This window comes from Talpa europaea (genome assembly GCF_964194135.1).
Source record: "Talpa europaea genome assembly, chromosome: 5".
NCBI lineage: Eukaryota > Metazoa > Chordata > Mammalia > Eulipotyphla > Talpidae > Talpa > Talpa europaea.
This window is the reverse complement of record NC_140071.1, coordinates 16,587,059-16,731,237: the sequence shown is the minus strand read 5'-3', so window position 1 is coordinate 16,731,237 and position 144,179 is coordinate 16,587,059. Positions and strand designations below refer to the sequence as shown.

The following is a 144,179-nucleotide window of genomic DNA, read 5'->3' as shown; positions in this document are numbered from 1 at the left end:
AACATTGCACTATTTAAGAAACATTCCAGATTGTTTAAACTGTGACAAACATTTTCAGTTCTTATTACCAGGAAATGAACTAGTTACCTGATATGTCTAGAAACTGGTGCTGTCACGCCAAGTTTTGAGATAAAACACTTTGTTATAAATTGATTGGCAAGTAGGTAGGGGATACATTCAAGTCTCCCTCACCAGTTAAGAAACAGAATGAGGTTATGTAGATTTAGAGGACAGGGTTGAGAACAAAGGAGTTAAATTTGACTGGCTGAAGAGCAGATTAGGGACAAAGAAATGTTGACTTGGTTGAAGGCATTTGGCTAGTTAGAGGGCAGTTCCAACTAGTAAGGAGAGGTTTGCTTCAGGTAAGTAGAGATTTTATTTTCTCTTGGCATGCCCCCCCTCCTCTGGGTAGCTCCCCTCCTCTGGGTAGCCCCCTCCTTTCTATTTGTGTATCCCAATTCCAACCAGCCTTGGAGCACAGCTCAAGGTCATTTGCTTCTACTTGTCCATGCTGTGTCAGAAAAGCTGTGTCCATAAGTACAAATCTCAAAGAGAAAGAAGTTAGGAAAGTTTTTTCTCTCTCTTTTATGCTCTTAGTGTCTGAGGCCAATTTAACCATTTGCCTTGCTCATATTTTTCTTTCTCTAAGGTGAAGAGTTGTGAGTTGTAGGGAGGATGGGCATCTTAATGGAGGTCAAGCAAAACAGATCTTTGCCTCCAAGCTCTGGGGTAGGAATGGGCTTTAAAGTGGAGAACAGTCTTTTCTCTCAAGCTGCTCATCGAAATAACACGAAATATCATACATACATAATGTCTGCTGGGGAGGAAGAGCTTTCCTGTAAGCCTGTCCCAAAGTGTTTATTTTGTCAGCCAGTGAAAATGCCAATTGTTAATGTGTCTGTACGGCTGTGGTACCACCTTTTTGTCAAAGACTACTGGCCCCCACCTGGGAACCTGTGTCCAAAGGCTCCCCCAAACTGAGTCATAATAATCAATTCTCCTTACCCCCTAGCATCCCTAAACTGCCCCTGCCGATGGTGTAGAACAACAGCCTGCTGAGATGTTCTCACTGCTTTTATTTTTTAGAAAAGAGAAGCAAATACTTGATATGACATAATAATCACTAATGCTTATTCAGTTCTTGTTCTTGTGTCAGACACTGTTCCATGTGCTTCACCTATATTAACCCATCTAATTTTCCTGACAACCCTAGGAGGGTGGTACTTACCAATGAGAAGCAGGCACAGAATGGATAAATAGCTGGTTTACAGGAGCTGGGATAGAATCCAGACAACCTATGAAGTTAATAGAAATGCTGCTTAGGTTGCATTTCCCATGTGCTTTTAGAGGCAGTTATTGACTTGCACACATTTTCTTGCCATTACAATCCCAACAGGGCTAGAAATGGAGAATTAAGGTATTTAGAAAGCAGTAGAATAGTGTATGATTCGTAATCTAGAACAGAACTATTGTTTATTCCATTTGATCTTTGGTGAGCTGAGCAAGAGAAAATACAACCTGACAATGTTTTTGTTTTCATAAATGTGGTGCAAACATGCTGTCCTTGGTGCCCACCAGTTCCTGTGGAGGAAGAAGAATTTCTCTGGTATCTTTCCATTGGTGATGGAGGCAGATCCAGAAACAAGGGAAGGAATGTAATCAGTGAAATGGAGGTTCTTGGAATAGAGATTTAGAGTGGACAGGAGGAAATCATTGACTCAAGAGAAAAAGTAGTTTTCTATCTTTGCATTCTGCCTACCTATAATTTCTGGTTTTATCTTGCAACTTCTATCAAGTTATTTCTTTGTTTCGTTAACAGAAAAAAATTTTTATTTGACTTCATATAAATAGAATTAAGCTGTGTTATGGAACATTCTGGAAGACATGGGTTACTCCAGTCTCCACTTCCAGAGAGTCCCTTCTCTAATTCATTCTCTGTGCTGTTGCCTGTAGTATGTGTCCAAAATTTTGAATCTGATGTTTTCCCCTCATGTACAAAGCCCCGAATTATCTCCTTTCTTAGGAAACAACCCTGAAACTCAACCTCTTTCCACTTATCCAGGTCATGTCTTAGGCCCTTTCCTCACTGTTCTACCACTCAAAAGTCTTTCCATTTTTTAAAGACCTCTCTCATATGTTACAACTACTTATAAAAGGTCCCCAAATTCCCAATATAATGAACTTGATCCTCCAGCAAGTCCATCTGGCAAGACCAGCATCCTATCGGCTCTCAGGATGTTTTTAGACCATATTGAATTTTTTGGAATTCCAATTTCAAGGTTATTCTGTCTACACCCCTAGAGCACCTGGACCTAGTGGTAGGATCAAAAGAAAAAAAAGTCTCATTTCTTCTAATTTTCCTTCTGATTCTTGAATAGTGTCCCCCTCCCCCCCCCAGCCCCATCTTTAGATGCCATTTTAGAAACAGCAATCTGCTACACTGACATTCTAATATGTGTAGTTGGACATATTACAATGTGGTCAGATGGTTCTCAGATGATTTTAAGTTCTTTTGAGGCATTTAATTATGACCACATGCTGCAGGTTCAATTTGAGGGTAGGCTGACTTTTTTTCTTGGAACTGAGCGCTGAAGTCTAGTGTTATTCTTCATTTTTTTTAGAAAGCAGTCTCAAAAATTTACTAATTTATAAATCAAACAAATGAACACATACACACACATACACACAAACAAGCAAACAACAGAACATTAGAATTACCAAACGCCATTCTCTTCCTCAAATAAACCAACACATTTCAATATAATTAAAAGGTTTTGTTTTGTTTGGGTGGAATAAAATGCTGTGGTTAATTTACCAATTGCTTCCCTGGAGTTTGTCAAAATTTGCTGCAAAACTCCCACTCACTTTTCCTCTTCCTCCCAGTTTAGAGATAATTTATATTTCATCTCTCTTGCATAGTTGCTAACTTTGTATGAGGCTCCCTTTAGTACTAGGGGGTAAAATGATAACTGTTGTCCTAATCTGGACCAGAAGATTTCCGATTGTGTCCCCAGGATAAAGATTAAATGATATAACTTAATCTTTGAATTAAATTTGAATTTTTTACATGGGTTCTTTATACAACTAATTTAATATGCTATTCTTGTTTTTGTTTTTGCTTTGCATAGACAAAGTGGGGTGTAGGCCAGGGGTGTGGGGGGGGTGAGAAGATTCACCAGAGACAGAGTGGGGAACAGAATAGGTGGATGTATTGAAATACACTGCTGAGGGGAGTAGCGGGGAGACTGGAGAGGTCTGCTGCACCACATGTGGGTCAGTTACCTGGCCTGGAGCTAACTCAGGCTGCAGCAGAGAAAGCTTGATAGCACTGAGACTTAATCCTTACACCACCATGGAGGCCCTAATATGCTATTCTTGTTTTGGAGAAAAATAAAAGAGAGACCACCTTTACTTTCCAAAACAAAAACAGTAAAGAGATAAGCAGAAGCTGTGGCATTAGAAATAGTGCAGATTTCCTCTTGTCAATACAAGGAGAGCAGGACCCTGTGTTAACTCTTGACAGTGGAGTCACAGTTAAGCTGCCCACTGATGTTGAAGAATAAATTACACTGGCAAGTATTCTACACACACTTGGTATGATCCATTCGGCTCATCAATTTATATAACCAACGCTGATTTTGATCAAGAGTATTGACTGGAAACCTATTGAGTTATTAAGGACGACTAAAATGTGGCTAGGGCAATTTTTTATAATTAAAAAAATCAGCCTCAGTTCAGGAATAACTAAAAAGAATTTTGTTTTTGTGACCCTCCCTTTCCCATTTGAGTTTTTGCCCTTAGGAAGTAGCAATGGCTGCACCGTTTTAAGGCTTTACATCTTGACTAAGGAGGACATTGTGGGAATCCTTCCAAACCCCTCAAGTGTGCTCCAGTCTCCATGTCAGGTCTGGTTCCCACAGAACCCCTCATGAGCCCCTCTGTGACCGTCTCTTCTTCCCTCCTTGTCTGCTCTCTCTAATGGAATCATTCCCAGCCCTCTGAGCTCCCACAGCACTAAAAAAAAAGAATCCCCTGACCATTCTATCGTCCCCTTCGGTGAGGGGCAGAATCAGACGTTTAGCAGGGACCTAATGTAGCAGAGAGAGACACGAGTTGGTCCTCAGTGAAGCACATCTGAACCTTACATAATGTTATAATGCAATGTTACTCAATAAAAAAAATTAATGGATAGAATTCATCATGAATTTAAAAAAACCCTCACTCATAAGACTATCACATGGTATTGTAACTTTCTGTTGGTTAGTCATTTACAACCCCAGGCTAATTTACTAGGGATCTGGGGCAACTGGCCTCATCCGTCTGTCCCTTCCTAACCCATGCATCCCTACGGCAGACCTTGTCCTTTTCACCATCTCTTTCCACCTCCACTGGCACATCTTCCTCCCTCTCTCACCATACTAGCCTATAAAGTCTTAATGAGTGAATAAATGATCGCGTGTCTGGAAAATATCCCCTAACGCTACTCACATAGGCAGACTGTCTGGATTGCCTATGGCTCATCGCTGCTTGAGTAACTGTTATTCATCCCAAAAAGATTAGAGGGGGCTCTGTCAGATGTCTGTAAGCTAATTGCCAAGCCCCACCACAGTGTTTTGATCTGCTAATATGAATACTCATGTTTTAGTTTGCTTGGGCTAGCGTAACAAAGGGCCCCAAACTGGGAGACTTAAGTAACAGGTATTTGTGCCATCACAGTCCTGGAAGCTAAGTCCAAGACGAAGGTGTGGGCAGGATTTGCTTCTCCTTGGCTTGGAGATGGCCACCTTTTCCCTGGCCCTCACATGGCCCTTTTTCCTGTGCCTGTACCCACATCTCTGGAGTGTCCCCTTCATTTTATAAGGATACCAGAAATATTGGATTAGGGCCCCACCCTAAAGGCCTCATTTTAAGTTAATCACCTCATTGTAGATCCTCTTTAGTTACATTCTGAGGTACTGGGGGTTGGTTCCTGAGCATATAAATCTGGGGGGTTGGGGAAGATGGACACAATTCTGCCATAATAGGTCCTGACACAAGTTTACTATCAGTAGGTGGATTTATAATGATCTACCACAGAATGAATAGAGGGCTGCTTGCCCTTGGAATCAGCCAGGGCTATGGGAACGACTTTTCTGAGTGGCTCCTGGTTCACATCTTGATGTTCACTAGTGCAGCCTCCAAGAGCATTTCAGTAGGGCAGAGCTGTGGCAGACCGGCTAGTTAGGCAGGAGGACCTGTTGGGCTAAAGAATGTGTTGAGAGGGGCCTCCCCTGGTGGCGTAGGTGGTTAAGCACCGCACTGTGAAGCTGTCCACAGCCTCTGCAGTGCCGTACAATCCTGGCGGCTGGCGAGTGTCCCACATGGCATGGCAGACCTCTCCTGTCTCGCCCGCTGCTCCCCTCAGCAATGTATTTTGTCAATCTGCCTGTTCTGTTCCCCGCTCTGTCTCTGGTCAATCCTCTCACCCTCCTGCGCAATTGGCCTGTACCCCGGTTCTTGTATAAATAAATAAATAAATCTTCAAAAAAAAAAAAAAAGAATGTGTTGAGAACTCTGATTCATTGGAAAATGGTGGATTGTTTTCTAACAGGGACTGGCAAACCTTTGCTGTAAAAAGAGACAATAACAAAAACAAAGAGAAACCCCACCAACTGGGAGAACATTTTTGCACACAACACTAATGATAAAGAACTGATCACAAAAATCTACAGAGAGCTGATGAGACTCAACAAAAACAAAATAATCCAGTCAAAAAATGGGCAGAAGAGTTAAAAAGAAACTTCTCTGAAGAGGAAATGCAAATGGCCACCAGGCATATGAAAAAACGTTCAACATCACTTGCAATCAGGGAAATGCAAATCAAAATTACCATGAGATACCATCTTATACCAGCGAGAATGGCACATATTAAAAAAACTAGCAACAACAAATGTTGGTGAGGTTGTGGAGAAAAAGGAACTCTCCTGCACTGCTGGTGGGAGTGCAAACTGGTCCAACCACTATGGAGAGCTGTGTGGAGATTTCTTGACCTACTAAACATAGAGCTTCCATATGATGCAGCAATTCCACTCCTAAGTATTTACCCAAATGACACAGAAACAGTAATTCCAAAGGGCACCTGCACACCTATGTTTATAGCAGCACTATTTACAATAGCTAAGATATGGAAACAACCCAAATGCCCAAAAATAGATGACTGGATCAAGAAGATGTGGTACTTATACACAATGGAATATTACTCAGCAATCAAAAAGATAAACACATGCAGTTTGCAGCAACATGGATGGAGCTAGAAGGGATCATGCTCAGCGAAATAAGTCAGAAAGAAAAAAGAAAAATATCGGATGGTCTCACTCACAGCAGGAATTTAGAAAACCTAAATAAGAGACCAGGAAAGAGACTAATCAATGCAAACTAATAATCAAAATCAACAAGAAACTTTAAACCAGAGACACACTACGGGTTGGGGGGGGGGATTAAGGAGGGTGGAAAGAGGAAGAACTAGAGTCAAAAAAGGGGGGGGATGCAATTGTATGGGGAATATAACCAAAATGAAAATGCATACATTGTACAAAGATGAAAAATGATGTAAGAATTATATAAAATAAAATATTTTAAAAAAAATCAAAAACAAAAACAAAAAACCTTTGCTGTAAAGAGCCAGATGATTTGCTGACTATAAATACTATCTGGACTACTGAAGAATGGCCAGATCATAGCCACAGGCAATGCCTGAACAATGGGCGTGGCTGTGTTCCAGTAAAATTGTGTTTACAAAAACAGGTGGTTGGGGACCTGGCCTACAGACTTAGGTAATCCTGGTCTAGAGCACCACCTTCCTGAGTTACCTGAATTTGACTTACACACACTCGGAGCCTATCGTTTGAGCTATTTTACAACTTAGTAAGTTGCAGTCAAAGCATAGGAGGCACAAAGTGTGTCATCTCCAGAGACGTAAATTTTCCTATGTGCGAGCTTCCATGGACTTAGTTCCCCCTTCTTGGAAGAAGGTAGTCTTGCCTGACTTTGCACAATTCTTTCAATATTCCTGACTTATAAATGTTTTCATTGGATTCTCCAGTTCTATTCCTTCATTCATAACCAGTTAAGTAAAATCTTTAACATGTATTTATTTTGTATCGACAAGAGAGTCATTAAGTTAATCTTTTTCTTTTTTATCCTTTAACAAACTGGGCACCTCTCAGGAAGGACTTGGAAGCTATGCCAAGAGCACTGAGGCTTTGCCCTCTGGGGACAAATGGACAATGTTTTGTTCTCACACCTTTATCAGTAAATATATTTTAGTCACACTTTCTTACTACATCATTATAAGATACCACAGACACACTAACTGACATAAACATACACACAAAAATATAACACAGAATTTCTAATAATTTCTTTGCGTACCCACTGGATCATCTTCCTCAAGTCCCTGGTTTCCTTTCCAGTTGGGAGACCACTTTTTGTCAACAATAAGGAACCAAAAACATTATCAAGTTGAAAAGAAAACACACACGTGAAGTGCTCCGCGTTAACCTCAACAATGCAACACAAAGCACACTGTTGTGAAAATCACTGTTAGACTTGATTGACCCAAGGGGCCGTCAGAACTCCTCTTAAAGAGAGAATTGCTCTTGTTTTTGGAAAGCCACTTCATGCAATCAATCGGGTATGAAAGATGAGCCAGATGGAAGCAGGTTCAATATGACAAGTTAAACTGTCCGTGGAAGGTTAAGTCATGTTTACTAAGTCATGTTTACTCGAGGCTGGGGACAGTTAGGAATCTGGCAGAGAAGATGGAAGAGGGTCTGGTCTGGAGAAGGAAGGTCCTGAGCGGCAAGGCAGGGAGTGAGGTGAGCGCTCAGAGTGGGCTAAGGCCAGTGAGACACAGAACACCCTACAAGTATCTTTAAGCCACAGTATTGACCATCCCTTTCCCTGTGCTATCACGACATGTTCAGCAAAATATCTCATGCACAACCAGAGAATTAGACATGAAGAAAACAGACAATTGTTCCAAAATTCTTCAAGGTGACCTGAGATGACAGCCTGTGCCTGCCCAGGGAGTGAAACTGAGGTGCCAGATTCAGGCACGAAGCAGAGAAGGAGCCGTGGGTGAACAGACTCGGGGCGCAAACTGAAGAGTGTGGAGGGGGAGCCCCTGTCAGCTATAATGGACTGGAGGGCCTGAACAATGTCTCCTCGTATTTAAGGAAAGACGATCCTGGCTGCTGGAGTACTTGGAGAATTTCAAGTCACCTGTTTTGAAAACGTGGTGATAGAGTGGAAAGAAGAGACATTAGAACTGGGAAACCACTGACGACATTTCTGGAATATCTGGCAAGGATGATAACAGAATGAAGGCAGAGGGGTCCTCCTTCTGGAGATATTTGGGGGGCAGAGCCAACAGGTCAGCTTGATGATTCACTCTAGGGGTGACAAAAGAGTGGAGAGGAACGTTTGCGTAGTTTTGGCAGTAGGGTGGCTGCTGACCTGCCATTCTCTGAATTAGGAAACAATAAGGAAAAAGTTTTCAGGAAGACAAGGGTTCACTGCAGGGTGCACTTGACTTACAAAACCTCCTGGAGGAAAAGGCCATAAAGAGTTGAGAATACAAGTGATATCTGGGGAAACAGATCAGCGCTAAAGACACATCTCTGATAATTATTTTATTTACTGCCCTTTGATAAATATTGGGAAATAATACTTTACTTTCACCAATTTAAAGTTTTTAGTGACTGGGCAAAGGACATGCCAAATTCTGAGGGTAAATGATTAATAAGATCCTTTAATAAGACTCTAAGTCTCAGCAGAGGATTTGGCCATGGACTGAAAGCAGAGTTGTAGGTGTGGGGACCCACTGGGAACCCCAGAGTTGGTATAATGATTATTTTAAACTGAAGACATTTAAAATTCAACAGATGAGGAAAGAAGCCTTTTCAGAGCTTCCCTTATCTGACTAAAAGCAGAAACTTTTGAGAAATAGGGATCCCTATACACTCCCTCACTGAGGGGAATGTGCCCCCGAGACTGAGAGCAGATCTGTCATAAATCCCATCTCTAAGAGGAGTTTTTGGATCCTGGAGAAGCAAGAAAGACAGCTCAGACACGTATAGACAGACTTTATCATAAACTTTCTTATCTACTGTTTGCTCTCCAAAAAAACCCCATTTGTCTTTCCTAAAGAGACGTACTTATTCTTACATAGGAGCCTTTCTTCCCCCATTCCCCCCCTCACCTACTAAGTTAGTGATGTAAGCCCAAGTTCTAACCACCCCTTTGAGTTACTTATCACTAGCACGCCTGCTACTATGCTTACATTTGTTAAGTTAGTCTTTTTTTAGTTCAAACTACAAAGGTGTCATCTTCAAGTCTTTCCTGTTGTATTCTATAAACTCTTTCACAGTTTTTGCTCAGAGAGAACCCATGGGTCTACGAGAAAGAATGGAGACTCTGATACCATAATGAGATTTTTGTTGTTGGCTATGACTGTGGAAATAAGGAATGTTCAGTCAACACACATTCCAGAATTCCAAGCCTACACATTCTGGCTCAATTTCAACATGTTGACTCTATTAATGGATACTTGAAATGTACACCATTTTCCATTATTTATGAAATTGCCTTAGGATGGAATTTTCTTTTCTTCTCCCATCAGAATCTCAGTGTTGCTTTAGCGCCTAACATGCACTTATGTGATTCTTTGTAACATCAAGAGCTCTAATATTTCCTGAGTTTTGACCATTTGATTTCTCCAAGACTACTTTCCTTCAGGACTTCTTCTCTGAGAGGGCAGGTGTACAGACTGAGGAGCAGAAAAGCAAGATGCTTAAAAAGATTCCAGGGTTTAAAAAGGAGAGAAAGACTTGAACCATAAGGTATGTATATAAATACAGAGATGTCAGGGCACCTGGAAGAAATGCTTGGTTTCACATTTCAGTGCAAACGGTAGGTCTTACCTCTAGCTTATTTAAAGAATCCTGAGGTTTTAAAGCCTGTCCAAGTAGCCAGGAACTAGCTGATGACTACATACTGAAATCATGCAAAACCCATGAGCTCATGTGCTGGGAGATGAAACCGGATACAACAGAAATGGCTTCAAGTGAAATTGCAGTAAGTCTGTATAAGATCATTCAAACCTGAAGAGGACAAAGTGGATAAAACCAGGTCACTGGAATTTGGCGACTTTCTTGCAATGACTTGTAGTAAAATGAAACTGCTTGATTTTACCCACACCCTTGGAGACTCTCAGGGAAACTAAGAGAATTTGAAAACCAAGAAACACTTTCTGTCGCTCTGTGACTTCAGTGACTATCATTCTCAGTTGTTTATGAGGTTGTCAAGGTCCAGGTGATCTCCACCAACCTTCCTGTTCTCTCTTCCGGTGCCTTACCTCGGTGTCCAATTCTGGTGACCGTCAAATAGCTTATACTGAGCTGGAATCTGTAGATTCTCAAAGTACTTTTGCTCTTACATTTTGTCTGCGAATCCAGCCCAGGGTCCCAAAGGCCTGGGCTGGGATAGGATGTTGTTGAGATTGGCACCCTGGGTTTAGATGGCACCAAGGAGGACTTGAGAGCCTTGCTCAGGGACCACCCCCGCCCCCATCCAGGTCAAGCACAGAGAGGGAGCAGAGATGCAGACCTGAAGGACAAATCAGAAAGGTTGAATGTAGGTGCTTGCCCCATACTTCAGAAGCCTTTACTAAAGGAGTTTAATGGAGGAACAAAGAGCCAAAATGTAGTCAAACTTGCTTCTCCTAAGATACCAAACTCTTGGTCATTGAAGATGGACTGTAGATATCAGTTGCAAGGAACAGACTCTGTTCCAGTTGTTTTAGGCAGAAAAGACTTATTTCAGATATTTATATGGCTTATAGACTCATTGAGAAAGCTGATGAAGCTAACTCCAAATCATAGTTTCAGGAACAACTCCCTTGAGTGACACCAAAGAACCAGATCACCGAGGGATTCTTTGTTTCTCTGCATTTGGAGGCTGCCTTCTCATTTAGGGGGCTGGAGACCATTGCCTGCCAAGATAGAGGGCTGCTGTGATCCAGGGGTCACCTGGCTCATAATGAGTCTGCTGTAATTGGTGGTGCTAATGCATGCGTGGCCCTACTGTGACACTCAGAACGACCTGGAGTCTCTGCTCCCAATACCACAGGCCAACAGATGCTCCATGAGTGACCTGCTTTACAGAAACATCAGAAATTGCATAAGTAGGGAAGCTTTGTCTACCAGCAAACAAATCCAGGGCACGGAGCAAAAGTACGAACAGAGGACCACTTACCATATAACTAATTGATGAAGTTATAGATCACGCTACAAATAATTTCTACTCTTCAACTTTGACAAACATACCTTTGTAATACTGTGGACATTCATAGTCAAATTTAGAAGAATGTGCCAGAATGCAGCAGTAGATGGAGAGCTAGCACCACCTCCAGTGCCGTCTTGCACACGTGTGAATATTTCAGCTCCCCTGTCCAACCTCTGCCAGACTGTGTACTGCCATCCCCACCACTGACAACTGTCAGTTAGCCACCTTGTGGATCTCGCTTACCTCAACAGCTTTACCCTTAGAATCTTCTTCCTTCACTGCTTTTGTCCCTTTCCAAGCAGTTGATTTCAAAGGTTTGAGGGAAGAAAGAAATGTTTCTCCTCGCAAGAAATTGAAAAAAAATCATTGGTCTAGGAGATTATGGTAAAATCATTCAGTCGAGGAGACTGAAGAACAAGGTTCAGGGGCTTTGGCAGAACCAGGATGCACTGGGCAAAGTTCGGAAGTTGTCAAAGACCTAGTTCTCTTATTTCTGAAATGGGAATAATAATGCTACATTCTGGGAAAAATGCATGTAAAATACTTAATATAGTACCCCAGCACATTGTAAACAACTAATAAAAAAATTAGCTATTATTATTGTGGTGGTGGTCACAAATTAAAAGGTAAGGCTGTATGGGAATAGTCAGATGATTAGGGTCTTCTTGGCCCAGATTATTGTTCAGATAAATTCTTGGACTCTAAACATGGTCTCTCAGCCCTGAACCGGTTATAGGCACTGCTGGGAATAAGTCTCCATTTTGCTTGCTTTCCTCTTTTTACTAATAGCTGTCCAAAGAACTGTGTTGAGGAGGATTCTGAGGCTAAACCTGGTCACAATGTGGTTGATTAATAACTTCTACCCTGTGTATGGGAGGAGATGGAATTGCATACATTTGGAATGTATTGCCAAATTGCCACTCTTGGATTAGACCCCATTCCTGAGCAGTAAGAAAGAAGATAAACTCGCAGAGAAGCAAGGGGTCTGAGTCCTTCTCCCACCCCCTGAATCTGTGACCAGGGCCTGACATTTAACTGACCTTTGCTTAGATGCTTTACAAAATGAGGATAACCAGGTTTACCCTGCCTACCTTATAGGGTCATTTGTGAGGATCAAATGAGATAATGCTTGTAAAGACATCGTCATTGTGCAGTGTTGCCTACATGCAAGGTGTTTTGTTCTTAGTGTGTGGTATTTGGCCAGTTTGTACTTGACAGGGAGCAAGAGCCAAGTCAGTGGGAGTTTTGATCTGCCTCTGCCTATATCATCTCCCCTGGCCTGCATCCTCCTTCAGTTTCTGAGCTCTTCTCTATGGGGAGAGAGGCCGGTAGGGAAGAAAGAACTTGCATTTAAAGCCAGCTGCTGCCTCGCTTTTTGATGGTATGCTTTAGGCCAGGAGTCATAGGCTGACTGAATATTAGCTTTCTCCACCTGTGACATGGGGATGTGAATAAAGAGCTATTAATAGAGTCATAATAACTTCTGCCTCTTTTGTCTCCCAGGGTGGATGTATAACTCCAATGGGATAGTCATGCTAGGAAAATTCAAAGTGTGAGCGATTGTGACCTTTTTATGTGACCTCGGCCAAATGCATCCTCACTCTACAAATGCACACGCTGTTCCAGGTTCCTTTCCTCCATGATCCTAGTCTCCAACATTCTTGCCCTATCACTGGTTTAAGTTTGGGTCCAGCATTCCTGAGCTCTTGGTATCAAATCCAGAGCACCCAGTCAAAAAGTCAGGATCGGGCCAGAAATTGGAGGTTAGGAGAATAGGAAATGGAAGCTAAAACTTAGTCTGCTAAACAGAGGTGGAGGAGGAGCTGCGACATAGTTAATGACAAGAGGTGCTGGAGTGGCCCAAGGTTAGACCCCTGAATCCATGATGAGCAGGGAGAGGGTGGTGGGGAGTCACTGGAATGTGTCTGAGGTCAGTGTCGGTTGGCATTGATGAAGAGTTGTCCCAAAGTGCTTGCCCTAAGCAGTTCCTGGACCCTGCCTGAGTCTTTGCAATTCTTCAAAAATTTCTGGTTCCTTGAACTGACAATCATGCTAGAGCCCCAGTGTTCTGAGGCCACCGTGAAATACACACATCCAGTGAATCTGTTTCCTCTTTCCACCTTCCATCTATTCCTTCTTCATACTCCTGCCAACTTTAAGCGAGAGAATCTCAAGAATGAAATAGGCTTTCCGTGTTCTCTTCCTAGCGCTGCTGTAACAAAGAGCCACACGCTGTGTAGCTTGAGTAATGGAAATTAATTGTTTCATATTTCTGGAGGCAGAAGGCCAAGATGAAGCTTTCCTCAAGGTTGCTTCCTTCTGGGGAGTATAAGGTAGAATCCATTTCATGTCTTTCTCCTGGTTTCTGGTGATTTTCTGGCAGCCTGGTGTCTGAGGTTTGCAGATCCATCAACCTGAGCCCAGCCTTCATCTCCACTTGGGATTCTCATTGTCTGTGTGCTTGTGTGTGTCTCTATATTTCTCCTTTTTGTAAGGACACAATAATTTTGGATTAGGACCCACTCTACCAGCTTCATCTTAATTTGACCCTATTCCCAAACAAAGCCCTATTCCCAAACAAGGTTGTATTCTGAGGGACTGGAAATTAAAACTTCAGCTTATGAAATGGGGAGGGAGGCATTTAGGGGGGTAGTATAGGAAGGAAACTCAGCCCGTACCAGCAGCTACTTAGACTTCATACTCTGGGATCCCAGAGGTTGTGTGGCCTGGAGGAAGGTCACCTGAAGTGGTTAAGTATCTCCCTTAAGAACTGGACCTTATCAGGAATGGAATGAAGAACGTGAAGTGGTGGGTCAGAGAGCTGGGCCCTGCCTTAGCCCCATGTCCTTAAGCTTCTCAGTGACCTCACTTCATCCCCTATCATCTTAAGGAGATTATAAAGCGGTTTTGAGTCTGAACTGAGCTTTGTATCTCTAACTGTCAGGAAATCCCTCACCAGGGCTAACTGGTCCTACATCTTACTCACTTATCAACATCACAGACTTGGAAGAGGCTCCAGGGCTCACCTAGATCCCTCTCCTCATTCTCAGATGAGATCTGAGGGATGAAGCCATCTGCCTAAGGCCATTCAGCCAGGGCCCTGACTCAGTCTGCAGAATTTCTTTACCCTGATGCTTGACTTCTGTTGGTTGACTATTAGGAAAGAATTTATCAGATACAGCAATCCTTTCAAATGTGTTTGTCAGACAGGAGAATGTCATAATCCTATTCAAACGCTTGTGTGTCCCAGAATGTGAGGCCAACAGCAGGGACTCCGGTACTTGACTGGATGTGAAGAGACACTGGGCCAGGCCCTTGACACTCTCAATCTATAGGCCCTGCTACCTGGCTGGCTGTTTTTTTCAGCTTCAGGAAAAGCTGACTGTCCATCCCAGGCTCCTTTACATCTACTCTCCCACCATCCAGGGACAAGAGAGTCCAATCTTGTCCTCCTCCTGGGCATCCCTTCCTGTTTCCCAACCCTCTCTTGCTCCTGCAAGTTTCAGTGGGGCCAAACAATGGGTAGGTGAGCTCATCTTTGGGTAGGTGAGCTCATTGCTGCTGCAGGTATTTCTTTTGCACAATGGTCAGGCCAAATGAAGGACGGTGTAGCCCTAGCAGTCACCCTTCAACAGTTTACGATGTCCTGAGAGAAAGCTGACGGGAGCCCCAACTGCAACAGACTCCTCAAACTTCCCCAGAACCCAGAGTCCTAATAATGCTATAGAGATAGCTTCTCAGAGTTAACCTATACTAGGTTTGCAAGCATTCAAAAAGCTTGGCATGTATTTATAAAACTCCTGAATTTAGGGTCTCCCTGGTGGCCTAGGGGTTAAGTCTCAGCACTATCACTGCAACGGCCCACCACAAGGCCTGAGTTTGATCCCCAGCCAGGAAGATGAACCACATATGGCACAGCAGACCTCTCCTATCATGCCTGCTACTCCCCTCAGCAGTGTGTTTCAGTAGATCTTCCTGTTCAGTTCCCCACTCTGTCTCTGGTAAATCCTCTCACTGCCTCTCTTGTACCCCTGGCTTGCACCTCAGTTCTACATATACAAAAAATAAAATCTTAAAAAAAAAAACACCTGAATGTAATAAGTCAACTGACCATCTGGAAGGAGAAGGTAAAAATTCCCATTAGTGTTAAATAAATTTGAACACAGTTAAATTGAAATTTCAGATAAAGAAACATTAAGCATATGTGGTACAATATTTGGGAGAAATTCATTCTAAAAAAGCATTGTTGTATATATGGATCTGAAACTCAAATTTAACTGGGAGCACTGCATTTTATCTGACAGCCCTAGTTCCTGTGGGACTTCATGATCAGGATATCCTATGAAGCACACCTTGGCTCTTGAGCATTGGGGTGGTGTCTGGGACTCGTCCAGTCTTGACATTAGTAGCTCTGCTTGTTACTGTTCACAAGCGCTGGGCCAGGGACTCTGGGGACTTCTACAGGAAAAGGCTCACGTGTGATGCCTGCTGCTGGGAATCCCCTGTAACAGGAGGTACTCAGCCAGGTCATGGAAAATACAAACGTTCCTGAAGTAAGTCAGCACATTTTTATACAGACAGGCTAATTACAAGGAGCTTTCATATAAACTTCTCATTTGATTCATCCACATTCTTGACTGGGGTGAGGCTGATGTTATCTGCTGAGGGTGAGAATACTCTCAAGTAACACTGACCTAGTCAGTGCCTGCTGAGGGTCATCCCTGGCTGTGAGGCCCTAAGACCGATTGCACCTCCCTTTTTTGTTGGAACATACTGTTTTATTATTACAGTCAATTTTTCCAAAAAGCAGTTTGCATTACACTTTTTCCTATTTGTAAAAGTAATATTTGATGACTGCAGCAAAGTTGGAAGCATAGATAACAAAGACAGAAAGAGGAAATCAGCAAAGGAAGCAATTCCACAATTGTGTGATAACAACTGTGGACACGTGGGTGTAGGGACTTCCATTCTGTATCTTTTGGATAACAGGACTATATTATATCTCAGCTTGAAAAGTTATAAAAGTACCATAGACTGGGTGGCTGAAACACCAAACATTTATTTCTCACAGTTCAGGAGTCTAGCAGTTCTATCTCAAGGACTGTGCAGATTCAACTGTGTCAAAGGCCCTCTGCCTTCTCCCTGTGTCCTCACTTGGCAGAAAAAGACTTTGTTGCCTCTTTTTCTTCCCATAAGGGCACTAATCCTACCCTGAGGGCTCACCCTGGTGACCTCATCTCAACCTAATAACCTCCTAGATCCCTCACTTCCTGATCACATCAGGAGTTAGGCCTGTGACAAATGGCATTTGGGGACACATGCTCGTGTAGTCCATAACATACTCTTAGTTTTAAATGTAAAAGGTCGAGTCCTCTTATATACATACATGCATATAAGTGATATAAATATAGATGTGTGAAAAGTTATACATTGAAGATAATTAGTCTATATGCGCAAACATATTATAGGCAAATCAAACTGTAATGAGTTTGTAATTAGATGATTCACTTTTGGCATTAACCATTTAACATGAAGCATAGAAAGGGGGTAAAGTATTAAATAAAGTTCTGATAACAGAGTATGGGCAGTAAGAGACACAAGGCAGTGTTCTACACCATAAAGGGCGATAGGTCCATACTAAGGTTCCTCATCAAGAATAAGTGTTCAGGGCCTCCCTGGTGTGGCAGGGGTTAAAGACACAGCACTATCAAGCTACCACGAGCCATTGCAGCATGAGTTTGATCCCCAGCCAGAAAGCTACCCACATGGTGCAGCAGACCTCTCCTGACTCGCCCGCTGCTCCCTTCAGCAGTGTATTTCAGTCAGTGTGCCTGTTCTGCTCCCCACTCTGTCTCTGGTGAATCCTCTCACCCTCCCACACCTCTGGCCTACACCCCAGTTCTTGTATTCATAAATAAATAAAAATAAATTTTTTTAAAAAAGAACACATGTTCATTGGTGAGGAGGGTCCTTCCCACTGAAATAGTGACTTATTATGACTACTACCACCTAACTAAATTGTCCATCTCTAATGGACATAAGCATTCATGAAACAAACCAGAGCTGATGTTACTGTGACTTCAATAGTGCTTAAGACTCAGTTGTAATGTGTCTGCAATAATATATTCATAAGTAACCAGTGCTTATATAGAATCTCGGGGCAACTTATTATTTGAGGGTTTAGAGGCAATTCCTCATTTGGAGAGGTCAACAACACAGAAGTGGAGACCTCTTTATCTTATATAAAAAATGGTTTATTTTTGCATAGTCACCAGACATGGCACTTAAGATGACACAGTCTGATGATGGCCAGGGGCCAATCTGGAAATCTCTGTCAAGAGAAACTGTGCTGGAGTCTTTAGGCAAGGAGTGACCGGTAATCAGCACTCAGAATACTGGCTTTGCTCTAGGCTCAGTTGCATCAAATAGTGGTTTGCCTTATTTTTCTATTATATGATGAGCTAGGTCTCAGAGAAACTTTCTTCTTTCACAAAATGAACCTGAAAACACTTCGAACACTATATGCATAGTGTTCTCTGTCTGAAGAACAAACATTATATAAAGAGATCATATTCACATTTCTTATATTTCTATTAAATAGAATGAGAACCTACAAAAGAAGTGCCTGTCCAAACAAATTAGCATCTTCCATCATTGTGATCTAACATGGTTTGTTCAATTTTAATCTTGCTTGGAAAAGAAAAGTTGGAACACTTTATTTAAATCTACCAAACAGGAAAACCAAACCAAGACCAAACAAAATCCCAACTGACCAGTTGTTTCAGACAAGTCCTTGTTCTATTCAATCTATTTGTAAGAAATATTTGCCTGGGAATTCCATTTCTGGGGATCTACCCAAAGGACACAAAAACATTGATTCAAAAGAACACCTGTGCACCTGTGTTAATGGCAGCACTATTTACAATCAGTAAAACCTGGAAACAACCCAAATGCCCAAAAAGAGATGACTGGATCAAGAAGATGTGGTATATATACACAATGGAATATTATTCAGCAATCAAAAAAATAAACTCCTTCCATTTGCAGCAATGTGGATAGAGTTAGAAGGAATTATGCTCAGTGAAATAAGCCAGAAGGAAAAAGAAAAATATTGGATGGTTTCACTTATAACAGGAATATAGGGGACCCAAATAAGACATCAGTGTGAAAAAAATAATAACAGTACAAAACACAACAAAGCAAAACCAGACAATTATAAACCAGAGACATCCTGCAGGGGAGGAGGGAGAGGGATCAGAGGGAGGGAGGGAGGCTCACAGGGGACTGAGGTGATGGTGCACAGGTGCACTGGGGAAGGAAACTCTATGGGGACTACACCTGAGGGGGTGGGGGAAGCAAATATTGTTTAAAAAAATTAAATAAAATTTTTCAAAAATCAGAAAAAATTAAAAACCTAGGAATAAACTTAACAGAGGTAAAAGAAAAAAAAAAAGAAATATTTGCCTGGGATGTCATTTATGAGGCAGAGGCTGTGTCAAGTTCCTAAGGAGAAAAAAATAAGAGCGAGCTCTGTGTAAATTCCTAAACAATAGAAGGAAAACTACACATCATCACTCCAACAATAACTGCTTTGGGCCGGCATTTTGACCAATTGTAAGGAGCATTGATAAAGGGCATTGGATGTTAAAGTGAATCCGAAGCAGAAATTGAAATTAGAATTCACTAAATGTAGGTGGGCTGAGAAGCATGCCAAGGTAATCCCTCTGTTCCGGGAGGGCTCACGCTATTCTAGACCCATGAATGCCACCTAGTGGCCAACATGAGATGGAAGGGGGCAGCCCATTTGCAGAAACCAGTATCTTAGTTGTCACTTAATTGAGGATTTTTTTTTAAGATTTATTTATTTATGCACACAAGAGCTGGGGTACAGACCAGAGATGCGGGGGTGGTGAGAGGATTCACCAGAGACAGATCGGGGAACAGAACAAGCAGATGGACCGAAGTACACTGCTGGGGGGAGCAGCAGGCGAGTCAGGAGAGGTCTGCTGCATCATGTGGGTAGCTCCTTGGCTGGCCAGGGGATTGAACTCGTGCTGCAGAGGCTGCAGACAGCTTCATAGGTTGTGTTTCAACCCCTTGCGCCACCAGGGAGGCCCCTAATTGAGGATTTATAGTAAACATCTCTACTCTTAGCATGACTATTAAGACTCAAAAATAATAGTGCTGATAATAGCAGCTGTTTGTGGTGAAAAATATGGAAAATCTCAATTTTTCATATTTTCAATTAAAATGGTATGTCTGCATGCAATGGGTGGGGGAGAATGACTAAGCCAAACACAGTAAGATGATGCCAAATATAAGGACAGAAAATGACAAGGCAGTGGTGACGGGAGGTGGTATATGTCAACTGTACCTCAGTCTTTTTCTCGAAGCATCTGTCTGCCAAGTTCGTCCTCCATCACACCCAAGCCTGCTCTGAGCTCTTGTCTGCACTGTGCTGAGCCTCTGTGCCCTAGAAGCTCGGACCCCACCACCTTTTTTCCCTTGCTGATGGACTTCTGGTTCAACCAGCTGCAGCACCCGCGGAACAATGGAGGGCAGAAGGAAAAAACAAGGGATGGGGGGAGGAATTTCATTGGCCTTGCCCCTCATCCCCCCACTGCCAGTCTGTATTGTGGTTCTGGCAGCGCCATACCTTCCACAACCCCATTTCTACAAAAATGGGGAGCTCACCTGTCACCAGTCCTCAGGAGCCTTAATTTCCTCCCCCTGCTCTTTCATCTTGGTTGGTGGAGAGAACAGCACCTTGCTCTCTCTGGGAATGTGGTTACCTTTTTATTCTCTTCACCTGCCCACCTCTGTGGGTCTTCAGTGCTCATTATCTAAACCCTGAGGTGAGCTTTTCTGCTGAAATCCTGATCCAATCTTGTCTCTTCCTTTTGACCTAGTGTAATTTCTCTCTCTGTGCATTTGAACACATTTGAAATGGAAGCGATCACTTGGGCTCTGATAGGACACTGTGGCTTGGCTCATTTACTTAACCTGAAATGTGAACTTGTATGTGTCCACTGTTCTAGAAGACACATGTACGGTGACCTTCATTTTCAAAATAAAAGAGAGGATGCATAGTCTGAAAGGGAACTTTGCTGAGTTACTGACTCACTTCTAAAAAACCTTAACAAAATAATTTAAATTATTTTACAACTAATGATGCACTGAAAAAAAACATCATTTTTTTTTTAAAAGTATGTGAAATTGGGCCTCCCCGGTGGCGCAGCGGTTGAGCGCTGGGTTGCGAAGCTGCCCGCGGCCTCTGCAGTGCCGGTTCGATCCCTGGCTGCTCCCCGGCCACGGGCGGAGGAGCCCACATGGCGCGCAGACCTCTCCTGCCGCCCGCTGCTCCCCTCAGCAGTGTACTTCGGTCCGTCTGCCTGCTCTGCTCCCCGCTCTGGCTCTGGTGAATTCTCTCACCCTCCCGCGCTTCTGACTGTACCCAGTGCTTGTATAAATAAATAAATAAATACATAAATCTTTAAAAAAAAAAAAGTATGTGAAATTAAGAGAATCTTTGAAAATCCAGCATGTATGTTGCAAAAAACAATGTGGGCCAGGTATTAAGGTGTGGAGGAAGGATAAGACTGAAGACATCGATGAAAAGTCTATCAGAACCATTAAGAGTCATATAGGACAAGGGCTGGATCAGCAGGAAACCCGGACACAATTGTGGGGCCAATGAGCAGTCACTGGCCTGTCTCTAATGTTGCGCATGATGTGGCTATCGGTGAGTCAGAGCAGTAATCTGAAAAGAAAATTAGACATGGAAGAGAGTAAGGACAAATAGAAACTGTGAGAATGAGCTAGAAATTATGAACTCAACAGGAATCCCTAAGGATAGGCTTTGTCTGCCAAGTTTTGTGAGAATTTTTCTAGTGACTAGAAAGGGAATTCTGGGAAACAGTTCCAGCCTCACCAATGATGTGGTATAAAGTCCTAATGGGCCACACCATCTGCCGTCCACGTGTGAACTCATGACAGAACCCACTACGGACAAAGGGTCCCTTGGAAGCATCTATGACAGGGCTTGATGTTGCCATCCACTTCATCCTTCTGACTTTTAAGATACTATGTTGTTAGCAAAGAATAGGGGGGCATCTGGAGGAATCCACCATCCAGGGCGATCATGTGGTACTTGTGCATTGAAAACAGTGGTTGGGGTCAGCAGCAAGGATGATTTTGCCAGCTGTAAGTTCTAAGAAGCCTAGGGAGGGTCCTGGGATGCCTACCATTGGCACCAGTAACTAACATCCTTTGTCACTGGATAAAACACCCCCGCCAGGCCCTGCCATTTCCTTCAGTCTCCCAGGCTGTCACTTGCTTTCAGACAGCCTTGCCAACCAGCATGGGAACCAAAGGCTGTGGGAGATGCCTGGAAGAAGATGCCTGTTACCAAGTACATGCCTTAACTGCTGCCGTCACCCGAAAACAGCCCTAAGAACTAAAGCAAGGGTGTGGACCCAGGAAAGACCCTCCGGTGCCAGGAGTCCCTGATTTCTCTGGGTCAGGGTTTTCTAAAACAAGGGACAAGAGACCCAGCAATTGTCCCTCATTATGCCAATCTGTCCAGAATCTGCCACATACTTGGCAAAGGCTCTGGTCTTCAGGGGCGGCCAGTGCTGGCAGGCGATCAGCGTGACGGCCCTTTCCTCTTAGGAATGGCCAACACTTCCACAGTTCATGGCATGCTGACTGCCTCTGAGTGAGTCTATTCATGACATTTCTATTATGAAGAGCATTTAAAAAGTACAAGGTTAATTCTGGGGGCTCTGGATCAACTCTAGGCATTGTACTTAGGTTTTGGGTCGTGCTACTTGGTGGATGCTACATATTTATCTCCTTTGGGTGATTTAGACTGTGGTTCCCAAACCAGTGAGTAGCATTTTAAAATTATACTTTACCAGACACAGTGGGGGAAGCCTCTGATCTTGTAGTTTGGGGATGGAGTCTAAACACATGTGTTTTAAAAGCCCTCCAGGCGTAATAGTTAGGTACAGTTAGTTGCTGTGAGAAATAACCCCCGTAATTTAGCAGAATTACACAATCGAAGTATGTTTCTTGCTCAGATACCAACACGGTGAATGTATTCTTGGTTGGCGGTAGTTCTCCAGAGGGTGATTCAGGGATCACGCTCCTTTCATCTGTGCCAAAAAAAAAAAAAAAAAGAATACAAAGTAATCATGGTGGTGACAACTGCAGAGAGAACTCATCCCCTGCCAGGCATGGGACCACAAAGGGTAGAAGTGGAATATTTTTTTAGTTAATGAGAGCACCCGCAGAGCAGAAACTCAGACACGGGAGGAGGAGGGGCTGCTCTGCTGCTGCGGTGCGGCTGAGCTTGGAGGAGGGCTCCCACAGGGCTCAGACCTTGAGGAGGGGGTGCTAGCCAGCTGGTGCAGCGTCCTCAAGGGGCCAAGATGAAACTGAAACTGCCAGCTACTGCTGCGGCTGGACGAGCTGTCTCTGCAGGTTGAAGATCCAGGCTGGGGAGCCCAGCAGGAACTGGAGACAAATGGGAAAGCAAACAGGAAGGAGCAAATCTCTTCTGTCCAGACTTCTGGTTTTCCTCTAGAGCACCTATGGGCACCAACTTAGAGGGAGCCAGTTGGCAGAACAGAAGCTGCAGACCCAACCTCAGCGTGGTAGCCCAGAGCAGCAGAGTAGGTTGAAGGGGGAGAAGCAAGATCTCCATAACTGGCGCTCAGAAGTGTCCTGGCCTGAGGGACAGCATCATGGGGAGCTGCCATCATCACCCCAACTGGATTCCTCCCATATGCCCTTTCAGATCCCTCTCCACCCTTCTCCACCTGCCTCTGGTCCAGGGTGCTGGTCTGTGTGATACACAACAGGTTGCTTGACTTTCCAGCTGCTGCTTGTGACACCAGTTAGAAATGGGAGGTAAGGAGTGGGAGCTCGAGGCCCTTAGTCATCTAACGCCCTGGCTGTTTGCCGCCTCTTTGCCCTTCAGGTCGTCATGGTGTCACTGTCTTGGTTTCAGTCCCAGGACAACATCCACTGCGCTGGCTACTGGGTGTCCTGGAGGCCCCCTGTACCATATGTGATCAGATCGTCCCTCCCACACACACGCACAGTCCAGAGAAAGGCAAGCCCGCTCTCCTGCCCCTGGTCAGCGGTCCATGGGGAGGGCTCAGATGGACTGAAGACCCAGTTTGGTGGAAGCATAGGAACCTGAGCTGTCCTGGGGGAATGCAGGCCAGGGCCCTGGAGCGCCTCCAAGAAGCCAGCAGGCCCCTTGGGAGCCAGCCCACCCGCTGCTGCTTTGTTTCAGGTTCCATTCACTACTTTCCCCCATTTGAAATCAGACCTGGAAGAGATTGAGGAGATTGTTGTCGAATCCCGTGGACCCAGGCACAGAAAAGTGGGCTTTGAAGGCTCAGCTTCCATTCTGCTCTGCCTCTTGCTAGATGTGTAATGAGGGACCCGTCACTGCAGCTCATTGAATATTAAGTCTCCTCCTCCACAAAGAAAAACAAATGCTAGGACCCAACTCCTACCCTGTAGGCCCCCGCGAGTCAACGAGGCCTTGAAATTAGTAATAGTGGGGGTGACTGGGCGCGAGCTGGAGGCTCTTCTCCCCTGATCTGGACTTACTGTTGTTGCCTGTCATCGTAATCAAAAAGAGAGCGTGGGGAGGGGGCGCAGGGGGAGAGCGGAGACCTTTCCAAGGTACTTTAAACAGTGTCGCCTAAAGGAAGTCGTCACATATGGTCATGGCGGGGTTCTTGGAAAATGTGACTATACGCGAAACTGCATGTTACCAAACCAGGTACCCCAAAATGTCATTTTGCTCAACAATGGCTGGGTTTATTTCTTCAACTCAATGTTACGAGAAACAACATTGAACAAAACAATATTCTAGTAGAACAAAACAATATTCTGTAGTCTAGCACCTGCTAGACTATAAAGCTACTGTGGCTTCCCATGACTATGAAGTGGGCCCAGCAACAGAGGAATAGAAAATAGGTTGTGAAGAGGATTATTTTTATGTTCCCCTTTAACCATAAAAAATACATTCTGTTGGGCCTCCCTGGTGGTGCAAGGGGTTAAAGCGCAGCACCATGCAGCCATCAGCACTCACTGCAGCACGAGTTTGAACCCAGGCCAGGAAGCTACCCACATGGCACAGCAGACCTCTCCTGTCTTGCCTGCTGCTCCCCTCAGCAGTGTATTTCAGTAGTTCCTCCTGTTCTGCTCCCCACTCTGTCTCTGGTGAACCCTCTCACCCCCACACCTCTGGCCTGTACCCCAGTCCTTGCATAAATAAATAAATCTTTAAAAAAAAATTCTGAGATGGACTCATAGCCCTCCCCCCTCCCCCTGGGCGCTCCAGGGCAGGTGTGCCCACCTCACTTTCCAATTGCAATCTCATGGGCAGCGAGGCTGGGGTGGAAGGTCTCAGAGGTAGGTAGCAAAAGGGGAGAAAACTGGTGAGGATAACGGCTGGGAAAATAGTGGCCACAGTGGGCTCAGCTGGAGGGAGCACAGGTAGGGGGCTCCTCAGGGGGCCGGCATGGGTGTCTCTGGGTGCCCTTACACCAGGCAGGGTGTTGTGCACCCATCCCAGACCAGGCAGGATCATTGCTGATTCAGGCAAACGGAAGAGAATCTTAGAACCCTCAATAGATCTGACAGGCCTTTAATGCTGAACCGGGGGACCAGACACACCAGCAGATGGGCAGGCAGGGGGGCAGCAACTGAGTCCTCTAGGCCCCATGAATCTCCCCTTTTAGCCCGCTTCTCAGCCCGAGTGTCTATACTGATACAGATACACACCCCCTGCTCGCTGCCTTCTCAGCCGGGGTGCCTGTGATCAGAGGTGTGCCTGCCGCGTGCTCCGGCTCCCCAGTGCTTTCTGCTTTAACACACGATCCCGTGCAGGTAATGCAACCTGGGAGGAAAGCAAGGCTGCGGGCGGCAGCTGTAGAGGCTGGTGGTAAGAGGCGAGAAAGAGCCTCAGTACCCCATGTTTGTTATAGGTGCGAAAGGTGAGGGGATTAAGGGGCTTCTGGCAATACCTGGGAGATGGGGCACTAGCCTGTCTGGTGCCCCAAGGGCTAATCTTAGTACGTTAGAACCACCTGAGTGATGGAGGCAGGGAAACTGAGGCAAAGTGAAGCTCTGAGCTGAACGACTGCAGAGACCCTTTTACTTCCATCTCCTTGACCTCAGGGTGCACCCCCAGCACCGAGAACCCCAGAGCAGACCTGTGCTATCACTGCAGTTCCCACTAAGCCTGAGGCCACGATGCTGATGTTCTCGCTGCTACTCTCCTGGTAAGCTCTGGAAATGGGCCAGGCTTCCGCTGCAGGTAGAGGGCCCAAGGCAGGCGCTTCCCGTGGGCCTCAGCCTAGCCACAGGCCTGCTATGGGCTAGCAATGGCTGGGCCCTCACCTGCCCTCCTGCTGGTGCCAGCCCCAGATACACTTCCCCACAGTAGTCAAGGTTGTGGCTGGGCCATCCTGGTTTTTATTATAATGACTAGACATACCTCAGCTGCCAGCACCAGGGAACATTGACGAAACAAGGTTTATTGTGCACAGGTCCCGGGGAGTACAGAGCACACCCGGCCTGCACAGCGAGGTCGAGGGAAAGGAGAGAGAGAAAGGAAAGACAGGGAGCAGGCAGCTGGGTTCAGTCTAATGGGTCAGGGATGGGCTATCTAGTGTTTTGAGCATTCAGTTTATATTGATGAATTTATTTTTTATTCTTTTAAAAGATCTATTTTTTTATGCATACAGGAACTGGGGTATAAATGAGAGGTGCAGGGGGTGAGAGGATTCACCAGAGAGCAGAGAGCAGAACAGGTGGATCCACTGAAATACGCTGCTGAGGGGAGCAGTGGGCTAGACAGGAGAGATCTGCTGCACCATGTGGATTGCTCCCTGGCCAGCCCCCCCAACAGTGGATACGGATAGCCTGCACCACCAGGGAGGCCCCTGTATTGATGAATTTAAAACACAAGACTGGAGCTTAGGGCACAGAAGGGAACAACACAGTCACTCAGTGGTCAACCATCTGGGTGACCCAGAGGCTCCTGAGGATGGGCCTCCTGGCCCTCATCTAATTGGCTCGTGGCTGTGTCATGCAGCTGGCACTGGGTTTATGTGAGATGGGGATCTTTGAAATGGTTGCCTCCACAGCGAGGCTTCCTGCCAGGTTTACATTATAATAGGAGCCACTGGAGGGTGGACAGCAGGCTTGGACACCTCACTGGGAGTCTGAGGTAACCATGTTTCCCACCCAGGGTGGTCCCCACTGTAGACAGACATAGAGATTGGGCTTTGAGGCTCCTTCCAGAGAACCCAGGTGGCAGATGAATCAGATACTGGTCTGATTATCGATTTCTGCTGCTCTGCTTTTGTGAAAGATAAACAGGAAGAAGGTAGGGGTGAAGGAAATTCTCTATCTTAACACTATGGAGAAGAATAAAAGTTCTTCAGCCATGAAAATGCAAAGAATTTATCAATAGTAGAAAGCTAAGAATGAGCATGAAATAAACTTTGTTTTTGACCTGGGTAAGTCCTTTAACCTGTTTAATTGGGTAATATTGGTTTACATCATTTGTGTATTAGAAGCAGAGGATCTCCCCTCTCACGTGTCATTACTATACCCACCTTCTTTAAAAAGCTCTTTTCACCACGAGCCAGCTAGCTCGTAGATAATCTTAAAAAGGCCTTGTACAGAAGAACGACTAGCTCATATAAAATTGAAAAAATAGAAATGTATAAAAAAGAAAACATATCACCCAGGCATAAGCCACAGTTAACATTTTGGTATATATTTTTTCCATTTATTTTTTATCTGAAAGAAAAAGGAAAAAAGTCAAAGCATTATTGAAAACACTTGTTTTTGCTAAATTTTGTAAATTTCATATATATGACACAATATGTATTTTCCCATATCCTGAAGGATTTGTAAATAACATTTTTATTGAAACAAAATATTTTATCAAATGAATATATCAAAATTTAAGATTTTCCTTACTGTTGGACAGTAGATGGTTTTCTAATTTTTTTGCAATTATAAATAATGAAAACGATCTAATTATTCAAATTTGTGTTTAGAGCACTGATAATTTGTGTATGATAAATTCCTAGAAATGGTATTACTAGGCCTCTTACACATTTTCTGCAATGTCTCTGGTTATCTTAGTGATTCTAATATCTTACTCTTGCCAAACTCAGTTTCTTAAACAAAACAAAACTTCATTAAATAATAGCCAAAAATAGTATTGGCATAAGTTTCTCCTACAATGGGTGATAGTATCAAAATGCAAAAGATTTTGGCAGACGAGAACAGTCACTCATGTTACAAATGAAAATTCTTGGAATAAAATAATCTGGCATTTAAGTCACCACGTCAAATGGCTGAAGTGATGATGAAGACAATGTAACTAACAACAGCTGAGAAGAGTTATGTGAATCAAATAGCGCTGAGCCTCTGAGGTCATAGCAATAGAAGTATGGAGTACAGAATTGGAGGGTGATAGTCTTGCTCAGCTCTGTGTGGTCAGATCCTGTCTTAGCAGCTGGCCCCAGACTGTAAAGGGAACATTATTAACAAATGGTTCATGTTCAGAGGAGATATCAGAATAAAGAAGAAACTAGAATGGGTTATTTTCCCACATGTCTGTATTGGGGCATCAGAGGAAGCCATGTCTATGTTAAAACCATTCCTTCTCCCTCTTATCCTCAGAAACCTCAGTTGGGTTATCAGTGTCCACTAGTTTATAATTATTTTGTTTGTTCATGTCTTTGTTTCCTTATATAGTCACACACGCGACATTGGCCAATATCTGTCTTTATCTTTGTGACTTTCTTCGCTTTGCATAATCCCTCGACTTTTTTTCGCCGTGTGTCTAGTCAGGACAGGGCCACAGTGCAGGTTTTCTGATGCAGCAGACCGGCTAAAGGAGGAGTCAGAGTCCTCAGTGGCTTTTGCAGGTTTTTTGTTGCGATTTACCAGGCACACGGCAGGCAGGGGTGTTGGGGGGCCGGGAGGCTGGCAGTCCTCCCAGCCCCCAGCAAATCCTCACTCTATCTGGCTCTCTTGTGTTCTCTCTGCTTCTCTTCTTCTCTCAGCTACTGTTCGTTCTTGGCTTCTGCTGGCGTCCCCGTGACGCCGCCCTTATAACCTCAGTCTCTCAGCCCAGGTGTGCCCACTCCAGGTGCCCGCCATCAGGCCTGCATTCAGGACCACAGGGTTCCCTCATCTACCCTAATGGCGGGAGGGCAGAAAAGCCTGACACTTTTACCTACCCTACACCATGGCTGTAAGTGGTAACATTTCATCTTTCCTCGCCGCGCCACAGGATGCCCTGTGTGCATCTATGTAAAGTCAGGACTGGACACGGTGCAGGTTCTCTGATCCCATGCAGACCGGGTAAAGGAGGAGTCAGAGTCCTCAGTGGTTTTTTGCAGGTCTTTTATTGGGGTTCACCAGGCATATGGCAGGCAGGGGTGCTGGGGGGCCGGGAGGCTGGCAGGCCTCCCAGCCCCCAGCAAGTCTTCACTCTCTCTGGGCTCTCTGGCGTTCTCTCTGCTTCTCTTCTTCTTTCGGCTTCCGTTTGTTCTTGGCTTCTACTGGCGTCCCCGTGACGCCGCCCTTGAAAGCCCAGTCTCAGCCCATGTGAACACATCTACCTATGCCCACACCCTACTCCAGGTGCCCGCCATCAGCATGCATTCAGGACCACAGGGATCCATCATCTCTCCTGATGGCGGGAGGGCAGAAAAGCCTGACATTTTTCCTTACCCTGCAATCTATCATACCTGCACCTTTCCTAATTTGTCCACCTTTAGCTCTTTATTTTGATTCAGTGACACGTCTCAGATAAAAGCTAACCAAAGCCCATTTCCGTAACTGGCAAGAAGAAAGAACCTTAACTAATACAGCATGAGAAACATCAAAACCACTTTGGTGTTTATTCTGGAAGCAAAAAGACTGAGGCGCAACATGAGAGCTGTAGGCAAATATTTGACGGTCTGGTCATGGGGAAATCAGCTCTGACTTGTTCCACGAGGCCCCAAGGGAAGAACTAGAGGCAGGAAGAGCTGTTGGGGGAGAGCACGAGTTCTCAGCCAGTGCAAATAACCACATGTTTCTGTGCAACCAACGTGACCGGGTTGGTGTGGCGCGGCTCACGCACTGGACATAACTACTGTGAGAGCGTTGCTCTGATCTGGACAACCACCTTGTGCAACCCTTCCATCCGATCAAAGTCCTCCTGGGCTCCCAGGAGGCTGTTCCAGGCATCTGGTGCCCCCTGCTGGGTGAGAAAAAATACACACTCTTCAAAGTCGTGCTTCAGGAAGATTCTGCTCAATTTACACACAGTTCTAACTGTTCTGTCATTCTGGATTAAATTAAACTCAGTACAGGGTGGTGTGTGCTTCAGGAAAATAAGAAAAATGTTTTTGTGAACTCTGGAGTGGATTACTCTGCCTTCTTTGAGTAATTCTTTGATTCTCTTCTGTAGTATCAGGAGACTTGATTGATAAAGTTGTTTCTCTTTCTTCTCCCGCCCCACTCAACCGCACTAACGGCATCTACCGCATCCTCCTATACTATCCTGATAATGAGGCGAATTGTATCCCAAGGGCAGATCTGAGTTGCATCTAGTGGAAGGACAGTCCTGCACCAACTCCACAGCCTGGTGGTGCTCATGGAGGGCAGCGCCACCTACCAGGACGCTCTTGTCTAGGCTACTATCCTTTTTCATTTTTATTTATTTTTTATTTTAAGTTTATTTATTTATGCATACAAGAGCTGGGGTACAGGCCAGTGGTGCGGGGTGGGGTGAGAGGATTCACCAGAGACAGAGTGGGGAGCAGAACAGGCAGACTGACTGAAATACACTGCTGAGGGGAGCAGCAGGTGAGACAGGAGAGGTCTGCTGCACCATGTGGGTAGCTCCTTGGCCAGCCCGGGATTCAACTGGTGCTGCAGAGGTCGCGGATAGCTTCACAGTGCTGTGTAAACCCCTTGCTCCACCAGGGAGGCCCTCCTTTTTCATTTTTAAAGAAACAATTTTTGTTAAATGTCTTATTACACACATTAGGTATTCATTGAAAGAAAACTATAAAATGCAGATGAACAACAATAAGAAAAACAAAATATCCCATTTTAAAAATTGTATATATTTTTTTATTGAGGTATGACTTGGTTTACAACACGTGATATGATTTCAGGGTAAAGGTTCACTCTTGTTTCTATCTTTAGGCAATAATCCCCTTGTTAAGAAGACTCATCACTGGACCCAAAGGACATAATCTGAATCCCTACTGCCATTCTCTAAGTCTGGAGAATTAAATATTTCACCTTATACTGAATGAGGCTTCTGAGGGTTGTTAAAAGGACAGACTTTAACAACTTTCTTTGACAACTCATTATTCTCTAGGGTTACAGAGGACACCCTTCCATTGATCAGTTTTTGTGGGAACAGGAGAGAATTCTGAGTTTTTCTGAATGGGGCATTATATATTTTTTTTTAAAGAAAACTAAAGCCTCATTTAAAGCCTCTTGAAGAAATACAAAATGCACTGAATATCAATGGCTAACTCTAACCTATAAACCTCCAAACTCCAGAAAGTTCTGGTGGGAATTTTGTTTGACTAAAAAGATCCCTGAGGGGAAAGGAAGTGAATAAATTGGGTAAAAGGGATGTTGTCTGGTGATGGATGGAAACCAGACTTTGGGTGATGATCATAATGTCAGATATGTATAAAAGTTATAAACTGAAACATAATGTAAACCAGTGTTACACAGGTAATGTAAGCCAGCATTACATTAAAAAAAAAAAAAACCAACTTTACTGAATTTAGTCAACAAATGACAGAAGAAAGTTCAGATCTCTTGTTTTCAACAGTTGCTATTGTAGGTTGATGATTTACCCAAGGTGGGCTACTCCCCAGGTAACATAACCAAGAGGGAAACTCAATCAGGAAACATGAGGCTGTGTTGGATACAGCACAGACTGTTACTGTTTCAAAGCTATGAGGTAAGTTTACTGGAAGTGCCTCCTGAAGTTCTTGTGCATCCTTGTGCCACAGAACAATGGTGGGGGCCTAGGGGCAAGGAAGAGACCAGATCACAGAGAACATGGAGCACTGTGGATTTCCAAGTGCTCTGTGAACCCAGGCTTCTGGCGAGGGATTTTAAGGGCTATTCCCATGTTCTATTCCAATTTCATTTCAAAATGTTTAACTCCTGATAAAAGCACTATTAAAATGTAAACTCAAAATTACTGACACACTCAAATGTATTCATTTATGCTGCTTGTTTAGCTAGTTTGGGGCGTTTGTTTTTTTATGACCTCAGATGAAAACCTGCTCTGTCCTAGTTAATGAGTACTCTGAGTCAACAAGCCTTTATTGAACAAGTAGACAAATAAACCAAGACAAAAACAAAAAGAATGAAAAGACTGTAAATGCACGCATTACTTGTCTCAGGATCTTTGTGAGATAGCCCAACCAAAATAAATATATGGATAGACTTGTTCCATTACTTTGTGATATTCTAAAATGCATTTGAAATTGTTTGCATTTGTGAGCTTACACTGTGTGTGTATTTATCCTGGAATTCTGGGGAGAAATTGGGTATTGCTTGCAAAACTATATTATATATATAGGGCCTCCACGGTGGCGCAGCGGTTGAGCGCTGGGTTGCGAAGCTGCCCGCGGCCTCTGCGGCGCCGGTTCGATCCCCGGCTGCTCCCCGGCCACCAGAGGAGGGTCCCACATGGCGCGCAGACCTCTCCTGCCGCCCGCTGCTCCCCTCAGCAGTGTACTTCGGTCCTTCTGCCTGCTCTGCTCCCCGCTCTGTGTCTGGTGAATTCTCTCACCCTCCCGCGCTTCTGACTGTACCCAGTGCATGTATAAACAAAACAAACAAATAAATAAAACATGCCTGTATAAAAAAAAATTTTTAATAAAAAAAACTATATTATATATATACATACACATATAAAACTATTTATATGGACACACATATATAATGTTATAAACCAAAATTATATACATATTAGAGTTTGGGGGCAGGGAGGGAGAATTTGGGTATTGCTAATGAAAATTATAAAAGCCCTCAGTTCAACCCCCTCATTTTGCAGAAGAGGAAACTGAGTCACAAAATGTGATTGAACCCCATGGTCTCTCATAGTGGATAGTAGCAAAGCCCACAACTTGAATCGAAGTTTTATTTCTTGCTTCATGCAAACCTTCCTGATGTTTTTTCTTTTCCATGTAGCTTAGTTTTCTATGGCTTCTCTTCGCATTCTCTTCAATTATGCAATGTGAATTTCTTTCTATTTGAGAGCATGAAAACGTTTATCGAACAGTTTTAAGTGTTTTCTTTGGGATGAAAGATAGAAGCTCGAAGGACAATGTGAACATCAAGTCACTGACTCAAGGCCCAGCTAGGAAGGGCTCACAGGACAGCCCCCACAGACCTGTTGTCTGGCCTGCAGCCCTGTATGACCAGCTCTCCACCCCCCACCCCATGGTGCTGGAAGCCATTTGTGCTCTCCCCGTTGTATTAGTTCAGTTTTGTTTTGTGTCGGGTGCTGTGATTTGAAGGAAGCTCAATAACCTGTACTTATTTCACATGCCTACGCCCCAAACTCCCACTCTCTCGGCCTACCTCATGCCCACTCTTTCCTTCCTTCATCATCACACCTAGGCTGGGTTCACAAAAGTGGAAACTGAAGCTGTGAGTTGTGGCTGATTTTCCTAATTCACCAAGGCTGTGAGAGGGCGGAACCGAGCAGAGATGCAGAAGTCTGGCCTCCTTCCTTGCCCTTCCCATCATAAATGGAGCCTCAAACAGGTGCTTGAAGGCTTTTCTGAAATAGGATATCTCATTAGTCCCAAGTGGGTGATGGTAGTTTCTATAGGAACTGTTGAAAATAAAATTCACAAAGTTAGCAGTTGAATTGGCTTCAAATGGTTCATGAATCAGTCATTATCCCACCTAGGAACTGCAAGGACACACATAAAATGGAGGGTACTAACAGACAGAAGAAGTGCAGGGCAAGGTTACTAGCAAAAGAAAAGATTATTTCAGGTAAGGTCACCTTCCCTGGAAGGGGGGGGGGTGTTTCATCATGTGAATGACCTCACCGATGCTGATTACTCAATTCTGTATTAATAGGTTTAGGATTACACTTTGGAAAAGGTGGAAACTACTAGGTGTTAAGTCCGATTGGGCTCAGATAAGAAGGACTCCATCTTGGGCCTGATTTACTATTTTGGACAAAATGGAACATGAGCGTCTAATGGAGAAGTCAAACTGGACTTTCCTGCACTGTTTACCACAGACTGTCACTGTGGCCAGCCCACATCGTTTATCCTTTCCCTCCTTAGCACGCCTTAGTCATCTAAACCCCTTTTGCTTTCACTTTTGTTACCAAGTACTGGGCTCCTTGTTTGGAGCCTGTAGCAGGTAATTAATACGGCGCCTGATTTTGAGAGAAGAGTTTATTGTAAGTTCAACCAGCAAGGAGATAGGAGGACAACCTCAAATCTGCCTCTCTGAGTAGCAAAAGGATTTGGGGGGTAGGGATGAACAAAGGAGTTGTTTTATTAGCCAAAAAGTGGGCTGGGGGTAAAGGAATGTGGATTTGGCTAAAGTTTAGTGGCTAGTCACAGAGCAGCTTATCTACCACTAGATTCTCTAATTCGATGCCCCTCTCCAGAGGTTAGTGAAACACAGTTTCCTCTTTCCCACTTCTTGACTTTGTTTAAACCTGTTCTGTCAAATTAGTGAACAAGGAGGCCATTAGCCCACAGAGGTGCTAATGCCTCTGTGTTTAGTTACTCTATAAGTAACTAAAACCCAGCCTGTAAATGCCTCAAGGTTAAGAAAATGAAACCTAATCACAAGCTGCCAACGAGGTTGTCCCAAATAAGGGCAACTTTCAGTGACAGCCAATCATATAGTGGCTTTGCTTGGCTCCCCACATCTTCTCTATGGAAGTCTTACGCCAAGCGGGGCTCCTAGCCCCTTCTGGTTTGTCATTGCCCAACTGAAGTTTGCTCAAATAAACTTAATTAAAAAAAAAAAATTTGGTTTAGGAACTCCCTGGTGGAGCAAGGGGTTAAGCACCGCACTATGAAGCAATCAGCAGCTTCTGCAGCACGAGTTCAATCCCCAGCCAGGGAGAAATCCACATGGCGCAGCAGACCTCTCCTGTCTCGCCTGCTGCTCCCCTCAGCAGTGTACTTCGGTCCATCTGCCTGTTCTGTTCCCCACTCTGTCTCTGGTGAATCCTCTCACCCCCCTCATCTCTGGCCTGTACCCCAGCTCTTGTATGCATAAATAAATCTTTAAAAAATTTTTTTCTGTTTATCTTTTAACAGTACCTTCAGTTTAGAAAGGCTTTGAAAAGGGCAGGAATGGACACAATGCAGGTTTTCTGGGATCCCATGCAGACCGGGTAAAGGAAGAGTCAGAGTCCTCAGTGGTTTTTTGCAGGTCTTTTATTGGGATTACCAGGTACACAGCAGGCAGGGGTGCTGGGGGGCCGGGAGGCTGGCAGTCCTCCCAGCCCCCAGCAAATCCACACTCTATCTAGGCTCTCTGGTGTTCTCTGCTTCTCTCTCTCTGCTTCTGTTTGTTCTCGGCCTCTTGGCTTCTGCTGGCGTCCCTGTGACGCTACCCTTAAAAGCCCAGTCTCAGCCCAGGTGAATCCCATCTACCTATGCCCACACCCTACTCCAGGTGCCCGCCATCAGGCATGCATTCAGGACCTGCAGGGATCCATCATCTGTCCTGATGGCGGGAGGGCAGAAGAGCCTGACATCTTTCCTTACCCTACAGGCTTTCTCCCATCTGCTTCTCAAAACCGTTCTGCCCTTCCCTACTCTGAGAACCCGCACCTTCCATAGCAAAGCTCGCCCTTCCCTCTCTTGGGGTCCATCACAGTGTAGTCAGTCAGCAGGACTGTGAGGCAGTCTGCCTGCACCCCCCTTGACACCTCACTGTCTGTGGGAAATTGGGGAGACTGCCTGGGCGTTGTTTTCCTGTTGTGTGAGGAGCAGAGGAATTAATCCACATAAGGGGCTTAGAAAAGTGTCTGGGATAGAAAATGCTTAGTAAATAATAGTTTGTTTCATTAAATGGGCTGAATTGGTTAGGGGGAAGAAGAAAGCACTTTAATTATTTATCTAACTGTCCTGACAAAACCACCCTGTAGATAGAGCCATGCTTGCCTCCTCCCCTGGTGAGGCGCGAGGCAATTCCCACAATGTTTTCGGTTACTCTTAGGTAAAAAGTTGGGCCCAGTGCAAGAATCAAACAACTCTTCAACAGTCAGTACCAGAATCAGAATCTAAACTCTCACCGATTTATCTTACCTTTGTCAGATGGGGGAAAGTGCTCTGAGGAAGGAAAAAGTTCAACTTTCCAGTTTTACTATTGTTCCTCCTGCCAGAGTTGCATGTGGGGGACAGTGAGGGGGGGCGTGGGTCTGTCTGCTGGAGCCCATGATAAAGTACCATAGACGAGGTGGCTGAGGCAAAAGAAAAGGTCTGGTCTCACGGTTCTAGGAACTACAAGTCCAAGATCAAGATGCAGGCAGATTTGGAGGCTGATGGCCTCGTCGGATGGGATGAGAACCAAATGTGCGTGCTTGAGGAATCTTGAAGTGAAAATGAAAATTTTACAAGCAAGTATTTACTTTTTTTTAAGTAAAAAGGAATTTTGTTTACAATCAAGTTATTTACTCTCTGTCTCTGCCTCACTTTGAAGTAACGTTGCATGAGAACCTTTTTAAGTTCCAGGTGTGTGTTATTAAAAGTCAGCATCTGATTAAATTAAGTTCATCACTAAAAGTCCAGTTCTATCCTTCACCACACCATTGTCACCATTTACCTGATTTATCCTGCCCTCTTTCCCCTTCCCTTCTGGTAACCACTAGTTGGTCTTTTAATCTAAAAGTTTGTTTTTGTTTTATTCAGTTTATCTGTTTGGATTCTCGGCATTTCACAAATGAGCAAAAACATTCACATATGCTTTTTAAAAAAATATTTTCTTTTATATAATTCTTACATCATTTTTCATTTTTGCACAATGTATGCATTTTCATTTTGGTTATATTCCCCATACAATTGCACCCCCCCCTTATTTTGATCCTAATCCTTCCTCTCCCCATCTCTCCCCCCTCAGTGTGTCTCTGGTTTATAGTTGCTTGTTGATTTTGATTTTTACTTTGTATTAATTTAGCCTTTTTCCTGGTCCCTTATTTAGGTTTTCTAGATTCCTGCTATGAGTGAGACCATCCGGTATTTTTCTTTTTCTTTCTGACTTATTTTGCTGAGCATGATCCCTTCCAGCGCCATCCATGTTGCTGCAAATTGCATGTGTTTATCTTTTTTGAATGCTGAGTAATACTCCATGGTGTATATGGACCACATCTTCTTGATCCAGTCATCTATTTTTGGGCATTTGGGTTGTTTTCACAGCTGGGACTACATCAAATTAAAGAGCTTCACGCGCAGCAAAACAGACAGTAACCAAAACAAGGCGAAGCCCCACCAACTGGGAGAAAATTTTTGCTCACATATGCTTTATAAAGCTTCAGGTTTGATGCTTTCTCATTTCATCAGGAGTTTGGCTGAGCTGTGAACTGGAGAAAGATTTTGCTCCTGTGAAAGGGAATTTCATCAGTCAGCTTTACAGAGTTCATGAAGATGCTGTGATACCCTGATGAACGCTCCAGGAGCGGCACCCTAGACATCAAAGAGGAATCTCTGACTTGTTGGCAAGTTGTCTTTCTGACATGTTCATGCCCTATCACTATAAGGTCATTGCTATTTATAGTTCTGATTTGAGGCAAACTGAAAGTTTTTCCTCTTGGGCCTGGGAAAACTACTACCATTAATTTATTTGGAAAAAATTCCCAGATTACAAAAGTGACCTATTGAATCATATCAGACAGAAGCATTCTACTTTGGGGTGCGGTGGGGGAAAGGAAGGTTGGCTAGAACCTGTAGGGTTCTTGGAGATCTCAATGAAAATGTTGCCTGTTTTCCTTAAAGGAAACAACAGGGGGCGCTGTTGCCCAACAAAACTGCTTGTAAGTCCTGCCAAACCACTTTACCATTGGAAAGTCATCCCTTATTCACCCCAGTGTATGAAAATTCATCTTTTTAAGCAATCCCAGACTGAATTTTCCTCCCTAACTTCCTGCTCATCTGTGGTGGAGATGTTTGTTTACAGCAGGATCTCTGCTGAACACTTGCTGCATGGGTAGAGTAATTCCATACCCTGGCTGAGTTTATAGAAACCTGTAAGATGGTAGTTGGGCCGTGTTACTTTGTGCACACAGAATGTGGGTGGTTCTTGTGTTTAGGACAACAAATGTACAAACACTTCAAGGAAGCAAGGGAAATCTGGATAGTGGAGTATGATGATATTGGAGTAAGGAAATAGTGTATACACATACACACACACACACACACACACAGAGGCAGCACCCACCATGCAGAATTTTTCCACCAGTCAAAATGGGCAGGGACTTTGGTTCACCCTGGTCCTACTGCCTCACCAGAACTGGCATCCATGCGCACCAGAGCAGACATCTGTAAACAGCTTGGAGTCAGAGCTGTTATATTCACTATCGAAATGTGTTGAGAAATTCACCTACTGGCAGTTTAGTTTTTGCAGTACTAAATAACATTTAACTATTTTAACTGATTTTTTTTAAAGTTCACCTAGCTGAATTGGCTCTTCTGTTTGAAGGGATAAAGTCAGTAAATATATTGAGCAAGCATTGCCAGTTTTACTCCAACTTCCCTGAAAGACTTGCATTCTCCTTGCTTGACTTTCTGCCTGATGGTGCTCTTGGAGACTGGACAGTGTGAACTCACTCTGGCTGAGACACAAGCCAGTGCTTCCTCCAGCTTCCAGGAGTGAATGTGCTGTTGATGGGTCCTTTTCCTCCCAGCCGCTCACCTCCTGAAGACTCCAAGGAAGCAGCTGTGACGCCTTCCCTCCCCTGAACAGAGCCCATGACTTCCTCTGCCACATGGCCCAGAGCTAGCTGGGACTGTGGGCATATCACTTTGCTCGTGTGGACCTGGTTTCCTCCGTGGTGACACGGGGTCCAATTCCAGGAATTTTCTCCTCCCTTTCATCTCCAGCTTACCCTGCTTTTAAGACACAGGCCTTGGGTAGATCACGAAACAGGCATGTGCGTGTATTCAAAGTTTGAAACTGATGCTGGGAAATAATCTTGTTAAATGCAACAGATAAGAATGCTCATCTGATGGGGCAGGAAGAGAGACCTGTCCTGTTTTGCTGCATCACTATCCTTGTCACCTCACAGCTTACTAAGACAAGCACAGAATTCCTGAAGGGGCCAAGCAGAGAAACAGGATTTAGAGAACTAAGGACAGTGGCCTTAGAGATAGGGGCAAACCATCTCCATGACGTGGCTCAGAGAAAATGAAGCCACCTGACTTCATTTATTTTTTTGTTTTTGTTTTTTAAAGATTTATTTATTTATTTTTACAAGCACTGGGTACAGTCAGAAGCACGGGAGGGTGAGAGAATTCACCGGAGCCAGAGTGGGGAGCAGAACAGGCAGAAGGACCAAAGTACACTGCTGAGGGGAGCAGCGGGCAGCAGGAGAGGTCTGCGCGCCATGTGGGACCCTCGCCGGCAGCTGGGGATCTAACTGGCACTGCAGAGGCTGCGGGCAGCTTCGCAACCCAGGGCTCAACCACTGTGCCACCAGGGAGGCCCCCTGTTTTCATTTCAAAGAGGTCACCCCTCACTGGCAACCAGGATGGACTCAGGTACAGGGGCCTGGATTCTTGTATTACCCTTGGAAGGGGAAGAGATCCCCCCCCAGGTGTGGCCCGTGGGTCCATTTCCTGCTCCCTTGAAACAAATACAGAAATACAATACTGACTTTCCCTTTGTTGTTGTGATACAAACTTCATACCTGAAATAGTAACAACACACAAGTCCACCTTTATGGAGTCTGAAACTGGAGAAATTGTTGTGGGGAGATCAGGGTGAGGCCAGAGGCACGGGGGGGGGGGGGGGGGGTGAAAGAATTAACCGAGACAGTGTGGAGAACAGAAGAGGTAGATATACTGAAACGCGCTGATAAGAGGGAGGGAGGGAGAAGGGAGCACCAGCTCCCTTTCTAACTTGGGACAAAGGCACTGGCCTTTGACACAGAAACATGCCCTGGCCTCTGCTTCTGATTCCTGGAGCTTCACTGGTTCTTCTGGTCATGGTGGCTGGTTTTGTGGCCTGTCCCCAAGACAGCCCTATCCACTCCTTTATCTATTGTAGCATCCACCCTGCCTGCTGGGTCAGGGATGGAGGCTTAATTTTTAAACTTATTCAACTGTACTCTGACAGAAACTTGGAGAATTTGTCTTTAAGAAAAATGATACAAATCTAAATGCACAATTAGGTATGGGAGTGATTATTTATTAAGAAAGAGAGCAGAAAATCATGACAAATCACGAAACTGTAAAAACTGACTGTATTAGATTTCTCTTGTTGCCATAACAAATTGCCACAAATGTAGGGGCTGAAAACAACAAAAAATGTATTTTGTCATAGTTCTGGAGATTAGAAGTCCAAAAGCAAGAACCCAGCCTGGTCATGCTCCCCTGGAGACTGGGTAGAACCCCCCTTCATTTTCCCCTGGTTCCTGGAGTTGCTGTTGATCTTTAGCAATCCTTGACATATCTTCTAGCAGTTGTATTTTTCCAACCTTGTTCTCTGTTGTCACATGCTGATCTGTCACATGTCTGTGTCCTAATTTCCCTCTTCTAAGACCATCAATCATTGGGGTAGGACCAACCTTACACCAACAGGAGTAAGCATGTGAGTATGACTTCATCTTAATTGAAATCTTAATGCGAACCCTATTTCCAAATAAGGTCACTTCTACAGCTAACAGGTGTTAATGTTTCAACCTGTCTTGTGGGGGGACACAATTCAGTGCATTTACAATTCTTTTATTTATTTATTTATTTATTTATTTATTTATTTTTAAGATTTTTTTGTGTAGAAGAACTGGGGTGTAGGCCAGAGGTGCCGTGGCAGGTAAGAGGATTCACTAGAGACAGAGTGGGGAGCAGAACAGGTGGATCTACTGAAATACACTGCTAAGGGGAGCAGTGGGCAAGACAGGAGTGGTCTGCTGCGCCATCTGGTTTAGCTCCCTGGCCTGTGATCAAACTCAGGCCTCAGTGATGATACTGCTGAGGCTTAACCCCTGGACCACCAGGGAGGCCCTTTATAATTATATTGAGGCTTTACTCAGCATATGCCTGCGGAGACTGCTCATCTCTGAAAACTGATTCTTCCACCTGAGTTTTCCCATCTGATGATTACCACAATTTCCCATAGACTAGTTTCGGCTCTGGACATTTCATACCTGGTTTATTATTGCCATAATTTTCTGGAGAGATGGCACGCATAATAAAATTCAGAAACCCAAAATGAAAATCCCCCAAAGAAAGAGCAAAGAAGGTTGTAATGAAGCAATGAAATGGAATTCAGTGGACTAGTGTTGCCTCTGGATGGAGGACAAAGAATGAATTCTTTACTTTTTGTAGATGTAAAGGGACTTGATCTAAAGAGGTTTCCTAACCTGTTTCCTAAATCAGGATTTTACAGTGGCTTCATTCTAGGAGTTCTTTGGATGCCACATCTCTCCTGCTTACTTCAATTCCATCTTTCTGAGTCCAGGGATTTCACAACAGACAGTGACTGCTCAGTATGCTGGCTCTGAACCCCTCAGGTCTGCCAAGATGGGACCAGCCCAGACTGCCTGGTCTCTGAGCCTGGGTTTGGGCTGCAGGAGCCCCAGCTGCAGAATGAATTCATTTACATTGCTATTCAGAATCAAATTGCCCAGCTCAATGGAAAGTCTTTCATTTCTAACCAGCAAGTCAGTATGTGGCATTTTTTCCCCTTGCTCTGCAGGGTAAAATGAACCTTGCAGATGTTTCTATAACATCAGGATAATATTCACAGACAGGCTGCTGAGAGTGACTTGGCTCCACCACTGGGGCAGCCAGTTGCCATGTGACCAGTGGTAAGTCAAAGGGAACAGCTGGGAATCACACTTGGTGTCCTTTTGTCCAGTGCCTTCCCTCCCAAAGCACAGTGGGTGCTTCTCTCAGATAACTAGACCTTGAACAAAGGGCTCTAGACAAGAGCTTGTCCTTGTCCTAGCAAAGCTGTGGGGGACTCAGCTTTCTCCCTCACAGTGGCAGCCTCTCTCTAGGTGTAGTCAATGAGTGGTTCTCACTGGGCAAAAAAAAAAAAAAAAAAAGTCTGGAAGCCACAGCATTAAGGATTCAACTTGGGGCCCAGACAAAGGAAACGCCATTATACAAAAATTGGTCCATGATGACTCTGGGACTGACCCTCACCCTATAAGGAGAGATAGATGCTGGTCGTGCATTTTGCAGCAGGCCCAGAACAACTGTCAGGGTTTTCAAACTGCCCCATGGACTGTTTCCATAGCTGTGTGGTCCAGATAGACCCCAGGCTCCAGACCCCACATAGGTCAGAAGTTCAGCCTATACCAAGAGTGTACGTTTCAGAACACCAATTCCCATGCTCAAATGTCAGAGTCCCTTGAAGACAGAATCCAGTTTGCATATAACCATTAGATTGTGCACAGTGGTTCTTTCTTTCCACAGGCCATGCTGATGCTGACATAATAGTCCCTTTCAGAGAAGTCTGGCCTGCCCCCTCTTTTCCTCATTCTGTGCTTTTATCATGTTAAACTGTAGGGGAGGGGAAAAAAACCATGTAGCCCCTGCAACTGGAGCCTGGAGATGAAGCTGACAAGAGACTTGATAAATAGGAGAAAAGACATTCAAATTAACTCAATGTTAATATTTTTATGTGCTACGGAAGTCTCATATAAAAGGAATGAAGGGCCTCCCCGGTGGCGCAGCTGGTTGAGCTCAGTGCTGTGAAGCTGTCTGCAGCCTCCGCAGCGCCAGTTCAATTCCCCGCAGGCCAGGGAGATTCCCACATGGCGAGGCAGACTTCTCCTGTCTCGCCTGCTGCTTCCATCAGTCTGCCTGTTCTGGTCTCCACTCTGTCTCTGGTGAATCCTCTCACCCTGCCACGACTCTGGCCTGTACCCCAGCTCTTGTATAAATAAAAATAAATCTTTAAAAAAAAGAAAAGAAATGAAGACCTGAAGAGTGGTTAGTCCCGAGAGCTTATGCAGTCACGTATTCACAACAATTAACAAACGGAATTCATTGTGAGAAATAAGTCTGTAGGCAATTTCCTGGTGTGAATGTCACAGAGTGTGATGACAAACGCAGATGGCACAGCCTATTTACACACCTGGGCTATTTGGGGACCCCCTCATGTAAGCAGTCAGTCACCGGCAGGTCATTACGTGATGCACGACCATGTAACATATTTACTAAAGAGCCGGGACGCCTATGGATGCCTGAGGATCTTCTCTCAATTACTGGGAGAAATAGACAGGGCAGTTGACTGTGTCTCCTGCAGAATGAGATTCACATTTGTGATTCTAGTTGTGGTCTTGGAAAGTCCACTTTCTGCAATTTAATGCACTGCCAAAGCCCTTGAACTGGACCAACTCCTAGAGAAAGGAGAAAGACCCAGCTGGCTCCTGGTGACATTTCCAAGCCCTCCTTACTCTGGTATGTGCTGAGCGCCAGCCAAACCTCTTTCCAGCCCATCATTTATCTTTCTTAGTTTCTTGTCTGGGTGGAAGGCGATCATATTCTGATGAGAATGACATTTCTCCAAGACCCTGGGAGTGTGTACTGAGTCGCTTGCTAATGAGCCATGGAAACAAGGTGTGGCTAAGCACAGAGACCTTGGCAGGAAATCTGACAGGAAAGCGGTTAAGCAGGTCCCCAGCCTGCTCCTTGCTCCTTTCTCCCTTCCACACCTTTGTTCTACCTCCATCCTCCTAAACAGCAACTTTCAGGTAATGGTGACAGACTCCGAATTCTAGAAGAATCAGAATTCAAGAGAATATGGTCTTGGGCCTCCCCGGTGGCGCAGCGGTTGAGCGCTGGGTTGCGAAGCTGCCAGCAGCCTCTGCAGCGCCGGTTCGATCCCCGGCTGCTCCCCAGCCACGGGAGGAGGGTCCCACATGGCGCGCAGACCTCTCCTGCCGCCCGCTGCTCCCCTCAGCAGTGTACTTCGGTCCTTCTGCCTGCTCTGCTCCCCGCTCTGGCTCTGGTGAATTCTCTCACCCTCCCGCGCTTCTGACTGTACCCAGTGCATGTATAAATAAATAAATCTTAAAAAAAAAAAAAAGAGAATATGGTCTTGATAGTAGTTCAGAGAAGATAAAGACGAGGGGGTGACAGTGAGAGAGAGAACCGGGTCTGAAACAGAGAGAGACCTCATGTAATCTCCCCAGAGGGGAAATGACTATGATGGAAAATAAATCTCACTGAATCTTCCCAGCGGATGTTTCCTCTTGCTGACAGCGTTCATCCCACAGAAAGAGTATCTGGAAATTCATAAAACATGAGCAGACTGAGCGCCCTTAGTGAGCAAAGCTTGGCCATCCACTTTCTTGCATCAAGGCAAGGATGGATGGTCCAGGCTGGAGCTCAGGAAGGGGGGAGCTGAGGCAGGCAGGCTTCCTGCCCAGAAATACAACTGAGAACTTCACCAAAATATCCACTAACACTGACATGTTTACAATGGGAAGAAAATTGTTTACCAGGCTCTTCTTGAGCAAATGTGGATTCTAGGAACTCAAGGTACCTCGTGGCTAACTTCACAGATATGCCTCATTACCCCTGAATAAAGAGAACCCTGGATTCAGAGAAACTTTCCCTGTTCATCAAAAAGTGTCATCTAGTAAAGGATTCCTGGTAAAAGAATTAAAAAGCACATTTATACATATGCTGGAACTGTTGAGGACCACATCTTTCTAGAGAATGATTTATGGGAAGGAAGATTATAGGAAGGTTTCTTGACCTGTGAAAGTAATAATCTGGGCTTAGGAAATAGCTGCTCATCTTGGTTCTCGTGCTGTGTAGCATGAAGATGAGTGTTGCTATGCTCCCTCTCTGCCTAAGAGAGCTGTTTCCTGGAGCACAAGGCCAAACACATCTAAAACTCTTTGTGTTATGAGTTCATAGTCACCTTTTCCTCTGCTGGAGTGTTCTACAAATTCATCCATATGAATGTATTAGTTCTCCAGAGAAACAGAACCAATGGGATGTATGTGTACATGTGTGCCTATGTGTGTGTTTGTGTGTGTGTGTATGTGTCTATGACCCAGAATATGGCAAAACTGAAAAAGGCACATGAGGATTCCAGGGTAAATACTCAATATAAAAGTGTTTTGAGGAGCAGCAGACCTCTCCTGCCTCACCTGCTGCTCCCCTCAGCAGTGTATTTCAGTCATTCTGCCTGTTCTGTTCCCACTCTGCCTCTGGTGTATTCACTCACCCTCCACACCTCTGGCCTGTACCCCAGTTCTTGTATGCATAAATAAATAAATCTTTTATTAAAAAAAAAGTGTTTTGAGAGAGATTTATTTAAGGAATTAGCTTGTCGGTGAAGGAGGCCTACATGTCCAAAATTTATCCTGTACTTTATTAGGCTGCAGACCCAGGAAAGAATCAGTGTTGTCTTTCAAATCAAAAGACTGTTTTCTGGCAGAATTGCCTCTTGCTTGGGGGAGTCAGGCTTTGTTCTCTAAGGTCCTAAATTGGTTGGATGAGGCCCACCCATATCATGAAGTATAATTTGCTATACTCAGAGTCCACCGATTTAAATGTTAACCTGATACAAAACACATACAGAAACATTCATGATATTTGACCAAATATTTGCACACCATAGTCCAGCCAAGTTGACACATAGGATAAGTCTTTCAAATGACCCACAACCTTCAACTTTATTGTAGATGATTTCTTTCCTTTCAAGTATAAAATCAGTGATTCTAGGACTCTAAGCATCTCCACACCCCCTGCTCTGCTTATCACTTATCATGAAGGCCAAGTTCATTTCAAAGTGTGATCTTTGGATTCCTGTTTGTCACATGTCAATCAGTGATTATCAAGTAGTATGACAGTTTCACAAGAAAAATAAGTTAGTATATATAAATTTCACAAATTTTGAAATGTAAGACTAAGCATTATCCCAGGAATTCTAAAGCATTCCTTTTTTTTTTTCTTCCCTAGAGCATTCTTAATAAATATCCTTGTTAAGGGAACCCAAGATCTATATTGGTTACCAGGGCTCTGCTCATATTCAATTAAGGATGTGGTTTGAATCAGCTGATGGCATCAGTAGGTTTCTCTGTGTGTGTGTATGTGTATGTGCTTGTTAAATTTGCTTCTTTTCATTGTTACTTTCTTGGTCTGCATTATATCTCCAATTAAGAAAAATGCTTCAACTACCCAGCCTAACTCATTAGAAGATAAAGATCATGATAAAAGGGCCTCCCTGGTGGAGCAAGGGGTTAAGCACTGCACTATGAAGCAATCTGCAGCCTCTGCAGCACGAGTTCGATCCCCAGTCAGGGAGCAACCCGCATGGTCCAGCAGACCTCTCCTGACTCACCCTGCTGCTCCCCTCAGCAGTGTACTTCGGTCAATCTGCCTGTTCCATTCCCTACTTTGTCTCTGGTGAATCCTCTCACCTCCCCCACATCTCTAGTCTATACCCCAGCTCTTGTATGCATAAATAAATAAATATTTTTTTAAAAAAAGATCATGATAAAAAAAAATAAGTAAAATTTTATGACCTGAAATCATGTCAAAAATTTTAAAAGGTGAATCAGGACTCCAGTGTAAGGGATGGATATAGATATGTGTGTCCCGAATAGGTTAGTAAAACCATGAGTGTGATAAAAATGTACAAGTGAATGTAAGAGAAAGGCAAAGGGGTCATATTATGTTGAATACCCCATTGATTCTGTATTCATTCAGTTTCCTCCTTTTTCCCCCTTCTGGATGTGTTGTCTTTTGTGAAACCATAAAATAATGGCTTGGAACCCATCAAAACCCTTCATAATTGTCAATCAAAGAAGATCATTTCTAGTAAGTTGACTAAATTTTTCTAAAACAAGTGTAAAATTGTGCATTTCAGGGTAAAATTGATGGCTGCTTCTCCTAACGTAGCCAAAAGAGGTCCCCAAACTTCTAGTAAGATGACCAGGTTTAGACGCTACATCCCAGAGTCATTTGTTACCTAGATTTGCAACCATGTGAACAGAATAACCAGAGAGTGATGCCAGGGAGCATGACCTTGGTCATCTCAAGGTTGAGCAGCTGTCCCTCAGCTGTTGTGTGTTTCAGAACTGAAAACAGATGAATGCAGATTTCCCACAGCCTGTTGGAAAATATGAGATTTTTCCCGGGCATAACTGCCAGAGCATTACATCTGTCTCTGGACCTTCCATTAATCAGTAAGTCTCCCTTGGGCTTAGAAAACAGATTCACGCCTCCCAGCCCTACCGGGGTATAAGTCCATGTCAGTGATAAATCTACAGTCATATATTCCCTGCTGTGAATTGAAAATTCTTTTATAGTCAGGGAGTGAAAGTCTGATTAGGGGGACAGGCTACACCTCCCTCTCATGTCTGAGCCCATAAGCCAAATACATGTAAAAATACTCTCGTCAATTTAGAATCTGCCTCTCAAATATCAGTCCTGAGTGACACCTAGCCCAGCAAAGACATTAATTAATGTGAATTGACTGTTTTACAAAGGGGCCAGCTTTGACTTTTGAATTCTTCAGCTGTGTCAATTGACTTTTGTTAATATAGTGACTATGCAGTGACTAATGCTGTCCATATGTTGAAATTCCCCATTTGTGTATAGTACTGGTGGACTCAAGGCCTACTGTCCACTCTAGGACTTGAATTATATAGGTTTCCCTTATCCGACCCTCTAGTAACCATGGCATTGGTTTGTGTTTTAGAATCAGGCAATCAGATACTCCCACCAAATCGTGAATATAAAATAAGTAACAAAAAACAAAGGGTCACAGTGGCTTCAGCAGTATCCAGGTTCTGACTCCAGGACAGTGGTATTGCTGCCTGGGGTACCTACCACAAGATCATCCATTAACCTCTAGTGTGGGGCCTTCTATCTTGCCTTTCCAGCCTACTTCCCAAGTCTGGTGCCCTAGCTGAAGTCACCTCAACCCTCCAGTGTAAGCCTTTTCTGTCTAAGACTTCCTGCTATGGCTTCTTTTGCTTACATCCAAATCCCAAATGACACACATGCTTTTACTTTGGACGTGGGAGTCTATATTTGGTGGGGAGCAGTGATGGTAGTAATCAAAAATGAGAAGGTAGGAGGAGTGGCAGAGGAGGAAGAAGAGATGATAAAAGTGTCATGAAGACACATATACAAACAACAGAAGACAAAAAGGAAAATTATAAAAGTAGATGAAAAATTCAGATTCCCATAGCTGTTTTAGAAGTGTCCTTTTTAGAAGTGTCCTATTGTCCTTTATATTGCATCTTCCCATATGCTGATAGTTTTCCTTAAGTGTTACAGAGCAGCAGTGACTTCCCTGACAATCTCTTCTTTGAGTCAGTCAAGAAGACCCTGGAGAGATCAGGTATCGAGTAGACCAGTTGTCTGTAATTTGTGGTCTGTGGCCACCATGTGCTGTTGTAAATAAAGTTTTATTGGAACACAGACATGTTCACTCATTTCTGTATTGTCTATGGCTGCTTCTGAGTGGCAATGGCAGAGTTAAATAGTTGAGGCAGAAATTATATGAACAGCAAGTTCATATAAATATTTGCTATATGACTCTTCACAGAAAAATTGCTGACCTCTAGAACAGAACATCAGAATCTCTGGAAACTGAGATACTGAAATACATTTTCTCTTTATCTTCACTCCTCACCTAAGTGGTCTCCTTTTCCAGCTGAATTTCCCCTGGGTTAAGGGTGCATACAAGAAAGTTAGGATCCATTTTCCCAAAGAAAAGGAATAAACCAATCCTCTCTCCTCCTGTTGAAGTCCCCCTCTGAGAGGTTCAGGGTTGGTGTCCAGAGGCAGAGTGGGACAGCAAAGTGCTTGAGCTCCCTGCCAGCTAGCAAAGGCAATAGGAGAACAAAGCCAGACCTCCCTATATTGGGCCTGGTTCTCTCTCTCATGTCTGTCTACCCCATCAGGAAGTCTTTTTTTTTTTTTTAAGATTTATTTATTTATGTATACAAGAGCTGGGGTACAGGCCAGAGGTGTGGGGGGTGAGAGAATTCACCAGAGACAGAGTAGGGAACAGAACAGGCAGATTGACCAAAGTACACTGCTGAGAGGAACAGCAGGCGAGTCAGGGGAGGTCTACCGCACCATGTGAGTTGCTACCTGGCTGGGGATCGAGCAGAGGCTGTGGATAGCTTCATAGGTTGTGTCTTAACCCTTGCGCCACCAGGGAGGCCCACCCATCAGGAAGTCTTCATGGAAGTAGTGACATTTGTTTCTGGCTTAGAAGCCTGAGTGTGACCATGAATTAATCTTTAATACCTGAACAGTGAGTAACAGTATTTCATTGTACTAGAAACAGAATCTAGCATTCCCTATGGAGCATGAAGAGCACTGTCCTAATAGTGAGCGGGTCCATGGTTTAGCTCTGGCACAGTCACTAACCAGCTGTAACAACCTTGTCCTTGAGCTCGTTACTTCTCTTTTCTGCTCCAACATAACAGGGCAGAGGACTTAGATCAAATGGGCTGTAACTAGCCCTGTTTTCTTAAAATTCAGGGATGCTCTTGTTGCTGATGAAACACGTGACTTACCACGGATACATGTCCCAGTGAGGTGCACAAAAACTGGCTGGTTTTATACCTAAATCCATTTGATATAGGGCCAGCCAATGATGCAGTCATGGGGCATGAGTGTGTGACTAGATTTGTGGAAAGGCTTGCAGACAAATGAGAAAAATGGCTCTAAAAGATGAGAACCTCATGTCACACGAGCAGACAGGAACCAAAGGGATGAGTAAGTTTATTAGGAGACCCGACGGGGAGGACCTCGGTTTAGAATCCAAGAATGCCTTCTCTTTATGGCCTGGTTTAAGGTTTGGAGTAAAGAAATGTATTTGGGATGCCAACCCAGATCTGCTCCTTTGTGGTTTGGGTGGAGTGTCTGAAATCAGCATTACTCATGTGGAAACATTTTGCTCTTTAGTACCTCCTGAAGATTCTGGAACAGACTGTGGCAAACCGTGAAAGCAGGCAATATGGAACTGCCCTATTATTTGTTGAATCAAATGATTAATTTTCAAGGTGGCTTAAAAATTTTATCTAAGCTCCTCATAACTCTATAGAGTTTTATTTATTTCGGAGTTTGTCTCTGTGTCTGCATAGAAAAGAAATACATCCTTATTTTCTCAAATGTGCCTTTGGGAAATAAAAGAACTGAATGAAATCTTTTTCAATTACACAAGGGTCCCCAAACTATTTACTAAACACCAACACTCTCCAGTACTTGAGATTCAAATCAATGGAGAAAAATTTCCCACAGCACTTAAATAAAGAGAAAGAGATTGTTTTCATTGATCTGATACCTCTTAAAAGGCTTAACGAATCAAATGCTATTTTTAATTGCTTAATCACTAGCAGGGACTATAGTAAAGTTTACACTGACATGATGCTTTCTTTCTAGTAATTTCCTTCAGTTTCACCTTTTTTTTCCTATTCCTGAGCTATGAGGATAGCTAGTGGGTGCTTGGCACTACTCTGAGAATAAAGTACCTTACTATAGAGTCATATCTTTTGATTTTCACAAACATGAGATAAATATTAGCCTCATTTTACTAATGGGGAAACTGAGGCTTAGAATGACTAAGATAACACAGTTGCAAAGTTAGGTATTGGGATTCACAAACTCAGATTGGATATGAAGCCAAAGCTAATATCCATTTGCCCATCTGTTTATATTTTCATCCATCATCCAATCATCCTTTCCCTAATTGCCTAGTCAGCTACCAACCAACTACCCATTTATCTATCATCCATCAATTTTCTGTTATTTACTCTTTCATCCACCATCCATCCATCCATCCATCCATCCATCCATCCATCCATCCATCCATCTGCACAACATCTCTGTACAACATCCCCACTCTGAGGATGAGCTTGGATGTTAGCATCTTGCTTTAAGCTTAGCAAACTCTTTGAGAAAACAACTCTCCTTCACTACGTAGGTGTAGTTTTCTTTGTCAAAAAACTGGGAGGCATGAATGTCATGGTCCCCAGTGGGAAGCAGAGTTCTGATAGACTGCTTCTGATATGGGCTTCTTCAGGATCTGGATGAAACTTATTTGGCCTCCATCAGCAGAAGTAGAAGTAGATTTCTCAGAGAGCAAAATGAGGTTAGCAGGCTAATCTTGGGGAAGAGCATTACGTTAGTGTTCAATGTGTACTTAACAAGTCACATGAATCTCTACGTACCCTACATCCAATCCAGGCATCCTGGTTGCAATCTACAGGGAAAATAAGAAAGCTTTTTTTTTTTTTTTTTTTTAGGCATGTCTTATTTGTTTGTTTGTTTGTTTGTTTGTTTGTTTATACATGCACTGGGTACAGTCAGAAGCGCGGGAGGGTGAGGGTGAGAGAATTCACCAGAGCCAGAGCAGGGAGCAGAGCAGGCAGAAGGACCGAAGTACACTGCTGAGGGGAGCAGCGGGTGGCAGGAGAGGTCTGCGCGCCCCTCCTCCCGTGGCCAGGGAGCAGCTGGGATCGAACCAGCGCTGCAGAGGCCACGGGCAGCTTCGCAACCCAGCGCTCACCCGCTGCGCCACCGGGGAGGCCCAAGAAAGCTTTTTTGTAAGACATCAAATAGTCCTTTTTGAAGGAAGAATTTACTAGGAAAAATGGAGACCATCTAAAGAAAATCTTCAACTGTGTCAATTGACTTTTGTCCAAATGCAAAAGGAAAATTTGTCTCAAGTACTGCCCCAGGAAACTGTGTATTTGTTCCTCGTGGCAGAAACATTTGCTAGAGAGGAGGTTAGTGTGTTGGTTATTAAAGCTTTGCAATTGTCTCTCAGCTCCAATCCAGCCTTCAAATCTGTTTTGTGATACCCTGGCCAGGACTCTGCAAGTTACAATTGTCCTGTGTCAACCAGGAGATGATGGTGGAGGGTGGAAGATGGCTAGAGGGATCACAAAAGACACTTGCTAGTTCCCTTTGCTTACTATTTTTGTGTCATCTGAGCAATAACCCTTCACGTGGTAACTGTGATAGCATCTGTCTCTGCTACTAGAATTAGCTGACAAACTTGCCAGGGACACTTGGACAGCAGCTCCTGCTCAGCCTGAATGCCAGCTCTGCAAGGACTCTTACTCCAGCTTCTAACAGTTCATAACACTAACCTTTTAGCTTTGTCCTCCCAGGCTTAGGAGATTGTTGCTTTCTGCTGTTATGATCTGTGTTTAACCCATTCCTCGTATTAAATTCTCTTTGTCAGATACCTGTTGTAGTTTCTGTTTATCTATTTGGCCCTTGACTGACAAAAACTTTTGATATTATTAATATTATCCCCAAAATTCACACACACACACACACACTTTAATGCTTATCACACATCCCTCTGATTAGAAATTCGATCCCATGTAGATTTTCTACAGAGAGATTTGTTGTCCAGCAAACATGTATAGCCTGCATAATTCACTTGAGAGGTTTTTTTTTTCATTTTAACTGCGTAGATTCAAATGTGTAAATTCAAATGTATAGATTCAAATTCAAATTTATTTATTTACTCTTACAATCATATTGACTTGCTATTCATTTACATAACTATATAATTTTGAGAGTACAACTTTCACACCTCAAAATGTGCATATACCTCACTCACCCTCTGCCAAATAGTACCACTCCCTTCCCCTACATCCCTCTGGTAACTACTATATTTTTCAGGTCTAAAAGTTATTTTTGTTTTGCTTTCGAATATTGGTGTTTAAGTTTCTGACAGCTTAAATTTAGCCACAGGGACTGATTCATTTTTTTTTTTATTTTAAAGATTTATTTATTTATGCGTGCAAGAATTGGGGTATAGGCCAGATGTGTGGGGAGAGGGACTGGGGTGGGGGGGTGAGGGGATGGGGGTGAGGGGACCCATCAGAGACAGAGTGGGGAGCAGAACAGGCAGACTGACTGAAATACACTGCTGAGGGGAGCAGTGGACAAGCATGCACTATGTGGTTACCTCCCTGGCCGGGGATTGAACCTGCACTGCAGATAGCCCCACAGTGCTGCTAATTAACCCCCTGCACCACCAGGGAAGCCGTGATCCATTCTTGGAACCTTGGTGATGGGTTTCTTGTCCTTGCTAAATGAAGGTCAGTCACTAAAGCATCAAGGTCACAACATCCTCCTGAGTCAACCAACTTCCCTTCTTGATTTTGCCTCATATTTATGTCAAGTACGATTCTATTTTTCTTCAAAGGACAATAGCTAATATTGACAATGTCTCCTTTCTGAATACACTATGCTCCTTTTGTTTAATTTTCTCCAAAAGAAACTTCACTGGAAAGGATCTAAACACCAGGAATCTTCAACATCAATATATAAGTGACCAAATACAGCTAAAGGACCTCATCTCAGGGAGCATTTGAAATTTATTTTCATTTTAATAAATCTTTAATTGGTTTCAATGAAATAATCAAGTCTTGACTTTAGAATCTCAAGAGTTCACTGAGCTGAGCACAGGGAGATTTTTCAGTGGTAAGAGGTAGGAGGGACTGCTCTGAAAATCCTGCAAACAGACGTCTTCTTCAGCTGCCCACTAAGCTGGCGCGGATATAAAGACACGTTCAACCCAACACAGTTCTTGACTGTCCCTTGCCAGACCAGAGCTGATCTCCTTATGGCCAAGGCTGCAGCAGAGCACCGTGGGGGAGGCCACAGAGCTCCTATACATCTCATAACAGCTTCATTTTTAAAGTAAAGCAAATATTTGCTTCTAGCATACAGAGCTGACTCACAGAGTTTTCACATGTAATCATGCCTGTACCTCTACTCCTCATGTGGTGGCTGGTGGTTGTGTCAACATCGTGGTTGGGTCCGTGGGGCTCAGCAAGCACAATGCAGTGATCACCCCATTGCATCTTACCAGCTGGAGGACCCCAGGCATCTTTGTGACCTTTCACCTCCAGATGCAGCTGTGTGGGACTCTAGACTTCAGCTCTATCCCAGAGTTTGCCTGGGACAGACTCTAGATGTTTTTAATATTCAACCCATAGGCAAGAAATAAGGCCTGACTCTAATTCACATCTTTGAACAACTGGACACAAAGGAGCATATATACATGACCTGTTAGCCCCAAGTAAGATTTAATAATCAGCCAAAGCTTAAAATGCATTTAATGGGCAGGTACTGAAACCAAAGTGAGGCTGGGGATGCTTCTCTGGGCCTGATTTGCTACCCTCCACCCATAAACTCGAGTAATTGGCTAAACCTTTCATTTCAGGCTGCTATCTCCTTATCAGCGAGACAATAGGATCTGGAAGTTGTTGTTTTTTGGTTTTTGGGTTTTTTTAAGCTTTCCTAGAAGCTCTCTGCATGAGTTTGCTGGAGCTGCCATAACAAAGGCCATAAATTGGGTGATTTAAACAAAGGAATTTGCTAACTCACAGTTGTGGAGGCTAAAAGTCTGAGTTCAAGAAGTCAGCAAGATTAGTTCCTTCCAAGGGCTGTGAGAGGGTCTGTCCCAGGCCTTTCTCCTTGCCTCTGGTGGTTTGCTAGCGAGCTTTGGTCTTGGGCAATTTGTAAAAGCATTGCCCTGTCCCTGGCGCTCTCTTAATATGGTGTTTTCCCTGGGGTGTGTGTGTTGTGTCCAGGTTTCTCCTCTTTAGCAGGATACAGTATAGCTGATTAGGGCTCACCCTAATGACCTCATATTAACTTGATTACCTACAAAGACTCCATTTTCAAATTAAGTCATATTCATGGGTGCGGGAGTTAAGACTTGAACATCTTTTGGGGTGATGCAATTTAACTCATAGCTCTTTGCCCTGATTTTTTTTTTTTTTTTTGTGGGACCCTCACTGGTGGCCGGGGAATGAACTGGCATTGCAGAGGCTGCGGGCAGCCTCTCAGCCCAGTGCTCAACCGCTGCACCACCAGGGGAGGCCCTTTGCCCTAATTCTTTTAGGCAGGCCTCCTGAAGTCACTGTGGATGGTCACAATGGATGGTCACTGTGGATGGTCACAGCTCGGCCTGTCATTTTTCTTCCCCTTATTCTCTGAAGGAAGGCAGGAGGATTGACAGAAGCAAAGCCCGTGACCCCTTCCTAGCTGTGTAACACCAGACAAATCACTTTACCTCTCTGGGCCTCTATTTCCTCAACTAAAAGATGGTGATAGTAGATTTGCTAAGAAAAGTCAGTGAGCTAAAACAGAGAAGAACTTGGCTGGTGCATGACAAGTGCTCGGTAATTTAAAGATACTATATTATTATTGTAACGAACATATAAAGTTTAAAAGTAAAACAAAAAATATGAAGGTGCCTGCGAGCACTGTGAGTGAAGGTAGCTGAGGCCACGTACTGAGTATTGGTAAAGATCTTTTAGCTGAGGCCACGTACTGAGAGACTGGTAAAGCAGATGGTGCCTGAACCTGAGCCTGATAAGAAGGTATAAAAGGAGCCGCTACCTGAAGCGGACTCAGAGCAGTCCTAAAAACTGGCTCGCAGCAAAGGACTTTTGGGAGGCTGCTCTTCTGGAGTCCAGCTCGCTGCCTCCTTCGGACTCAGATTCGCTCTCCAGCTGAAACCTCTCCTCCCTCCCAGCTCCCCGATTCAGCACACCATGAACCGACCTGCACTCCCCGGCTCTGCTCCCCGAGACCGAGACCAGGTGACCTGCTCTCTGACAGCTGCACAAGCTTAATACCCTGCATCACCATCCTCACTGCGGGCCCTCAAGCCTAGAGACTTCCATGGCCGGAGGACTTCCACCTAGATGGAAGGCCCGGCTAAGACACGTCGTGGCTACTATCTTCAGTCAAAGGTACTTTGGGGGCCTCCCCGGTGGCGCAGCGGTTGAGCTCTGGGTTGCGAGGCTGTACAAAGCTGCCCGCAGCCTTTGCAGCGCCGGTTCGATCCCCGGCTTCTCCCCGGCCACCGGAGCAGGGTGAATTCCCTCACCCTCCAGGGCTTCTGACTGTACCCAGTGCTTGTATAAATAAATAATAAATAAATAAATAAATAAATAAATAAAATCTTAAAAAAAAAAAGGTACTTTGGGAACTTGGGGCTGGCTTGCCTGTGTGAACTTAAGTGTGTGTGTGACCAACATAGGAATAAAATTCTCTTTGAGTGCCAACTTCTGACTGAAGCTTATCTATCATGCTCGCGACGATTATTAATTATTCCTTTTGAGGCAAGGAGGTTTCTAACCCTGGCTGCTCATTATAATCATCTTGGGGAACTTTTTAAAAACTATTGGTGCCAAGGCCGGGCTAGAGAATTCGACTGAATTGGTCTGGGCGGGTATCCAAACCCTGATATATTTAGAAGCTCCCTGGTTTTATTTTCAGATGCAGTCAGGATTGAGAACCACTCCAATAGATGAAAGAATTGAAACCTCTCCCACCCCCACTGCCCCCAGAAAGTCTCAGTGCAGCTGAAAGTCAGAGGTCCGTGACTTGTAGCCGCTGAGCCAGATGGTCCAGGCCGTGGCGGCTGCCTGATGGTAAAAACAGGGGCAGCTCTCAGGCAACTCCCCAAGCAGTGGCTTAGCTTTCAGAGTCATTTCATGCTTTGTGGTCTCTCTGTAAACTTTTTTCAGGCCTCCCTGATGAGGGAGCTTCTCACTGAGTCAGTCCCCTGGACCTTTTCTCCTGGAGAAATAACAACCCCTTAGCTCACCCTCAATACCCAGTGTTACCCCTCCTCAGCCTATTAGGAAAAAAAGCCCCAGCAAGAGTGAAATCCAGGGAAACAACACTATGCACCAGCCTTCCCAGGGATATTTGCCAAAGAGTGCTCCTCACATCAGTGAGGACATTCTAGAAGGCAGCCTTAGGAAATGGGGATGACAGGACTTGTTAGAGCCCCTAGGGGGGATCTGGGAGGTCTGAACAAGCATGACTCCCGAGCCCCTACATTTGTGAGCTGAAGAGCTTTTATTATACAAGTAACTCCCACTCCATCCCCAGCACCAAATCCTATCTGCATAAACGTGGGCTCTAGAGGCAGCTGTTCTGGAAGTGGCAACAGTGGCCAGGCTGGCTTGGCCAGTTCAGGGATGACTGTCGTGGTTCTCAGGCCCTTTGCTGAGTGAGGCGGGCAGCTGTAAGCAGCCCTCTGGCTTCTTTTCTTTCTCCAGCGTCTCTGTCACCTCATTGCCATGCCTGCTTTCTCTGGGCTGGGACTTCATGACAGGGCCACCCTTGTCCACTCAGCTTTAGACCCGTGTCCCTTCCCCCCGCTGCCCTGAGGCCTCTCCCGCCTTCCATGGGCAGGGCCAGTGAATGGGTGAGTGCTTGTAAATGAAGTGATAGGTGAATAGAAGCAATTTTTAATGACAAGACTTTGCAAATTCTCAATTTACTATCACTTAGAGCTTAGGAATGCCCATTTCACTCTTTGGCTGAATTAGTAAGATTGTAGTAAGTAAAACAAAGGAAACCATCATTCTCTCCATCCTAGCCTACTCAGAGTAGTGTGGCAGGCTTGGCATTTTCCATTTCTTCAATTTCCATCAAGAAAACCTCAGAAGGCAAAGGGGGCTGAGACGAGCCACCTTCTTGCTAACACAAAGCAGAATGTTTGTATCCTTAGCATCACTAGGTGATTAGGTTAAGGTTTGACTTAATTTTGGTTTCTGGAAACGCCAGGGAAAAGGGAATAAATTTCAGGGCAGGGAAATACTTTTGCTCAACCCAGAGACTCTGAATCCGGCTCTGTGTCGGAATCACTGAGCTCCTTCTGCGGCTGGTGTCCAGAGGGGAAATGAGTTACTGTAAGGGGAAGCAGGAAGTGCACATGCAGAGGCAGAGCTCTTATGATTACTTTGAATGGGCTCCCGAGTCAGACTGAATTGATGCAGTTAAGGCCAAATTTCCTGGCAAGCCCAAGGGTAGGTTTTTCCAAAAGGCATCTTAGACCTCGAAGGCACAGCCTCTCCATGTCATCACGACAGCAAACCGCTGGACACACGCTCCCTGTGTCCAGCTGGTTGTGGATGTTTTCTTCACCCCTTAACAAAAAACGTGCCAAGGTGTGACATTTACGAACGCCCTTCCCCCCCCAACTGGGAACTGTGCACACAGATCCGTTTTGCCTGTGGTGTGGGAAAGTGATGAATGGGGGCTGTTCTGTCTAGGGAGGAGGACCGCTTTCCCTCTGGCATGCCTGCAGCCTTATTTATTACACACCAAAGTATAAAACCGCCTGGCCGGCTGCAGCTCTCATCTCTAGCCCTGGCACTTGCCCGAGGAGACCACGGCGCCTGGAGCCCCAGCCATCATCTCCAGGAGGCTGTGTGGCTCTGTTGAGAATCATGCTGGGGAGGCAGCTCGTCTGTTGGCACCTGCTGGCTTTGTTTTTCCTCCCCTTTTGCCTGTGTCAAGATGAATACATGGAGGTGAGCGGAAGAGCAAATAAAGTGGTGGCGAGAATAGTGCAAAGCCACCAGCAGACTGGCCGTAGCAGCTCCAAGAGGGAGAAAGTCAGAGAGCGGAGCCATCCTAAAAGTGGGACTGTGGATAATAACACTTCTACAGACCTAAAACCCCTGAGACCGGATGAGCTACCGCACCCCGAGGTAGATGACCTAGCCCAGATCACCCCATTCTGGGGCCAGGTACTCAGATTCTCTTCTAAGGATTACTGGGAAAGCTGAATGAGTTTTGTTGTTCTTGCACTTTTTGCAGCTAAGGCTCTCAGGATGGATGCTTTTGAGATGTTTGCTGTGCTGGTGGGGGCGGGGGGGGGGCTGTTTCTGGGTGGCGCGGGACTCTGCAACAACAACGATAAGGGGACTGTCGGTTAATATGCACTGGAAGCACTGACTTGGCATAAAGAGAGGCTGAGGCATCACCCTGCCTGGTGAGAACAGGGCAGCCAGCTCCCTGCAGGGCTAGGACTTGGTTTCCTTCTTGCTCTGTGGGTACAGAAATGGGGGAGTGGTAATCTCTGCAGAAAGACAGACTTGGGGATAATCATTCGCAGATCTTGAAACAGTTGGGCTCTCTTAATCCATCCCAGCAGGGAAGTGAGTTTTTCACTTTGATTTATTGAGTTTACTGTGGCATTTCATGTTAGCCTTGTTTATTTGATTTATAGCATTCTAGATTTCTGAGCTATGTTCAGTCCGTTTAAAACAGAACCAAAGCGTTAAAACAAACAAAAGCCTGTGTGTCTTCAAAATGCAAACCTCATGGTGTGATGTAATGCCTGATAATCACAGGGGACTTGCTTTATGTCTGGGGTGTGTAAGCTCAGCCTCTAAGGCAACAATTTGAATGCTCCGAGAGTGAGGATGGCAGTGAGTTAAGATTTCAGTGTAGTGAATTGCAAATTGGTGGAACTAGATTTAATTGAAAACATTCAGAGCAGGAAGAAACGGATTTTGACTTACCTTCTAAGTATCAAGCTTGCGGAAATCAGATGAGGGGACCAGAGACCACTTCCTTGCTTTTCTTAAAGTGAGGCTTTTTGAAATTAGAGGGGTTTACACCCCTCCTCCCCAACCCTGATTCCTAAAGTATTTTCCAACATCTCCAGTAGGAGATAACAAGGAGGTTTAGTCGTTAATACTGAGGAGGTTTTCAGTATAACTCTTATGCCAGAGAACGTGCAGATCCACGCTGAGCTGATCCCTGCACTGTGCTCTTCCTTCTATCCCCCACTCCCCCACCCCTTCTTATTTTATTAAACAAAACTTTGTGGACTTACCCTCGGTTTAAAACACTCCATAAGTTTCAGGAGTGCAGCTGCACACCCCGATATGTGTATTTATCACACTTCACCAGCCACCAAAGCTCTAGTCCAGTCACCCTCGCAATGGACTCTGCCCAAACTCCCCCTCCCCCTCCCCTCTGGAACCTCCATATTTTTCACAGAATCTAAGTCTTATTTGAATTCTCCTTTAAAAAAAAAAAGATTTATTTATTTATGCATACAAAAAGTGGGGTGTAGGACACATGAGGGGGAGTGAGAGGATTCACCAGAGACAGATCAGGGAACAGAACAGGCAGATGGACTGAAATACACTGCTGAGGGGAGCAGCGGGTGAGTCAGGAGAGGTCTGCTGCACCATGGGGGTAGCTCCCTGACAGCCGTGGACCATCGAACTCTGCTGCGGTGGCAGCAGATAGTTTCACAGTGCTGTGCTTAACCCCTTGCACCACCAGAGAGATCCTGAATTCTCCTTTCTCCTCATTTTCCTCATTGTCCTACTACACACCACACTCTAGGAGGGGGATAAATGTGCACCCACTTCTGTCTTTGAACCATGTGAAGGAGCTGACATAGGAATATGTCAGCCAGTCACTGAGGGTCAAACCACAAAATGGAGGGCCTCCCTGGTGGCACAAGGGATTAAGCACCGCACTATGAAGCAATCCACAGCCCCTGCAGCATGAGTTCAATCCCCGGTAGCCAGGGAGCAACCCACATGGTGAGGCAGACTTCTCCTATCTCACCCGCTGCTCCCCTCAGTAGTGTATTTCATCAGTCTGCCTGTTCTGTTCCCTGCTCTGTCTCTGGTGAATCCTCTCACCCCCCCCCCCCCCCCGCAGCATCTCTGGCCTGCACCCCAGCTCTTGTACATATAAATAAATAAATAAATAAATAAATATTTTTAAAAAACCACACACACACACACAAAAGGGAGCTGGAAAAAGAGGTGTTGGTTCCCATGGAGTTGGACCTTAAAAGATGAAATGAAAATGGTTCCTTTTTCTTCCACAAAAGAAACAATTAAAAAAGCCTTGCCACAGCAAGGAGACTTGAGAGAGCTGCCAGGAGCTGGGGTGACTAGAGGACTCCCCTGGGCTGTGGGAGGAGACCAGAGAATGATGCCAGGCCGGGGAAGAGGTGATCAGACTGACTTTGCCCACAAAGGTTGTATTTGACTGTTCATTGCAGGGCAGGGAGGGGACTAGATTTCTGTTCTGGAAAGATGGCTGGGGCCATAGGGTTCTGGTGGGTTAAGGGGTGCAGCGCCCTGGGTCAGCCAACCTGTGCTCTCTTTTCCTGGGATTTTCTTTTCACAGCAACTAGTCACTCACCTTTAGCAATCCCCCCTCTTCATCCTGAACACCTACCTGCTCCCCCGTTCTCTCTCCAATTCCCTTCTCCTTTCTCTGCTCTCTGCCTTAGGTTAAAAAAGGAGCAGTGACCTCTCTTTTCTAGAAGTCACTCCCTAAGAGTAAATCTCAACTCTAAGTAGCTGCTCCAAGCCCTCCATCTACAAAATGGACGGAAATTATCTTAGAGACACCTTCCTCCTCCCTGCTGCCCACTTGCTTGCCTTTGCTGTCCAAATTTGACCTGTTGATAGAAAGAGGTTGAAAAACTTAAGAGGGCGATATAAAGGAACTATTGCATGTAATCCTCCCTTGCCTAGAGGGAAACTTTCAAATGAACACCTCTTGTCTAAGAGTTTACGGAATTATTCAGTTAAATATTTAATCGAACTTTTGAAGGACCAGGACTGAGACAAGGTGTGAAATGCCACAGGAGGGTTTTCTTGAGGTGCCTGACTAGCAGTACCCAGAAGTCTCTGGCTATTTTGACCTTATGACCTCAAGGTGCTGCTGGAACTAGGTACTGAGCACTCCTACCTGATGAACTAACTTGACATGCCCAGATATACTGACTTTATTTATTTATTTATTACTTATATACTGTTTACATCGTCCTTCATTCTTCTCTCCGGTGTAATCCCCATAAAATTACCTGTGAACCATCACCATAGAGACTGGGCTTTAGAAACAAAACCTTTCTAAGTCATTATTTGGAGGCTTTGGGAAAGACTTTATTTAGTATCTTTGCATTGAAGAGCTGGAGGGGAAATTCATGACCATCTTATTCAATGTTCTAATTTAGTAGACAAGAAAAATGGTTCAGGGGAAAGAGACAACACTGGCTACAAAGAACTGAGTTCTTGTTTCAATCTGGTCATCTTCCTGGCATTCTCAGCATCCTGGCTTTTCAGTTCTATTCTTAAACAAACGGTTCTGTGTCAAGATTTTCCTTCCTTCCTTAAAATCAATTATTGGCAAAGCCCTGGAATTCTTGGAGATTAAAAGCTGTATTTCACATTAGCAATATCGTACCAGGAAATTAAGGAATATTTCTCAAATTGCATATTTGGATCAGTAGGTGGGTCACTGCTGTGATGTCTTTGAATTTCCAAGTGTCTGAAATCCCTGGTCTCAGATCAATTACTTAAGTTTATTTTCTTTTTCTCAGCTGCTTGGATGAAGGTTTTCCTAGACTTCATCCTGTCCAGGGCTGGGTCTGATAGACTGCAGACCAGACAATGAGTTAGCTCCATGCTGTAGCTCCTGGTCACTCTGAGCTGTTGCAGAAAAATGCTGAACTGTAGATGCTTTTCTGCATTTTCCCCAAATAGCTTGGTGGAAAGCTGTAGGTAAAAGGAATGAGTTAAGCAAAAAGTTCAAGCCAGGCCTCCCCAGTGGTGCAGCGGTTGAGCGCTGGGTTGCGAGGCTGCCCGCAGCTTCTGCGGCGCCGGTTCGATCCCTGGCTGCTCCCGGGCCACTAGAGGAGGATCCCGCATGGCATGCAGACCTCTCCTGCCGCCCGCTGCTCCCCTCAGCAGTGTACTTCGGTCCTTCTGCCTGCTCTGCTCCCCGCTCTGGCTCTGGTGAATTCTTTCACCCTCCTGTGCTTCTGACTGTACCCAGTGCTTGTATAAAAATAAAATATAAACAAATAAATAAATCTTAAAAAATAAATAAATAAATGCCCCAGAATCATTATTTAAAAAAAAAAAAGTTCAAGCCCATTTTGGATTAAATAAAAAAGAGTAAAAGTTAAATGTGCAGCAATATGAAGATTTGATCCTTTTTCTTGCTTGGATTTCTAGTGATAGAGAAAACCTGAATTTTAAATTTTATCTCTTTTTCCTTCTCCCTCTCTTCCTCCTCTTCCTTCTGCCTCTCTCTCTTTTTCTCTCCCCTCCCTTCCCTTCCTTTTTAAATTAAATTCCTTAGCAATAATGTGCTCTTTTCAAAAGACTGTTGATTTATAACTGGTGTCTAGGAAAGTTTCCACAAGTGTTTTGTATGATATCATTAAAAAGCAAGTTGCCAATTTAGGGGAGACTCTAAAATTTCACAAGCAACTCAAACTCTTTCTCTAGCCAGTTTCCACTAGATGTCTAACCCTTTGACAGTAAGCACAAATTGTGGAAATTTATTTTGAATAAATAAACATTTAACTCAGTTTTATATATGAATACATTTAGTGCCCATTACTCAAAGTATTGGTTCAAACAATAGGATAGTCATTTTAAATGTCGAAGCAGAATATGGCACAGAATATCTTATTAAATACTAAGAGGAAGTTAAAACTGTTTCAAGTGAATAATCAATAGAAATATATTGAGCAAATGAATACTTTATTTCCTTAATTTCCTAAGGCAATTTAAGCATGTTGTGACTGTCTGGAAAGCTATCATTACAATCCAGTATTTCTAAGAACTCAACCCAGGATCATGAATCTAGAATGTCTTAATGTTTGAAATTGATAATTTTTGTCACTTGATAATGATGAAAAATCTCAATATATCTTTATTGGAAGATACTGCCAGTTGGGCATGAGGAGAAGTTTAAACCCATGTCTGCAGAAGTACTTTCCAGAAATATCTCCCCACATACACTCCTTTCCAAGAAACGATATCTTCTACTGACTCTTACTTCCTTTCCTTTTTCACTGTCAGCTCACCTTAGTTACTCCCTGACTCCTCTGCCCTTCACCCACCCACCCCATGCCATCTTTTCTGATGTTGTGGATTGTTTGAAGTTAAACTTACTTAGGGACCTAAGCCAGAAAAAACTTATAAGGACCAATCACTCACAAGGACCTTTTTCTAAAGCTTCTCTTTGCATCTTTTTTCAAGTCTCCACAAACTGGAGGACTGCCCCCAGACTGCAGCAAGTGTTGCCATGGAGACTACAGCTTCCGAGGCTACCAAGGCCCCCCTGGACCTCCAGGGCCCCCTGGCATTCCAGGTAAGGATGAGAGAGATGCACTGTTGCTGGTCTAATTTCAGACTGTGCTTAAATAGGAGCCAGAGTTGTTAGCATGCAACTAAGGGGCACCCTGGGACCCCAACCTGTTAAGGGGTACATGCTCAGAAAGGATTCAGCCACCTGAGCACACAAAGGCAAAGGAAGCAGACTCTTACTGTGAAGGATGTTTAACAGAACTATTTTACATCGGGAGAAGATAAAAAAGGATATTAGTTCCCAATAAAACCTCCAAAATTACCCATCCCCTTATGGGCAAAGGCCCAGCCAAACTGACTCAGCCCAAACCAGAGCACTGAGGTCTGAAAGCTTGCCGCAAGTCTAAGGTACTTTCCAGTGGGGAGTCAGACAGGTCTCAGAGAGCTGGGATGAAAGGAGATATTCAGAATTCTAAATGTACCAAATCATCCCCTATGAAGTCAGGACAACAGCTGCCATTGTCTCTGCCAAGGAGTAGGGTCAGCCTCCCCACGAGCCTCTCACCCGTGTTTCTTCCAAGTATCTTTTCCAAGTGTCTTTACATGTCTCTCCTCCAAGTCTCCATCCCAGCAGTACCAGGGTGCAAGTCACAACTGGAAAAGCAAGAGCAAGGGCCTCTATCTTCCATGTCCTGCAGTCAGCTCAACTCCACCCTTCATTCCCAGTAGCTCCTCTGCTCAGCAGTCCCTTCATAACGGGACTCGTAACCTAAATTGGCTGCAAGTAAGAGAGACGACACTGGCTACAAAGAACTGAGTAGGAGTTCTTGTTTCAATCTAGTCATCTTCCTGGCATTCTCAGCATCCCGGTCTTTCATCCTGGTGCCTACTCAATGCTCTTTCCCCTTCCGTGAAGTAACAAGCTAAATCTAAATAATTTGGGATCACTTGTATGTGATCCAAAATGTATGTGTGGAAAATCCAAAAGAAAATTGTGCTAGCTCATTAGGTGGAAAATATAAGCTCTGTAGTGTTTGTTATGTATATTATCTAGGTGTTAGCCACCCAGGACTCCACATTCACAGGGTGGGGCTCTTCACCAACATGGAGTCTGGAACGACAGGATCTTAGTCAGGATAAGTTCTCGTTTCGGTGTTGTTGCCACCACATGTGTCCTCCAGTAGACTATTTCTAACTTGCAGGGGGTTTGTGAAGTGATGGTGGAGTAGAAAGGAGAGCTTGCTGTTCTGACTTATAATCATCTCCATGGAGCCAAGCTCTGAGTGTCACATCCTTTTGTCTGATTCTATGTCCAGCTAAGTTTTCTCCCCCTAGCTTTAGGGTCTCTCCAAGTTCAGCTTCTCTCAGTTAACAATCATGCTGCCCTCAGGCTCATGGGAACACTTGGGCTGCAGCCCCACATGGTGGCGTGGGGAGTGCTGTAAGTTTCCAGTGGGTTCCTCTAGACCCACGGCCATCCTAGTAAATGATGACCATCCCTACTTTATTGAGTGTAGCCCACATATGGAGACTTCTGGAAACTTGCTAGCCCAGGGTCAGCCAGGAAAAAGGCAGTCCAGGCCCCCTCCATGCTAGGACTCGCAAAGCTCTCTGGGGGGTTTAAATGTCTTTCTCCTCCCCTTGTCGATTCTGGGGACCGTTTCTCAGGGTTTGACAAAAAGTCACTTGCTTGTTTCTGATTTACCATGATTGATGTTAATATTTATCAAAGGAGATTTAATTTTTTTATATTTTTGAGTGGTTTCTCAAGCAAAATCAAATGTAAAAGTGTGACATGTGAATTAAAGTGTGAAAATGCTCAAATAGACTTTTAACTATGATTACTGGCTTGGAATTATGCCACTGCAGATCAAAGGCCGCAGACCACAGGCACAGTGGTTAGGGGGAGGGGATCGTCAGACTCTCTCCTAAAGTCTTAAGTCTAAATCTTCCGAGCTTACACAACAGCTTTGTTATTGCCACATTACCCTGAAGACTAAGTCAAAGTTCATCCATTGGGAAAGACTGTAAGCCTGGTGTGATGTCCTTCCCAAGGGTAGCTGCAAAATAAACAGCAAAAGGGCCCACAATTCAACAAATAGAAAAATAAAAGAAGAAGCATAGAAATAATGTGCTAGTGGCAAAAAGTTCAAATCATCATCTAAGTATTGCTTTCAAATTTGTTATAATGTGCCCTTCAGTTGTAAAAGTGATACCTGTCTTTTGTAGAAAACATTAAAAAGACAGAAAAGTATATAATATACAATGACACAAACATCACTCATTTTATCCTTTCAGAAAAAATTATGAAGATTTTTATGGAATTTTTCTAATTTGCATGTATTTCTTTGGAAATTTCCTTTGGAGATTGCATGTATTTCTAAACAAAAAGAGTATGTCCTGGGTCTCCCTAGGGGTAAAGTCTCAGCCCTATCACCCCTATGGCTTGAGTTTGATCCCCAGCTTGGGAGGTGACCCATATGGCGTAGCAGACCTCACCTGTCTCACCTGCTGCCCCTCTTAGCAGTGAATTTCAGTAGATCTGCCTGTTTTGCTCCCTACTCTGTCTCTGGTGGAGTCTCTCACCTCCTGCACCACTGGCCAACATCCCAGTTCTTCTATGCTAAAAAAAAAAAAAAAAAAAAAGTATATGCTATCCCTATTGATTCATAACATTTTGATGTAAAAATATCACGACTATCAGTAAGTGCTATTAAATATTTTCCTTCAGCATTTCTTTGTCCTGACTCTAAAGGATGACCATTGTTTTACTTAACCCTTTCAGTACTAGTAGACAAGTAAGTGTTTTTGGACCTTTGCCATTCTAAATGGCACTTTGATAGTTAGTCTTCTACATAATTTTTTAAAAAGATTTATTTATTTATGCATACAAGAGCGGGGGTACAGGCCAGAGGTGTGGGGGGAGAGAGAATTCACTAGAGACAGAGTGGGGAGCAAAACAGGCAGATTGATTGAAATACACTGCTGAGGGGAGCAGCGGGCAAGTCAGGAGAGGTCTGCCTCGCCATGTGGGTTGCTCTCTGGCCTGCCGAGGATCGAACTTGTTTGCATTTAACCACCAGGGAGACCCCAATACAATTTTTCATGCAAGTTTTGCTTTTTGAGAAAAACAGACTTTGGAGCCTTCTGTGTCCATTGAAAAGAGATTCCATGTGAGATGGCCCCAGGGCTGTATTTGGGGTTGTTACAGGTGGCCCCCCTTTCCAGTTGAGTTTGTATATTTTTGAAGACAAAGGTTATATTATACAAAAATAGGTGGTGAATATGAAAACAAGTCTTTCATATGTGACAATGTCTCATTGTCTAAGGAAACCACGGGAATAATGGTAATAATGGAGCCACGGGCCATGAAGGTGCCAAAGGTGAGAAAGGAGACAAAGGTGACCTGGGACCACGAGGGGAGCGGGGGCAGCATGGCCCCAAAGGAGAGAAGGGCCACCCAGGGATTCCTCCAGAGCTGCAGGTAAAAGGTCCTTGGCACAACTTTTGTTTTTTTTGAAGATGTATTTATTTATGCATACAAGAACTGGGGTACAGGCCAGAGATGCGAAGCATGAGAGGATCACCAGAGACAGAATGGGGAACAGAACATGCAGACTAACTGAAATACACTGCTGAGGGGAGCAGTGGGTGAGTCAGGAGAGGTCTGCCTCGCCATGTGGGTAGCTCCCTGGCGGGGATCAAACGCATGCAGTGGCTGCGGACAGCTTCAAGTGCGGTGCTTAACCCTTTGCACCACCAAGCACATCTTGAGGTGACTTCTGAACTGTCCTCAGCATCAGTGTCCAGGAATCAAAGGCTTGAGTGCTTCTTCAAGTCCTCACCACAGTTGGATCCCCCTGTGTCTCAATTTTCTGTTCAGAGTGCTTTCAAATCACTCTTTGGCAGAAGAGAAATTTATGAAGGGTGAAATTCAGGGCCCTCATGAGACCAGATATCAGGGGACCTCAGATATAACCCAAATTCCTTTCTCCCAAGTGAGAAGGAAGAGATGTTAAATAAAGTTTTCAGCAACTTGAATACTTACACTTCCAAATATATAAATGGAATGGGGAAAGCCTACTTATAATACTTTACTATTCATTTTATTATATTTACATATTTTATTAAATCACATTTGTGGTTTCATTTTATTAAATCACATATGTGGATATTAATATACAAACATTGTTTTATGACAACTAGATTTTGTGGTATAATATTCATTTAAACTTTTTATTTCTTTAATCACTAGATACAACTTATTTTTAAGCCAACCATGCATAGAATACCAGACCAGATCATACTCATTTCAGTTTAAAGTTTTTTTAATCTACTTATTAGGCTGTAACTGGGCTATTTCAGATGAAACGCAAGTGCCCATTTATCTCTTCTTTATTTCTCTTTTTATGCGATTTTGAAATTCTTGTCAACATCTAAAACTTGCAAATGTGAGATTAGGTCACCAAGAAAATTATTAAGTCTTGGTTATTTTCTTGGATAATAATTTTAAAATTTATTCTTCCAAGGACTCTTTTCAACATTGAAAAGAATTTTTCTTTGAGGTGGTTTCCAATTGGTTTGTCTTCCTGAAATGGTGACGTATTTTAAAATGAAGTAATTGGGAGAATAAACTATAGCATGAGAGACTTAAAGAACTAGAATATAAAGCAACTCTTATCTCAAGGATCAATGGAGGGAGGGGGGAATGTGCCTTATATTTGAACAGATTTGGTAGCTGTTTGACCATGGAGAAATTTTACCATTTTTATAGGTCTTGGGTTTCTCAGTGTAAACTAACTGTTCCTAACTCATTTGGTGGTTTTATTTAATTTATTAATGTTTCACATAAACTTTAATTGTTTTAGCAAAACAGGATGACTGTGCTAACATAAATTTCCCCAAACAACAAAAACAAAAAAAATGAGACAGATGCCACTTGGTCAGGTTAGAGTATCTGTCTAGTAAACTAGACAACACTCTCAAAACTAAAAACTCTACCCCAAAACCTGTGAATGATTATATCATGGCTGGGGTCCATGGAGTAACTGGTTTAATGGCGAATACCCTGGGCAATTAATTAATTTGCCCTAGAAAATATTTTACCCTAAAACCACAATACAATCATTTGGGAGAATTCCTTTCACATTCTTAAAGGAGACATACAGAGGAGGGAAGACTGGTCTTAGGCCAGGTTGTGAAGGAGGCTACTTTGGAACCCTCTTTTCCCATTTTAAAATCCTTTTTCTGATGTCATCCTTTGTCTATCCTTCCGCAGCTAGAGCCCTCATGCCATCTTTCTGAAAGTCCATAACCTTTCTATGTGCGTTCTCCAAAACCTGCCTTCCATCAACTCTTCTAGGACTTTAAATTATTTGATTGTTTGCCTCTCTTTCTTCTCTCCCCTAAAATGCTCATTCATTGAAAACAGACAATCCCAGCAAGTTAAAGAATATGTGACTCTAATTCACACTCAGTTCCAGTGACGCATTTGGATCCAGGGTTGGTGTTGACTTTCAAATGTGAATTTCCAGTGGTGCTATAATTTCTATTCCAATTCCAATGCCTGGGTTTTTCCTACACCACCCAGCAATTCTCCTGGGTGTCCTACAATTCAGTTCCCATGACTCCCTTCTTGAGTTCTATTAATTTGCCGGAGTGGCTCACAGAACTCAGAAAAACATTTCACATACAGGATCACTGGCTTATTATAAAAGACTAAACTCAAGAACAGCCAGATGGAAGAGATGCATGGAACAAAGAATAAGAAAAAGGCACAAGAGTTGGCAAGCCTTCTCCAGAGCACGCTTCTCTTTCTGAATCCCCTTACATTCGCCACCCCAGAGCTCTCTGAATCCTGTTCCTTTAGGCTTTTATGGAGACTCCAGTACAAGGCGTGATTGATTAAATCACTGGCTACTGGAGTTGGACTCAATCTCTGGCCCTGAGCCACCCCTCCCCCTTTTACCAGAAGTGGGGGTAGTAGAACTGAAAACTACAACCTTCTAACAGGCTTGGGTCTCCTGGAAACCAGTCCACAACCTTAAGAACTTTCTCAAGGTCACCTCATTAACATCACAAAAGATATCTTGACTACCCGCAACTCTTAGGAAATTGCAATTGTCTAAGGAGCTTTGTGCCAGAACCAGGGATGAAGACTAAATATATATTTGTTATACCATATCACGGGATTTTGACTTTTTGGGGGAAAAAATAAGTGTTAACAAAATTTTAAGTTTTTTTGGCTATTGGACCTCTCAGATCCTATAAAGTGCCAAAGTGATTTTAATAGCTAGAAACAGAAGAATCCATCCAATTTCTACAAACATTAATTGATAGTAGAATTTTAAAATTTCAAAAACAATTTTGAAGTCTAGTGTTCCTTAGAATTCATGTTCAGAACTGTTGATATGTTATCATTTTATCGACTACATAGCGTACAAACATGGGAGACTTTCATGATTTATTTAATTCTTTCTCCATAAATTAATGTTTATTTCCAATCCTGCCATCACAAACAATTTGAAATAAACTCACTTGTGTAAAAACCTTATCTCTTTAAGGTAAATTGCCTATTAATTAACATCCAACTCTTTTCCTTAGATTGCATTCATGGCGTCACTGGCTACTCACTTCAGCAATCAGAACAGTGGGATCATCTTCAGCAGTGTTGAGACCAATATTGGAAACTTCTTTGATGTCATGACTGGTAGATTTGGGGCCCCGGTATCAGGTGAGATGTAAAAATAAAGGAACTGAATGAATCAATCTAGCAATCAAGAAAGAGAGGAAAGAATAAAGGTAAGAAAGAGCAAGGGAGGAAGGATGGAGAAAATATGAAAGGGGAGAAAATAAAGAAAGGTAGCCACTAAGAGTTAAGAATTCTGATTCTGATTAAAAGACCAGTTCATATACAGGTTTCTATTGGATTTCAAAGAAAATGACTAAGAACTGAAAGGGCACAAACACTTTTAAAAATCACCACTATGGTTACTAAGATTATTAGCTCTGATTTGAAGTGAACCAAATAATCCTAAAGAGGGCATAGATACCTCTGACTTTCAAAGTCCTTGGAACATAATCCTCACAATTTAAATGTTTCCTAACTGTGTCCTCCGTTTGCCACCAAAGAGGACCTGATTTTATATTTTTAATTAACAAAACTGGGTAGATAATAGATTTATGTATTTTAAAAGTCAAACTCTTTCTGCAAATATTTTCAAAGTACTTTCCTTGTTTTTACATAAAAACTAGCTTACGCCACATTCTGACTGTACCTTTGCTTGTTTTAAGACTAACATTATATGTCAGAGATCTTGCATATCATTACTTTATTCTTTTTTTATGTAACTCAATCTACCAGAGTGTATTTGACCCCTAATTGCTAAACATGTGAGTTGTTTCCAGGTTTGGATATATTATTTGTAATGGAGCACTTTCAGTTGTGTCTGTAGGCTAATAGATCAGGAATAGGATTGCTGGCTGAAAGAGTAAACATAGCGTGTGTTTTTGATGAAAATTTTGGTAAGTGGCTCTCTGTGAGGGTTGTGCCAATAAACTTCTATTAGTAAGATATGAAATTACTGACCTCTTGATAGTCTCATCAGCAAACCGTGTTTTCAAATATCTGGACATTTGATAGATTTAAAAAATTCTATTTTTTTTAAAACAACCTTTTTTGATTTGAAATACTTCAAAACTTGTAGGTGAGTTACAAAAATACTATAAAATTCTCATATTCCTTTTAACCAGCTTCCCCTAATGTTCACTAACACCTTATGACCAAAGTACAATGACTAAAATAAATAAATGAACCTAGGTACAAGGTTCTGAATGAATGAATGAACTGACTTTATTCAGATTTATCAGGGTTTCCACTTAAGTGCTTTTCTTGTCCCAAGGACCAATTTAAGAGCTGACATTACATTTAGTTGTCCATTCTCTTTAGTCCCCTCTAATCTGGGACAGATCCTTAGACTTCTTTCCTTCTTTTTATGACTTTGAAAATCTTGAAAAGCACTGGCTGTGCATTTTGTAGAATATCTCTCATTTTATGTTTGCCTGATATTGTCTCATGATGAGATTGGTGTTGTAAATGTTGAGAACACCACAGAGGTGATACAAGCTTGCCCTCCCTGCACCCTGGTTCCCGCCACCTGACTTTAGTGTGCCACTGCTTAATTTCTGCCAAGACTCCAATTCCAGTTTGTTTTAAATTTCTTCTTGCCTTCTGTATCTCTTATTTTTTTCTAATTTTTGCTGCTCTTTCTTTCCATTTCATGTGATTTGATTCTTCCTTTTCTATCCTGCATGTGCTTAATTGTGTATTCTCTGAGGGTGACTTGCTTCTTTCTTGTTTCTGTGATGCTTTTTACACTTTTTCTATGTCTCCCATTAGTCATGGTATCCCAGTTTTCAATTCCTCCTTTTGTCTGACCATACTGACCCGAGTTCTTGCATTGTGCTTTATAACATTCTCTCTAGACATACTTCCTTCGTTGATAGATTTTAAATTCATGATGAAATATTTAGTTCCATTTTTCACCTACTACATGACAACATTTCTCCTTGGCTAACATCCTTCGCCTATTTTGCTGTTCTTTCCTACTTAAAAAGATTAACTGATGCTTGATGAGTTAGATTTTGCCAGACCAGCTAGCCATCCAGAGTAGTTTCTCTGGAAGGAGGAGGGACCCCAGTAGATTCCAGGCTTGATAACTCAATGGCGCCCTCCCCTGCTTCCAGGTGACTTACAGATTCATTTAAGCCTGGACCTTCAGCAAGTTCCCTCTCACAGCCTCCCTGGGCTGCAGCGGGTTCAGGAAGACTTCTGAAACCCACTTGCACTTGTTACTTCCCTTGACTTTAGGAGTCTTTGTTTTTAGCTGGCATATTCTTTTTTTTTTTTCTCATAGAGGCATGTTTTTATTTATTTATTTATTTGTTTGTTTTTTTGTTTGTTTGTTCTATTTATACAAGCACTGGGCACAGTCAGAAGCGCGGGAGGGTGAGAGAATTCACCAGAGCCAGAGCGGGGAGCAGAGCAGGCAGAAGGACCGAAGTACACTGCTGAGGGGAGCAGCGGGCGGCAGGGGAGGTCTGCGCGCCATGCGGGACCCTCCTCCAGTGGCCGGGGAGCAGCCGGGGATCGAACCAGCGCCGCAGATGCCGCTGGCAGCTTCGCAACCCAGCGCTCAACCGCTGCGCCACCAGGGAGGCCCTAGCTGGCATATTCTGAGCTCTGCCACTGCAGAACCACTTTCCTCATCTCTGTACTTCTTCCCAAGACTTCACTTTTGCACCGCCTAGCCTTGCTCATAGGAGATTCTTTTCAGCATCTGTACTTGACAGTGGCCCTTCTCACCAGTGTATTTTTCAGGCACTGCTCATAATCTGCTGCCATTTGGGCTTCAGAGGCCCCACATAGCTTCTGCTCAACTCTGCCTGCTCTCAGTTACCTTTGACGGCTCTTAGACTTATTTTAACTTTATTGATTTTTTTTTTCAGTGCCCTAATTTTTCAGGAAATGAATGCTCTGGGTATTTGTGTTCAGGTCTCCTTGTTTCTCTGTGTGGTATCCAGAAGGAAAAGGAAGAAAGTTCCAATATATAGTGGCCATGTTCAAATTGTAAAAGCTTTTAATGGGTGTCTTGATTTATTTTTCTGCCCAGCTAAAGTCAGAATTGAACTGACATGTATAAAATGATAGAAGCAATCTTTCATCACACCTCCATCAGCGGCAAGCACTCTTATGTAATTTTCTGTTTTGAAGCTTTCTGTTATAATTTCCCTAGAAGTAGTTTGTCACACACTATTGGACCTAGAAATGCCCAGTTGATGGTTCCCTTTCAATAGCTTTATATCAGGAACTCAGAGATGTAGCAGCTTTTATGAACTTTCTTAGGTTGGACATCATTCTGATGATAACACCATCATTTCATTTCCACTTTCATGCTTATACCTCATCTGGTAGATTTCAAAGTAAGCATTTCATACTTTTTGGCTTGGTTGTGCTAAGACAGAGAAGGCTGATTTTTGCAATCACGGTAACAGCAAGATCTGGAAACAGGTCTTTTGTTTAAGTTTGTTGCCTGTTTTTAGTACCTCCCTTGCGAAGAGAGGCAGGCGTGACTATAGGTTGCATTTACTCCTGCATATCCATTTCTACCTCTAGTGTTTCATTCATTCACCACTGACTATCTCAGCATGTCATTTTTTGACTGGAGCTTTATCTCTTTGAGGCTTTGAAATTGTCATTTAAAAAACTTTGAATTTTTGTAAATGTAAAGAAGTGAATACATTTAAACTACTTCTTTAAATTCTCTTTTTTTACATTCTAAAAAGACAGGTTTATTAAGAAAAGGAGAAAGAAAAAGAGAGGCACCTGTGTAGTCTCCAGTGGGTGGGAGAGCTGCCTTTTGCCCTAAATTTTCTTTTTTTCTCTGCCTTTACTTCCATCTGTGAGCCATTCTCTAGGCATTTGAATGGGCAAGATGATTTTATACCATTTCCTTTATTCCCAGCACATTGAGTATGCATGTGTGGTACTAAATATGACATATCATACTTCCTTATTTGATTTGACTTGACTAAGAAACAGATGGATAAACACGACACGCTCTGAACACAGTTACTATCTTCCTGATTGCCCCTTTGGCAAAGAGCATAGAGCTGCACACTGCTTTATTATTTTTAGATGTTTCTGGCATTTTTTTTTCTTATCAGGCTTATTATGGTCTGAGTGTTGATATTTCTGCTTCAATAAAATTCATATATCAAAACTTAATATGCAAAGTATTTAAGGAAGTGGAGCCTTCAGGAACTGATTAGCCCATGAGAGTAGAGTGCTCAGAAATGGCGTTGGTGACCCTATAAAAAAGACCCCAGGAGACCCCTAGTCCTTTCTGCCAAGTGAGATTATAAAAACTCTGAAACCATTCCTGGGTCCTCACAGAGCATGCTGGCACCCTGGCCTCAGACTTCCAGCCTCCAGAGCTGTGAGAAATGCATTTCTGTTGTTTATCAGCTATCCGGTCTGTGGTATTTTTTATAGCAGCTGGCACAGACGAAGACAAGGTCATAACTTTCCAGATGTAACATGGACATTAACAAGAGCTGTATGACTGGCGTTCATTCATTCATCTTTCCAAAATGCACTCTGAACTCCAAGTTATCTAAATTTGGGAAGATTTTCCTTTTTTGTTCATCTCTCTACTGTTTCACTATTTATTTCTAATTGAGGCAATATTCTAAATAAATATTATTTATTTTGAGTTACCCACCAGGTACCCTAATCTATCACCACCATAGTGTAGCCACCACCAAGCCACCCATATCCCACCACCATAGTCTATCAGATTCTTCTTAATCATTCAATGAAGATATATCTTGCACTGTATCAGGTCACATTAAATTGTTTTAACATTAGGAGCTTGCAGAACCTTGAAGAAGACTCACATTTAAAAAAAATATGTTGGTCATTTTCAAATGAGAAGGTTAGATTTTTAGGAACACAGGCATAGTTGAATCTTTGTGGCTTTTGTTTATAAATGTCACTATCTTACGTGAACAATGTGGGAGGATACTACATTTCTTTGGAACTGATAGACATTTATCCAGTGTATCGGTTCCTCCATATCTTTGACTACCCTCTGCGGGGCAAGTGTGCTTATCTCTAATAATCTTTTTGTGTGACTTATTCTGTTTGGACAGGAGGGATATGTGCTTGGCCATGTATGGCTTTGTACCTTGTTAATACAAGTCCCATGGCAAGTGCTGATGATAGTTCATCTACACAGGGAACAGCATGTACTTTGCCATAGGTACTGTATCAGGACAAGGGGAGGCACTGAGATATAGCCAAAATGAGGCCTTGCAAGTTCTTTAGGAATACACAGCATATACACTGAGAAAGTCAAAAAAATGTAAAGCAGCTTGAAGGTGAGAGATGATAAAAGGACACTCACACAAATAAAGACCAAGAAGAAACTACATACCACCTAGGTGACCAACAAAAGAAGCGTCATGTCATGTGATGTTACTGCCAGTTCTCAGTGTACACTATGTTGCATAAACATGGGTAAATGCCTGCCTTTTCCAGGAGTGTATTTCTTCACCTTCAGCATGATGAAGCACGAGGATGTGGAGGAAGTCTACGTGTACCTCATGCACAATGGCAACACAGTCTTCAGCATGTACAGGTGGGTGGTCTCTTCTATCACAGGTAGCGTCCGCCTGCCATTGTTGGCTCAAAGGACGGCCAATGCCAGGGAAGTGTGTAGGAAGGGACAGAGCCCCGCGTGGACTTTGCTCTCACTGAGCACTCCTATGCACCTATATATGTTGAGGTTATAGCTATTTGAGAAGAAATAAACCTGATGAACTTGAACATTAGCGGGTTGGTAAGAAGCCTTGAGAAAATACTAGCAATATTCCCTATAACTCATCATTTGTATTCTGTTCTTTTTTTTTTAATATTTATTTATGCATACAAGAGCTGGGGCACAGGCCAAAGATGGGGATGGGGGTGACAGAATTCACCAGAAACAGAGCAGGGAACAGAACAGGCAAGCTGACTGAGAGCAGTGGGCAAGACAGAGAGGTCTGCTTCTCCATGGCAGGGTTGAACTTGTGCTGCAGAGGCTGTAGATTGCTTCATAGTGCAATGCTTAACCCCTTGCGCCACCAGGGAGGCCCCTGTATTCTATTCTTAATCATTTCTTCCCATCACCTTCTATGGTGACTTCTTCCCCCTTTGCCCAGTGATGAGCATTGGTGAAGGCCCCCTCTATCGTTCCCATGGGCTGGCAGATTGGGAGGTGGGAGTAGGTTCAACAAGTACATGGTTATAGTTACCTTAACAAACTGGCCCTGGGCTCCTTGAAATGGTAAAGAGAAATAGATGAGTTAGGTAGGTGGAGCTGCCGCCACAAAGAAATCTGGAACACAGTGGCTGGGCAGATCAGAATCTTTGACCTGTTCAAGGAAAAGGACAAGGTGGCAGAATTGTATGAAGATTGGAAGGGGCGTCATCCACCTGTTTTTTTTTTTTTTAAGATTTATTTATGCATTCAAGACCTGGGGTATAGGCCAGAGGCGTGGGGAGTGGGAGGATCTATCAGAGGCAGAGTGGGGAACAGAACAGGCAGACTAACTGAAACACACTGCTGAGAGGAGCAGCGGGCGAGACAGGAGAGGTCTGCTGCACCATGTGGGTCTCCTCCCTGGCCAGGAATCGAACTCATGCTGCAGAGGCTGCGGACAGCTTCATAGGTTGCGTCTTAACCCCTTGGGCCACCAGGGAGGCCCCATCCACCTGGTTTTTTGAGGGATGCAGCCTGGTGAAAGCAACTCTACCTGCTAGAAAACTGGGAAAGAAGGGGAGAGCTGATTTTGGTAAAGACCTACTGTGCTCTGCAAACACTAAATACTTGATGCCTTTTTATTTTCCAGCTATGAAAGCAAAGGGAAATCAGATACATCCAGCAACCATGCAGTGCTGAAGCTGGCCAAAGGGGATGAGGTTTGGCTAAGAATGGGCAATGGCGCTCTTCATGGGGACCACCAGCGCTTCTCCACCTTCGCGGGGTTCCTGCTCTTTGAAACGAAGTAAACATGTGAATAGATGAGCTCCCCTTCAGGGGAGACGTGTATCTGAGCTGGTATCTTTATGTGAGGGACATTAGAGTTGAAGGTCCGGCATGTTATACGTAAAAAAATTTTTAAATTTTATTGTTACATTGCTAGTCATGTTGCAGGTGCACCAGTGATACGAGATGACTCAGGGGCTCCGAAGAATAAACCACAAAACCATCTTCTCACGTGACCATAACAAATACACTCAGCGCTTCTATCACTTTTTCCCTAAAAAGAGAGCACCCCTCTTCACGCAGGTTCCCAACAGAGAAATCATTTGCAAAGAGTTTTAGCTGCTCTGTCTCTAATAGCATCTTTTAGGAACCTCTGAAGTTTGGGGGTCATCATTCTTGATACCATTTCAGAGAATAGGATGCAGTGATTTTGATGGGGCCAGGGCAAGAACAGGCACTTGCTAGGACCTGGGTATCAGAAACATTTATGGAACCTAGAGTAGGAAGCAACACTTTGATCCAGTGGGTCAATATTCACGAATAAAGTATATCTGCATATATAGTTTTTAGTGAGTGGTTCATGTTAACTCTTAGATAGCAAAAGTATTCACAATGCTGACAAAATAAAAAAGACTCCACCTTCTTTATAAGGATACTACTGTTATTAAATCTTGATTTCTAATCACTTGGAGTTTTTGAAATAGAATTTTCTCATGATCCAGAATTGGGCTTATTGATATATCTGGCTTTATCAGATTGGCTCATTCCCATCATGCTTCTTAGATTATAATAGACTTCGGCCTGTAGCACAGGTATAATCACCTTTTCCCTCAATTTAGAAATCCCCTTAATAAACTTTACATACACCGACATGCCATGTTAAGGGAGCTGTAACTCAGTTACAGAGAGTCAAACTGAGAGATACAAAGTATAAATATTCCACTTTGGAGACATAAGAAAATCTCAACTTTTTAAAAAATAAAATATGATGACTTCCTTGATTATGTAATAGTCACAGAGCAGCTGTGCCATTGACTTCTGCCTATTCCTCCCCAAACATCATTCCTAAAGGATTACATTTGCCACTGAAATGCTATTCATGAGAATGTGCTGTAAGTTTTGACGATGGTACCAAAAATTGGTTTATTTTAAGCAAAGAAGCATCATTGGAATATGTGTTTATCCTGATATTGGATAATATTTAAATGGCATTTCTCCTCTCTGAGAAATAACATATAATTGATTCCTTTAGAAATAATGAGCCTTATTTTATTTTCTGTTATGGTTTGAACAGGAAACTAGAGCTTTAACTTTGGTCTTACTTGTATCTATAACCCCCTACAGCTAGGCGCTGAGGGAATTAGGGCTGCCCTGCTAGTTAACTTAGTGTGCTCCATGCTCACTTCAGTCTTTGATACTTTCCTTTTGATGTAATATTTCAAGACTCTTCTTGAATCCAATGCAATGCTGTTTTAAATGGATATTAGCCCACATGCGCTTGACTCATAAAGTTTTTGAGGTTTGCATATTCCCCTCACACCTACCCCCAAGGGACGGTGTTGTTGTGTGTGGGGTTGGGGTTTACTATTACCCAATGTCATAAATATTTTGTATAAGTGAAATGTCAAGAGAGTTTGAATATTCCTTGTTGCCCAAGTGGATTCCAGATCTAAAGAACATACACTACCAGTAAAGTGGCTTAGAGGAAGGTATTGGCCTGGCTTTAGATAACTCTGAGACAAGGAAAATGTAATAAACATTATATGGAAATAGAAATACCTTTGTAAAATGGACTGTTTTATAATGTTTTTAATAAAGTTGAATAGCTATACAATTGTAATTCACTGTGGTTTGCTAACACAAAGCTAAAATATTTTCATGCAGCTATGTGAATGGTCTTACAATTGATGACGTAGGCACAGAGCAGAATCTCTTGACTATAAAAAAATGACACTTTTCAGTTATTTCATTGTTATAACGCCAACCCTCTGAGTCTTAAAGAAACGGATATTATTTCTATTTTTTATCAGAGTAACATTGCATTATATAAGTTTCAGTTGTTCATCATTGAGAATCAACATGTGTATGTACAACATTAAGTTTACTGCTTAAAGTCCAAATATATCTTTCATTGTTCTAATTCCCCCAATTTATTTACCTCCCCTTCCTGCTTCCCTTCAGATAAGCATTAATTGGTGTTATAGTACAAAAGTTTGTGTTTCATGGATTTCATCTTTTTTCATAGCTTAGTAGTATTCCAATATGTATGTATGTGTGTGCATATATATGTATATATGTACACCACATCTTCTTTATCCAATAGTCAGTTGATGGGCTCTTTGGTTACTACCAGTTCTTGGTTATTGAACATAGTTTGGTAATAAACATGGAGGTGCTTATATCACTTCAAACAGTGTTTTTGTATTTTTCAGGTAAATACCCAAAAGTGGGATAACTGAATCATATATAATTTCTATTTTTTTTATTTTTAACTGGTAAAACAGGGAAACAATACAAATATAGATATTCCTAATCACAAAGGGAGAAATGAGAGGTACCAAGGAGTTACTGGTCCATGAAATTCTAAAATCTATTGGCCAGATATTAGAAGTTCCTTCATCAGTAAAAGGTTTGTAAACACTGAGTAAGTGCTTCAAAGAAATGAGAGGATTTTTTAAAAAAAAAATTATAACCATAACATTTTCACAAAAAAAAAAAATTCCTTCATAACATCTAATATTCAGTGCTTAAAAATATCCCCAACTGTTTAAAATTATCTTTTATTTTTTTATTTTTTAATTTTTTTTAAAGATTTATTTTTATGTATTTATACAAGCACTGGGTACAGTCAGAAGCGCGGGAGGGTGAGAGAATTCACCAGAGCCAGAGCAGGGAGCAGAGCAGGCAGAAGGACCGAAGTACACTGCTGAGGGGAGCAGCGGGCGGCAGGAGAGGTCTGCGCGCCATGCGGGACCCTCCTCCTGTGCCGGGGAGCAGCCGGGGATCGAACCTGAGCTGCAGAGGCTGCGGGCAGCTTCACAACCCAGAGCTCAACCGCTGCACCACCGGGGAGGCCCTCAAAATTATCTTTTATAGTATGCTTGTTTAAATCATGATTCAAGACAAGATTTATATATCACATTTGATTGGTATATTTCTTTTAAAATCATCAATGACTTAGTTACTTGTTCATTTATTTATTATTTACTTTTCAAATGATAAATAAATGGCATCTTTCTCTTCCTCTGCACTTACATTAAACAGTAATGTGTTCAATTAGATTCAGGTTCAATCTTTTTGCAGAAAAACTTCATGGTTGGTATTGTCTATTGCATCATAACAGGAACTCCAGAAGGTCTATTGTCTCTTTTTATGATATTAAAACTGATCAGTAGGTTCAAGGTATCTTAGCTAGCTCTGTGTATTATAAAGTTAGTACCTTGACTTTTTCCTTAATGTTTCTAGCAGTGACTGATAATTATAGCATACAAACATTATTTCCTCGACAGTTGCAAAAACCAGCGACATTTTAAAAGCAAGATTCTTTTAAGAGCTATTTTGTTATCCTAAGATGTTGTTCATGTGGAAGGTGATGAATGCCTATTTTTTTTTTTTACTTTTATTTTACCCATTTTTATTCCAATGGGTTGGTATCCTAGTAACCTCCAAAAGTGACTAATGAAGTCTTTTTAAAAGCATTATTATTAATTCATGATTTTTAAAACATTTGGAGCATTTCAATCCATTACAGTCAGAATTCCAATATAATGGCCCCAACTTAACGTTGGTTGGGAAGTCCTACAAGTTAGCAACCGTATACTTCTGATCCAGGCTTAGGATGGTGTAATCTGGTCAAAGGTGAGTGGAAACTCTAACCAGATTTGTATCCTAACCTGATTTCCAGGCTGTGGCTTTAATGTGACTCCAGCATTCTAGACTTTTCCACATCCTGCCAAATGCTTGAATTCAGCTTTCTCAGGCAATCATGTATGCTAACATTCTTTCAGTGAATTCTTTTGTATTTAAGCCAAGAATTCCAACTGATCAAAGAGGAAGGAGCAGAAATGGAGAGACTAGTTGACATTAGAGTGAAAAAGCAAATTTGGTAAAGTGAAATGTAGTATCATTTATATAAATTAAAACCATGAAGTAATTGTATATTTTGTCTAGGCGAAGTATATTATAAAAATTGAATAGCTATAGCAATTGGGAGATACAATGGACTGTGGATCAAAATGATGGACATACTGGCATCTTGAAAGGTAGGGTAAAGGGCAGAGATAATGTCACCTACTTCTGGCGCTATAGGTTCCTAGAAATGTCAGAGATTACGTCAGGCCACTTACACACAAGTCAGACTAAGAAGAAAACAATTTTTGAAAATAGTAAAACTATCTGTGATTTTTAAATTTTATTGTATTTTAATAAATATTATGCATCAGAGTAAAAAAATCTGAAATGTTAGTTATCTGTAGAAATGACAGGTGACAAATCAAAATCATTTTTCTTTCAGCAGCATACGGCAAGTTTATTAAGGAAAAAGAGAAAGAAAGAAAAGAGATGCCTGCACAGCCACAGCTGGGCAGTGTAACTGGACAAGATCTGCCTCAAAAATATTTTTAAAGTTGTCTCACTTGGTTTTGACTCTCCCTCCAAAGCCCATCCACTATAAAAATTGTTTCCTTAGTGTAGCTTGAATTTTTATTTTTATAAAGATTTATTTATGCATACAAAAACTGGGGTACAGGCCAGAGGTGTGGGGGGTGAGAAGAATCTCCAGAGACAGAGTGGGGAGCAGAACAGACTGAATTGCAGTGTTGAGGGGAGAAGCTGTCGATTCAGGAGAGGTTCAGGAGAGGTCTGCCGAGCCATGTGGGCTGCTCCCTGGCTGGCTGGGGATCAAGCTCGTGCTGCAGAGGCTGCGGATTGCTTCACAGTGCGATGCTTAACCCCTTGCGCCACCAGGGAGGCCCCATTCCTAAGGTTTTAAGGTCCTCATAACTTCAGGGCTGGGCAGCCATAGGGGCTCACACGGCCCACGGTGTGCGTACCAGCGTCCTAGGGAGACAGGGCCAGGCCCAGTTCCCAGGTCAAGCCCGCAACACAACTCAGGACTCGGCAGCAGGAGGCCACGGTAGGTCACAGCGCTGCGGGCGCCCTGGACCTGGGGGAGGGCGCCGGGGCCAAGCCCCGCCCCCGCGTCGCCGGCCCCGCCCCTCGCGCAAGGCCCCGCCCCTCGCGCAGGCGCACGAGAAGGCCCTTAAGCGCGGCGCCCGGGGCCGGGGTCGAGGCGCGGCCTGCGGGGTCACGTCCTCTTGGGCCGGGGCCGCGACCATGGCGCTGCGGGGCGTCTCTGTGGTGGAGCTGGCCGGCCTGGCCCCCGGCCCGTTCTGCGGCATGGTCCTGGCGGACTTCGGGGCGCAGGTGGTGCGAGTGGACCGGCCGGGCTCCGCCGGCGACGTGAGCCGCCTGGGCCGGGGCAAGCGGTCGCTGGCGGTGGACCTGAAGCGCCCGCGCGGCGCGGCCGTGGTGCGGCGTCTGTGCGCGCGCGCCGACGTGGTGCTCGAGCCCTTCCGCCGCGGTGAGGGGCGCCGCGGGCCGGGGGGCGCCCGCAGGCCGAGCCCGCGGCGGGGTGCGCTGTGCCCCTGGGCGGCTGCCCGGCGCGGCCCTCCAGCCCCCCCGTGGTGCCGGACGCGTCCTTCCCGCTGCAGGGGGCTCCCCGCCTCTGCATGGGGCGCCGCTGGGGCTGCGCCTCTCCCACTTTTTAGTAATGGCCCACGTGCTTTTATTTGCCTTTCTTAGTTACTTGATGGTCATCAGCCCTGTGAGACTGAAAAGCCTGCTATTCGCTGCCAGGGAGACGGCTTAGAGCACATTTTGCTACCGTTTGGGGGGACGGTTACCCTCTAATGCCACCCCCTTGTGCAGGCCAATACCCTGGCCTTAAATGCTGGTGCCCAAGCTCCAGCTTCGGCTCAGTTTCTTTTACTTTACCCTCTGCTCCTGAAACACCTGTGCATTCCCCTTGTTATAATTTTATTTATTTTTTTAATGATTTATTTATGCATACAAGAGATGGGGTACAGGCAAGAGATGCAGGGGGTGAGAGGACTCACCAGAGACAGAGGAGGGAATGGAACAGGCAGATGACCAAAGTACACTGCTGAGGGAAGCAGTGGGGGAGACAGGAGAGGTCTGCTGCACCGTGTGGGTAGCTCCCTGGCCGGCCGGGGATCGAATTTGTGCTGCAGGAGCTGCGGATTGCTTCCTAGTGTGGTGCTTAACCCCTAGCACCACCAGGGAGGCCCTGTTCTCATCATTTTATAGACAGGATACTCAGACCTGTAACTGTACCCCCCTCTTACAGAGCCGCAAACCTCTGGCATACTCAGGTCCTGAACATTTCCAATGGGCTGGCTGTCCCCCAGGTGCTGCAAATTTCAGAAATCGCAAACCAAGCCCAACATCTTCTCTCCTGAAATGGCATCTCTTTATTTTCTGTTACTAGTCACAGTGAATAGAACCCAGTTGCCGGCTTCAGAAACTTGTGCTTCACCCGTGACTGCAGTGACCACCAACCAGTTCATTCATTCTTCCTTTCTGTGGCCCAGGGTTCTTTCTCTCTGCACTTGCTGCAGTTTCTTTGACAGTTAAAACAGTCTTTTTAAAGCTGATGTTTGCATCTAGCACTACTCTGATCCTTTCTCCGACAGCTGCCAGAAGTAATCTTGCTCAGTCAATACAAACAAAGCTTTTCTGGTTATATAGCTGTATGTTGTAAATGTTTGTTGATTGAATCCCAGACATTTAAAAGCAATAATTCACCCATATAGCCAGATTTGAGGAATATAATTATAGTAATTTAGTAAATAAGATTATATCATAATTCAATAATGCCATTTGAAGATGAAGTAGTTTCAACATGGTTGAGTAATTTGTCCTAGGTATTGCAGTAAGGGGAAAGGTGAAGCTATGAATAAGTTTGTTGCCTCCAGGTGAGAGGATTGTGGGTGGTGTTTCCTTAGATAACTATAAGTTCTTTTGCAATTTAAGATAACTTTGGCAGGACAGAGACAGTGAGTATTATGTAGTCTTTATTGCTTTAATCCCTGGGGACTTTGCCTGTTACCTGGATTTTATGCAATAAATATTGTGCTTGATAATTTAAGAACTCTCAGGTGCTCTTGTAACTAACCTTTCTTTTCACAGATATTTATTGAACCTTTTTTTTTTTTTTTTTTTGAGCCTTTTTTGAAGGTACTAATGCTAGGCACTGTAGAGGCCTGTGAGAATAGATCAGGGGAGTCCTGTGGGAGGATTTTCTGAGCTGGTAAGGGATCATATACAGACATAGGTACAGCTTGAGGCAGAAGGTGGTAGGCACTGATGTGGCATTGAAAAAGAAAAGATCCTAAAAAGAATAGCAGCTTTCAAAAGGAAGTTTTTAACCAAGAAAACATCTAGGGTAACTTCCAACTTTTAACAAATTACTAGTGAGAAGATTCAGGAAATTGTAAAGGGTCTGGCTAAATGGATGAAATGTCCACTGTGAGTATTGAAGAAATGTGGATTTGCCTAAAGGGAAATAGGGAAGTTCTAGAAGGAAGTGGTAGCACCCTGGGGCAGAAGCCACACATCCCAAAAATGGTCATCTCACTCTTTGGGTCCTTAGTTACTAGAAGCAATCTATATGTGTCAAGTGTTACTAGAGTTAAATGTTATCACTATTACTTGCAAGAGGTCTGTTTCATATGTGCCACAGAGGAAGGATTATACCCATCCTTGATTCATGTTCTCATAGAAAACGTGGTGACCTTTCTCTTGAGGTGTCATGGAAAAACTGCAGCTTGGCCCAGAGGTTCTGCACAAGGAGAATCCAAAACTTATCTATGCCAGGCTGAGTGGATTTGGGCAATCAGGAAAATTCGCTGAGAGAGCAGGCCATGACATCAACTATTTGGCTTTGTCAGGTATGTTAGGGAAAAACAAATTTCTCTACACTTTTTATTTATTTGTTTGCAGTCAAGTTCTGCAGTTACCCTTATTAAAAAGTATGTTTACAGGTAAAAATGTAAGTATCAATACAGGTGAAATGTAAGAATCAATAAAGAAGAACATAGTTTTAAAAGGGTTAGTTTGTCTTGGAACATTTTCAACCTTTTCTTATATCTTCACACTTGAGGGATAATATACTCTCACAAGGAACATTTACTTACTACAGCCATGGACTCAACTCTCAGGCAACCCCTTGCTAGGAAGTAGGAGACTTAGGGGTAGTAGGAATGGTTTCTCCATGTTGTGAAAATTCTGATACGAGTCTGATTTTGACACCTCTCTCCCCCAACCTATATTGAAAATCATCTGAGTCACCTTTCAGATGTCTGTGAATACTAGAAAAAGCCCATGGTAATATCACTTTATTAAAAATGTTCCCTGTGAATATGTCCTGGAATGGCCTAAATCTTGAGTTCTGAGAGCTATGTGTTGTTTAGTAAAGAAAGTCTCAGAATTTCCTATGAGGACACATTTAGGGGTTGAGATAAAGAATGAATGTAGAATTGATTTTTCATATCTATTTTAAAGTGTAATCCTTTTCTTGTTGGTGTGTTTATTTTCTTGCATCTCTGAAATAAGAATGGAAGTCCACCATACTGTGGTTAAGGCATAAATTCAATTGGCAACAATTACTTCCCCCGAAACTCCTTGAGTAAAATCTTAGCAGTAAAATTCTGAAAATATTAGTTGAAATAAAGTATTAGAGACCTAAAAGACAAAAAACTAAGTCCCTTGCTGGTGGGAAAGCCTGTTTATAAATATGCTGAATGGATTTAGGCTGATGTGCTAGTTTTCACTTAATGTCAGCAACTAGAGAGGTTGGTTATTTCTCTAAGATATTCATGTATTTGTTTAAAAGAGAGTTTAAATTTACAGTTTGTGCTCCCCAAATTTTTTTACTGGTGTAGGTGTACTGTCCAGACTTGGCAGAAGTGGTGAGAATCCCTGTGCCCCAGTGAATCTCTTGGCTGACTTTGGTGGCGGTGGACTCATGTGCGCCCTGGGCATCGTGCTGGCTCTCTTTGAACGCACACGTTCTGGCAAAGGGCAGGTCATTGATGCAAACATGGTAAGTTAACGGGGGTGGAGGAGTGTGGGGGGATGAGGAAGATGCCCGCCAGTTATTCTCCAGTATGACATGATTGCTTCAAATCCTTTTCTGAACAAAATAATGGATAAATGAGATTTGACAGTTGGCGCAAGTTTTCAGAGCTATCCTTCCTTTCTTCATATATATCAGAATGCCATATTTGGATCATTTGTTTTTGGAGTCAGCTTTCTAAACATTTTGTGACTACTCACTGGACTTCTGTGTGGTTGTTCAATAATTATCCTAGTTATCTCTTAGTCTTAGAATATCGTTTACAAGCATTCCACGTTCAAAATCATCCTCCAAAAGTTTCTTTCAGCAGATGGAGAAGATTCTCAAGTATGTGAAAGTAACACAGATCAGTCTAGATCTTCCTGCTGTGTTTTGTATGCAGGGGGTTTCTAGCATCACAGTGCTTTTACTCTTTTCACTGTTATGCTGGTCACATTACCTATGTGATTTCTTCTAATCTGTAAAATAACGCTTCACTTGGAATACATTTTTTTTTTTTTAAAAGAGGAATCAGAATTTGCCCAAGAGCTCACAGCTGATTGGTCAGAGCTCAATCTGGGGTCACTACACATTTGCCTTTGGACACGTCTTGGAGGTGGGATGGAGAATGGATTTCAGGAAAACAAGAGTGGAGGCAGAGAGACCAGTTACTGGGTTCTTGCTGGGCACTAGGGACACATAGTGGAGCAGTTTGTGGGTGAATCAGTCTGGATTTAAGGGATATTTGAGCTGTAATATTGCTGGGGTTTGGTGATACATTGCCAGTGAGGGGAGTGGGGGAATCACGGATGGGTCCCCTATTTCTGCCTTGGATATCCTGATGGATGGTATCATTAGCACCCTGAAGGGAGAGGCAGTTTGGCCTAGGGGTCAAGAGCACGGCAGACTTCCTCCACCCCAGCTGTGCCACTTACTGACTCTGTAATCTTGGGTGAGTTACTTAACCTCCATGTGCCTCAGTTTCCTTCTTTAAAAGGGAGAAAATGTTATCTACTGCATAGCATTGTTAGAGAATTAACGAGTTCATCCATTATTTAGGTTGTAATCAGTGGCTGGCAATTTGTAAAAGTTATTGTTATGTTTATTATTAGAAGAAAAGAAGTTCAGGTTTTGGTCTTTTCAAGTTGAAGTGCCTTTTGAGTATCCACATGGAACACTTGAAGTCAGGGACTAGAAACAGGTTTCAGAGTCATTTGGGAGCCACGTGAGACAGTGGCTGTTTCGCCAGGGAAGAGGACACAGCTCAGTGTGTGAAGAGGGAGCAGAAGAGAAGCAAGGGCTAAGAAGGCTAAGAGGAGAACCAGAAGGGATGGTTGTCATGAAACAAAGGAAAGAGAATGTGCCAAGAAAAAGGAATGGTCAGGGTCTCCCCGTGGCGCAGAAGGTTGAATGCAGTGCTGTGAAGCTGTCTGCAGCCTCTGCAGCCCTGGTTCAATTCCTGGCCGGCCAGGGAGATTCCCACATGGTGCGGCAGACCTCTCCTGTCTCGCCTGCTGCTCCCCTCAGCAGTGCTTTCGGTCCATCTGCCTGTTCCACTCCCCACTCTGTCTCTGGTGAATCCTCTCACCCTCCCATGTCTCTGGCCTGTACCCCAGCTCTTATATAAATAAAAAAATAATAATAATAAAAGAAAGAAAAAGGAATAGCCAGAGGGTCAAATGTTGGAGAACTCAAGAGTTTAAAACTGAACAGTGTAAATTGGATTTGCTCTTGGTGACCTTTGCAAAAGCAGTTTTCTACCAGAATCCCCCATCCTGGGACCTTGGCTGGCACATCCCTTTCCTCTCAGGCTAATCACCCCCAGCCCTGCCCTGTTTCTGTGCCTTTGTCATCAGGGAACATTTCACATATCTGCTGTGACCGTCACTGAATTGATGTCAGTGTGTGACTGATCTTTTTATATCCTGGTCCAGTCACAGCACATGCCCAACATGTGGCAGTAGCAACAGCAGCAACACCACCTTTACACTTACAGCTACAGTCCAAGCTTTACATTTGTCTACCCCCCTCTGATCTACACAGCTCCCTGAAAGAGGTGTGTTCGCTCTCATTCAGTCTTTGGAAACTTTCAAACTTGGATGGGTTAACGGCCTCCTTCTAGAGTAGGCTGCTGGCAAGGCTCAGAAGCGCCAGCCCAGGCAGTTTGACCCTGCGGTCATCACTGCCCTCTGCTGGCCTCTCTGGGCATGGTCCCAGACATGCTGCCTCCAGGGCTTTAAAGAGAATTTAAGACTATACTTACTTAGGAATAATTTGAATACTTTACTAAAGACAAGTAATTGCTTTTTTTAATAATCTTATAAATAAAAGATGGTTGCTGCTTCATCAGATGTTGTCTGATGAAAGAATTACATAACAATTAGGATCATAGTAAGGTTTTAGAGTATGTGAAAATGTGAGCTTTAGTCAGGGTTTGTGTTTGCTGTAGGGCATGGTGAGTGTTGGTTAATTACTCAGGGCCAACTGGATCATTAAAGCATCATCACGTCCCCATCTCTAGGAGCCCCTGTGACACAAATAGTTGTAAAGTTGACTACAGGAAACCTGTAACTTACAATTTTAGGCTGGTGGTTGTCAAATATTGTTAGCAGCAGAAACCTTGACCCAGGTCTGACTGTGAGGACCTGGAATCTTTTCTTCATAGCACTGTTTCCTTGGTGACTCTGCAGTTAAGTGTGGCGAACAGGATCCATTTTGCTGTATTCATCCCTGATCTGGGGGAATACCCCCAACCTGAGTGCACCTGTGAGCCTCGTGATGAGACGAGGACTGTAGCTGCTGTGTCTCTTGTTCTATGTCCTCCTATAGCACTAAGAAGATAGGGTTTGGCTAGAGCCTGTTTGTACCCAAGGTGGGCCAACCTGGACTTTGAAGTCTAATAGTGCATCTTTTTTCAACAGATCCCTCAGTATATCCAGTATATAAAAGATATTATGTGTGTGTGTGTGAACGCGCGCGCGCACATGTGTATCTGTATGCATATCTAGGATCCATGTAACCCTGTTTTAAACTCCACTGTTTGGTGATGACAGATGTTTGAGCCATAAGTCAAAATATACATGAGATTTAAAGTAAAAAGGGAAAATTGGGATGTAGCCAAAGATGTGTTTTATGTTTGCTTCGCAACTACTAATTGTGAGAAATTCCATGCTCATCATTTGAATGGGTCGGTAACCTTGGAAACAAGAATACTTTGATGGCTTTATCCCAGGGGTGCGGGGAATCATCCGGACTGTACAAAGCCATGATAACAGGAGGTAGTCCTCTGTCGATTGGCCAGCGTGCCAGCCTTGTGATAACTGTCTCTGAGGATGTGAATCCATTCCTCTTATTTCAGGACTCGGGGAAGTTGGAATTCCCAAACCCAATTGTCTAGACTCAGAAACTCATATACCTGCCACCAGTATTGTTGTGTTTATGTGGTAACTTTTTAGTGATTATTAAGTATTCAACTATAATTTTCTTAGGCTTGAATTCAAACTAGAATAAGCTAAATTTAATTATAATATGATTTACTTTTAAAATGTGATATGCTTCATATGTCTGTGTATATGTGTCTAGTGGTGTTAAGATCAGAAGATGGATTTTTTTTAAAGATTTATTTATACACACAAAAAATGGGGTACAGGCCAGAGTTTTGGGGGGTGACAGGATTCACCAGAGACAGAGTGGGGAACAGAACAGTCAGATCAACTGAAACACACTGCTGAGGGGAGCAGCGGGCGAGCCAGGAGAGGTCTGCTGTGCCATGTGGGTCACCGCCCTGGCCAGGGATCAAACTTGTGCTGCAGTGGCTGTGGTGAGCTTCATAGGTTTCGTCTTAACCCCTTTTGCCACCAGGGAGGCCCCAGAAGATGGATTTTTAGAAATCTTTTTGCTTTATTTTTAGCCCAACAGTTTTTAATATATGTAAATGTGTTTTTAACATATGTAAACGTGGAGACACTGTGTATTGGACTTTTGTGTATCTTTCACCTAGCTTTAAAAATGATCAGTGTTTTGATAGTCTCATTGGGAAGAGAAACTAAAAGTCTCCTTGGAACAGTAATTTCTGAACTGATTAGTTTAGAAACCAGCTTCATAGCACAGTTAGTGCATTTCACCTTCACTAACTGAATTTCTCAAAGTACCAAAGACGTTGTATAATTAGAATCTTTCTACATGGCAAGATAAGTATTTTTACACAAATATCAAAAAAACACCTAGGTACACATGACTCATGCTTTTATTGATGAATTTCCTGAATTCAGATTGTGTTCTCTTTCTTCCTAGGTGGAAGGGGCAGCATATCTAAGTTCTTTTCTGTGGAAAACTCAAGGAACAGGTCTGTGGGAAAAGCCCCGAGGACAGAACATGCTAGATGGTGGTGCGCCTTTCTATACAACCTATAGGACAGCAGATGGGGAGTTCATGGCTGTTGGAGCAATCGAGCCCCAGTTCTACAAGCTGTTCATCAAAGGTGAGTATTTCACACGCTCCCTCCCCTTTTTTCTGTACCTGCCTTTAGGTTCTATTTTGGGGCCCTGTAGAAATTCTTGATACCTTTTATTATCCACTTTATAATGAACATAATTATAGCCATCATTATATTGTGGGACGTTTCCTGCATTTGAAAAAAAATTGACAGGTAATTTTACAAGTCTACAAAAATTGCCTTAGGGTTTTGAAAAGTATCCCTTTTGTGGGAGTTCAATTTGTTTTACATTTTATACTCAGTGGTTTGGGATATTTATCTTGCCCTTGTGTACCCACATCTTACTCCCCCTGAAAAATGATCCCCCAGTTCTTTGTTGGTTTTTTTTTTTTAAAGATATATTTATTTATTTATACAAGCACTGGGTACAGTCAGAAGCGCGGGAGGGTGAGAGAATTCACCAGAGCCAGAGCGGGGAGCAGAGCAGGCAGAAGGACCGAAGTACACTGCTGAGGGATGATCCCCCAGTTCTGCCAGAGCACAGAGAGACTTTGGTGAATGAGATTTCGATAAAATACATTCTCATCACTTGTTGCAGCCATAGTTTACCTTGCAGATTCTTGTTTGAGTGACATGTTGCCCCAAGTTAGCAGAAAAATTGGAATCTCTTCTTTCTTAATTAAATAATTGTGTTGAATTAATTTTGTTTCTGTGAAAAGTTTGCGTTTAACATTTCCTTTACAGATAATTTAGCATCTGAGAAGTTTTAGAATACCCCTCAAGTGGAGGCATATTGGTTACACCCACATTTATTTTTCCGCTTTGAGTCTGTTTCATTGTATGTCTGAGAGCTTTTCAGGTGCAACATACACTCAGAGTTACTTGCATGCAACTGAAATGATTGTTTTTGCAAGTATTAGAAAGCATCTTATGATCATCTGTATTAACTTCACTAACTTCATTATCATTGGAAAAACAGAATGGTTACCTAGAGCCTATAGGACTGTTTTCTGTCCAGAAATGAAAACTAAAAACAGAAGGTCTTTATTCACAGTTCTAACAGAACAGCGCTACACAGAGGGCTGAGCAGTAGAGTGACACTCCCAGACCCGTGCTCCAGGCCAGGAGAGCAGCAGGACAGAGGACAGAGAGTGTGCACTTTCCCGAACCCTGTGTGTCTATGAATCATCTATAGAGAATTTACATCTATGAACAAGTTTGATTAAATTTTAGTCATCTTTTCATTATTATGCATAGCAAATCTAAATGACAGTGATAAGATATATCAAAAAGTTTTTGTTGACCTGAGTTCGAAACAGTTTCTGCAGATATTGTTTAGTAGCCTTTTTAATTGCTCATTCTTTAGTAAACATTGCATTAAAGTTATTCAGAGAACTCCCAGTCTCATTCCAATGTTAGAATAGTGAGCCCAAAACTTACTTTCATTGACTACAGTCATTCCACCCAAAGCATAATCACTGAAGAAACTTTTTCTTTCAGGACTTGGGCTAAAGTCTGATGAACTTCCCAATCAGATGAGTATAACTGATTGGCCAGAAATGAAGAAGAAATTTGCAGACGTATTTGCAAAGAAGACAAAAGCAGAGTGGTGTCAGATCTTTGATGACACAGATGCATGCGTGACTCCAGTTCTGACTTTTGAAGAGGTTACCCATCACGGTCATAACAAAGATCGGGGCTCATTTATCACGGATCTGAAGTTGGGCACAAGTCCTCGCCCTGCACCCCTGCTGTCTAACACACCAGCTGCCCCTTCTTCCAAGAGGGATCCTTTTGTAGGAGAACACAGTGAAGAGATACTTAAAGAGTTTGGGTTCAGCCAGCAAGAGGTTGATGAGCTTATGTCAGATAAAATTATTGAAAGTCAAAAACCAATGGCTCATCTCTAACCAATGGTTCAGCTCAAGTGAATTTGAACATTGCATTTATAGTCTAGAATAATACATACCAGTGTATCTGTGGAAACTTGAACCAGTATCATAGTGATCTACTTCTTCTAATTATGAAACAAGACTCTGATTCTGATTGTACAGTAATGATTGAATTCTGAAAATAGCTTTGGACTGTTTTCAATTTATACTACATTATGTCAATTTTCTACCTTCCAACTTGAGAGATTATATTTGACATCAAATTACATAAATATAATATACTTTAAATGAATTGACTTATTGCTTTTTACTAAAAAAGGCTTTTTCCCCTTGAAAGCACAATTTGCTTTTAAGTTTATGAAAACTGTTCAAGAAAATTCTTTAACATTTTGTGACTCACTGAAATATTTTAGTCTTCGCCATTAATCATAATATAAGTCCTTAGGTGTCTGATATTTTTGATGAGGATATTGTTCAGCTTGTGTTTGAATTGGAATGTTAGAAAATTTTCTAGAGGTTTCCTTCAGATAAACTCTCATCCCTCCCTGTAGACCAGTCCTCAGAGAGCCTGCTGTGTAGATGCACGCCAGCACCACCCAAGCATTGCTCTTTCCCAGTAAATTGTACCACCATCCATTTGAAAGTCCTACTACTTTTCCTGCTCTTAGTTTCTAGCTTCCACTCCACCATGTCTCCCTCTGCCCCCAGTCTGCCCATGCTTTACCCCTCGCTTCATTTCGGCCACGCCTCAAATACCACCTTCTGGAGAGTCTTTTCCTGACTCCTACTTAGAATGGCAGCCACCTGATCACACGCTCTGCTCTCCCCCCATTTCATTTTTCTTCACATACTTCTATCCCTGCCGACATATTTATTAACCCCAAGCTTCACTCCCTCTTAATACATGCTAGAATGGAAAATTTATGAAGGACTTTGTAGGTTTTCTTCAACTGCCAAGTCCCCAGTTCCTGGAATAGTGCCGCACCTTAGTGGAAACTGAATATTTGTTAAAGGAATGAGTCTCGGTTGTGAAGTGTCTGTTCCACCTTCGTAGCTTACATATCCATCTCTCTGCCCACCTCTCACTGCTCCTTCATCCAGGCCCCTGTCACTTCTTCCCTGGGTTTGCTTAGCAGCTTCCCTACCTGACTTTTGTCCCCACTATCGCTGTCTTCACTTCCGGACCATGTTACTCTAGCAGTAGTCATTGTGACACCAAACTGGTCTTTTTGAAGCCTATAAAATTCTTTAATGGCCTTTTTCCCTAATAGAATAAAATGTAAACTCACGTAGCATATTATTCCCATATTTAGAATAAGATTTCTACCTATTGATAGCTGCCTACTCATGTCTCTACCCCTGCTCTCCAATACTATACATTGAACTGCTTGAATTCCTAAATATGCTACGATCTCTCTTGCCTCCATCCGTTCCACATGCAGCATTTTCCATGACAGACAATACTCCTGAGTCCTTTTACTCCAGCATGTTTTTTAGGAAATAGGCTTGACTCAAATGCAGCCTTCTTTGTGAAACGTCTTCTGTTTCTCAATCCCAAAGCAGTTTTGTGGAGTGATTATGACCTTTGAAGTCAGAAAGGCCTCACTCAGTCTTGTGATGTCTAAGAGAATGCCTGTGACGTGCCTAGGACACAGTGCTCAGTACTGTGAGTGCTTGCTCTTAGTAGGTAGGCCCTGCCTGCGTTCCCACTGTACTTTTACATATCTCCAAGGATAGTAATTGCTGTTAGTGTAGTTTACATAACTTCACCAGGCCATAAGCTCTTAGAGTAGTTGGTCTAGCATGAAAAAGAATCATCCGATTTTAAGAGAGAGGGTCTAGGTGAGGCCCATGGATTTGTATTTCTGCCATACTTCCAGGTGATTTTAATGCTTGCAGCACAAAAACTGAGCTTTGAGTGGCACGGTTCTAATGAATAGGAAACCAAGTCTTTTTACCTTTGTTACCGCCATATAGGTACTTAAGAGAGTATCTATTGATGTATATATAATACACATAAATTGGTAAATACCAAAACAAGTTGGCGAACACCTGTAAAATAAACAGGTGGGCTAGTTTAGAACATAGAATTCTGTGATAGACATAAAACTATTTGAAAAATTAGCTGTAAACTTTTAAAGAAATGTATGTAAGACTCTGAGACTGCAGAAAATGCTATGCTTCCTCTTTTTTCATTTATCTTTAGAGAAACCAGATTTAGAAATAGGGAGGGGGCAGGTAAGGAGGAAATATGGAACTTGAAGAATAGAAAAGAAGCAGTAAATTGATGCTTTTAGTGTAGTTCTTTAAAAGATGGCCAAGTCTAGTGAAAGGGATTGTATTCCCAGGCCAGGCCTGTATGTGTCTTTGGCAGAGATTAGGTTTGCCCTTAGATAAAAGCCAACTGGCTCCTGGAACTCCCCCTGGACTCAGCTTCCTACTGTGTGAGGGAGGGGTGGATTCCAGAATCGAATCCAGCTTCCTTTAGGATGGGGAAGTGGAGAAAGGATGCTGTACAGACAGCCAGGAACATCTTTTACAGACAGTATCTCGACTGCTCTTCCATCAGAGGTGAAGGTGGGCAGGTCTTATTTCACAGATGAGAACACAGGGACCCCGATGGCCTGAAACTTTCTAGCATCTCAGGAATTTTTTCATGGTGCCCTACGTCCAAAGAAGTATCCAGTGATCCCATTTATAAATAGTTCCCAACAACTTAAGTATTTTTGTCCTTACAACTAAGTAACTATTTAAAAATACAATACACATAAATTGAAAGAAAACATTTCTCATTTTAATTACTATTGCTCAGCAGTAGTGTAGGGTAAATGAAGAGATCAGACTTTTCTGCCCTCCCGCGGTTAGGATGGATGATGGATCCTTGTGGTCCTGAATGCATTCCTGATGGCAGGCACCTGGAGAAGGGTGTGGGCATATGTAGATGGGATTCACCTGGGCTGAGACTGGGCTTATAAAAGGGCGGCGTCACGGAGATGCCAGCAGAAGCAGAGAGAACCACGAGAAGCAGAGACCACCAGAGAAGGCCGGAGAGCCCAGACAGAGTGAAGACTTGCTGGGAGGCCTGCCAGCCCCCCAGCACCCCTGCCTGCCGTGTGCCTGGCAAATCCCAATAAAATCCTGCAAAAGCCACCAAGGGCTCCAGGACTCTCTCCTTCACCCTGTCTGCTAGGGTCATAAAGATCCAGCCCTGTGCCCACTCCTGCCCTTGCAAATGGGTTCTATGTACCTGTTAGACCCTGGCAACTTCTCGTGTCCTGGCATCAAATTGGATATCAGTCTTGCTCATCTCCTGTGCCAGGTGGTTTTCATACAGTCTTTTCTTTTTTCTCATAACTGGAAAACCCAGCTTCACAAAAAATAGGAAAGCAAAGCAGTGCTATGTTACGTGGCGAGTGTAAATGACCTCACTCTGTTCACTTTGAATTTTTAAATATCCCAAACACCCCTCTTAGTTCATCGTGGGGCTCTGAGGCACCTTCACACATAGTTGGGAAACACGGTTTAAAATGACCTGCCCAGGGACATACAGGCAGGATGCGGTAGAACCAGAACTGTACTTTCTGACCAAGTTTTGCTCAAACCATTTTTAGGACACTTCTTATGAGATCACCTTTCCCTTGTCATTCAGAACTTTCACTTGAACCCAGGAGGTCCAGGAAGGAAAATAGGATCCAGTGAAGCCTGTCAAACAGGAATTTTTTTTTTTTTAAAGATTGATTTATTTATGCACACAAGAGCTCAGGTACAGGCCAGAGATAGGGGGGTGAGAGGATTCACCAGAGACAGAGTGGGGAACTGAATAGGTAGATTGACTGAAATACACTGCTGAGGGGAGCAGCAGGCGCAGCAGGAGAGGTCTGCGCGCCATGTGCGTTTCTCCCTGGCCGGCCGGGGATCGAACACATGCTGCAGAGGCTGCGGACCACCTCACAGTGCAGTGCTTAACCCCTTGCGCCACCAGGAGGCCAAACAGAAAGTTTAATATAAAGAATTACACTGATGATAAAAGCAGAGAACCCCAAGAGATGGTGAGGCCACCCAGCTGTGAGCAGCTGTGGCAGTGGCCACTGACCATGTGGCCATGTTGGGAAAGGCAGTCTTTCCTGCCCCCAGGAGCCAAGGTTGCCTGTGGAAGTTGGGCCCCCTGAGGAGATGCAGCCCCGGACAGAGATCTCAGGAAGAAGAGAAAGGGAGACACCATTTCCTTACTCCCACTCCCATAGACAAATCTACCCAGTAACTAGAAAGCAAGGGAGCCTGGGAAGTGTAGCCACTAATGGTGCAGAGCATGTGGGAGGGGCTGAGCGACAGGTGGTTACTGACACTGCAGGTGTGGTGTATACACTTCATTCATTCCGTAATTCCTTTAGCAGATACACTGAGTACCTGCTGGGTGCCAAATATCACGCTATCTGCTGAGAGCATCATTATAAGCAAATCAGACCTGCTCACAGCTCTTAGGGGATCAAAAACTGAACAGCAGAGAAACAGACTTACCCCAGAACTACCTAATTAGAAAGTGAGTCCAATGCAAGGAAGGGAATATCGCAGTGCTGTCAGCTGGTGATTTATAGGGAGGCTGCAATCTCCCGCCTTTTCAAGTCTAGTTAATGGGCTGGAGGTGTGCGTGTAGGAACTTATATTCAGGAAAGAACAGAATATTTTTATCTCAAAAAAGCTTATAAAAAGATAATTGGCTCCTTCATATTTTGATTTAACGCCATAATAGTGCTTGTTCCAAAGTTCTGTGTTGGTGGTGAGACAGGAGGGAGAGAGAAAGAGAGGAGAGAGAGCAGAACAAAGGAAGATTCCTTTAGAAAAACATTCTGAGGAGCCAGAGGGCTTTTGCTGCTAATCTCCCTCACGCTCTCCAGTACCCCCACCCCCACCCCGTCCTCCCTCTCATCATAACTTGTGATCTCAAAGGCATGAAAGAATTTGAGCCCCACCCCCAGCCTGCCCATCTCTGCTGGGGCTCAGCCTGGCTCCCTGTCAAATCCAGCTTGCAGCACAAACCCAACGGCCTCTGAGGTGTAGACTTGCAGGCAGGTTCCTCACCTGCGGCCATGGGTGGCAACAGTGGGCAGCCTGGACTTCACACCTATAAATCCCTAGCTGAGTATGGTGCCTTCGCTGCCATGGAGCCGCCCAGAAGACCCACCAGTCGACTGGTCATGCACAGCATGGCCATGTTCGGCCGGGAGTTCTGCTACGCAGTGGAGGCGGCCTACGTGACCCCAGTTCTGCTCAGCGTGGGCCTGCCCAAGGGTCTGTACAGCGTGGTGTGGCTCCTCAGTCCTGTTCTGGGGTTCTTGCTGCAACCCGTGGTTGGATCAGCCAGCGACCACTGCCGGGCCAGATGGGGCCGGCGGAGACCCTACATCCTCACCCTGGGCGCCATGATGCTCTTGGGGATGGCTCTGTACCTCAACGGGGATGCTGTGATATCGGGTGAGAGGGCTGCACGCGCGGGCAGGCAGGGGGTGGGGCTCTTTTTAGAGGAGGAGAAAGCGAATTTGTGTGATACTGGGTCAGAAATTGGTCATCTCGCCTAGAGTACAGTGAGTTTCCACCTCTGATCCCAATTCTGTGGTTGGGAGTCTTTCATTTTAGGAAAAACATGTCTTGTTTATTTTTTTCATTATTGTGAGGATTTTAAAAGAGGACTAACTATTGCTTAACTTATTTCTGTGTATTTATCAATTATAATGTCTTTTGAGCCCCCCAGTACCTGATTTTGTAGTTGTCAAATTAACCAGCTGCCAAATGGCTCCATCAGTAGTTGCAATAACTTTCCTGTGTGTCCAAATGAGAGTTAATTCTTGTTCACTACTTTATATAGTCTCTTAATGGGTGCAGGGCATCCACCTGTCAACTCCAGGGGACATTTCCTGGAGGGAATCCATAAAAGTTGCATTGGAAAATGGTTTGTTGAATTTAAAAATAGCACACATTTATAGACCATTAACTCTCAGGCTGTCAGAATGGACGATAATGAGGCAGGAAAGTCAGTTGTCAATTGTAAAAATTTAAAAGCAGCCATAAAGACATAAGTATCAGGAATTTCTGGAAGAATTTAGAAAAAGCACTTAAGAGTTGCTTCTTCAGAGGAATACTAAAGGAATAGCGGTGACATGTGGAGAGTAGATATTTCTCATTTATTTTTATATGTAATTTTTAAAAGTTTATATACTACACATTCTTCTTCAATTAAAAAATTAACTGAGCAGAGGTAAATGCTGAGATTAGGTGAATAAATTGTGGCATGTTCATGGAATGAATATTATGTAGCTGTTAAAGATTGTGAAGTTGCTTTTTATTCATTGAAATACAAAGTGACAAGAGTTGGTTATAGATGAACAAGTACAACCTGGTCCCATTAGTTAGTGCTCCTCAAAGCAGCATCCTCTGGACCTGCGTCATCAGCATTACTGGGGGCTGTTAGAGATGCAAATTCGAGCCCCCACTTCAGGCCTGCTGAATCAGAATCATGTGAGCTGGAGCCCAACAATCTTTTTTTTTTAAAGATTTATTTATTTATGCATACAAAATCTGGGGTACAGGCTAGAGATGAGGGGGGTGAGAGGATTCACCAGAGACAGAGTGGGCAACAGAACAGGCAGACTGACTGAAATACACTGCTGAGGGGAGCAGTGGGCGAGTAAGGAGAGGTCTGCTGCACCATGTGGGTTGCTCTCTGGCCGGGGATCAAACTCATGCTGCAGAGGCTGTGGATTGCTTTCATAGTGCGGTACTTAGCCCCTTGTGCCACCAGGGAGTCCCCCAACAATCTTTTAACACATTATTCAAGGCAAGGCTGAGCTCACTGGAGTGTGAGAAGTACTGTGGTAGGGCAGAGGTGTGTGCTTTCCTCTGTATAGGTGCATAAGGGACATCTAAGTATGACCATCTATAGGGGTTCATGAAAGCATGTCCCCAGAATAACTCTATCTTTGGCATGTTTTACAAGCATGGATAACTTTTTAAAAAGTTATTTAAAGAGATATCATAAAACTCACCATTTAAAGGTGTATATAACATGATGCTTTTTAGTGTATTTGAAATGATTGGTCACAAATTTGGTGGTTCATTAGAAATGAAGCCATCATTACTCTGTAATTCCACATTTCACCACCCAAGTAAGAAGTCCACTAACCGTTAGCTGTCACTCCCTGTTCCCCCGCCCCCACCAATTCTGGGCTCAATCTTGTTTCTGTTTCTACCCATTTGCATTTTACGGACATTTACTTGCATAATTTTTATTTATTTATTTATTTATTTATTTATTTTTGTGGGACCATCACCATCGGCCGGGGAACAAACCGGTGCTGCAGAGGCTGCAGGCAGCCTCGCAGCCCAGCGTTCAACCGCTGCGCCACCAGGGGAGGCCCTACTTGCATAATTTTTAAAGCCGGAAAAAATAATAAAGCTATTTTTATTTGGAAAAATCAAGCAAAATGAACTCACAGAGAAATAATTTGATGACAGGAAGTTTTGTGGAAATAACAATGGGAATCATTTGAAACCAGGCTCGAGGAGATGGGTGTTTATTTCTCTTCCAGCTTTGATTGCTGACTCCAGGAGGAAGCTGATTTGGGCGATAAGCATCACCATGGTTGGTGTGGTTCTCTTTGATTTTGCTGCTGACTTCATCGACGGACCCATCAAAGCCTATTTATTTGATGTCTGCTCCCATCAGGACAAGGAGAGGGGCCTCCACTACCATGCCCTCTTCACAGGTAAGGAATATTCCAGGAAGTCTCTCCTGCTGTTCCCCAGACAGGGAGACACTTCTGCAGAATATGCAGCATCTTTGTGTGTTGAATTTGCTGAATGAATGGATCAGTTGATGAGCTGCCCCTGTCACGGGGCTCTGTCCCCTAGTGCATTTCTCTACACAGTCAGCTTGTGACTGGGCTGTGGAGTTTTTGCAAAGGAAGTTTACATAAGAGCTTACTGAAGAACCGTTTGTGATGACATTTTCAAGCAAAATGAAAAGATGCCTTATGCATTTTTCCTGCTTTTAAATCGGTAATCTAAAATCAGCACTACTTAGGAGTCTGTTAAAATGCAATTTCCAGGGCCCCTCCTCCAGTTATTTCAATTCAGTACTTTTGGAGTGGGATCCCCAAATCTGCATTTTCGTACCCCAGATGATTATGCGTACCCCAGATGATTGTGACAGGTGGCCTAAGAACCATATTCAAAAATGAAAATAGAAACAAAGCAAATTAAAAAAAAAAAAATACCACATGCCTTAAAGATTTTAGTTACATAAAGAGTTGGCATTTCCTCAAGTTCTGGTTTAGAAAAGGCCAAGCCAGGGGTGTAGTGGGGACTCCCCTCATATCTTCGGGCACTTGCCAGCCTCCTTTGGATGCTGTTGGGCTGTCCATTTAGAGCAGTGCTGCTAGTGTTCAACACGCACTTATAGAGCACCAGCTGCGAACGTGCTGGGCCTTGAGGACTTTCATGTCTAGGGGAGGCATGCTGTCAGCTCACCCACTGAGGGTCTGTGGAGGGCTCAAAGCCAGTTCTCTCTTCTATTAAGAAAAAACAACCGAAAACATTTTCCTCTTATAAAACAGCACAGTAAAGTCTCACTTGTTTTAAGGCTCACATTCGGAAGTCCCTGTTTAAGTGATCATCACAGAACAGTTTTCGTAAACATCTGTCTGATCATCTGTAAAATCTGGTGGCTTGCTTTGTGTGCTCAGGCTTGCTGCTGATGAATACATACAAGTGTCTGCTGAGTCATCCTCTCTTTAATGTTTGCTCACAGACATGGGCTTAATGAACGGAGTAGCAGTGAGGTTCACCTGTGTTCTTGAGAATGTTGTTCTCGTCTTTCTTGTTCTGTCTCTCCCTCTTTTTGAAGTGTGACTAGCTGGATTCTGTAGAGTAGAATGTAGATATGTGACCCCAGTGTAGTGTTTTTCTGAATTGGAGGCCACGTTAAAACGTGGAGTGAAAAGCAACCAGCAGTGCATTATTGTGCCGCCATCTTTGCCAGAATCCCTGATTCACATGAACTTGGGGAAGAGGCAATTCCAGCCTTCCACCTGAAAGAAGCCTTTTGTGATGAAGGCAGATTCAGTGTCAAGACCCACTTTGATTTTCATCAACAGCAAGATACCATTCACCTGAGGAATCCAATCACCTGAGGAAATTGTTTACTTCAGAGCTATAGTTCAGGCTCAATAATCCCAAATGCTTTGTAAATAAATGTCAAGAGGCGTCATTGGCAACATACTTCCAGGATATTTCTGACTTTTTTTAATGAAAAGATTCCACTGGATCTTAGGGGGACACTTTTTTTAGATCTCTAGGGGTTTTGGTATATTTAAAAGTCACTGCCTGTCCTCCATGACCGTGGTGAGGGTGGAGGATCCGCTCTTGTCTCTTCCCCTATGCCTTCACCTCCAGGTGCATCTGAGGCTTTGGAACCCACAATCTTTGGCAGAAAGTGCCTCCTTTCTAAGGAAAGACAGGAAGATTTTCTGTTTTTCTGTTAGAAAGAAAGTCTCTCTTTCTAACTGAATATATTCATGCTAAATTGAATCTAGGCCTTGCTACCCTGAGCTGTGAACTCTACCCTACAAAGGAGGGCTGGGGTGAGATCTGATGAAAAAGGCTGCCAGTGTTCAAATCCTGCTGGCTCTCCTTCGTATTTCTGAACTTTTGTCTCCCAACAGGCTTGTGAATCTTTATTCAATGTCAGTTATCCATATCCTAATAAATGGTCCCAGGCTTAAAACAAGGAGCCATTTAAAAGGATTCAACACCAAATGTTCATGGTTCCTTGATTTACTCCATCCCCACTGGGCTTGCAAAGGTTTTATTTGTGGAGAGATTTTGAGGATCATGTCCTAAGTATATTTTTGTAAGAATGGGCACCTTGTGAGGCTCAGCCTCTTTTAACATTTTTTTAAATTCTTTTTCACTCACTTCAGAGTGTACACACAAACGCTGACATAACAAATGATCTGATTAGAAATAATTAAGGGCTAAGAAAAGAGTCTTAAAAATGAAGACACGGGCCCTTTGACCAAATCTTTACACAGTGGAAAGGAAACAGTGTTTCATTTTGAGTCTATTTTAACCTTTTCTCTTTTATGAAAAATTGCTGCATGAGTGATTTTCTTTCATCAGCTGGGATCCCTTTAAAGTTTCTGGCCCTGGTGAACTTTACGTCACCTTCTTCTTCCCGCAGCTTAGAAGGATGTGGTCAGAGCAGAAACCAGGGGTCCAGGAATTTAGTTTTGTGGAGGACTGCATGGATGACTTTGGGCAAAACAGTCAACCTCTCCAAACTGCCATTTCTTTTCCATTCAAGTGTGTCAATGTACCTGCAAAGGATCTCAAAGGCAGGCTAGAGAGGGAGCATGGAAGGCACCTTCCCTGACTGTCCTATGCTGGAAACCTCTTTCCAGACATTGACCAGTGTAAAGTCAGGAACGGACACAGTACAGGTTTTCTGATCCCATGCAGACCGGGTGAAGGAGGAATTGGAGCCCTCAGTGGTTTTTGCAGGTCTTTTATTGGGGTTCACCAGGCATATGGCAGGCAGGGGTGCTGGGGGGTCGGGAGGCTGGCAGGCCTCCCAGCCCCCAGCAAGTCTTCACTCTATCTGGGCTCTCCGGCCTTCTCTGCTTCTCTCTCGGCTTCTTCTGCTCTTCTTGGCTTGTTGGCTTCTTTCTCAGCTTCTGCTGGCGTCCCCATGACACCGCCCTTAAAAGCCCAGTCTTAGCCCAGGTGAATCCCATCTACCTAGGCCCACACCCTAGTCCAGGTGCCCGCCATCAGGCATGCATTCAGGACCACAGATCCATCATCTATCCTGATGGCGGGAGGGCAGAAAAGCCTGACCTTTTCTTTACCCTACAACCAGCTTCGTTTGCTTTCTGGCCTCGTCACAATCTGTGGTCAGATAGGCCCCCTCAGCGATGTGTTCATCCTTGCCTGACGATATATGATGCGTTTGTTTACTGTTCACCTGCTTCTCTGACCAATATTAAGCTCCTTAAGGGCAGGAATATTATCTTTCCTGGTGGTTGCTCTATTGCCCTCAGAAGAGTTCCTGGAATATGCTCAAGAAAGATTGGTGAGTTGAATATTCTGTTTTAAAAATCCTCACTTAAACTTGGAAGAAGTTGTGTTGCTATGAAGTCGACTGACTGACCCAGGGTCACACATTTGGATGCTGGAAGACTAGACGAGGGGCAGCACTGACTAACCAGCCAGCCAGGTAACCAGTCAGCCAAACACTTGGTTCATGTTTTTGTCTGGCTTTCCCTAAAAACTACCCTGAAGAGAGCTGTATGCAGATAGTTTATTGGAGAAAGGACTCTAGGGATGGAGAATGATGAAATGGTGGCGAGGACTGGGTCAGCACAAGAAGCATTACAGAGGGCCTCCCCGGTGGCGCAGCGGTTGAGCACTGGGTTGCGAAGCTGCCCGCGGCCTCTGCAGCGCCAGTTCGATCCCGGCTGCTCCCCGGCCACCAGAGGAGGGTCCCACATGGCGCGCAGACCTCTCCTGCCACCCGCTGCTCCCCTCAGCAGTGTGCTTCGGTCCTTCTGCCTGCTCTGCTCCCCGCTCTGGCTCTGGTGAATTCTCTCACCCTCCTGCACTTCTGACTGTACCTAGTGCTTGTACAAACAAACAAACAAACAAACAAACAAATAAATACATGCCTCTTTAAAAAAAAAAAAAAGAAGCATTACAGAGTTGACCTTTGTTCTAAGTGGCTGCACCCCAACTCTTGGGACCCTCTGTGGAGCCTTGTGAAGTGCATCTCAGAACTTGCCATCTGGGTGACTAGGAAGGGGCTTCTGTCTCCACTAGCCAAGGGTGGCCCCACGGGTGTCACCGTCCCTTGTGTGAGTGCTGCTCCCCCAACAAGTGTGGATTCCCTCAGAAGGTGCTGTCCAGATGCAAGTGTGCCAAGATGGCCAGAGCTGGCTCACAATTGGTCACCACAGCAGCGGCCCAAGAGTGGGGCAGGAGATACTGAGGGGAACTGCAGTGTCACACAGTACCATCCCTTCAGTTCAGGACTCCTAGGCCTGAGCTTTTACTCTTGCAGAGGAGCTCTGCGCTCCTTGGTCACATTAGGGGGTACATTTAGAATGAAACGTGCTCCCCCCCAAAATGAGCAGTCAGAACTAAAATACTGTCGACTTAAGGAAAACCCAGGGAAGCCACAAATGGCTGCAGAATCAGGCCAAGCAATGACTTGATTTGGCAGTTATTTCCAAGGCTGAGTCAAGAGAAGAAACAGTCAGATATTATGTGTCATGTCAGAAAATCAGGAATTTCAAAAATGTTATCTGCACTAAGGTAGTAATAGTCATTCCTATGCTCACACAAGAAATTGCTTTGGAAAAATGATGGGCTAATGAAGGTGCGTGATTTTATGTGCTCCGTTTTTGCATCAGACACATTAACTGCTATCAGCAGGAACACAAATTGGGATCGCAGAGCTTTTGCCCTCTCTGGCAAACATACTCCCCCAGTTCTCTGCATTTATCTGTTCAGTTAAGGAGAACATGATTTTGACATTGGTATACTGCAAATTTTTTAGCTTTCAGCATACAAAATGCTCCGTAATGGGGAATGTTGGGTGAATCTTTAGGTCAAAGTGAATGTGAATCCCAAAGTCAAACCTAAATTACTTTGATTGCTTCCCTGCTAAACTTCTTTTGCCATAGACAGGCAAAAACTCTATCTTAGCTGGATGGAATATTCTCCCATCCCTTCCCCCAAGGACTGCATCTAAGTTGGGGGCTTAGAGTGCAGGGCTGGGGGGTCAGAGATGCTGGTCATTTACTTTGTATCTACCATCCTATCATATCTCACTGGTCAGATTCAACTGGCCACAGCTGAGTTTCTTTCATTCTTGTCTGCAAGGCCCTTTAGAAGCACAGGATTCTCCCTCTTCTCCCCCCAGGCCCCTTGGCACGCTGTTTTCCCTACGCCAAACCATTGTGAGGTGAGCCCCAAGAGCTTTGGCTTCCCTATCTCTGATAGAGACAAAAGTGCAGTTGATCCCCGTTGTTCATGACTTCTTTATTTGCCAACTCACCTACTCACTAAAATTTATTTGCCACATCAAAATCGATATTTGAAGCTCATTTGCAATCATTTGCAGACATAAGCAGAGGTGGGGGACATATTTGAGTTTTCTAGTGTTTTAATTCCTGCTGAGGGTCATTGATGTGATACTCGGCTCTCATACTGTTAACAAATATTCTTTGTGGCATATTTAGTGCAATGATTTTCATTTCATTTTGGGTTTTTGTTGTTGTTTTCTTTTTTTGGTGACTTCACAGTTGAAAATAGACCCAAATGTATTGCTGCAGTGCTGGATAGGGTTTATACGTTCAAGAATGTTCTGTGTGCCATCTGGAGGAAACATGCATGTTAAATAAGCTTTATGTGGGCACAGTTATATAGTGCTGTTGGCCCTGAGTTCAATATGAATGAATCAAAAGTGGATATTAAATAAGACCTCTTTAAACAGTAACATAAAACTAGGTTCTGTGTTGGTCAGGTGATGAGAATGTTACTAGAGGTTCACAAGAACAGTGGGTTAATACTCACTAATTCAGTGTCTGTGATGACATTTTAGAATATAACTGCTCGTGAGAATCAATTGCAGTAACAGCCAGAAAGGGTTGTGGTGAGGCTGAGTCACTGCATGTCAAGCACTGAGGATAGAGTCTGACATGGATCGGTTCATCGATCTGTTGATAGTCCATTGACAGCCTGTAAGGGCCGGACTGGGCACAGTGCAGGTTTTCTGATCCCATGCAGACCGGGTAAAGGAGGAGTCAAAGTCCTCAGTAGTTTTGCAGGTTTTTTATTTGGGGTTCACCAGGCATATGGCAGGCAGGGGTGCTGGCTGGGGGGCTGGGAGGCTGGCAGGCCTCCCAGCCCCCAGCAAGTCTTCACTCTATCTGGGCTCTCTGGCGTTCGTTCTGCTGCTTCTCGGCTGCGGCTGCTGCTGCTTCTGCTGCTACTGGCTGGGGCTGCTCGCGTCCCCCTGTGACGCCACCCTTAAAAGCACAGTCTTAACTCAGCTGAATCCCATCTACCTATGCCCACACCCTATTCCAGGTGCCCGCCATCAGGCATGCATTCAGGACAAGGATCCATCATCTATCCTGATGGCGGAAGGGCAGAAAAGCCTGACATTTTCTTTACCCTACACAGCCATTTCTTTCTCAAGGTCCCATTACCTCCCTGGGGTCTGCCCAGAAATGAGGCATTGGTTCCATCTGCTCTTGGATCTTCTAAGTCATCGGGGGAGGTTCTGCTTGCCACCTCCCACCCTCCAATCCCAGGTAGAGTCAAAGGGCAAGTTGCACCCTTCACTGTTGTGGATTCTTTTCTCCACAAGGCCCTCCTGAATGCCGTCTATTCTGGAAGCCATGCTCTTATGTTTCCTGCTGAACCTGTTCTCATGCCTGGGGAGCCCAAGGGCTTTTGAAACTCAGAAGCAAGGAAACACAGTCTTGTGTCTCTGCTCTCCAAGGTCATGCCCTTTCCGCAAGCAGCGTAGCATCCTGGCTCAGTTTGAACAGGAAGCGAGGGGACAAGGCCAGCTCAGGGGAGTGGTGGGTGGACGGAAACTGTGGTTGATACTTTAAATATATCATCTCACCATCTTTCATGAGAGAAGTTGCTGTGTAGATCTAAACAAATGCCAGTCTGCTTGTGTTTCTCCCTTTGACCGGAGCATATGCGTTTGGAATTGATTTTCCTTATACTCTCACGTCTGTCTTGTCCATTGGTGTAGCTCAGTGCCAAGTTCTTTCACTAACAAGCAAGGTCAAGAACACACACACACACACACACACACACACGCATGCACGTGCACGTGCACAAACACACACACACATACACACACACACGCTTGTACTTACTTTCCCAGCTGCTGGTACTTATGTTAACCCACCAGGATTTAGTGTGTTTATACCTAATCTGACTGTTTTATTGCTATTTTATCAACACATAGAAAAGGTTCAAAATGACTCACTCATGAAACCCTTGGGAATGTTGGGGCACTTTAGTCTGTCTTCTTCCTGAAGCAAAGTTGCTGGCAGCACACAATTAGCTCTCGACTTAAGCTGTTTCGCCATCAGTGTTGACATTGTCAGACCACACACTTGAAGCAGAGACACCACTGCAGGCACATGGTAGCTGTGGTACTTGGCTCAGACAATCCTTAGATTCCCTGGTTCTGAAGCACCCCGAATTGTGGACTAAAAAAAAAAAAACAACACATATGTCTATGTGCTTGGACTTCTCCCAGGATGAGCAGTGCTTTTGTTGTGTCATTAGCTATGAAATACGATGTCTGTCTGCAGAATGATTGATTCTCACGAGCTTGGGACACTCTGGCTTTGTGAAGAATGGGCCAGCCGGACCACTTTGGGGTCCGTCTCTGTGAAGGTTTATCTAATGTGGTGGCAGGTGTCCTCTGTGTACCCCAGGTTCTGGTTTGTCCCATAACCTGGTGGCTGATTTGGGGGCTAACGCTGGCAGGGAGGTGGAGGCATTCTGGAGGCAGACGTGGGAGCTGGTGTGAGCTTCTGCTGTAGCTAAGATGACCAGACTTTGCTTAGGGACCTGTCTTTGGAGATAAAAACCTTAGCTTAAGCAGAGAAAACAAAAAGGACAGCTTTAGTGAATTCCTGCAGCCCTTTGCTGGTCCGCCACATATCTGAAGATGTGACTAGATGAAGTTTGAATGTCCTCATCCAGAATTTTAAGATGATCTCTATTAGAATCATCTCTCTAATGGTCCACTCTTTCATCAGGACATCTTCTGTTGTAACGTTAGTTACCTCCCATAGTAGCTTTGGGACAAGCAAAAATAGTTTTACTAGTTTTTGCCCCCTCCCTAAGAGATGGGAGTGTTAGGAACTTTAAGTTGCTGATAGGGTGTGCCAAGTTGTACTGAACTGATTAATGCAGGAACCAACAAGGAAGACATAAAAAACAGTTTCCGTCATGTTCTTGCAGTGTGTGTGTGTGTGTGTGTGTAGACAAAATGTTACTAGATATAAATCTGATTAACTTTCTACCAGTCAATAAAACTGTAACTCCTCTGTAATAGCATTGAGGTAATTTCTCTACCAGGTTACGAAAATATAATACAAATCAAAGAACCCAATTAATGTCACAAGTTAACCTTGATGTTACAGGACTGCACATCACAGTGAGTTATCAATCATGGAATGCTGGTCAACAATGTCCCCTTCTTCAAACCTGTCAGCAGGCGCGGGGGCAGTCGCTCAGAAGCTATTCTGTCACTACTCAAAAAGTGGTGGTGGGACAAGTGGCTTTGGTGTCACTGGGGAGGTTGAAAGCTAGAAAAGAATGCAGAGTCTCAGCCCCCTCCCCCAGACCCTAGAACCCATGTGACAGACTGTGGTTTCCTCGCGCATCTTCAGAAATCCTCTGAACTCTCAGTACCCAGCTTCGAGTTCTCATGTATCGTGTAGTACAGTTTATAAAGCATAACTGCTTACTGCTCTGCTTCCCCCATTTGGAACCACCTTCTAGGAAGGTGTGGATGGAACGCTGCATCTGGCTTACTTCCCTAGACAACCTCCCACCCCAGTATAGCTCCTTCAGAAGTCACTGAGGCCTGAGCCAGTGACTTTGATGCTTAGTAGTGTAATGTCTTGCCCATCCCAGATGTACTTGCTTTTTAAAATAGGAACCTAAAAGAATGAATCATATTTAATAACATGATTTCATTGTTAGACCATCAAAGTAGGACCCATTCTGAGGATCCCCTCCTCAGCATCCCTCAAGCCACACTGTCTTTAAACATAAGCACCAGGGAGACTTTAGGTCAGGGTCCTGGGAGATATTAGAATTTTTAAAAAAGTCATGTTTAAACTTTTGTTATTTTTTTCTGTGGCTATTAGTTAGAACAAGCTCCTTTATCGCTTCTTGGCCTTTTGGCTAAGATCAAGTGTAGAACAAGCTCCTTTAGCTCTTTTTTTTTTTTTTTAAAGATTTATTTATTTATTTATACAAGCACTGGGTACAGTCAGAAGCGCGGGAGGGTGAGAGAATTCACCAGAGCCAGAGAGGGGAGCAGAGCAGGCAGACTGATGAAGTACACTGCTGAGGGGAGCAGCGGGCGGCAGGGGAGGTCTGCGTGCCATGCGGGACCCTCCTCTGGTGGTGGCCGGGGAGCAGCCGGGGATCGAACCGGCGCTGCAGAGGCTGTGGGCAGCTTCGCAACCCAGCGCTCAACTGCTGCGCCACTGGGGAGAACCTCCTTTAGCTCATAATAGTGGAAAGAAGACAGGGTCCAAGGCTGATCTTTGTAAACTTGTAACGCCCTAGGAAGCTTATGCATAGATAAATGAAAATAAAATTAATTACATCTTATTCAATCAGAGACTGGTTTTCTTTGGAACTTTCTAAGGTCAGGAATTTTAAATCTTAAGCAGTTGAGAGAATAGTTGGAAAGACCACAAGAACTCAGATAGTGGTGATGGTTTTATTAAATGCTTACTCTCTGTCTGACATGATTCTACTTTCCAGTCATGGCTCTGCTAGCGGGTTACTCTTTTATTGTTACCCTCATATTATGAGTGGAGAAATCCAAGGGCACAGTAAGTGCATGCTGGAGCTGGGTTGTGCACCTGTGCGTCCAAGCCTCTTCCTCTCTCACCGCTCCAGTTATAACCACACCTCCCAGTTATAACCACGCCTCCCCTTGTAACCAGGCTGCCTCTGCTGGCATTGGGGAATTTCCCACCGAAGGGGAGGATGGGTTCCTCAGTATGCTAATTCAGCTCTTTCTTGCTTTCCAGGTTTTGGAGGTGCCCTAGGTTACCTTTTGGGGGCCATGGACTGGGCCCATCTGGAACTGGGAAGAGTGCTGGGCACAGAATTCCAGGTCATGTTCTTCTTCTCCGCCTTGGTGCTCATTCTGTGTTTTATTATCCACCTGTGTAGTATTCCTGAAGCCCCGCTTAGAGATGTTGCAAAGGAAATCCCCCCCCAGCAAGTCCCCCTGGACCCTCCATTGCCTTCAGACAGAATGTTCGAGTATGGGTCTATTGCGAAAGCTAAGAATGGTTATATAAGCCCAGAGCTGGTGATGGCAGAAGAGAAAAGCAAAAATGCTGCTGACCAGGTAAAAATGAAAATTTTTTTTTCTTTACTTGGGAAAAATATTCATGTTCTTGTCCTTTTTTCTTCTTTTTAAAAAACGTATCTTTGTTTTGTTTACTTATTTGATGTGAAGAGTTTTGTGATGTCTAATTAAACCCTCAAATCCCCAATAACTATTATCACTTGGAATTAAAACTTTGCATCTCAAAGAAAAATGCTTGCATTTCCTCTGGGCCTCCTGTCTCTTACTCTTTTTAGAATATCAAACCAGGGAAGATGAAACCAGTTGTGAAGTGTTAGAACATAAGAAAAGCCTGGAAGCATCTTCAGGCCGCCAAGTAACTTCTTCACTGCTTAGATGATAAGTTGTTGCTTCAGATCACAGCACCTCTGGCTTGCTAACTAGCTTGCGCATCTTGAATTTATATTTTCTGAATTGATTAGCTAGTCCTTTTTCAGATCAGGGAAGAGTTGGATAGTATAAAGAATGGGAAAACCCCTTAGATTAAATGGAGGGGGTTATTGGAAAACATGGTGATCAGGTATTGGCAAGTTTGGTGCTTTGGGACAGGGTTGAGGAGTGCATATTTAATAATTAAAAAGAATGAAAAATCTATATGTGGGCCCCTGTGATCATTAAGATGTGTTTTTGAAGGTTTAGGACATAATATGTTTATCACATATTGTACAAAATTTGTACAAATATGTACGAAATTATGTCCATTTTGAGAAAAATCTACATTTATACAAGAAGTGCAAAAGTACATTAATTGAAGTTATTTTGAGAAAATCAACATATATAAAAAATACAAAAATATATTAATCGATGTTATTTCTCTGGGTAATGTGCTGACAGGTGGCTCTAATTTTCTTTGCTCAACCTTTCAGCATATATAGCATTTCCATAATGGATAAATATTACTTTAAACATAAAGAAAAATATGTGATGGTTTAAGGAAAAAAATGAAGCAGTGTCTTAGTAAAAATAAGTGGATTTTATCCTTCTGGATCACCACTCCTCGGCCCATTGATAGATCATGACTCCCTCTCAGTCCTCAGCAGAGGCTGTTATGAGGAACAGATGAAACCAAGTAAGTAGAAGCCTTTGAGAGGCATAAAATGCCCCAACTAGGAATAGACTAAATGTGTCAAATAAATTAACTTTCTAGAACATGCCACCTACACAAAACCATAGGCTTCAAATGGTTTTGCTATTTAGTTAAAAAAATTCAAAAATATAAAGTAGAATAACACATCTTAGGATCAAAGCCAAGCATCTAAGTCTTCTAAACGTACATCAGGGAGACCTCTACTGCTGAGCTGTGGGCGTCCATTTCATGTCACAGCCAGCACCCTGGCCATTGCTGTCAGTTATTTCTTTCCAAAATGAAAGTTGCTGTGCAATTTGAGAACTGGGATTTCTTTTTAATGGCAAGAGGCCTGAATTATTTCAGGCTTCAAGCCAGATCCCATAAAATTCATCTCCAATCCCGCACGCCATCATTACTCCCTTCAATGTTTATGCTCCTTCGGAGTGCACGCTTGTGATGCTCTTTTCCCTGATCACTCTGTACTCTTTTCATTTATAAATCCATTGCCACCCAGTCTCCAGTTGACAAGTTGCACAATACGGGCAGTAAAACAACTCCCAGGGACTCAGAAGCCTGGAAGAGGCTTTACCAAAGGAATGGATGAGTCAGGGAATAAGATGCCAGCTGAATTTTCATTCTGAGTTAAAATACCCAAGGGGGCTTTGAATATTTACAATCCTAGCTTTTACAGTCACACCAGGCACAATTTGAAATCTGGTATTTATTTTTGGATGAAAGGAAAAAATTAGATTAACAATGAAAGCAGGATGAACATTATGTACAAGGCAGAAACATAAATTAATATTTGGAATGAAACTTGCTAGCCAGGTCTACCTTTTAAAATTTTGGGTAAGAAGGGGAGGAAAGTGAAGATAAATGACTTTGTATAAGACATGCTTTGTATAAGACTCGGGATAAGGCTGCTATTCCTCAGTCTGTACCTTTAGCTGTTTCTGCCAGTGATCAAGGAAAAATAGCACTCTGCACTGAGTTGCTGGTCTGGCCCCATTTATTTTGCCAGGAACCATGTCTGATGTACAGAAAACAGTTCTTTTTTTCTAACTTGAGGGAATGTCTATGATTTTAAATACTGATTATGAAAATCAGCTTAGTCATGGTCAGTATGTTAAGTACTATAAAATTGATGACTTAAAAAATCAACATACAACAAACTGACAGTGAGTAAATATATTTTCTGGGACAAAGAAGTGAAAGGCATCATTGTATCAGGTTAAGGGTCATACAAACAATGTGCTGTTATAGTCAAGATCATCAAGAGACCTCGTATAAATAAACTAGCCAAGAATCAAATTCATTTTGTCAAAATTCAGAATAAATAAAAGCTTGACAAGAAAGACCAATCACCTCTCCGAGGCTGGTGTTATAGTCTCAGCGTCGTCAGGGCAGCTGACTGCTTAATATTCCTGAGGTTACCTTCTTCTCTCCTGTGACAGGATGCTAAAGGCTGTTTCTTTTCTATTCTTTTCTTTCTTTCTTTCTTTCTTTCTTTTTTTTTTAATAAAATGCCCTCGTTCATTCCGCAAGGTGATATTTCAGCATTGCAAACAGGGATTTATATATATTTATTTATGCATACAAGAACTAAGGTGTAGGCCAGAGATACGAGGGGTGACAGGATTCACCAGAGACAGAGTGGGGAGCAGAACAGGCTCATCTACTGAAATACACTGTTGAGGGGCACAGCAAGCGAGACAGGAGAGGTCTGCTATGCCATGTGGGTCAGCTCCCTGGCTGGGGATTAATCTCAGGCTGCAGCAGTGATAGTGCTGAGACTTAACCCCTAGGCCACCAGGGAGGCCCATAAAAGGTGGTGTCTTTTCTTTTTTTTTTTTTTAAGTATTTTTACTTTTTTTTTAATAGAGGCATGTTTTATTTATTTATTTGTTTGTTTTTTGTTTATACATGCACTGGGTACAGTCAGAAGCGCGGGAGGGTGAGAGAATTCACCAGAGCCAGAGCAGGGAGCAGAGCAGGCAGAAGGACCGAAGTACACTGCTGAGGGGAGCAGCGGGCGGCAGGAGAGGTCTGGCGCCATGTGGGACCCTCCTCTGGTGGCCGGGGAGCAGCCGGGGATCGAACCGGCGCTGCAGAGGCCGCGGGAAGCTTCGCAACCCAGCGCTCAAGCGCTGCGCCACTGGGGAGGCCCAAGGTGGTGTCTTTTCTTTCTTTCTTTTCTTTTTCTTTCCTGTCTTCCTTTCTTTCATATTTCAAAACAGATGTTTTAATAGTTTAAAATTTCTAATTCTCTGAAGTCTCCTGACACCAAAATTTAGTCGCCTCTAGTTTTAATATAATTTAAGTTTCTATTCATTTTCATATTCATTTTTTTTTTCAAATTTGTGTCTATGTGTGTGTGCTCTACCTTGTTCTCACTTCCAATCCAACATAGGATTTATTTTCATGTCAACTGACAGCAGGATCCAAAGAAATAAGTAGGGAGGAGGTACATGGGCAAAAGCAGGCAGCAGATTGATTTGATGTCATAGTTTTCTGTTGCTACATGACACAACACTGCAAATTTAGCAGCTTAAAACCTCACCTATTTATTATCTCAGCATCCTGTAGGTTACAGGGCTGGGTGGGCTTAGCCGGGGTTTCTTTGCTCAGGATCTCACAGCCTGAAATCAAAGTGTCAACAGAGCTGCATTCTCATCTGGAAACTCAACTGGGGAAAATGGGCTGCTGAGCTCATCCAGTTCCTTGTGTTTTTTTCCTGACTGTTGGGCAGGAGCCACTCTCATCTCCTAAAGGACACTCTCAGGTCTTTTACACACGGCTCCTCTTCCTTTAAAGCCAGTATTCCTTGTGTGTGAAACTCTCTTACTTCCCTTTCTGCTCCCAGTAGGAGAAACTGCTGTGACTTGGTGTCACCCATGTAATTTTCCTTCAGACTACCTCAGAATCAACTAATTACTAACCCTTTTACATATGTGCAAAAATCTTTTCCTTGTAACATAACATAATCGTGGAGTAAGACAGGGAGTTTAGAAATCATGGGGGTCATCTGGAATTCAGCCTATCATGCTTGGAGAGTAAAATAAAAATTCTGAATGATAATAAACTAAGGTCTGGCTTATATCTGTGAGCTTTGTCTTTCTGCAGTGCTGTCATTCAAAGATAGGATGCACAAGGTCTCTTATATCTTGGTCTAAAACAAGTACCATTTCCAATCTCTTCACCATTAGGACACCAAGGGCAATCAGTCCCTTTGCCCTTAGGACACCAACTTGAGCTCAAAACAGCATAAATATCCCTCGAGAGAAGAATGTGTGTCATGCAGGGTGAAGGCCAACTATTAGATACCTAACAGCTGTGTGCTCTGGCTCCCGGCTAGCATGTCTGCCCCAAGGTCACAGCTCTTTTTTGTTCCAGACACAGAGGACAATGACCATGAAGTCACTGCTGAGGGCACTGGTGAGCATGCCTGCCCACTACCGCTGCCTCTGCATCAGCCACCTCATTGGATGGACTGCGTTCCTGTCTAATATGCTCTTCTTCACTGATTTCATGGGCCAGGTAATGATTATGTCTGTGCACATACTCATCACTCACACAGCAGTCCCTCGGTCAGCACTGTTGGTCTTGCGGGCTGCCCTGTACGATGGGCACAGTAAAAGTGTAGGAAAGAATACCTTCAAGGAGGTGGCTTACAATTACCACAGGCAAATTACTACACCCCCAGACAGCTGAAGGTCACTACGGGACCAGTATTTGACCAAATCCATCAAATAAGGAAAAAAAGCAATGTGAGTTGTAGAGGTTACAGCAGCCTTAATAAAGAAAGTAAGTAGGATTCAGGTCTTGAAGGATGAGTAGGGTTGAAAAAAACATTCTGAGTAGGAATAGGAATGGCATGTGTGAAGAATCTATAGGCGGTACCAGAGAATGGGTGGTGGGATTGGCTAGGTCAGGTCGGGTCAGATACTAGGTTGAAAAAGGGAGTTAACGACTCAGGGAAGTGTTGGCCAGCCTTGATGCAGAAGGCACCAAGGCTTCCTGAGGGTCCTTGAATGGAGGTTTGAAAGTAGGAAAGGGATGATTCAGTCCTGGAAGAACGAGCACTTTGCCCTAGGAAGGGAAACTCGGTTCTCCCCAGGCATGGGCGAGCAGAGCACGCGAGAAGGGGTTCCCATCATACCACATTTGTTGCTCAGCAGCCCAAATCTCTCTTCCAGATCGTGTACCATGGGGATCCTTACAGTGCACACAACTCCACAGAGTTTCTCTTCTACCAAAGAGGGGTCGAGGTTGGATGCTGGGGCTTGTGCATCAACTCGGTGTTTTCCTCACTTTATTCTTGTAAGTCTCCTTCTCCTAATGGTGTCTTCCAAGGGCACTGGTCTAGCAGAATCTTGGATTTATATTTCTGTATTTTTTGCTCTTTATCAGACTTTTAAAAAAGATTTATTTTGTTTATTTATGCATACAAGAGCTGGGGTGTAGGCCAGAGGTTAGAGGATTCACCAGAGTGGGGAGCAGAACAGGCAGATTGACTGAAATACACTGCTGAGGGGAGCAGCAGGCGAGACAGGAGAGGTCTGCTGCACCGTGTGGGTAGCTCCCTGGCCGCAGATGGAACTCATGCTACAGTGGCTGCTGATAGCTTCATAGTGCTGAGACTTAACCCTTTGAGCCACCAGGAAGTCCCTCTTATCAGATTCTTGATTCAGGAACTGCTCTTCCTGCTTCCATATTTAGATAACGTTCAATCATGCTTTTAGATCCAGACCCCATATGACCTCCTCTATGAAATCTCTTATGTCTTCCCCCTGCACCCCCATCTGTCCTGGCAAAATCAATCCTTTAATTCCAGAGTGCACAGTGTAACTCTGTATTTTGGACTCATCACATAATTTCAGGTGCAGATTCAGAATTTCTATCCAGGTGGAGCTCGACAGGGCAATCTGGCTGCCTGATTAGGGCTGGGGTATGATAACAGATTAGCTTTGAAGTTCCTCTGCACAACAAGCATCCATAGATCAATGAGAATGACAATACTTAGGCTGAAATATAGACAGCCTTTCATTTCACACACTGTTATTCATAGCTGATGCTTAAGTCAATCATTTCCCTCCGATCCCAATGAGAGAGACAGCCTGAGGATTTGGTTATTACCGCATATCAGACCCAGCAGAAGGCAAGTCATCGTGACTCTTACAGTTATTGATCCCTCTTCATGAATAAAGCTTCCCTTACCAGACTCTCAGCTTTTGTACTGAAGTTACTTATGTTTCCAAATATCTTTCTATTCTTTGCCTTCTTGGCTACACACTTGGGGAAGGGCATTTCCCTAATGAATTTGGATTTCATTTTCTGCATAAATAAATATTATTAAGCACTAGGTTTGTGCTACTTTCATTCTCAGCCTCAGCCCTGCAGGTATTATATGAATTTAATAGAGGAAGCAGCACTGCCTGCTTGCCATTTGTAGAGCTCTGTCTTCTGAGTGACCCGAGATAGTGTTTAGTGTGATCATGGAGTCAAATGCAGTACATATGAGGTTTCTTGTCTGTGCAACGTAAGTCCAGTGATAAGCTTTGGATAGATATGGAAAAGTTCATTCTTGCTCAGGGCCATTCCAAGTCTCTAGTGTTTATATCTTGGGTTCATGTGAAAGAGGGAGCAGGAAAAGATAAAAACTATTCGGATTAAGAGCAACTAATTCTAAAAGGAAGATAAATAGCCTCCTAAGCACAGTGGCCAGTGTGTCTGCCTCATAATAAAGGACAATAGAACTTTTTTGGGGATTTTCCCTACTGTGGTGAGAAACATTTCAAAGCAGAATTTTCAGCTTTTGAAATGAACTCTACTGACTACTTTCATGAGTAAGGCAGGTTCACCTGCTGGGAGGGAAGCCAAGTTCAGAGTGAACTATATTCAGTCCAGCCTTTGTTGAAATAACCACTAACTGAAGTCTTTCATCTGTACCATATTGGGTTAGGGTGACGTCACAGACTTTTTATTTTACCTGACCCAGAAGAAAGGTTGTATTCATCCCATTTTTTAGACAGAGAAGCTGAGGTTTTGAGAAGTTAGGGAAGTTGCCCAGAGAGAGGGAGCAGCCATGGGGAGTGGCCAGCTGCAGCGGGGAGCCCCTTATCAGCCTCAAGGCCTGGCTAGTCAGGAAAAATGTCTGCAGATGTTGGTGCTCCTTCCTTCTTGAAGGCCCGCAGGGGCTGGTATAGAAGGGGAGTGACTTGGTTCATTATGTCAAATCCAGTTGGTACATTTTCTGCAACCTGACTGTGGGTGTGGGGTCAAGATAGGCTACACCCCTGTGAGTCAGAATGACCCACTTCTCTGCAAGTCTTGCAACCCTGACTCCCACAGCCAAGCTAGACTTTCCCACCTCTTTTACATCCTGTTGGTAATTCAGCTGCTTTGTTTCCCCCACCCCACCCCCAGGAAAAGAAAATCGACCTTGTGAGGCAATTCCTAGGCTCTCTTTAATGAAGAGGATTTAAAAGCAGATTCCCAAAGTCTGCTGTTTCCAAGCACGGATAAGGAGTTTCTTTTGTTGCTCACTCAGAATCACAGGAAGGTTCCTAAAGAAAGTGAATCTTCAAAAGGAAGGTTGAAATTATTAAATGTGGTAAGATACTGACAGCTGTATTTCTCTTTTCTCTACAGACTTTCAGAAAGCCTTGGTATCCTACGTTGGATTAAAGGGTCTTTACTTCATGGGGTATTTGCTGTTTGGCCTGGGGACGGGGTTTATCGGGCTCTTCCCCAACGTCTACTCCACCCTGGTCCTGTGCGCCCTATTTGGGGTGATGTCCAGCACCCTGTACACAGTGCCTTTTAATCTCATTGCTGAGTACCACCGCGAGGAGCAGGAGGAACAGGTTCGTCCTTGAACTTCTGCCTGGAGGATGGGGGACTTGTTAGGGCAAAGCTGGAACAAAGGGTTCTTGGCAACAACAGCACCAAAACACCCAGCCAAACGTGAGCAGGACTGGCCCAGCCTGGCATCTTCTAGCCCACCCACTTCCTGCTCCTTACGCTAAGTCCCATGGACCTGGGAGCAGGAGGGCAGGTGCCTTGACTCCCATTTGTCAGATTTGGAAAAGGGGTTTGGAAATACTAAGAAAACAGCCCACTGTCAGAGAGACAAAGGAGGGGGTACGCAGAGCTTCCGACAACTACCCCACAGTAGTGCCAGCAGGCACAGGGCGGGTTCTCTATCAATTCAGACAGGATAGAGCAGAGTCCTAGGGCCCTCAGTGGCTTTTTCAGGCTTTAATGCTCTTTCTACCCCAATTTTCATGTGGCAAGCCAGCAGGCTGGCAAGGCAGGAAAGCCGGGATGGGGTGCCGGGAAGCTGGCTGGCAGGCCTCCCAGCCCCTCATGAATCTGTACTCTTATTGCTTATTCTCTTTGGGCTCGCTCTGGCATTGTCTCATGATGCTGCCTCTGTAGTCATTCGTCCTCAGAGCTGTTCTCATCTCTGAGTGTCGTGGCCCTTATGGCCTCAGCCCCCAGGCTCAGGTGTGCCCACTTAGCATTCCCACACCATACTCTGGTGTCCACCATCAGGCATGCGTGCCCTGAGCCCCAGCCCCCAAGTGCCTTCTGCATTCAAGGCCACAGGTGATGACCACAGAGGCCAGTGGTGTAAGCGCCTGAGCATCTTCATTCACCTTACACCCTCTTATGCAGCGCCCTGGCAGCAGTCCTGGGAGCCCACAAACCCAACACTGCAGAGGTGGAATTTCTGGAAGTAATTGGGTCAGGATTGGAAATGGTAGACAACATTTTTCCTGGAAGTTGAAATTTTAGTAAGTCTCTGCATGCAGGGAGAAAAGCTGCTTTCAAATGGTCACCCCACCAGCTGCCTGGAGGGGGGGGTCTGCCCAACTCACCATGGAGCTCAGGCTGGAGAACCAGGCCCTCAACTGCCTGAAAAGAACACTAGCTTGGCTGCTTCTGCTCTAAAATCACCACCTCTTATTAAAATATGCAACTTTCCCCAGTGAATATAGGCTCGTATTTTTTTTTTAATTTTTATTTTCTTACATTATTGGGCTTGTATTTCTTTAACTGGTGTAATGATATAAAGTTAAAGAGGTAGCTTCAAGGTAACCCATCACAGTATGAAACTGCTCTAACACTGAGCACATGTGACAGCAACACCAGCCTTCTGGGAAATGTAGCAGGACAGAGTTTCTCCAGGAGTTAATACCTTCAAGCAGGAGCTATGACCGTCCTCGCTCCCTGGCAATAGTGCCACCACTGTTTGCACGCATGCAGGGGTTTTTCTGTCCAAGAGAGAGCTGTCTTAAAGATTGGTTAGAGGGTTAGGTAGTCCTAGGACAAAAACTTTGGGCTCCGAGAAACCTGCATTCAAATTCTGCCTCCCCCACTTGACTACTGCATGACACTGGGGGTGTTATTCTTTTATTTTTAAAATATCACTTAAAGCCAGTTCACAGAGCTAATATAGTCACATGATTCCGCAATCACGGTGATTTAAAAATTGCTCACTGAGAAGTAACTTCCACCCATCTCTCCAGCTTTCTCCTCTCTCCTCCGGCCTCTCTGTGTAACCACTTTTATTAGCTTTTTGTTTATCTTGACAAGATTTTTTAATGAAAATCAAGCAACGATGAGTCTGTTTTGTTATTTTCCCTTTTTTTTAAAGATTTATTTTTATTTATACAAGAACTTGAGTACAGGTCAGAGGCGCGGGAGGGTGAGAGAAAATTCACCAGAAAGCAGGGAGTAGAACAGGCACACAGACCGAAGACACCGCTGAGGGGAGCAGCGGGCAAGGCAGGAGAGGTCTGCCACCCCATGTGGGTTTCTCTCTGGCCAGCCGGGAATTGAACCCACGCTGCAGATGCTGCGGACACTTCACAGCGCAGTCCTTAACCCACTGCGCCATCAGGGAGGCCCTATTTTCCCTTTCTTATTCAAAGGATTATGTTAATTTTCTTGCTTGATGCTTCTTTTAGTTAATAACCTAAAATTGTCATTCAGACTCAGGCAATCAGGCCGTTTCCCAATCAGTCAAATGGGAATAATATACCCACATTATGGAGCTGCTGGAATATAAAAAGAAATGAGAGAGTGTAGGTATTGTGCTTAGCACAGTGCCTCCCCACCACCTGGCAAAGACTCAAAAACTGCTAGTTAGTATTGTAATTGCCATCATGGGGATAATGATAAACACGTGCATGTAGGGAGAGAGGGAGGGTGAGATGATGTAACTTGTGAAAGAAACCTGCACGAGGCCTAGCATGTAAGAGACACCCCCAGTTGGCAATGTTACCAACCGATCAGACCAACTATCAGGCGTTCATCAAATTTTAATATATTATTCAAATATTAACCACATTTTGAAAGGTTGAATTGTCTTTTTTATGATGTTTATGTTTACCAGTGATTCAGGCATCCTCCTAAAAATGTTTGCATTGTTAACTAAGGAGTGGGATATTTATTGAATTGCCAGGCATTTATTTATTGACTTTCTAAAGCGATATTTTGCATCATTTAACTCTCAGAGGAGTTAATGTTGGAACTCAAGACTTTGGGACAGGTAGGAAAGACATTCCCGGGCAGGAGGGTAGAGTGTGCTGGTGATTTTAAATCAGGGATTGATGAACTTTGTTCCCCTGTGAAATATGGCTGACACCTGATTTGTATAACCTGTGAGCTAAGAATTCTTTTAAAGTTTCTAAAAGATTTAAAAAATATATAGAAGAATATTTTGTGACAAGTGAATATTACATGAACATGAAGCTCTATTGGAATGCCAACTTGTTCATGTAGTGTGGCTGTTTTTGCATTAGAAATAGAATTACTAGACTAATTGCAACCAAGACAGTGACTACACAGCTGAAAGGATTTACTGTTAAGCTCTTTATAGAAAAAGTTTGCTGCTTTCTGTCCAAAAGGACAGTTCAGTGTCGATCAAATGTTGTTCCTCTGCTTCCTTTGCAGAGACAGCAGGCCCAGGAAGGGGGACCGGACCACAGCGGGAGAGGGCAGGGCCTGGACTGTGCGGCCCTCACCTGCATGGTGCAGCTGGCTCAGATCCTGGTTGGAGGTGGCCTGGGCTTTTTGGTCAACCTGGCTGGGAGTGTCAGCGTCGTGGTGATCACAGCCTCAGCGGTGGCCCTGATCGGCTGTTGCTTTGTGGTTCTCTTTGTTAGATACGTGAATTAAAGCAATAAAGAGACATTGTCCGTAACCTCAGACACAGCGGATCACGTGGCAGAAAATGATTCTTTTCTTTAGCTCTGCCTCCTTTGGATCTGCTTTGGGATGCCCACGTGATGATGTTAGCTGAGGCAATCCACCTGCCTCTTGCCTTCAGCTGGCCCTCGGGGCATTTGTCTTAGGAAAGACAGAGCTAAGGCTCCATCCCTGCTGGCACAGTGTGGGAGACAGCACTACCCCCTCCTTTCTGCCAGAGTGCAGAGCACAAAGGTGCAGGGCCTGCTTTTTACAGGGCATTTTAGACCTTGACCAAACCAGAGAAGAGACTGCTTTCTGTCGGTGATGCCTGGATTTACTCTGTGATTTTTTTTTTTTTAAACCAGGGGTCCATCTATAGTCCAGGGGGAAAGTGATATTTTTTGTCAAATTCACCAATACCCAGACTATTTCTGATGATTTATTTTGTGATATCAATGCACTCATTTAATTCATATTTAACTTGCTAATAATTCATATTCATTTATGATATCCCTAACAAGTCTGTTCCACTAACTCATGCTGGAGGATTTATAACTTTTAAACAGGTCATTTCATTGACACAGTAAATGTATCCTCTGGTATTGATAAAGAAAATCTTTCAAAACAGCAGCCTCTTATTTCTCCTATGATCTTCTCCATGCTAAGCTATTTCTCTCGAGCCATTCAACTGCTTTCAACTGCTTCTCACATGATGAGGATTTTAACAGGTTTTGATAGGCAGATAGAAAGACCGGGAGCTTTGGAGCTGGGCTGCTTTGGATCCTGGCTTTGCAGCTCCCCAGCAAACTACTGAGCTGCCTCAAATCCTACTTGCTTATCCACATATTGGGGGCAATTAAGTATTCCTGGCTCAGAGAGTTGTGGCCACTAATAATAAGCAGCAATTAAAAGTGTACTTGCCACTATTTTGAATGTTTTCCCTGATCTGGGGAGGGATGCTGTTACTGAAAATCCATTTAATAGATGAGGAAACTGAGGCAGAGACCTCATATAACTTTTCTGAAGCAACACAACCTGTACGTGGCAGCACTGGGCTTTGAACCCAGCACTTTGGCCCTGTTGTTTCCACTAAGGACAGCATTTAGCCTGCAGGCTGGCAAGAGGTTGGTCCTGGATCAAAGATAATTGTTGCTACATCCTGTTCCTCCGCGAGATCACTCCCCTGTCCTTTTTAAATGTTAATCCGCACAGCTTCAAAGGTGCCTGAAGCACTGCTTTGGGCTGTTGCTTTTGTGTTTTTGCTTACTTGCCGTGCATGAGAATGCCAGGTTAGATAACACGGCCTGGGGGTCCTCCAGTGTCAGCTCTGGGGGTGGTGGTGAGAGGAAGGCTGCTCTGGGAGTTCTTTGAAAGGCTTTAGTCCTTCCCTTCCACACAACTTGGGTGTCTAAGAGTCTCAGGCCCCCTCCCAACATTTGTAGACCAAGAATACTAATAGAGCCCATCTTGTTTTCTTCTCCTCTCACGCTTAGCTCCATCCAGAACCTTTGGCTTATGTCAGTCTTTGGCTCTTGTCATTTCATCCTGTCTACTGCTCAGGGTCCCACCTGCAGAACACACAGCTCCCTTCTCCCCCACCAGGCGCTCCAGGGGCTGCTACTTCATCCCATGTCCTCTAGGTCCCCGATTCTTTCCAGATTGGGGTGGGGGGGCATCTTCTCGGACTAGAGCATGTGATTGCTGCACATTCCTCATTTAACCTCTGACTTGCTCTCCTCTGCTCCACAGTTTCCCACTTTCTGAGCCTTCTCACCACCAGGACCACCTTCACTCAACTGCTCTGTTCACTCCCAAATGAAAATCTCATTCCTCTGGGGAGTCACGTGCAAAACAGCTACATCTTCCCCAGGGCACAGGCACCCAAATTCTTGATAGGAATCCTGTGGGAGAAAGAGAACCACGCTGCTTTGCTTCCCACCCCCACCCCTTTGTGCTGCTCACACTCCCGACCACAGAGGCTGAAACTGCATTTCCTCACTTCAAATGTCCTCTCCAAGCCCCCACTCTCTGTCTAAATTAACATTTCTGCCCAGGTAAATTGTACTCACACATTTTGGCTCATCTCACATTTGATCTTAACCAGAAAGGCGCTGAACCTTCAGCAGATTCAAGCTGTTCATTTCTGAATCCCCAGAGCACTTGCTTTCAGCTCCACTGTATAACAGGCTGGTCCCCAGGGGACGGGGCAGTTCCAGGCTCCCTGCCCCACCCAAGAAGGGGTGGAGCTGAGAGGGAGGTGGAAAAGCTGGAGAAAAAAAGAGAAAGAAGGGAGGAAGCAAGAAGGATACCTGGAGAAGGGGAGAGGAGCCGAGAGACTTGTGAAGAAGCTGTGCTTGCTTCGAGGCCTTGGACCTGTACCAGGGACTTGGGGGACATGGAAGGAGACACTTGAAACAGACAGGAGAGACCTGCGGGAGGTTAACAATGGCAGCACTGATCTTGATTTTGCTCTTTTCCTTCCAGACTTTCCTGGCCCCTTCCGTCCCTTTCCTATGGGTCCCCACCAGAAGGTGCCTTAGACTCGTGGCAGGATTTTGGGCCTGGGTAGCCCCGCTTTGGGCCAACCTTGTTTGGCTGGGCACTTACGCACCAAGGTGATACCGGAATTGTCAGGCCTAGTCTCCCAGCCAGGAACGGATCCCAGGCTGCAGGGCAGCGCTGAGCCCCAGCCGCTAGACCCCCACGGGTTGGTGTCTCACGAAGCCGCAGCAGGAACTTCGCAGACGCTCAGGCAAGCAAGCGAGAAGAGGCAGGTTTGTTTATAGAAAGAAAAAGTTTATTGAGGAGAAAAAGAGCAGAAATAAAGTGGGACTCCCAGGCCAGGGAACCAGGCCTGGGAGGGGCAAGGAAGCCAAAGTGGAGTCGTGTCTTAGGGAATATATACCTTTTTTTCCCTCATTATTTTAAAGCTGCCCCAGTCTCTTTGTGATTGGTTAGTTCTCGGCTGTCTCACTTAATTTGCTACTGAGTGCAGGATCTTTACATTTCTTATCTAACAGCTTTTTATTTTCCCATTTGTTGCATCTTTAAATTTATGGCCCAGTCTTCTGGATGGGCATCCCTGCATTGAAGTTAAACAGCTGCCCTTCTAATGTGACCATAAATTAAACCACTCTCCATTTCTCCAATCTCCGCCTCCCTTTACCACCTGAAGGAAACCAGGACCAGCGTTAACAATGTTGTCCTTGGTCCTGGCATGTTTGTTTTTCCTAATGGAATGGGTTACTTTCCCTTGCTTGTCCTTATCTCTGAAGCCTCCCTAAATTTTTCAGAGGTCCCCTCCTGCACTATCCCTAAAACTGCCTAATAACCCTAGCTTGCCCTGTCTCAAAGGGATATGTAACTTTCGTTGCTTGATTTGGAAACTATTTCCTCTCTTCTTTCTCTTCTCTTTGTTGCACACTCATTCCATTAAAGTTTCATTCCATGAAAGGCCTTACACATTAGAGAATGTTTTGTCTTGATGTGGCAGATGGAAGGACCTATTTAGAGCGGGCAGGCTTGGGGGTGCTGGTGTGCCCCTCACCCTGCCTGGTAACAGATTGACCACCCTGTTACACTATGACATGCAACTCATGTCCCATGACTTATCTGCCCCGTGTACACAGCTGTGTGTCCTTCTAACATGGAAGTCAGGAACGCGTCTGGTTTATGTGCATGATCACAGCATCCAGTGCAAGGCCTGACTGTAAGCATTCAAAAAATAAATGGTTGATTTCAACACATTTTTGCCATTTTCTGATTGATTCTTTTGTCCTTGCAGTAGATGTTACTAATGCTTGTTGTTTCCTCTAGTCATCTCAGAAGCCTGGACCACTCACAATATTTTCTGTCAAAATTGAAATGACAAGTTATTTAGCAAAGAGGATCTCTCAGTAAGTCTAACAAGAATGTTAGACTCGGGTTTACCAATATGCTGCTATTTGTTCTTTCTGGGTGTTTCTTTTTTTATTTATTTTGTATTTCAGAGACTGGAGGGGGGTAACATTTCAATCTTTATTAATGCAGTTGCTGTTTCATATCCATATCAATAAGTTTTTTTCCCCAAAGACAATAAAAGACTAATTTAACTGATTTAGAACAAAAGCATTATTCTATTTTCTTAAAAAAAAAAAAAAACCACCAACTTCTCAAGACTGCTCTGGATTGAGGAAGCCAGGCACTTCTTGCTTTTGTGACAAGGCGTGAGTGTTTCGTGACGGTGCTGTGTTCCAGAAGGCAGGCTAGGAGATGCTGGGCTCTTGATCTCACCATTTGAGTCTTAACTCTCAGGTAGAACAGGACACTTTCAACAAGATTACAGAACAACTTATAGTCCATGATGCCACTTAAACAGACATGTTTTTATAATGATTATTTTATTAAAACAACCACACCCATGGGTGCCTGCACGGCCAGATTCCTGACCCCACACTAGGAAGCCAGAGGGAACAGTTGCACTTCTGCCCAAGCTGGTGGATGGATGGGCGGGTAGATATTTAATCCCAGTTCTCCTAGCAGCCTCGGGAAAGGACTGTGATGGAGCAGGGTTGTCACTGGAACTGAGTCATGCTTCAGGGATGGTCCTGTCACTGGGGATTAAGGGACACCTCCTCATGCAGGCTCAAGCACAAATCACTCTTTAGAAAAATGGAGCTTGGTTATGGTGGTGTCCTGTGGGAATTCTGACTCTCCACCTTCCTTCCTCCATATATCAAGCAATAAAGAACCCCATACCTTGTGGGGTAGGAACAAGACCGTAAGAGGGAGATCCCACATCTCTGAAGCACAAACAACACTGTAAACCGATGTGAGCTCAATCAATAAAAAAGAACTCTACCCCTGAAATTCTGGCGATTCCCCCAGAAGCGGGTCTCCCTACTCTCTTGCCTTTAGGGCAGATTGTCCTTGAGTCTTGTATACCCTTCCCCACCCTGCAGCACCTCTTAAAAGAGCAGACTCCAGCTTCGAGGAATGTGGTTTTCAGGATGCCCCCCCCCCTTTTCTTTTAATCTTCCTTGTAAGTCTACAAAAAACAGGGTGGGGGGCAATCTCCCCTCCACGCTGGTTTTGAAGCACAATCAACCAGCAGCCCTGTCCCCACAATGTTCCTGTTAGGGGGAAAAGGATGTCCCAAAGCTAATTCCATACAGGCTTTGTGGACTCCACCCCCACCCCAGGCCAAAGCCAAAGACACTGGGAACTCCAAATCCCATCACCACCCAAGGGAAGGTGGCTGGGTCCTGAGGGTGGGGTTAAGCAGCCAGTCCCTTTAAAGCGCGCGGGTGAGGACCCACAGCCAGGAACCCGTTCAATATCGGGGCTGTCCTATAACATTCCCACTCCTGGCAGCTGTCTCCTCATGTTGTAGAGCAACCCCCACAAAGCCTGTATGGGATTAACTCAGGACATCATTTCCCCCTAACACTCAGACCTGTTGTAGTTAATCCTGGGCGCGTCTCACCTGCTGCGCAGAACTGAGCACACATTTCTCCAGATACCCACACCCTCGCGCGGAAACCGGGGCGCCCCGGCTTCCAGCGCACCCGCCGCTCGGCTTCCTGCCAGGAGCGCGGGATCCCTTCTCCTTTCGGGGCAGTAGTTCGGGGAGGTCCTTCTGCGCAGCGGGAGTCGCTCTCGGTGCCGCAGCCGAGCGTTTTGCGCGCGGCGCCTGGTGCGCGCCAGGCCGCGCCAGAGCCGGGGGCGGGCGCCGGGTGTGCCCGCCAGCTCCTTCCAGCTGCCGCAGGGTACAACGGCCCGGAGAGAGGTGCCTTTTCGCGGTGCATCTCTCTGACCGCGGGCCGTGGCTGATTCCTTTTTCCCAACTCAGAGGAAGTTTCTTGTATCCAAACTAGGACCCGGCAGCCGCGCGCCAGCAGCCTCGCCTGCCCAGGCGCAAAAGAAAGGCTTTGTGGGCAGCTCCCCCGACCCATGCACCTCAAGGACGTTTGCAAGGGGTCCATAAAGGTCGCTGGAATAAATGCTTTCGATTGTCTGCTCACCGTTTCACTGAGCCCCAATCCCTCACGCCCCCATTTCTGCACTCCTAGTGCCTCTCTCTTCTGGGAGCCGCCGCGCCGCCCAGAGTTGTTAGCCTGGAGAGAGGAGTGGGTAGGTGTGCGGGGGAGGGGGGCAGACGCTGGCGCCCTGGCCTAAGGAGACTGATCTCGGCACCTTTGCCAACTGGCTGTTCTCCTTGGCTTCGCAGTCTCCCCTCTCTGGAAACGGCCCCCTGGCCTTTTTCAAGCTCAACACTGCGCTTCACCCCATCCTCCCCGGCCCCCACTACTTCTAGATCCTGCTCCCCTCCCCTCTCGCCCCATCCTAAATTCACTCACTGTCTGTTCCTTTTCTTAGACCAGGGAAGGCCACTTTGCACCGACCGCCCACCGGGGGCGGCATCTTGCTTCAGTAAGCAGAGCTGCTGGGCAGGAGGTCGTAGCGCCCCCCACTGTAGACCACCACCCCAGGCGGGTAGTAGAGCTGCTCAGGCTCCGGGGCGGGATGGAGCGGTGCCAGGGCCTGCAGTCCCTGATCCTCTGGCTCGGGCTTGGTGGTCGCGGTGAAGGGGCGCATGCTGGTGAGCGAAGGCGACGCGATGCGCCACAGCAGGTTCTTGAGCGCTTTCCGGAATTCTCGGCGCACGAGGCAGTAGAGGATGGGGTTGAGGCAGCTGTTGGAGTGAGCCAAGCAGACGCTCACCGGGAACGCGTATACCTGGCACAGGAAGTATTCTTGGCTGAAGGGCACCGCGTTGAGCTTAATGAGGATGCTCCAGGTGGTGAGCGCCTGGTTGGGCAGCCAACACAGGAAGAAAGATAACACCACGATGGTCACCGATTTGGTGACCTTGGCCCTTCTCCGGGCGCCCGCTCCCGTCAGGCCTCCCCCAGTGGCCAGTCCCACTCCGTCGGTCCCGGCCACTCGGTGGTCAGAGATGAAGCGCACCAGGAGCAGATAGCAAAGGCTGATGATGCCCAGAGGCAGCACGAAGCCTAGCAACACCTTCTGCAAGTGGTAAAGGCCCAGCCAGAACTGCCTGTCGCCTCCCAGCAACTTGTCAGGGAAGCGCACCAGGCACAGCTCTTCACCCATCACCTTGATGGTGGTGGAGAAGATGGCATTGGGGAGCGAGGCCAGCGCGGCTGAAGCCCAGATCAGTATGCACAGTGTTCTGGCCGAGAAGCAGCAACTGTCCGCCAGGCTCAGGCCGCAGCAGCAGCCCAGATTGCGCCCTCGGGTCCGGTGGCTCTTAAGAGCCGAGGCCACCGAGTGGTAGCGCGCCACGCTCATGGAGGTGAGGAAGAAGACGCTGGCGTACATGTTCATGGAAGTCACCACGGATACAATCTTACACATGGCCTTGCCGAAGGGCCATTTGAAGTCCAGAGCGTTCTCCACCGCCCAAAAAGGCAAGGTGAGCACGAACTGAAAGTCCGTCAACGCCAGGTTGGTGACGAAGAGGTTGATGGAGGACTTGCGCCAGCCCTGCTTGCTCTTCATCAGGTAGAGCACCAGCAGGTTGCCTGCCAGCCCCAGCGCGCAAACCACCCAGTACACCACGCTGATGAGGATCCGCACCCGCGCCTCGGGGTCCGCGCCCTCTGCCCCGCCGCTGCCCGGGGGGTGCCCCGGCGCCGCACCGTCAGGCAACTCCAGCCCCAGCTCCCACCACAAGTCCTGGAGCTGCAGCGACGCGTTGCCGCTGGTGTTGGCCGCCTGCAGAAGGTCCGGGATCAGACCTAAGAGTTCCGTGAGCTCGTCCCCGTCGGCCGCCTTGTTCATGGTGGCTGGCTGGCTGCAGGGACACCTGGGCGCACAGTGCGTCTAGGTCATGTTCCGGGGACAAGATCTAAAAAGTCCAGCTTGGCCGGCGTTCCCACCCGGGCGAGGGCGCAGGGTTTCGCGAGAGCCACCGAGGAGGGAGCCTAGCAACCGGATGCCAAGCGCTTCGGCGAGGGGAGCTCCGCGTCTGCTCGGAGGGGAGTTGGGGAAGAGCAGGCGCGCAGCTCCTGGAGGGAGGTCGGCGCCCAAGAGTTCCCACGATCCGGTCAGAGACTGCGGGGTCCCCGCTGCCAGACTGAGATCCCGCCCCGAGTTTCCCGCCGTCACGTGGGCAGGACCCGCCAGGTCGCTCAGGAACGCAGTTGGGGGCCCGCTCCTCTTCCAGATAAATACCTTTTGCTGTTGTCCTCTGCTGCGGCTTGGGAGAGGGCTGCGTTCCTTGAGGGAATTCTGGCTGCCGCCGTCCGCCTGTCTGGAGGTGTGTCCATGTCGCCCTCGCTGCTTCGCCTCTCAGCTCCTCCGCTGCTGTCAGCTCCCTAGGAGCTGGCCGCGGGTTCAAGCCCAGTTACAGTCGCACCCGCAAAGCCGAGCGCGCGGGCGCCCCAGGAGCAGGCGCGCCCGCGCGGGGAGAGGGCGCTTTCCGCGGTGCTGAACTTCGCCGCGCCCGCCTCGGAGCACAGGGAGAGGCTGGCGGCTGGGGGATCCTCCACTAACGCCCCTTTCCCTTAGCGACGTTTCTGAAGGAAAGACTCTATTTCTTACGTTGCAAGAGAATATCAGCTTTGATTGGCGATCCACTTTTCTTTTCTTTTTTTTTTTAGATTTATTTATGCATATAAGAGCTGGGGTACAGACTAGAGATGCGGGGGGTGAGAGGATTCACCGGAGACAGAGTGGGGAGCAGAACAGGCGGAATGACTGAAGTACACTGCTGAGGGGAGTGGCGGGCAAGACAAGAGAGGTCTGCTGCGCCATGTGGGTAGCTCCCTGGCCGGCCGGGGATCGAACTGGTGCTGCAGAGGCTGCTGATTGCTTCATAGTGCATAAGTAAATAAATCTTAAAAAAAATAAAAAAAACAAACATAAGGATTAGATTTTTTTTTTTGTTCACATCCCCTTTGTCTTTGAGGTTGTCCCATCGAATGGAGTATAGTTCTTAAAATGTGCCATTGAGGGCCTCCCCGGTGGTGCAGCCGGTTGAGCGCAGCGCTGTGAAGCTGTCTGCAGTCTCTGCAGCGCCGGTTCAATTCCCGGCTGGCCAGAGAGAGTCCCACATGGCGCAGCAGACCTCTCCTGTCTCCCCTGCTGCTCTCCTCAGCAGTGTACTTCGGTCCGTCTTCCTGTTCTGTTCCCTGCTCTGGCTCTGGTGAATCCTCTCACCCCCACACCACTGGCCTATACCCCAGTTCTCGTATAAAAAAAAAATAAAAAAACAAATCCTTAAAAATTTTTTTAAAAAATTGTGCGATTGTGACCACTTTTCTTTTTAAAAGTAATGACAGTGAACTCTTTTCATGCCCATATCCTAAATCAGATAATGGGCTTTTATTGGATACACACACAAAACTCCACTTCTCCTTATGTAATTCCCTGGCCAGTTTAATTGGTGTCTGTGATTGTCAGAAATTTCAAAGCAGGGGCCTGCCTGGTGGCCTAGCACTATCACTGCTATGGCCTGACTTTGATCCCCAGCCAGACCAGGGCCAGGGAGCAACCCACATGGCGCAGCAGACCTCTCCTGACTCACCTGCTGCTCCCCTCAGCAGTGTACAGTGTATTTCAGTCAGTCTGCTTGTTCTGTTCCCCACTCTGTCTCTGGTGAATCCTCTCACCTCCCCCACCTCTAGCCTACACCTCAGTTTTTCTATGCATAAATAAATAAATCTTTTAAAAAAATTTCAAAGCACATAGCAGAAATCCGGGTTTAAATGTTACCCTTTGCTTTGGTGTATTTTGAGAACTAAAGATAAGCAGAACATATAATCGGTGAGTCACCTTCTCAGACATTAGATACCAACCTGTTCAGCACTCAGCCCCAAACTCTTCAATAAATTATTTACTCACATACACTCTATGCTCTCTTTACCTTGATACAGTTGGATTAAAGATTCCATAGGGGTTGTTTTGATCTCCAGCTTCCTCCAATTTTCATTGCTATTATAATCAGAACTCTTTATCAGGTGTTTTTCAGACCAATACAAACAAATTCTAAGGAATCTTCCCCTTGCCTTGGGCAAGAGGAACCAGCGTAAACCATTTGAATTACTTCTCAAACTTCGGTTTATTTAAATGGGGGTTCAACTTTTTTTTTAGGATGGACTTAAGAAATTCCACATTTTTTCCTCACTGGCATTAAATTAAAATAAAAATATCTTAAGTGTAATTGTTCTCTCTCCTAGGGTAAAGCAAAGCTTGTGACTTTAGTTAGAGATAAAGAAGATATGATTTTAAAGCAGAGGAGATTATAAAGTAGCATGGTTAAAAAGAAACATGGTATCTAAAACATATGCAAGGAAACAATCTTGATTCCAAAGCCTGTGGTTTCTAAAGAACATGCTTTGCAATAGATGCTGCTCTGCTCACACTGCCCGCCAGAGGTCACCCTGGCTTTAGTCAAAACCAAACTCCAAACTAAACCACCTCCTTTGAAGAGTTTCAGTTTGGATAAACTAAGCGCTGCCCTGATTACTTCTCCCAAGACACAGGTTGTTTCTGTGGACTTTTCTTATTCCTATTTTATTTTGTTTTATTAGTATATATTTTCTTTATTTGGTTTCTCTATTACATACCATATATGAGTGAAACCTTACAGTGTTTGTCTTTCTCCATCTGACTTATTTCTCTAGGTATAATGCCCTCTGGGTTCATCCATCTTGTGACAAGTGACAGGATTTCATCTTTTTAAAATAGCTGAACAGGGCCTCCCCAGTGGCGCAGCGGTTGAGCGCTGGGTTGCGAAGCTGCCCGTGGCCTCTACGGCGCAGGTTCGATCCCCGGCTGCTTCCCGGCCACCAGAGGAGGGTCCCACATGGCGCGCAGACCTCTCCTGCCGCCTGCTGCTCCCCTCAGCAGTGTACTTCGGTCCTTCTGCCTGCTCTGCTCTCCCCTCTGGCTCTGGTGAATTCTCTCACCCTCCTGCGCTTCTGACTGTACCCAGTGCTTGTATAAATAAATAAATAAATCTTAAAAAAAAGAAGAAATAAACCTAACTTGTTAAAAAAATAAATAAATAAAATAGCTGAACAGTGTGCCTGTGTGTGTGTGTGTGTGTGTGTGACATGTTCTTTATCCAATTACCTATTGATAGGCACTTAGGGTGTTTCCAGCTCTTGACTATTGACTATTGCAAATAATACTTTCATAACTGTGTTGATACATATATTTCTTCAAACTAGTGTTTGTATTCTTCAGATGAATGCTCAGACATGGTTCATATCCCTGTTTTAGTAGATCACCTTCAAGCTTACTTTTCACTTTATTTTTCTATCAATTTTTAATCTCTCCTTTGCTTAAAAAAATTAACATGTCAAGCTGCTGTTGAAAAGCAAGGAAAACTATGACATACTCTGGAAGCCTGTTGCTGTCAGGTGCTGATACGTTCACATGATCTACTCCTACTCTGCATATACTCAGCTTCTTTTGCCTTCATTTTTCCAGTCATATCTACCTCATCTGCCCCAAATCACGTATACATATTCAGACTTTATGAAAGCTATTTCTGGAGCTGTTTCAATCCATCTCACATCCACTGGTAACTTACTCTTCGCCAGGCACTGGCATAAGCTGAAAGACAAAGACATAGTATGATGTAAGTCCTCTATTTCTATCCTCTGTGAACTCTTAATCTAGATGAGTGTAAAATTTACTTGTGTCTGGGACCGTAATTTCTGTTTAGTCTCATGTATGACTAAGTTAGCAAGAATGTAGTGATTTATGCCAAATGCCTGGACAATAATTTTAGCTTTCTTTATTTGCCTCCTATTTTTAAGGAGTGAGCAGGTAATGACCAGTTATATTTTGACAGACTGTTACATTTTTAGATATTTTTGTTATCCCAAATCTACCCTATTAATGTTTATGTTTGAATAATCCATAAAGGAAGGATGCAGAGCTTGTTATGTTACATACATAGTTTCTGTGTCTTCCCCCTTCTGCAATGAGATCAGGTTGTGATGGATACCTGGAGGAAAATTCTGTTAGCAACAAAAAGCCCTTTCTCCTTCACAGTGGCAGAAGAAGGGGGATTGAAATCTCCTGGATTGGCATTGTGTCTCTCACTGACTGGCTGGGACCCATTGGTTCTCTTAGGTTACCGAGACCCACTAAGTCTCCCAGGTTACCTGGCCTGCTTTGCCAAAATAAGCTTTGGCCCGTTGCTTTAGCATTGTGTTATTGTGTTGGTGTCATGAATGTTCCATTGTTAACTGGGTTGAGGGCACCTTGACTCCAACCAATTGTTTCTCAGTCAGATTGATAAGTGGACTTAGGGCACCTGGGTTTGGGGGGGGGGGGACCCTCCTGTTCCAACTGATTATTCCTTATCCAGACTGATAAATGATCCTGGGATACCTGGACTTGGGTCTTGGGGGACCCTGTTGCAAACTGACCACCTGTACCCCTTTCCTAACGTCCTCATTTTAGGCAAGTCATTCGAGTAGGCAACAACAACGAACCATCATCAGCCATGCATGAGACCATCCCGGGAGGTGTGAGACATGCTAAGAGCAGGGTGAGTGAGAGTCTCATCATACAGAGCCCAGGAAGAGTAACTAACTTCATTCAGAATCCAATCGGAAGCCCCGGGAGGGATGTCAGTGGGCTGTAGCTGTGGTGGGCCTTTTGCCCATCTCTCCTCAGCACATGCTGTTCCCCTACTTGCCAGTGTGACATTAAATTATCAGCACTTGAGATTCTCTCTCTGTAATGGGGAGGCTGGGAAAAGAAGGACTTTGTTAGAAGACTAAGAGATTTCTTACAGACATGTTGCCTTTTTGAAATCCCGGTGGAGAAGTCAAACAGGCAGTTGGAAATATAGTCACATGGCAGGCAAGGGGGGATTGAACAGACCTTTAATGTCAGAACAGAGGAAGTCACCTGAGAGAGGACACACGGGCAGGTCTGAGTCATCATGAGCACTGCAGAAAAGGTTGGTTTCTGAAGATGCAGTTCCTGTGGCTTTTTAAATGGAGGGTTGTAGGGAAAAAAGGAGTTAAATCAGGCTTTTTGTCGCCCTCCCACTCCAGCCTCTACCACCTGGGGTCTGTCTGTTCTGGCAGCTGGGGTCTTGCATTCCTGCTAGGTTGCAGCACCTGCACTGGGGCAGAGAGGCGTGGGGTACACACACCTGTAATTATGGACACCCAGGCCCAGAGCATGTGTGTGTGCATATGTAAATGCAGACACTTGGGTCTAGAAGGGAGGGATAAAGAAGCAGAGTCACTCAGGCTAAGAGGGTTTAGTTGCTGTCCCTTGCTGGCTGGTCTGTCCCCTGATTCAGCATTAAAGGCCTGTAAAAATCTACTGAGGGCTCCAAAATTCCCTTCTGCCAGAACCTACAATGAAACTACTGTAGGGTAAGTGAAAGAAAAAGTATCAGGCTTTTCTGCCCTCCCACCTTTGGGATTGATGATGAATCCTTGCGGTCCTGAATGCATGCCTGATGGCGGGCACCTGGAGTAGGGTGTGGGCATGCATAAGTGGATACACCTGTGCTGAGAGAGTGGGCTTAGAAGGGCAGCGTCACAGGGACGCCAGCAGGAAGAGCAGAGCAGCAGAGAGAGCAAGAGCGAAAGAGAGGCAGAGACCACCAGAGAATGCCAGAGAGCCCAGAGAGAGTGAAGACTTGCTGTGTACCTGGTAAATCCCAATAAAAGCCTGAAAAGCCACCAAGGGCTCCAGGGCTTCTCCTTACCCCCTCTGCTCGGGGTCATAGAAAACCTGCCCTGTGTCTTCCTGCCCCTTACACCTACCCAGTCTAGGATGGTTGCACAATAAGGAAATTAGCAGGATGAGCATTTTCCTTTAAGTACTTATTTTCATTTTTTATTTTTTAAAGATTTATTTATTTATGCATACAATAACTGGGGTGCAGACCAGAGGTGTGTGTGTGGGGGGAGGGGGTGAGAGGATTCACCAGAGACAGAGTGAGGAACAGAACAGACAGACTGACTGAAATACACTGCTGAGGGGAGCAGCGGGCGAGACAGGAGAGGTCTGCTGCGCCATGTGGGTCACCTCCCTGGCCGGGGATCAAACTCGTGCTGCAGTGGCTGCAGATACCTTCACAGGCTGTGGCCCAACTCCTGCACCACCAGGGAGGCCCAGTACTTATTTTTATATAAGTTCTTAGAGAAAACTAGGACTATCTCCACCAAGCTGATGCAGATAATGAAGACTAATAGAAAATGTTAAAAAGGTAAGTTGAGCATATCTTTACTGAGACCAAGAGCAGGAAGAATATGATAATATAGATGTATAGGAAACAATTCATACAGATGTGTATGAAATACAGAAAATACACTGTCTCTAGGACCTTTCACAGGCTGAGAGAGGCCTGGGCCTCCTCCAATATTTTCCCCATGCTCCTGATACAGACAGATGGATATAGATATAGACAGATTATATAATGACATACAATCCAACTATGCAAAAACTGAATTGAAAAACAATATTGTTATAATTTATATATTTACTTTTAATTTTTAAAAATATTTTTTTACATTATTATTCATTTTTGTACAGTACATGCTTTCTCCTCTCACTCCCTATAAAATTCCCACCACCTGGGTCTCCCGGTGGTGCATCAGGTTGAGTACAGTGCTGTGAAGCTGCCCGCAGCCTCTGCAGCATGGGTTCGATTCCTGGCCGGCCAGGGAGATACCCACATGGTGCGGCAGACTTCTCCTGTCTCACCCACTGCTCTCCTCAGCAGTGCTTTTGGTCTGTCTGCCTGTTCTCCCCACTCTGTCTCTGGTGAATTCCCTCACCCTCCCACGCCTCTGGCCTATTCCCCAGCTATTGTATAAATAAAAAAATAAATCTTTAAAAATACATATGTTTAAAAAAAAATTCCCACAACCAAGTCATCCATGAACCATCACCTCTGTCCCCTGTGCTCTTGTCTTCCCTGTTTTAACCCCTTTTCCTTCCCCTCCCTTGCAGAATGTCTCTAACAGGTTGATATTTTAACACAGAAAAGGCTGAGATAAAACAAAAGCCAAAGTTTGAAGTTCTTTATGATCAAGATCCAAGCCCGTTTCTCCATCCCCCTTACCACCCATTCCTTCTGATGCCAGGGCATCCTTCTAAATCCAAGGAGGGCACATTTCATCTTGTGAGTAGGAATGATAATTTCTCTTCTTCCCTGAAGAAAATAAATCTCTCCCTCCCTCTGCCCTTTAATAAACTTTAGGCTGTAGAAAAAAAGGCCTAATTTGCTCTTGAGCTGAGGCAGTTGTGCCCTGGCCTGGGCTGGGCACTGTCTGGGTGGGTCAGGACATTCCTATGGAAGGAGTTAAATTGAGATCCTTAGGTTGTGAGCCCCAAGATAAGGGGCTGGATAAGTAGTCCTCTATGAAACTTCTCTCAGTGGCTGGAAAAGCTTTGTTAAAACTATTGCTTGAATTTAGGAATAAAAAAAAAAGATCTGAATCCATGCCTAGAGTAGGCATGGATTTGGTGCTGGGAGAGGAAATAGCTGGAAAATAGCTGGCAAGAGTTACGGGACTGTGTACTGTCCCCTGAGTTCCAGTACACCGGTGATAAATTCAAAGCCCACACTACTGGCAGAAGGGACAAACAGCCACTAGGCAGATTTGTGGAAGATGCAAGCATTTGTCCTGGATTCTTGTGGTTTCTTGACAAGAACCTGCCCCTAGGTGTGGATGGATTCTTACAGTCCTCCAGATGGAGCTTAGAAAATGATCTCTGGGTATAGGGATAAAAACTCTGACCTCATTTTGTCATGGTTAGATGTGGTAATCAGGAAGTATGTGCTATTAAAAATGTAACAACATCCATTATATCTAAGAAAGTCTCCCCACTGTGTTTCAAAACAATGAAAAACTGGCCTTCTGATGTGTAGGTACTTATCCTTAAATTAGAGAAGTAATATAGTGATATGTGAAAAGTTGAATAAATACAGACTGGACTTAAAACCTTTTAAGATGGAAGAGGATGTATAAATACTCTAGACTTTCAGTTGAAACCCCACAAGGGATACACGCTAAGGGTAACTTCTATACCCTATTGTCACCAGAAAATATACATTTTCCTCAAGTATAGTTAGAATGTTCACTAAAATATACCAAAGGTTGGGCCAAATTTAAATGTCAACAAATTTTAAAGAATAGAAATCATACAAACATATATTTTAAAGCACAGGAGAATTTAAAAATCACTGAAAGAATGATAACTAGAAGCCCTTAAGTATTTCCAAATTAAGCAACACACTTTTAACAATGAATGAGTCAAAGATTTGACATTTACAAAATGTTATAAAGTAATTACAAATTAGAAGATATTTTAAGGTAAATTATAATTAATTATGACTTATCAAAATTGTCTGATGCAACTAAAGCATTACTTAGTGGAAAATGGATCGCTATATCTGTGTGTTTTTAAAAAGAAGAAAGGTTAAACATCAATAAGCTTCCAACTCCACATATGATAGGAAGATAAATTAGTTTCAATGAAAGATGTTCGGGAATGTTAAAGATAAGACCTGAAAGACAATGGAGGGTCCCCACCATGTCAATTCTAGTTTCTAGACCATAAAGATGTAAGTGGAGGGGTCTCAAGAGAGGACCAGAACAGGTCAAGGTGTAGCTACTCAGGGGGTTCAGAGTACCGAATAACCTAGAGATACAAAACTATATAAACATTTTTTAAAAACTTTACTTTTTTAAAAAAAGATTTATTTTATATATTTATCCATATAACAATTGGGGTGCAGGCCAGAGGTGCAGGGGGGTAAGAGGATTCACCAGAGACAGAGTGGGAAGCCGAACAGGCAGATGTACTGAAATACACTGCTGAGGGGACCAGTGGGTGAGACAGGAGAGGTCTGCTGCACCACGTGGGTCAGCTCCCTGGCTGGGGGTCAAACTCAGGCCACAGTATCTGGTCATAGCTTGATAGTGCTGGGAATTTAACCCCTGAACCATCAGGGAGGCCCTCTAAAACCTCTACTGTTAACTCACTCAGAACAACTGAATATGAATATGAGGTCTTCTCTCCACCAGCTACAACCTCCCTAATGCTGAACACACTAACAATCCCCCGCTGGTCATTTCCCGTATTTTGATAAGCAGTCTCCTTCTCTTTTATTTCTCCACTGTGTTCTCTCTGTCTAAAGAATATTTCTCTCCTATCCCTATTGTCTGACTGGAGAACTACTAATTGTTCTTTAAGGTTCAACTCACACATCATTTCTTCTTTGGAAGAGTTTGTTATTCCTAGGACTTCCTAGACAAAATTCGTCATGGTTTCTGTGCTTCCATATTGTATGCCCTGTTTTTTTTTTTTAAGATTTATTTATGCATAGAAGAATTGGGGTACAGGCCAGAAGTATGGGGGGGGGTGAGAGGATTCACCAGAGACAGAGTGGGAAACAGGACAGGCAGACTGACTGAAATACACTGCTGAGGGGAGCAGCGGGTGAGACAGGAGAGGTCTTCAGAGCCATGTGGGTCTCCTCCCTAGTGGGAGATTGAACTCTTGCTTCAGTGGCTGCGGATAGCTTTATAGTCTGCATCTCAACCCCTTGTGCTACCAGGGAGGCCCCCGTATGTCTTTATTATGGTGTTTATTATTGTTTCAGAGAAACACAACAACAAATACCTCCCCTGCCTCTGAACTAATTATCTCTTGAGAACTATAGTCCATTTCGAATTCATCTTTGTATCCTCAGCAGCTGACATAGTGCCTGGAAAATTACACACAGCTTGAACCCATGAATGAGTCATTAATTCCATTTCTTTACTAACCACTAACATTCAACAAGAAAGCGATTCCCAGCTGGAATACTCTTGTAGTAATCTGTAAACCGTTTCACATGCTTCTCCAGTCCCCCTTTCTACGTCCCACACAATCACAACTTGGGGCTCGCCATGCCCAATGTAGAGGAGCAATATACCTCCTGCCCTTTGTTCTAGTTAAGGGAGCCTTTATAATTGGGGAGAGGACTATGGTTCCCAGTCAAACAGTTAATGGAACTTATTTCACAAGAAGATATTAAAACAAACCTGGATTACTTCACAGTTTCCTGAGGGCAAACAATTGTCAGTTTAATCATTTTTCTAAATCAAATTAAACCTGGTTTCAGGCTTCCTTGACTAAGTTGGAGAGAAATCAAGACTGACTAACTTTAGTGACTTCCTGCTCTTTCTTCTTGGGGTTATACCTCGGAAGAGAGAGCAGGTAGACATCTGGAGAAGACAGGCGGGTCTCTGGCCCACCTCCCATGCTGGCCCAGTGCTGCTCCTGTTACTGTGTCCAGATCTGAGTGGACTAATATTTTTGGGAAGTTCCACAAGCAACTTGGTTCTTTTCATACCAAACTCGAATCTGGAGACCTCCTTTGACTGTTTCAGTGTTATAGGAGACCCATATAGTCATCTTCGCGCTGCAGGTGCATTGAGGTGAGCTCTGAACCCAAACCCCTTTTGAAATCTCCACCCTTCCTCCTATCCTGGGATTCATGATCTTCTGGGGGTCATCACTTCCTTCTTTAATTACTGAAACTCCATTTTTTTTTAACTATTGAGAAATCACTCTCTCATGCTCTCTAAAATAGCAGTTCTCAAAATGTGGTCCCAGTCGGCAGTATCGGCATCACTGGGTTCTCTAGCCCCATCTCTTGTCTATACTGAACCAGAAACTCAACGGCCCAGGCCCAGCAACCTCAGGTTATCAAGAACTCCAGGTGACTGTGATGTATCTAAGTTTGAGAACCACTGTTCTGAAACCAAGACATAACTTTTCCCCACTCCCCACTCTGAAATGCTTAAAAAGAAGAAAGGATTTTATTTTATTAAAGTAATTTTTTAAAAAAGTTTTATTTATTTATTTATACAAGCACTGGGTACAGTCAGAAGTGCAGGAGGGTGAGAGAATTCACCAGAGCCAGAGCAGGGAGCAGAGCAGGCAGACAGATGAAATACACTGCTGAGGGGAGCAGCGGGCAGCAGGAGAGGTCTGCCACGCCATGTGGGACCCTCTCCTGGCGGCCAGGGATTGAACCAGGGCTGCAGAGGCTGTGGGCAGCTTCGCAACCCAGCGCTCAACCACTGCACCACTGGGGAGGCCCAAGAAGAAAGGATTTTAGCTACTCTTCCCCATAAAGAAAATCCAGATAGCAAGACAACAAGGATACGACAGAGGAGGGGGTGTGGATTTGGGGAATGTCTACTTTTCCCTTCTAAGGTTATGAATACCAGTCAGAGAAAAAAAAAATACACAGCAAAATTTCTGTTGCAAAATAACCTGCTGATGCCTATTTCTTCAGCTGTCTCAGGATCTCTTAAGGAGCAGGAAACATTCCATTCTCTGGGTTCCTCCCCTAGGAATGCTGGTTTAATAGGGCTGAAGTGAAATCCAGATGTTCTTTTGTGTGAAGTTCCCCAGGTTATTTTCACATGCAGCTGGGGCTAAAACCCATCACCCCACATCCCTTATTGTTTTGAGGATGACATAGAGACAGATGCTCATCCTTGTGTTAACTTCTTGGCTTGCTTGTGACAATCAAGATGACCCAGAACATCTCGCCATAGGTTCTCTCAGTTGCTTCACCTTCAATCAACAGCTGATATTACTGCTCTTTACTTGCTGACTGAATCCTGATCAGAGGAGCAATTCTACCATTCAACATAGGTCTGATAATTACAAAACCAGTAAGGAGCACTTTTGAACACCAGGCCCAACGCTCTTCCCACTTCTATCACTGCAAGCTACTGTCTTAGACAGAATTTTCTTGTGTAGTTATTAGGTTCCTTTGTTAAAAATCTGTAGTCAGGGCCTCCCTGGTGGCGCAGGCGGTTGAGCACAGCGCTATGAAGCTGTCCGCAGCCTCTGCAGTGCCGGTTCAATCCCTGCCGGCCTCAGAGCAACCCACACGGCATGGCAGACCTCTCCTGTCTCGCCCACTGCTCCCCTCAGAAGTGTATTTCAGTCAGTCTGCCTGTTCTGCTCCCTGCTCTGTCTCTGGTGAATCCTCTCACCATCCCGTGCATCTGGCCTGTACCCTGGCTTAAAAAAAAAAAAATCTGTAGTCCTCCATAGATAGAGGTGGGTAAGAGATGATCTTGTTTCCACCTCCCCACCATCCCTTTATCAGGTTTCAAATAACAAATTATGTCACACATTTATTTGTAAATAAAAATAAAAGAATACTATAACCCATTCTGTAGCCTCAATGAATCTATAATAAGGTTCTCCTGATAAAAATGCAATTATGGGGCCTCCCTGGTGGTGTAAGGGGTTTGACTCAGCACTGTGAATTGGTCCGCAACCTCCACAGCCTCCGCAGCATGAGTTCGATCCCTGGCTGGCCAGGGAGCAGCCTGCATGGCTCAGCAGACCTTTCCTGTCTCGCCCGCTGCTCCCCATCAGCAGTGTATTTTGTCAGTCTGCCTGTTCTGTTCCCCACTCTGGCTTTAGTGAATCCTCTCACCTCTGGCCTGTACCCCAGCTCTTGTATGCATGAATGGATCTTTAAAAAAAAAAAGGCAATAATGTTCTATCAGCAGCATATGGCTAATGAGTTTTGGAGTTAGACTCTAAGAATCATCTAAAACTAAAGACTAGACTATTTATTAATTGGGCCAGTGATGTCATTGAGAAAGATCGACTAGCATCTAGATTCTAAAACATGTTTAAAACTGATATAATTGACACAAAATTTGCACATACTTATGTGTCATGCCCAAAAGTTTCCTCTTGCCCATTGTAATCTTTCCTTCCTACATATTCACTCATTTTGATTTAACTTTTGTCACTATAGATTAGTTTGTTTACTATAATTTTATTTATAAATGGAATCACACAGTGTGTATCCTAGTTTATTTTAGTCTTGTCACCTAGCATTACTTTAAGATGCTAGCATATTGCTCAGTATAGTTTTCTCCTTTTTTTTTTTTTTAGTAGAGGCATGTTTTATTTATTTATTTATTTGTTTGTTTGCTTGTTCGTTTATACATGCACTGGGTACAGTCAGAAGCGCGGGAGGGTGAGAGAATTCACCAGAGCCAGAGTGGGGAGCAGAGCAGGCAGAAGGACCGAAGTACACTGCTGAGGGGAGCAGCGGGCGACAGGAGAGGTCTGCGCGCCATGTGGGACCCTCCTCCAGTGGCCGGGGAGCAGCCGGGGATCGAACCGGCGCCGCAGAGGCCGCGGACAGCTTCGCAACCCAGCGCTCAACCGCTGCGCCACCGGGGAGGCCCTAGTTTTCTCCTTTTTATGACTAAATATTATTCTATAGTAAACATCCAGCTATGATGTATTTGAATTGTTGTCACTTTTTAGCATTCTAAATGAAACTGCTATAAATGTGTGTACATATGCTTTCATGCCAAGGAGTGAAGTGACTAGGTCATGGGGTAGGTGTATATTTAAATTTTTAAGAAGATAGCAAGTTGCTTTTAAAAGCGGTTTTACCAGGCTTCCCTGGTGGCACAGGGGTTAAGACGCAACCTATGAAGCTATCTGCAGCCACTGCAGCACGAGTTTGATCCCCGGCCAGGGAGATACCCACATGGCACAGTAGACCTCTACTGACTTGCCCGCTGCTCCCCAGCAGTGTATTTCAGTCAATCTGCCTGTTCTGTTCCCCATCTGCTTCTGGTGAATCCTCTCACCCCCCCCCACACTTCTGGCCTGTACCCCAGTTCTTGTATGCATAAATAAATCTTTTAAAAAAAAAGTTTTACCAATTTACATTCCCAAAAGCAGTGTATGAGAGTGCAGTTCCTTTACAGCAATATGCCAATATTTGATGTAGTCAGCCTTTTAAATTTTAGACATTCTACTGTATAGTGATATATCATAGTTAATTTGCATTTCCATAATGACTAATGATATTCGCCATCTTTTCATGTGGTTATTTACCCATATATCATTTTTGGCAAAGTGTCCATTTAAATATTTTGCCCATTTTTATTGGTTTATCTTATTGAGTTGTCAAAGATCTTTATATAATAAAAGTACATGTCATTCTTTAGATACATAGTTTGCAAATATTTTCTCTTTGACTAACTTTGTTATGAATGCTATAGTATCTCTTTAAAGATCAATAGTTCTTCACTAGTTACAAGGGATATATATGCACTCCTATGTTCATTGTAGCACTGTTAACATAGCCAAATTATGGGAAGAACCTATGTGCCCACAGAAAGATGAGTGGATTA

General features: G+C 44.2%; 4 protein-coding genes across 6 annotated transcripts; 3 read left to right on the top strand and 1 right to left on the bottom strand.

The window, feature by feature from the left end:
- Positions 1–57,838: 57,838 nt before the first annotated feature.
- On the top strand, positions 57,839–77,090 carry C1QTNF3 (C1q and TNF related 3; the record flags this gene model as incomplete). 2 transcript variants are annotated; one of them, XM_084233607.1, is made up of 6 exons in its annotated part: positions 57,839–57,922; positions 63,431–63,542; positions 66,808–66,962; positions 70,082–70,211; positions 75,579–75,678; positions 76,931–77,090. In XM_084233607.1, 6 exons carry the CDS (start codon positions 57,839–57,841, stop codon positions 77,088–77,090), a joined length of 741 nt encoding a protein of 246 aa, XP_084089733.1. The 2 variants fall into 2 exon arrangements, with proteins under 2 accessions (XP_084089733.1, XP_084089732.1); XM_084233606.1 differs by having other exon boundaries at positions 57,839–58,141.
- A 5,311-nt stretch (positions 77,091–82,401) lies between these two features.
- AMACR (alpha-methylacyl-CoA racemase) lies at positions 82,402–92,548 on the top strand (the record flags this gene model as incomplete). Of its 2 annotated transcripts, XM_084233514.1 has the most annotated exons (5): positions 82,402–82,648; positions 84,894–85,037; positions 86,031–86,191; positions 90,497–90,683; positions 92,139–92,548. In XM_084233514.1, 5 exons carry the CDS (start codon positions 82,402–82,404, stop codon positions 92,546–92,548), a joined length of 1,149 nt encoding a protein of 382 aa, XP_084089640.1. The 2 variants fall into 2 exon arrangements, with proteins under 2 accessions (XP_084089640.1, XP_084089641.1); XM_084233515.1 differs by lacking the exons at positions 86,031–86,191; positions 92,139–92,548 and having other exon boundaries at positions 90,497–90,647.
- A 4,931-nt stretch (positions 92,549–97,479) lies between these two features.
- SLC45A2 (solute carrier family 45 member 2) lies at positions 97,480–121,980 on the top strand (the record flags this gene model as incomplete). Its single annotated transcript, XM_084233897.1, has 7 exons — positions 97,480–98,002; positions 100,114–100,290; positions 110,398–110,723; positions 115,186–115,329; positions 115,989–116,112; positions 118,444–118,658; positions 121,756–121,980. The coding sequence occupies exons 1-7, from the start codon at positions 97,618–97,620 to the stop codon at positions 121,978–121,980; spliced, it is 1,596 nt and encodes a 531-aa protein (XP_084090023.1). The 5' UTR covers positions 97,480–97,617.
- Positions 121,981–128,400: 6,420 nt separating this feature from the next.
- Positions 128,401–129,777, bottom strand: RXFP3 (relaxin family peptide receptor 3; the record flags this gene model as incomplete). The annotated part of the gene is made up of 1 exon (XM_084234143.1): positions 128,401–129,777. The coding sequence occupies one exon, from the start codon at positions 129,775–129,777 to the stop codon at positions 128,401–128,403; it is 1,377 nt and encodes a 458-aa protein (XP_084090269.1).
- Between the last annotated feature and the right edge of the window lie 14,402 nt (positions 129,778–144,179).